Source organism: Myotis daubentonii, chromosome 10 (genome assembly GCF_963259705.1).
Source record: "Myotis daubentonii chromosome 10, mMyoDau2.1, whole genome shotgun sequence".
NCBI lineage: Eukaryota > Metazoa > Chordata > Mammalia > Chiroptera > Vespertilionidae > Myotis > Myotis daubentonii.
The window spans coordinates 34,006,895-34,136,603 of NC_081849.1; the positions used below are offsets into that span (position 1 = coordinate 34,006,895).

Consider the following 129,709-nt stretch of genomic DNA (forward strand, 5'->3'; position numbering starts at 1 on the left):
AGCTGTTGCTGGAATTTGTTGGGATTAATGGCTGTTCTATAGGAGTATTCTCCTCATATAAAAAGTCTCTTCCCTCTTCCACTTCATTCTCTCTTTTCGCTCTTTTTTTTTTCTTTTTTTCTTTTCTTTTCTCGCTTTTATTTTCCCCCTTCCTTTTTCCCAATTTCATTTTTTCACTCCCTTTTTTTGGTCCCTACTTTTCTTTTCCTTTTTCTCTTTTATCTTTTTCTCTTCCTTCTTCCTTATCCCCTTATTCTCTTAATTCAGGTGGTCACCTTTAATTGGGGTTATTAATATCGTGAATATATTTGTGTATAGTGCCTGGTACGTGGTGCCTTGTTGTGTTGTATTTTGTGCCTTTAAATCAACGCAGCAGATTCAAGCAACAGCAACCTCCTGAGCACCTCATCCTCTGCTGAGGAACAGCAGCTGTACGTGAAACCTCACCCCACCAGCCGGAAGAGCCACCACAGCTGTGAACAGCACCCACCAGAGGAGCTGCTGACAACTGAAGAGCAGCTGCTACCGCAACCGCCCGAAGAGCAACCACAGACCAAGGAGTCACTGCCACCAAGGGAGCAACCACTGAACAACTCAACGTCTAGATATGTCAGTGAGATCAAACATGGGTAGACAAAGAAACCCCCAAAGGAAAGAGAAGGAGGACTCTCCAGAAAAGCAGCTAAGTAATACAGAGGCATGCAACATGACAGACAAAGAATTCAGAATAAGGATCCTAGAGTGCATAAACCGGATGGAGGAAAAAATCGACAACCTCTGCAAGAAGCAAGAAGAAACAGATGAAAAAATCGATAACATATGGAAGAAGCTAGAAGAAACAGATGAAAAAATCGATAACATATGGAAGAAGCTAAAAGAAACAGATGAAAAAATCAACAACCTAAGTAAGACCCAAGAAGAAATTAAGAGTGATATAGCTGCAATGAAAAACTCCATTGAAAGTATCAACAGTAGACTAGGAGAAGCGGAGGACCGAATAAGTGAATTAGAAGACAAGGAAGCAAAACACACCCAAAATGTACTGCAATTGGAGAAAAAAATTAAAAGACAGGAGGAGAGCCTAAGGGAGCTTTGGGACAACATGAAACGAAACAACATACGAATAATAGGAGTACCAGAACAACAGAAGGATGAACAAGGATTAGAAAACCTACTCGAAGAAATAATATCAGAAAACTTTCCTGAGGTGGGGAAGAAAAAAGTCACACAAGCCCAGAGAGTCCCAAACAAGGTGAACCCGAAAAGACCCACACCAAGACACATCATAATCACCATGGCAAATGTTCAGGACAAAGAGAGAATCTTACAGGCTGCAAGAGAGAGACGGAAAGTTACATACAAGGGATCTCCCATTAGATTGTCAAATGACTTCTCAACAGAAACACATCAGGCCAGAAAAGAATGGACTGAAATTTACAAAGTGATGCAAAGCAAAGGACTGAATCCAAGAATACTCTATCCAGCAAGGCTATCATTCAAACTTGAAGGGGAAATAAGAAGCTTCACAGACAAAAAAAGACTAAGGGAGTTTGTCACCACCAAGCCAGCATTGCAAGGAATGCTAAAGGGACTGGTATAAAAATAAGAAATAAAAAGCTCAGAAAGAAAACAGCCACACAAAAAAAGAAATGGCTACAAACAAGTACCTTTCAATAATAACTTTAAACGTAAACGGACTAAATGCTCCAACCAAAAGACATCGAGTGGCTGAATGGATAAAAAAAATGACCCATACATCTGCTGTCTACAAGAAACCCACCTCATTAGAAGGGACTCACACAGACTGAAAGTGAAAGGTTGGAAAAATATCTTTCAGGCAAATGGAAAGGAAAAGAAAGCTGGGGTAGCAATACTTATATCGGACAAAATAGACCTCAAAGTGAAGGCCTTAATAAGAGATAAGGAAGGCCACTTCATAATACTAAAGGGATCAATACAACAAGAAGATATAACCCTGGTAAACATATATGCACCCAATATAGGAGCACCCAGATTCATAAAAAAACTCCTGGAAAATATCAAAGGAGAGATCGACAACAATACAATCATAGTAGGGGACTTTAATACACCATTGACAGCACTGGATAAGTCCTATAGACAAACAACCAGCAAAGATACAGCAATCCTAAATGACTCACTAGATCAGATGGACTTAATAGACATCTTCAGAACACTTCACCCCAAAGCCAGAGAATATACGTTCTTCTCAGGTGCTCATGGGACATATTCAAAAATAGACCACATATTGGGTCACAAGCAAAGTATCCCCAAATTCAAGAAGATTGAAATCATAAAAAGCGTCTTCGCAGACCACGATGGCATAATATTAGAAATAAACTACAATAAAAACAACCCAAAATACTCAAACACCTGGAAGCTGAATAGCATGCTATTAAATATTGATTGGGTTACCAATGAGATCAAAGAAGAAATTAAAAACATCCTGGAAACTAATGACAATGAAAACACAACAATCCAAAACCTATGGGACACATTGAAAGCAGTCCTGAGAGGGAAGTTTATAGCTCTACAGGCCTATCTCAAAAAACAAGAAAAAATGGTAGTAAATCATCTAACTCTACAACTCAAAGAATTAGAAAGAGAGCAACAAGAAAACCCCAGAGTGAGCAGAAGGAAGGAGATAATAAAGATTAGAGCAGAAATAAATGACATAGAGACCAAAAAAACAATACAGAAAATCAATGAAACCAAGAGCTGGTTCTTTGAAAGGATAAACAAGATTGATAAACCTCTAGCCAGACTCACCAAGAAGCAGAGAGAGAGGACCCAAATAAATAAAATCAGAAACGATAGAGGCGAAATAACAACAGACCCCACAGAAATACAAATGATTGTTAAAAAATACTATGGACAGCTTTACTCCAACAAACTAGACAACCTGGAGGAAATGGACAAATTCCTAGAAAAATACAGCATTCCAAAACTCAATCAGGAAGAATCTAAAAATCTCAACAGGCCAATAACTATGGAAGAAATTGAAGCAGTCATCAAAAAGCTTCCATCAAACAAAAGCCCAGGACCAGACGGCTTCACAGGGGAGTTTTACCAAACATTCAAGGAAGAACTAAAACCTATCCTCCTCAGACTACTACAAAAAATTCAAGAGGAAGGAACACTTCCAAGCTCATTCTATGAAGCCAGCATCACCCTAATACCAAAACCAGGTAAAGACAACACAATGAAAGAGAATTATAGGCCAATATCCCTCATGAACATAGATGCCAAAATCCTCAACAAAATCTTAGCAAATCGGATCCAGCAGTACATCAGAAAGATCATACACCATGACCAAGTAGGATTTATCCCAGGGATGCAAGGATGGTACAATATCCGCAAATCAATAAACGTGATACATCACATAAACAAATTGAAAGAAAAAAAACCACATGGTCATATCAATTGATGCAGAAAAAGCATTTGACAAAATTCAACACCCATTTTTGATAAAAACTCTCAGCAAGGTGGGAGTAGAAGGATCATACCTCAACATAATAAAAGCCATATATGACAGGCCCACAGCCAACATCATACTCAACGGACAAAAACTAACACCATTTCCCCTAAGAACAGGAACAAGACAGGGATGCCCCCTCTCACCACTCCTGTTCAACATAGTACTGGAAGTGTTAGCCATTGCAATTCGGCAAGAAGAAGAAATAAAAGGCATCCAAATTGGAAAAGAGGAAGTAAAACTGTCCTTATTTGCAGACGACATGATATTATACATACAAAACCCTAGAGATTCCATCAAAAAGCTACTAGACTTAATACATGAATTTGGCAATGTAGCAGGATACAAAATTAACCCCAAGAAATCTGAGGCATTTCTATACACCAATAGTGAACTTTCAGAAAGAGAGATTATAAAAACAATCCCGTTTACCATTGCACCGAAAAAACTAAGCTACCTAGGAATAAACTTAACTAAAGAGGTAAAAGACCTCTACTCAGAAAACTACAGGACGTTGAAAAAAGACATAGAGGAAGACATAAACAGATGGAAGAACATACCGTGTTCATGGATTGGTAGAATCAACATCATTAAAATGTCCATACTACCCAAAGCAATCTATAAATTCAACGCACTTCCCATTAAAGTACCAACAGCATACTTCAGAGATCTAGAACGAACTTTCCAAAAATTCATCTGGAATAAAAAAAGACCCCGAATAGCTGCAGCAATCCTGAAAAAGAACAAAGTAGGTGGGATCTCAATACCAGATATCAAGTTGTATTACAAAGCCACTGTTCTCAAAACTGCCTGGTACTGGCACAAGAATAGGCATATCGATCAATGGAATAGAATAGAGAGCCCAGAAATCGGCCCGAACCAATATGCTCAATTAATATTTGACAAAGGAGGCAAGAACATACAATGGAGCCAAGATAGTCTCTTCAATAAATGGTGTTGGGAAAATTGGACAGATATGTGCAAGAAAATGAAACTAGACCACCAACTTACACCATACACAAAAATAAACTCAAAATGGATAAAGGACTTAAATGTACGACAGGATACCATAAAAATTCTAGAAGAATCCAAAGGCAAGAAAATCTCAGACATATGCCGAAGCAATTTCTTCACTGATACAGCTCCTAGGGCACTTGAAACTAAAGAAAAAATGAACAAATGGGACTACATCAAAATAAAAAGCTTCTGCACAGCAAAAGAAACCATCAACAAAACAACGAGAAAACCCACTGTGTGGGAAAACATATTTGCCAATGACATATCTGATAAGGGCCTAATCTCCAAAATTTATAGGGAACTCATACAACTTAACAAAAGGAAGATAAACAATCCAATCAAAAAATGGGCAAAGGACCTAAATAGACACCTTTCAAAAGAGGACATTCAGAAAGCCAAGAGACATATGAAAACATGCTCAAAGTCACTAATCATCCGAGAGATGCAAATCAAAACAGCAATGAGGTACCATCTCACACCTGTCAGACTGGCTATCATCAACAAATCAACAAACGACAAGTGCTGGAGAGGATGTGGAGAAAAAGGAACACTTGTGCACTGCTGGTGGGAATGCAGACTGGTGCAGCCACTATGGAAGACAGTATGGAGTTTCCTTAAAAAACTGAAAATGGAACTCCCATTTGACCCTGTGATCCCACTTCTAGGAATATATCCCAAGAAACCAGAAACACCAATCAGAAAGGATATATGCACCCCTATGTTCATAGCAGCACAATTCACCATAGCTAAGATCTGGAAACAGCCTAAGTGCCCATCAGTAGATGAATGGATTAGAAAACAGTGGTACATCTACACGATGGAATACTATGCTGCTGTAAAAAAGAAGGAACTCGTACCATTTGCAACGTCATGGATGGAACTGGAGAGCATTATGCTAAGTGAAATAAGCCAGTCAATAAAGGAAAAGTACCACATGATCTCACTCATTCGTGGACAATAGAGACCATTATAAACTTTTGAACAATAATAGATACAGAGGCAGAGCTGCCTCAAACAGATTGTCGAGCTGCAGCGGGAAGGCCAGGGAGGGTTGGGGGGCAGGAGGTAGGGGGGTAAGAGATCAACGAAAGGACTTGTATGCATGCATATAAGCATAACCAATGGACATAAGACACTGGGTGATAGGGGAGGCTAGGGGACTGTCTAGGGCGGGGGGATAAAATGGATACATATGTAATACCCTTTGTAATACTTTAAGCAATAAAAAAAAAATAATAGTAATTCTCCAGAGAAGTCTAACTCTTCAGTGGAACCAACACAGCTCAACATTATATCCAGACCAGAGCCAAGCAGTTCAGGGTTGTTGAGGAGATTTCCAGCTGTCCGCCTTAGTATATCTAAACAGTTCCTTAATGCATTAAAATATTTCTTAGTAAAAACTTCTGAAGTGATCAGTTGGTCTTGATCCCATTATCGCATCTGACAGTACATTCATTGTGTTGAGGTCCATACCCTGTACTCTCTCTTCTGCCGGGATTCTCTAAGACTAGAAGTCATTCTGCAAATCTAGTTGGAACTATTTGGAAAGCAGCATACTGAGATTTTCCTGAAGGTATTATCACTGCTACCCCGCCCCTGCTGGCTTCACTTCCTCCCTATCCAACTAAGACTGCAAGTCATAATACGTATGTGTCCATTTACTCATTGCATATCTACTCATTTCCTCTGCCCATGTCTCCATCTCATTTACTTGTCTGACAAACTTCTGTCATTGTGGAGCACAACTATCCACTGTCTCCTTGCCAGAAGTTGTATGTGGTTGTTTTTCCAATCCAGTATGTCCCGGGGCATAATTATTAATCCCCTAATAACCTCTTCCTAGATTACCTTTGATCTCTTTAAACACAGGAAACAGTTGTTTTAGAGTCTGATAATTTTCACATTGGAGATCTCTGTGGAATTATTTTCATTGATTTATTTTTCTGCTGCTTCTGGGTCATGATGTTTGTGCTTTCATGGTGTTTGTATTTTTTCTTATTAATCTGATTATCTTTGACTTTGTACCAGACACTGGATTTTTATATGTAATGTTTTTGTCTATGATAAATGGATCTTTCTCCAAAGAGAATTTTATCTTGCTTTTGACCATTTCAGGGAGTATAAGTAAGCGGGGGCTGCCTCGATTAGCCCTTGAAGCCTGAGGTGTCCTGGGTCAGCCAGAGCACACATTTACCTCTAGATCACATGTACATTGAGTTTGTCAGTGTTCCTTTTTTGGTACATTCTGGTCTTTGACCTTTGACTGTCCTGTGAGTCAGCTCCAGGAGCACCGAGTTGAGGTAGGCCAATGCCTCTAAGGGCAAAGGGATGGCTGTGCCCTTTCCCTATACACCTTCTCCAAGATACCAGCCCTCACTATATATTTTAGGACATTAATTAATTAAAGGTTCTGATGTTATTTTATACAACTATTTAGATAATAAAGAAGGGTAGTTTGAATGTTCTCAAATGTAATTACCAGGATTAAGGTCAAAAGAATTTTATTTGGAATTTTAAAAAATAATGTCAGATTCGTAGTCTGTCATTTCTTTAATATTTAACTTAAATGACATAGAGATTTATATTTCAAATTTAATTTCAACCAAAATAAAAGAAAAAAACGTAAAGGGTGTGTGTTCATAAACAAATTGAGGCAGTTATTTGTTTTTGTCATTTTATTATTGGAGTTTTTTATGACTTGTCTTTAATTTTACTCATAACCTCTGACATTCCATTGGACCATATGACAAGATGGAAAATAAAATAGGGACTGAATATTTAGACTTGGTCAGAAAATAAAGAACAGACTTGGAATTCATTTAATGCTGTTGCGACACATTTGTGCTTTTTAAATGAGTATGCCCAAAGATAAGTGGTTGGAATTGGGAAAAGTAATTGATGTATAGCTAACTGTATTTCCCTCTAAAACTCAGTCTTGTGGGAAACACTTTATTCCACATTTCCCATTTTGGGGGACTTCTCTAAAGTAATCGTCCTGTTCCAATTTTCTTATTTCTTGTTGAATCTTCTCTATGGAAAGGCAAACACATTCCTTTATTTAATCACTTCATCTTACCTTAGTCTCTATCTTCTTGTTTTCTCTCTGGCTACCTAGTGAAGACACCTATTCTTTGGTGTTTTCTCAACCTGTGCTAAGATTATTGGGCAACTTTCTTTTTTTATAGGGTTCACCTGTAGTTTGGAGGGGAGAAAAATGAGTTAAATTCAGATTCAGTACAGTGCTAGCCAGTCCACTCAGATTCACAGCTAAGCCCTGTTACTTACCAATATTAAAACTGACATTATCATCTCCACATGTCTGACTCCAATGTGCAAATTTCACGTGTTTCCATGTTAGGCCATAGTCATACAATTTTATTTATTAATCCTCTAACACCAACATATCATAATACCTTATATTCCCTTTACTCCATGAAACAAAGCACCCCTCCCTCTCAGGTCCTGTCAAGAGAACATGTTTGTGCTGTTTCTGCCCACTGGCCACTAGGAGGCACTGTGGCTTTGTTGTCATCTAGAGTCTAGGGAGGTTCTCTGGAGGAAGAGGATTGAGGAAACCCTGGGGTGCGCCTTGGACTTAGGGAGTTGCAAATGTCTTGAAGGTGAGAATGAAGGAATCAGAGGCCAACCCTTCTAGCTTTATGGTTGTGGAGATGGGTTTTGCTCAGAATTGAGCTCTGCATGGCAGGTGTGTTTTCATTGGGCATTCCTCCAAGTTTGCTTAATTTGGGCAGCACAGGTAGATGGGTGGTGAAGCTTGCATGTTCTGGGAAAAGCAGACATGCAGTTTGAGTGTCAGAGGAGCCTTAGTGAGTCTGGCCACAACCAGTCCAGGATAGTTCACCTGTTGTTCCGCAGAGGGTAAGTAGGGAGAAGTGCTGGTGTGATGTGTTTTCAGCCCACAGACAATTTGTGAGGAATCCCTGTTCTTAATTCTCACATCGTCTACATTAGGGTCAAGGTTTAAGACCATAATGACAACCATGGATAAATATAACTGTCTCTTCCCGGGGCATCTGTTTACCTCCTTTCATAATGAGCGTGGTGACCAAGTCAAATTCTTTCCAAGAGGGATCAGGGCAAAGCCCAAACTCAGCAAGGAATTATTTTGATTTTTTGTGTCTGGGATATGTGGATTGCCTTGGAAGAGTGTGAAAGACGTGAGATTTAGAAGAACTTTATTGACATATAGAACTAGTGATGCTCATGGCACAGAAACGTGGAAATGGCCAGCAGGCAGAATTGTGTGATACTTAGAGAAGAAGAAAATGGTGAAAGCACTGGTGTGTGAGAGGCGACAACTGATGAAAATCTTGGAGACGAATAATTTAATCACATCTCAAAATAGTTATTATCTACCATATCTAACCCTAATGTTCACTTTTACGAGGAGGTTCTACGAAGAGTGACAGAGAGCAATGTCACCCCAAGCCACTCTCCACCTTGTGGAGACCAGAGGAACTAGAACCCCTGCCCCACTGTTTATGCCCATAAGGGCCTCCTCAGAGTGAAGCTTCTTGTTACCCCATGCTGCCATGGCCACCAGGCTCCTCTGCTGTGTGACCCTTTGTCTCCTGGGAGTACGTGAGTACCCCCAAAAATAACCTGCATTTTTTATATTCCCAGGTATGATTTCCTTGATGTTTCTTAACCTGTTTCAAACTTCTGTTCATTTTCACAGAGCCCGCAGATGCTGGAGTCACCCAAACACCCAGGCATAAAGTGACAAAGATGGGACAGTCGGTGACTCTGAATTGTGAGCCAATTTCAGGCCATACCTACCTTTACTGGTACAGACAGACCTTGGAGCAGGGACCAAAGTTTCTCATTTACTTCAGTGATCAAATGCCTGTAGATGACAGTGGGATGCCCAAGGAACGATTCTCAGCTAAGATGGTTAATGGATCATTCTCCACTCTGAATATCCAGCCCACAGAACCTGGGGACTCAGCTGTGTACCTCTGTGCCAGCAGCTTAGCCACAGCACTGCAGAGTCACCCACTCCCTGTGCAGAAACCCTCCTGCTTCCCCTTCTCACATCAGCTGTCCTGTAAAATAAAGATCTTCTCTGGCCTCACTCACCAGGAGAAATGAGTGGGTTTGGAGCATGACAAGAACAGAAATAATAAGGTATCAAAAGAAAAACTTGAGCAGGAAAAAATGTAGGAAGTAGGCTTCAGGGATTTCTCACAAATTGTCTGTGGACTCAAAACACACCACACCCACAAGCTAAATCTTAATTACTCTTGCTATGGATATTCCTGCCTTCCTGCATTGGCCTCCCCAGTGAAGGAGGTTCTAAGCCAGAACTCACCCCACTTTGTACACACACACACACACACACACACACACACACACACGAGCTTTGATTGTACCAGACCTCTTTATGACAATTGCAGACTTTCCTTTATAATGTTCACATCATCTTACCATTTACAGGGGCTCTTTTATTTCATCCAGACTATCTCAAATGTGGATAAAGCACATGCTTTAATACATTCTATGGAAACTAACACTCCCAGGACCTTGGAATTTATAACTCTCTGTCCTGCTGAGGCCTCTTCAGCTGCCAGATACAAAACAGTAAACATGGACTCCACATCGGGACATCTAAACCCATGCAGATTTGTCCAGTCCTTTGTTAACCCTCTTACCTACCTGATCATGTCTTTATCATGCACATGTGTATTTTATTCTGATTTATGCCAGAGATTTCCCCATAACACCTGCAATCTAATCTGAATGCTTCTAATTACTCTATTTCATGGTCCTACTTCACATCCCTCCCCAGCTCCTACTAGGGCATCATTGGCAACTGGTATAAAAGATGCCTTGTTTTGAGTGCCCAAGGCAATGAGGTTTACCTGATTTCTGTCATACAGCCAATTCCACGGTCACTGTCCTACGTTTTGCTATTCAGAGGCCCAGGCTTTCAAGATGGAAATAGTGAAGAATAAAATTTCTACTGTGTTTACATTGAAAGACGTAATCTGCTTCTATCTATGTTTGATTTCAGTTCATTCTTTGTCTTTCTGGGTCCTCCCTGCTGTTTCCAGAATATTGTCCTCTCCCCTGTTTTAATATGCAGCTCTTCACACACATGGCATTAGAATATTGCCCATTGTTGCTCAATCACTTCTTTACTATCAGATCGCTCCTCATTCACTTATTCTCCCTTCTAATGATCCTGCCATCATTAGTGACATCATCTTCACACAGACAATGTATACATATGTTTGGCTTCTCAGTTTCTTGAACTCCTCAATTTCGATGATTTATTTATTTATTTATTTATTTATTTATTTATTTATTTATTTATTTATTTATTTTTGCCTCCAATCCTTTTCTGGTGACCTTAGATGATTCCAGAGCAGGAACTGAATAACAAATAAGCTCCTTCCAAAATCTCTATTTCAATCATTCCTTCCTCCTCTGGGTTTCTCCTTTCTTTCCATCTCACTAACTCAGTACCATCCTGCTACGATGCTTCTAGCCCTGACCTTCAATCCACATAGTCAACAGCTTGTAAAATTTCATGTTCTTAATTCTCACATCATCTACATTAGGGTCAAGGTTTAAGACCATAATGATAACCTTGGTTAAATCCAACTCCCTCTTCCCAGGGCATCTATTTACCTCCCTCTATAATGAGCATGGTGGCCAAGTCAAAATCATTCCAAGAGGGATCAGGGCAAAGCCCAAACTCAGCAAGGAATTACTTTGATTTTTTGTGTCTGGGAGATATGGGTTGCCTTGAAAGAGTGTGAAAGACTTGAGATTTAGAAGAACTTCATTGACATATAGAACTAGTGGTGCTCATGGTACACCAACATGGAAATGGCCAGCAGGCAGAAACATGTGATACAGCAGAGAAGACAAAAATGGTGAAAGCACTGGGGTCTGAGAGGTGACAACTGATGAAAATCTTGGAGACTCTGAATAATTTAATCACATCTCAAAATAGTCATTATCTACCCTATCCAATCTTCTGTAGAAGATTAATGTTCATCTTTAGGAGGAGGTTCTATGAAGAGTGACAGAGAGCAATGTCACCCCAAGCCACTCTCCACCTTGTGGAGACCAGAGGAACTAGAACCCCTGCCCCACTGTTTATGCCCATAAGGGCCTCCTCAGAGTGAAGCTTCTTGCTACCCCATGCTGCCATGGCCACCAGGCTCCTCTGCTGTGTGACCCTTTGTCTCCTGGGAGTACGTGAGTCCCCCAAAAAATAACTTGCATTTTTTATATTCCCAGGTATGATTTCCTTGGTGTTCCTTAACCTTTTCCTAAATTCTGTCCATTTCTACAGAGCCCACAGATGCTGGAGTCACCCAAACACCCAGGCATAAAGTGACAAAGATGGGACTATCGGTGACTCTGAGTTGTGAACCAATTTCAGGCCATACTCACCTTTACTGGTACAGACAGATCTTGGAGCATGGACCAAAGTTTCTCATTTACTTCAACAATCAAATGCCTGTAGATGAAAGTGGGATGCCCAAGGAACGATTCTCAGCTAAGATGGTTAATGGATCATTCTCCACTCTGAATATCCAGCCCACAGAAGCCGGGGACTCAGCTGTGTACCTCTGTGCCAGCAGCTTAGCCACAGCGCTGCAGAGTCACCCCCTCCCTGTGCAGAAACCCTCCTGCTTCCCCTTCTCACTTCAGCCCCATTGTCTTAAGTATAGAAAGGGCTACTCTGCTCCTCTCTCATTGAGAGAAATTAGTTGGTTTGGGGCATGACAAGTGCAGAAATGATAAGAAATCAACCGCCCGGGCGGCATGGTGCAGTGGTTGAGGGTCAACCTACGAACCAGGAGGTCATGGTTTGATTCCCAGTCAGGCAGGGAACATGCCCAGATTTCAGGCTCCATCCCTAGTTTGGGGTGTGCAGGAGGCAGCCAACCAATGACTCTCTCTCATCACTGATGTTTCTATCACTCTCTCCCTCAACATTCCTCTCTGAAATCAATTTAAAAAATTAGATAATTATCTTTTAAAAAGAAATCAAAAGAGAAATCCCTGTTTAGGAAACAATGTAAGAAATGGGCTTTAGAGAATCCTCACAAATAGTCAGTGGGCTCAAACCTACCCACACATAAGATAAACCTTAATTACCCAATCTGGATTTTCCTGCAATCTTGCATTGGCCTCCACGAGAATGGTAGGAGCTCCTGGTAATGGCTCCTCATCTCTCCATTCTCTTTTCACTCTAAGCTCTAAACAGGATTTCCCCCATACAAGTGTCCCTGAGTTGTTTTATTTAGCAAACTTACACTTGTCATGGTCCTACTTTTTGCTATTCAAGAACCCTTAAAGATGAAAACAATAATTTTACTATGAGATATAATCAAAATATAATATATCCAATTTTAGTGCATTCTTTCTCCTTCTGGGTTCTCCTTGCTACTGCTAGACCATTCTCCTCTCCCCTGCTTTAATACCCAGCTCTTCACACACATGGCATTAGCATATTACCTGTTGGTGCTCACTGACTTCTTTACCATCAGGCCTCTCCTCACTCACTTCCTCTCCCTACCACTAATCCTGTCTCCATTGGTGTCGTCATCATGACCTAGACAATTTATACAGTTTCTTGACCTCCTCACATTCAACAATTTTTGGCCTCCAATCTTTTCTAGATGCACTTTGATGATTTCAGAACATGGAAAGAACAACAAATAAGCCCCTTCCAAAAAGTCCTTTTCAATTATTTTATGCTTCTACCCAATCCTCCCTTTTTTCTATTTCATGAACTCTAGCACTATCCTTCTACGATGCTTCTAGTCAATGACCCTCAGTCCACATACCTAGAAGCTTGTAAACACCCAGGTTCTTAATTCTAGCATTGTCTAAGCCAGGTTCAATGTTTAAGGCCATGGTTCTAACCCTGGTTAAATCCAGCTCCCTCTGGGCACCTATGAATGGCAAAGTGGGAGTTCCTAAAGCAACCAAGGGCATTTTTGCAACGATCATGATGCAGCCCCATCATTGACAGAATTCTCTGATATTTATTGGAGTATTCCACTAGGCAGCCAGGTGTGCACAGGGAAATGTATAGGTCAATAGGACACTTTGCTTACACCTAAAGTATATATTTCCTCTTACCTGGTCTGTTGGTACCTTTTTTATTAAGTATAAGAAAATTTGTAACCATATAATAACTAAATAATGAAGCTCAAAATACATGACATGATAACATTTAGGTAGAAACATATAAATAAATTTAAAAAGCAAGCAAATACAAATAGATTTATATCTACTGATGTAAACTATTTATGTATCTTATCAAATTTTATAAATTACAAGTAATTTTTACTTCAATAAGAAAACATATGTCTTTCATATATGCCATTTTTTACTATAAATTCATACAAGCCAGGAAAAAATTAATGAAAGATTATAGATCAAGTTCTTCTTACTGGTAATTCAAAAAAGTAGGATTGGAAGAAGGACAGGGACTGATGACTAGCTTTGTGTTAATATGACTTTGTCTCACTTAACGGAGGTTATTTGTAAAATATTAGTACCATAAATTCTTCAAGGGTATTTGGAGATCTTATATTAATAGCAGAAAAGAAAATACTCAGATGTGAAAAAAAGGGAGGTATAAAAGCAGTGTCATATGAGGTGGTGAAGGCCAGAGGGATGACTGGTATTTCTTACAAGAGAGAGCCCTTGGTACTGGGGCCACATCCAGAATAGTTAGGACCTATTTAAGTCTATGAATGTTCACCTTCTGGAGGAGGTGCTATGAACAGTGACAGAGAGCAATGTCACTGCCAAGTCACTCTCCACCTTGTGGAGACCACAGGAACCAGAACCCCTGCCCCTCTGCTCATGCCCTCAAGGGCCTCCTCTGGGTAAAGCTTCCCCCTGCCACACCCTGCCATGGCCATCAGGCTCCTGTGCTGTGTGGTCCTTTGTCTCCTGGGAGTAGGTGAGTCTCCAGAAATTAAGAATCTGCATTTAATTTTTTTTTCATTTATAATTCTATTTGTGTTCCTTTTTCTGTCCCCAAATTTATCTGCCTTTACAGAACCCACAGATGCTGGAGTAACCCAAACACCCAGGCATAAGGTGACAAAGAAGGGACAAGAAGTAATTCTGAGTTGTGAGCCAATTTCAGGCCATACCTACCTATATTGGTATAGATAGACCTCAGTGCAGGGGATGGAGTTCCTGACTTCCTTCAGCAATCTAACTCCATTAGATGACACTGGGATGCCCAAGGAACGATTCTCAGCTAAGATGGTTAATGGATCATTCTCCACTCTGAAGATCCAGCCCACAGAAGCTGGGGACTCAGCTGTGTACCTCTGTGCCAGCAGCTTAGCCACAGTGCTGCAGTGTCACCCCCTCCCTGTGCAGAAACCCTCCTGCTTCCCCTTCTCTCTCCAGCCCTCAGTCATCCTGAGCAAATGTCTTTCCTGCTCCTCTTTCACCAAGAGAAATGAGTGTGTTTGGGGCCTGACAAGGGCAGACATGATAAAGTATCAAGAGAGAAAAACTTGAGCAGAAAATAATGTCAGAAATGGTTTCCAGAGATTCCTCATACATTGTTTGTGGGCTTAAAACTCACCACACTACATATACACAATGGAATACTATGCTGCGGTAAAAAAAAAAAAAAGGAACTCTTGCCTTTTGCAACAGCATGGATGGAACTGGAGAGCATTATGCTAAGTGAAATAAGCCAGTCAGAGAAAGATAAATACCACATGATCTCACTCATTTGTGGATTATAGAGAAAAACATAGACTGATGAAAAGGGACAGACCCAAAGACTGAGAAACAGCGATCAGGCTATCAATCCCCAGAAGGAAAGTAGGGGAGGGCGGGGGTAAGGGGAAGAGATCAACAGAAGGACTTGTATACATGTATATAAGCCAAACCAATGGACATGGACAACGGGGGGATGGGAGCATGAGTTTGTGTGTGTGTGGGGGGGGGAGGTTGGGGGTTAATGGGGGGGATGAGGGCACATTTGTAATACCTTAACTAATAATAAAAAAAAAAAATTAAAAAAAAAAAACTCACCACACAAGGAAGATAAACCTTATTTACCCACACCATGGATGTTCCTGCATTGACCTCCTGATCTGAATGGTAGCAGCTCCTGGTAGTGGCTCCATTCTCTTTTCCCTCTGAGTTGTTAACAGAATCCACCTTCACACCTGTAAACACACCCCCCACACACACACACACACAGTTTTGATTGTACTAGAAACCTCTTTATGACAATTGTAGACATTCCTTTATAATGTTCATATCATCTTATCATTCATAGGGGCTCTTTTATTTCACTCAGAATATCTCAAACATGGGTAAACCATGTGTTTTACTACATTAGATGGAAGCTACCACTCCCGGAATCCTGGAATTTGTCTCTGTCCTGTCTCAGGAGAGCCCAGGGCCTGAGAGCAGACGGCTGAGGCCAGTGCAGCTGGAGGCTTGTGTGGGTCTCATGACGCTCATGAGGCCTCTTTGGCTGCTGGATACAAAACAATAAACATGGACTCCACATCAGGACATCTAAACCCATGCAGACTTGTCCAGTCCTATGTTAGCCCTCTTTCCTACCTGATCATATGACCTTATGACATAAATGTGTATTTTATTCTGATTTATGCCAGAAATTTCCACATAACACTTGCAATCCATTCCAAATTGTTATAATTACTCTCTTCCATGGTCTTATTTCATATCCCTTCACAAGTTCTATCAGGGCTTCATTGGCAAAAGGTACAAAAGACACCTGTGTTTTGAGTGCCTAATGCAATTAGGTTTACTTGAGCTCTGTCATACCGCCAATCTCACTGTCACTGTCCTACCTTTTGCTACCCAGGCTTTCACGATAGAAACAGTGGAGAAAAACATTTCCCGGTGTTTACTCCAAGAGACATAATATGCTTCTGTGTCTGATTTCAGTGCATCCCTCGTCCTTGTGGGTCCTCCCTGCTGCTTCCAGACCATTTTCCTCTCCCCTGTTTAAGAGCCAGCTCTTCACACACATGGCATTAGAATATTGCCCATTGTTGCTCACTGACTTCTTTGCCATCAGGTCTCTTTTCATTTAGTTCTTCTCCCCACTACTAATCCTGCCGTTATTGGTGACATCAGCTGCGAGAAGCCACCCACTGCTGATACTAGCATGAGAGTGCACCAAGGAACTCTGAAGGCCGATGGGCCCTGGGCGTTAGCAGGGCTAACTCTAAGCACCATTGTTCGTCTTGAGATAGTGGTGGCTCAAAGCAGTTTCCTGACCTAATAGCCTTGAAGTAAATGTTTACTGGACCTTACTGATCTTTACTGACCTTAGAGACAGTCTGTCTACTACTCGTTTGCCATGCTTTACTGAGGGCAAGATGTGTATCTAAAACGGAATAAAAAGCAGTTAAGGCCAGGTTTCAGTGTGCCTCTTCAAGAAAGAGGTCTCCACCTGGCCCCCACCCCTTAATGATTCATATTTCTTGTCTAATGTTTTCATTTGTGCGTCGGCCCCTTCTTCATATCCTGAACCCTAGCCATGGAGGTGGCGGCAGTCATCCTCACATAGACAATTTAGACATGTGTTTGGCTTCTCAGTTTTTTGACCTTTTCACTTTTGATGATATTTTAACTTCCAATCTTTTCCAGATGCACTTCTACAATGCACTTTTACAATTATCAAGACATATTAAATGAACAACAGTTAAGCTCCTTCCAAAATTTCCTTTCAATCATCCTCTCCTTCTACCTGTTCCTCCTTTCTTTCCATCTCACTAATTCTGTACAATCCTCCTATGATGCTTCTAGCCACTGGCCCAGAATCCACATACCAAACAGTTTTTAAATTCTCATGTTCTTTTTTATTAAAAAAGTTTTATCTATTGATTTTTTTAGAGAGAGACAGAGAGCAAGAGAGAGAAATATTGATTTGTTGTTCCACTTATGTATGCATTCATTGCTTGATTCCTGTAAGTGCACTGACCAGAGATCAAACCTGCAATCTTGGTGAACTGGGGTGACGCTATAACCCACTAAGTAATCCCAATCAGGGCCTGAAATATCCATATTGTTAATTCTCACGATGTCTAAACCACATTCAATTTTAAGACCATGACATCAACCTTGGTTAAATACAGCTCTCTCACGGCACCTGTGAATGGAAAAGGGGGAATTCCTGATTGAACTAAGAACATTTTTACAATGATCAAGGCACAGCCTTGTCACCTACAGAAATTTACTGATCCTCACTAAAAAGTATTCGATTAGGCCTCCAGGTGTGCACAGGGAAATGTAAAGGTCAATGAAATACTTTGCTTACATTAAAAGAATTTATGTCCTCTGACCTGGTTTGTTGGTGCCCTTTTTATTAAATATCAGAAATTTTGTAACCACACAATAGCTAAATAATAAAGCTCAAATATATGTTATGTTCCCATTTATGTGAAAACGTTTATATGAATAATGAAATCAGGCAAATAGAGATAGATTTACAGCTATAACTGTTTGTATATTTTGTTAAATTTTAGAAGTTACAAGATAATGCATAGAGAATGAATTTACTTTGATATAAACAAAAACTTATGTCTTCTATATATGCCATTTGTTATCATAAATTCATATGAGCCAGGAAAAACCTGTGAAAGTTTATAGATCAAGATCTTCTTACTGGTAATTCAACACAGTGGGATTGGAGGAAGGACAGGGGGTGATGCCTAGCTTTGTGTTATATATAAATTTGTTTCACTTATTACCAAGGTAACTAGTAAAATATTACTCCCAAAAATTCTTCCAGGGCATAGGAGGCCTTTAAAAAAAGAAAAGTCTCAGATATGAAGAAAAGTGGTGCAAAGTCAGAACAGTATGGGGTAGCTAAAACCAGAGAGACGACTGGTGTTTCTCACCAGAGAGAGCCTTTGGTGCTGGGGTCACATGCCAAGATACTTATGGCCCATTTCAGTTGATCTCTATGTTGCATGACTGACTGTTCATCTTTGGGAGGAAGTCCTATGAACAGTGATCTAGAGCAATGTCACTGCCAGGCCACTCTACACTGTGGAACAAGAACCCCTGCCCCTCTGTTCATGTCCACAAGGGTCTCATCAGGGTGAAGCCTCCTCTTGCCCCACCCCTCCATGGCCACCAGGCTCTTCTGTTGTGGGGCCCTTTGTCTCCTGGGAGTAGGTGAGTCCACAGAAATGAAAAATCTGTATTCTTTTATATTCCCAATACTGATTCCATTTACACTCCTTATCCTGTTCCCCTACTTTGTCCACTTCCACAGATCCCAGAGTTGCTGGAGTCACTCAGACACCCAGGCACATGGTGACAGAGGGACAAGGAGGAACTCTGAGTTGTGAGCCAATTTCAGGCCATGCCGACCTTTGCTGGTACAGACAGACCTTGGTGCAGGGCCTGGAGTTCCTGATTTGCTTCAGCAATCAAGCTTCTATACAGGACACAAGGATGTCCAAGGACCGATTCTTAGCTCAGAGGCCTAATAAATCATTCTTCCCTCTAAAGGTCCAGCCCACAAAACCTGGAACTCAGCGGTTTACCTCTGTGCCAGCAGCTTAGCCACAGAGCAGCAGAGTCACCCCTCCCTGTGCAGAAATCCTCCTGCTTTCCCTTCTCATTCTAGCCCCAAGGGGTCCTGAGTAAAAGTCTTCCTTGTGACTCTCTCCCCAAGAGAAATGCGTGTGTTTGGGGCTTAACAAGAAAAGAAGTGATAAGGTATCAGCCTAGAAAACCCTGTATAGAAAACAACATAGGAAATGGGCTTCAGAATTTCCTCAAAAATACTCTGTGGGCTCAAAACTGACCAGGTAAGATAAACCTTAATTAGCCACACTGTGGATTTTCCCGCATTCCTGCACTGGCCTCCATCAGAATGGCAGGAGCTCCTGGTAATGGCTTCATAGCCCTCCATTCTCTTCTCCCTCCAGGCTGTAACAGAATCCATTCCCCCTCACCCCTAACACAAGTGTTCCTGGGTTCTTTCATATAGCCAACTTCCACTTGCGATTGTCTTATTCTTAGCCATTCATGGGCCCTGTCCTTAAAGATGAAAACAGAGTAAAATTTTACTGTGTTTATACCACAAGATATAATTAGATGTATTATGTCTGGTATTAGTGCATTTTTTGTTCTCCTGGATCCTCCCTGCTGCTTCCAGATTATACCCCATTTTCCTGCTTCAATACCCAGCTCTTCACACACATGGTATTAGCATAGTACACTTTGTTCTTGCATTTAGTTCTTTACTGTCAGGTCTCTCATTTACTTTTTCTTCCCACTACTGACACTGTCATCATTGGTGATGTCATCATTATGTAGACAATTTATTCATGGATTGGCTTCTCAGTTTATTGAATTCCTCACTTTTGATAATTTTTTACCTCCAATCTTCTCCAAGTGCACTTCCAAGTTTCTAGACCATGGTGTGAACAACAAATAAGCTCCTTACAAAATTTCCATTTCTTTTTTTTTTTTTAAATTTAAATCTTTATTGTTCAGATTATTACATTTGTTCCTCTTTTTTCCTCCCCATAACTCCCCTCCTCCCAGTTCCCGCCCCACCCTCCGCCCTCACTCCCCACCCACTGTCCTCATCCATAGGTGCACGATTTTTGTCCAGTCTCTTCCCACATCTCCCACACCCCTTTCCCCCCCAAAAATAGTCAGTCCATTCCCTTTCTATGTCCCTGATTCTATTGTAATCAACAGTTCATTCTGTTCATCAGATTATTTATTCACTTGATTCTTAGATTCACTTGTTGATAGATGCATATTTGTTGTTCATAATTTGTATCTTTACCTTTTTCTTCCTCTTCCTCTTCTTAAAGGATACCTTTCAGCATTTCATATAATCCTGGTTTGGTGGTGATGAACTCCTTTAGCTTTTCCTTTTCTGTGAAGCTCTTTATCTGACCTTCAATTCTGAATGCTAGCTTTGCTGGATAAAGTAATCTTGGTTGTAGGTTCTTGGTATTCATCACTTTGAATATTTCTTGCCACTCCCTTCTGGCCTGCAAAGTTTCTGTTGAGAAATCAGCTGACAGTCGTATGGGTATTCCCTTGTAGGTAACTGAGTTTCTTTCTCTTGCTGTTTTTAAGATTCTCTCTTTATCTTTTGCTCTTGGCATTTTAATTATGATGTGTCTTGGTGTGGTCCTCTTTGGATTCCTTTTGTTTGGGGTTCTCCGCGCTTCTTGGACCTGTAAGTCCATTTCTTTCACCAGGTGGGGGAAGTTTTCTGTCATTATTTCTTCAAATAGGTTTTCAATATCTTGCTCTCTCTCATCTTCTGGCACCCCTATAATTCTGATGTTGGTACGCTTGAAGCTGTCCCAGAGGCTCCTTACACTATCCTGGCATTTTTGGATTCTTTTTTCATTTTGCTTTTCCGGTTGGATGTTTTTTGCTTCCTCGCATTTCAAATCATTGACTTGATTCTTGCGCTCCTCTGGTCTGCTGTCAGGCGTCTGTATAATATTCGTTATTTCAGTCCGTGTGTGCTTAATTTATAGTTGGTTCCCCAATATAAGATCGAGGGTCTTATTAGTTTTCGTGTAGATCTCATTAAGTTTATCGGCAGCTTCTAAACAGTTCTTGAGAGACCTTAAAAGTGTGGTTCTGAACTCTATTTCTTCCATTGACAATTTTGTCCTGTTTCTTTGTCTCCGCATTTTGTTATGCTTCCTTGGTGCACCCCCTAGTGGTCTTTGTTCACAGTCTTATAGATAAATGTTGATTGTTGTAGCTAATTCCAGGGAGGGTTTGACCTCCAGGCCAAGTGGCTATGAGAATCAGCCGTGTCAGCAGTGAGAGAACTTCTGTCCTCTAGGGAGGTGCTAATCTAGCCTTTGCCTGAGGCTATCCGGCAAATGCCTCTGTGCAGGGCTTGGGTAGGGCGGGTCGCACAGGATCAACAGGGTGGGCCGGAGAGAGCAGTTATGGCGGCTCTCAGTCCTGTCCCCAGGGGCTCTGCCTCTCTGAGTCCCAGCACCCGCTGCAAAGCTCGGAGAGAAAGCTGCACTCGCTCTGACCGAAGCCAGACAGTCCCGCTTCTCCCGTTTGAGTCTGGGTCCCTAAAGACTCGCCCGGATCTGGTGCTCAGAGTCTGCGACTCCCTCCCGATTGAAAACAACAACCGCGCCCTCCGCCGCCAGCCCGCTCCGCGCACTCCGCACCTCAGAATTTGACTTCAGCACTGCGCCTCCTCTGAGTGTCCGTATGCGTTTCTCTTTCCTCCTAGTTGTGGGACTTCCACTCAGCCAGCATTCCTGTGGTTCTGGGTGATGTCCCTTCCGTTTTTTGGTTTCACTTTTGAAGTAGTTGTTCAAAGCAGCAAACTCCGGCATTAACCTATGCCGCCATCTTGGTTCTCCCCTCCATTTCTATAATTCCATAATCCTACCCTTTCTTTCTATCTTACTAAATCAACCTCCTTCTCCTAGGACGCTTATATCCACACACGCAAATGCTTTTAAACTCTCATGTCTTAATTTTCACAATGTCTAAAGCAGGTTCAAGGTTTAATACTATAATGTCAACCCTGGTTAAACCCAGCTCCCTCTTCCAAGGCCATCTGTTTATGTCCCTTCAAAATGAGTGTGGCAGTCAATCAAAATCCTTCTCAGAGGGATCTGGTTAAGAACCCCAAATCAGTGAGAAATTACTTAGACTTTGTATGTCTGTGAGCTAGGGATTGCCTTCAGAGTAGTATAAAGAACTTGAGATTTAGAAAGTACTTTATTTGTGTCCAGAATTTACAGTGTTGATGGCCCACACACAGGGAAATGTCTAGCAGACAGTAGGCATGTGATATAGCAGAGAAGAAAGAATAGTAGAAGCACAGGGTGTGAGAGGTGAAAATTGATGAATGTTTTGGAGAGTTTGAATGAGCCAATCACATCCCAGAATAGATATGCCCTATTCCAGTCAGTCTTCTGAAGAGAATTAATGTTCACTTCTGGAGGAGGTCCTATGAGCAGTTACAGAGAGCATTGTCATTGACAAGCCACTCTCCTCTTGTGGAGACCAAAGGAACCAGCACCCCTGCCCCTCTGTTCATGTTCCTAAGACATCATCTGGGTGAAGCCTCCTAGTGCAACTCCCTGCCATGACCTCCTGGCACCTCTATTGTATGGCCCTTTGTGTCATGAAAGTAGGAGAGTCCTCAGAAATAAAGAATTTGCATTTTTGGATATTCTCAGTTCTGAATCCATTTATGTTCTTTATCCTGTTCACAAACTCTGTCCACTTCCACAGGGCTCTCAGATGCTGTAGTCACCCAGACACACAGGAGCATGGTGACAAAGAAGGGACAAGAAGTGACCCTGAGTTGTGAGCCAATTTCAGGAGATACCTACCTTTACTGGTACAGACAGACCTTGCTGCAGGGACCTCAGATGCTGATTTACTTTGGCAATCAATCTTTCTTGACAAGAAAGGGATGCCCAATGACCGATTTTTAGCTCAGATGCCCAAAGAATCATTCTTCACTCTAAAAATCCAGTCCACAGAACCCGGGGACTCGGGCGTGTACCTCTGTGCCAGCAGCTTGGCCACAATGCTTCAGAGTCATGCCCTCCCTGTGCAGAAACCTTCCTGCTTCCCCTTCTCAGTACAGCCTCCAGGTGTTCAGAGTAAAAATCTTCTGTGCTCCTCCCTGATCAAGAGAATGCATGTGTTTGGGGATGTCAAGAACAGAAGTAATAATGTATCCACCTAGAAAACCCTGAGTAGGAAAAAATGTAGGAAATGGGCTTCAACGTTGCTCACAAATTATCTGTGGGCTCACAACTCATCACACAGGTAAGATATACCTTAATTACCCATGTTGTGTGCCGGAAACCATTTACTGTCTTCACTAGCTGAGTTTAGACAGAGACCCCCCAAAAGCTAGTAGCCCTTGAAAGTCCTAGTAAAGGTCAGGGCTTGAAAGTCCTAGCAAAGGTCAGGGCTGTGCACCACCCAGTTAATCTAGGAACCACTCAGTTAATTTAGGTAATAATAGTTGAAGCATCCCCACCTTAGTTCCCTTAATTCCTTAGATACTTATGTAGATTCTTGTTGATTATTTTTAATCAGATACTCTGCCTACTCCCAGAAATCTATTGATGAGCTAATCAGATACTTTGTCTATTCCTGGAATTTGTTTGCTGATCTGTGTGTCATTGAAACCTCCTTACCCTAGGGCTACCCCAAACAAACCTCCTTACCTTAGGGCCACCCTAAACAAACCTCCTTACCCTAGGGCTACCCTAGACCAAATAAAAGGTTGGAGCAGCCTGAGCATCAGTGGAAGTCCTTCAGGACTTGCCCGCCTGGTCCCCCAATATTGCAAAATCATCTCGTGTCTTTTTCTCTCATTTGTTGTGCGGCTCCTCTTTCAGATACCGAACCCTACTCCACACAGAACGTGGAGGGAATCTTACTCAACAGTTGTGGATTTTCCTGCATTTCCTGCATTCCTCCATCTGAATGGTAGAAGTTCTGTGTAATGGCTCCTCAGCCCTCCATTCTCTTCTCACTCTAAGCTATTAACAGACTTCCCCCGACAAGGTTTCTAGAGATCTGTCATATAGTCAACGAACACAGTCATTGACTTATGTTTTGCTATTCAGGGGCCCTGATCTTAAAGGTGGAAATAGTAAAGAATAAAATTGTACTGTGTTTACACCAAGAGATAATCTTCTTTGATGTCTGATATCAGTGCACTTTTTGCCCTCCAGGGTCCACCCTATAGTTTACAGACCATTATCTTCCTCCTGCCTTAATACCCAGCTCTTCACACACACACACACACACACACACACACACACACAGCATTAGAATATTACCCTTTGTTCTTACACTTACTTCTTTACCATCAGGCCTCTCCTCATTCACTTCTCCTCACTACCAATCCTGCCATTATCGGTGACTTCTTCGTCACATGGGCAATTTATACATGTTGGGTTTCTCAGCTTCTTGACCTCCTCACTTTCAGTAATTTTCTACATCCAGTGTTTTCCTGATGCATTTCCATGATTCCAGACCATGAAATAAATAACAAATAAGCTCCCTCCAAAATTTCTATTTCAATCATCTCATGCTCCTACTTATTCTTCCTTTCATTTTATCTGAGGAATGCAGCACCCTTCCTCCTCTGATTATTCTAGCCACTGATCCTTAGTCCACATACCCAACTGCTTTTAAACTCCTGTGTTCTTCTCTCACATTGTCTAAACCAGTTTCAGGGTTTAAGACCTTAATGTCAACCCTGGTTAAATCCAATTCCCTCTGCCCAGGGCAACTGCTTGTGTCCCTTCATTATGAGCATGGTGGCCAATCAAAATCCTCCCAGAATGAATTTGGATAAAAGCCCCAATTCAGTAAAAAATTATTTAGACTTGTGTGTCTGGAAGATAGGGATTGCCTTCAGAGGAGTATGAAGGACTTGAGATTTAGAAAGTACTTTATTGGTGTCCAGAATCTGCAGTGTTGATGGCCCCCACACAGGGAAATGTCGAGTAGACAGTAGGCATGTGATATAGCAGAGAAGAAAGAATTGTAGAAGCACAGGGTGTGAGAGGTGACAATTGATGAATGTTTTGGAGTCTTTGAATGAGCCAATCACATCCCAGAATAGATATGCCCTATCCCAATCAGTCTTCTGAGGAGAACTACTGTTCACTTCTGGAGGAGGTCCTATGAGCAGTGACAGAGAGCATTGTCACTGACAAGCCACTCTCCACCTGGTGGAGACCAGAGGAACTAGAACCCCTGCCCCTCTGTTGGTGTCCATAAGTAATCATCTGGGTGAAGCCTCCTGCTATCCCCCCCTGCCATGGCCACCTGGCTCCTCTGCTGTGTGACCCTTGGCCTCATGTTAGTAGGTAAGTCCCTAGAAATAAAGCATCTGCCTTTTTGGATATTTCCAGTTTTTATTCCATTTATGTTTCTTATCCTGTTCCCAAACTCTGTCCACCACTTCCACAGAGCATGCAGATGCTGGAGTTGCCCAGGCACCCAGACACAAGGTGACAAAGATGGGACAAGCAGTAACACTGAACTGTGAGCCAATTTCAGGCCACAATGACCTTTACTGGTACAGACAGACTTCACTGCAGGAACTGAAGTTCCTGATTTATTTCAGTAATAGAGCTCCAATAGACAACAGCGGGATGCCCAAGGACCGATACTCAGCTAAGATGCCTAATGGATCATTCTCCACTTTGAAGATCCAGCCCACAGAACCCGGGGACTCAGCCGTGTACCTCTGTGCCAGCAGCTTAGCCACAGCACTGCAGAGTCATGCCCTTCCTGTGCAGAAACCCTTCTGGTTCCCTTTCTCACCCCAGCCTTCAGTCGTTCAGAGTGTAAAAGTCTTCCCTGCAACTCTCTCACCAAGAGAAATATATGGTTGTGGGGCATGGCAATAGACGAAATAACAAGGTATCAATATATATTTTAAAAATCACTACATAGGAAATAACGTAGGAAATGTACTATAAGGAGGCTCAAAACTCACCACACCTGTAAGATAAATCTTTATTACCCACACTGTGGATTTTCCTGTGTTCCTGCCTTGGTCTCCCCATCTGAATGGTAGGAGCGCCCGATAATGGCCCCTCAGCCCTCCATTCTTTTCTCCCTGTTAACAGAATTTCCCACAAGTTTTCTAGAATTCTGTCATATAGCTAATACCACTTGTCATTCTTCCACCTTTTGCCATTCAGGGGCCCTGACCTTGAAGGTGGAAACAGTAAAATGTCCTCTGTGTTTATGCCATGAGTTATATTGAACATAATACATCTGATTTTAGTGCATTCTTTGTCCCCCTGGCTCCTCCCTACTGTGTCCAGACCATTCTCCTCTCCCCTGCTTTAATACTCAGCTCCTCACACACATGGCATGAGAATATTACCCTTTGTTGCTGCACTGACTTCCTTACCATCAGATGTCTCCTCAATCACTTCCTCTCCTCACTACTAACCCTGCCATCATAGGTGACATCATCATGACATAGACAATTTATACATGAGTTTGGCTTCTCAGTTTCTTGACCTCCTCACTTTTGATGATCTTTGATGTCTCCAATCCTTTTCAGATGCACTTTGATGATTCCAGGCCACAGAATAAATAACAAATAAAACTTTCCAGCCCTAGTTGGTTTAGCTCAGTGGATAGAGCATTGGCGTGTGGACTGAAGGGTCCCAGGTATGATTCCGGTCAAGGGCACAGGCTCAGGTTGCAGGCCCTATCCAAAGTAGGGGGTGTGCAGGAGGCAACCAATCAATGATTCTCTCTCATCATTGACATTTCTATCTTTCTCTCTCTCTCCCTTCCTCTCTGAAGTCAATCAAAAATATTTAAAAAATAAAATAAAATTTTTCAAAATTTCTATTTCAAACATTCCATCATCCTACTCTATTTTCCTTTTCCCCCCGTCTCATTAGCTCAGCACAATTCCTCCTGTGATTCTTTTAGTCACTGACCTTCAGCCCACTTACCCAACAGCTTATAAGCTATTATGTTCTTTTTTTAAATTTCAGAGAGGAAGGGAGAGGAACATCAATGATGGGAGAGAATCATTGATCAGCTACCTCCTGCATGCCCCCTACTAAGGATTGAGCCCGCAATTTGGGCATGTGCCCTGATCTGGAATCAAACAGTGACCTCCCGGTTCATAGGTTTATGCTCAATGACTCAGCCACACCAGCCAGGTTAAACCCCTATGTTCTTAATTCTCACATTGTCTAAACAAGGTACAAGGTTTTAAGACCACAATGCCAACCCTGGTTAAATCCAGCTTCTTCAAGGCACTATGGATGGGAAAAGGGAAGTTCCTCAGTCAACAGTATTTTTGCAACGATCACAACACAGCCATATCACTGACAGAATTCTCTGATCTGATACTCATTGACAAGTATTCCATTGGGCCGCCAGGTGTGCACAGGGAAGTGTATAGGTCAAAAGGCTACCTGGCTCCTCTGCTGTGTGACCCTTGGCCTCATGTTAGTAGGTAAGTCCCTAGAAATAAAGCATCTGCCTTTTTGGATATTTCCAGTTTTTATTCCATTTATGTTTCTTATGGATCATTCTCCACTCTGAAGATCCAGCCCACAGAAGCTGGATACTCTGCTTACATTTAAAGAATCGATTTCCTCTAACCTGGTGGTCTGGTGGTGTCTTTTTATTCAATATCAGAACCTTTGTAACCAAACAATTATTAAATAATGAAGCTCAAAAAATATGATATGATCCCACTTATGCAAAAACACTAATATGAATAAAGAAATAAGGCAAACAGAGATGAATCCATCTCTACTGATATGTAGGACTGTTCATATATTTTGTCAGATTTTAGAAATTACAAGATAATGCATAGAGGATGTTTCTTCTTTTATAAAAACAAAACATATGTCTTACACATATGCCATTTTTTATTATAAATTCATATGAGCCAGGACAAATCTATGAATATTTACAGATCAAGTTCTTCTACTGGTAATTCAACAAAGTGGCATTGGAAGGAGGACAGGGGGTGATGCCTACCTTTGTGTTATATATAAATTTGTCTCACTTATTACCAAGGTAACTTGTAAACTATTACTCCCCAAAATTCTTTCAGGGCATAGGAATTCTTTTTTTTTAAAGGGAAATTCTCAGATATAATGAAAAGAAATGTGCAAAAGAGGAACAGTATAGGGTGATAAAGGCCAGAGAAACAACTGGCATTTCTCACCAGAAAAGGCCCATGTGCTGGGGCCACATCCAGGACAGTTCTTCAGTGGATCTTCTGTAGAGAATTCATGTTCACCTTTGGGAGGAGGGCCTATGAGTAGTGACAGAGCGCAATGTCACTGCCAAGCCACTCTCCCCTCTGTTCATGCCCACAAGGGCCCTCTCTGGGGGAAGCCTCCGCCTGCCCCACCCAGCCATGGCTGACAGGCTCCTCAGCTGTATCACCCTTTGTCTCCTGGGAGTAGGTGAGTCCCCAGAAATAAGTATTCTGCATTTTTAAAATATTCCCATTTCTGATTCCTTTTATGTTCCTTATCTTGTTCCCAAACTCTGTCCACTTCCTCAGGGCTCTTAGATGCTGGAGTCACCCAGACACCCAGCCACAAGGTGACAAAGATTGGACAAGAAGTAATCTTGAGTTGTAAACCAATTTCTGGCCATGACAGCCTTTACTGGTACAGACAGACCTCACTACAGGGACTGAAGTTTCTAACTTATTTCCGTAATCAAGCTCCTATTGATGAGACAGGGATGTCCAAGGATCGATTCTCAGCTAAGATGCCTAATGGATCATTCTCCACTCTGAAGATCCAGCCCACAGAAGCCGGGGACTCAGCTGTGTACCTCTGTGCCAGCAGCTTAGCCACAGTGCTGCAGAGTCATCTCCTCCCAGTGCAGAAACCCTCCTGCTTCCCCTTCTCACCCCTTCTCAGCCATCCTCAGCGGTCTTTCCAGACTCAACTGTGTCAGAGCATGGGCCTGGGTTTGTTGTTCTACCTCTCCCTGTGGAAGACAAGAACTGTGAAAGGGCCATTATGTAGGCTGGATTATCTCAGTTCATGATTAGTAGTTGTGCCTTTGCCTTCATTATCAGAATGGTTAAATGGTACCATGGCTATATCCTCAGATCTGCTCAGACCTTTCCAATTTCTTCTAAACCCCTCTCATGGTAACTTTTCCATAACTGTGCTCCTATTTGTAACAAAACACCTTCCCCCCCCCCCCCCCACATTTTCAGAGGTCTTCTTTTTGAAAAACTTATTATTTGAAAATAGTTGCAGATTCATAGGAAGTTGCTAAGTAAACAAAGGAACCCAGTATACCCTTCATCCAGTTTCCACCAATGGTTGCATCTCCATAATTATCTACATAATAAAAGACCAGTGACCATTATGGTGGAACAACCAGAATGACAGATCAATAGCTATGATGCACATTGACTACCAGGGGGCAGACACTCAATGCAGGAGCTGCCCCCTTGTGGGCAGTGCGCTCCCACAGCTGGAGTGCTGCTCAGGCAGAAGCCTGGATCATGGCTGGTGAGCCTCCACAGCAGCACTAAGGAGCTGTGAGCCAAGCAGTAAAGAGTGAGCAGGTGGATGGTTAGGAGTGAGGGGTCCCAGATTAAGAGAGGGTGCATGCCAGGCTGAGGAGCAACCCCCCCCAACCCCCTGCATGATTTCATGCATTGGGCCTCTAATACTAAAATATTAAGACCAGGAAATTAACATTGGCACTAAGTGTGCAAGCAGTTCTAAGTAATTTTTTTTATTGTTGACAGTATTACAGATATCTCCTTCCCCCCCCCCACCTCTGCCTCCCTCTACCCAGCCCCCTCCTACCCCTGCACCCCAGGCATTCGTCACATTATTGTCTGTATCCATGGCTATGCATATATGCATATATGTTTTTTTGGTTGATCTTTTTCAGTCCTCTCCACCTCCCTCCCCTCTGAGATCTGACAATTCTAAGTCATTAAATATAGCCTTATTTTTTAAGGAAACTACCCAATTATTTTCCAGCATGACTGTGCCATTTTACATTCCTAGACATTCACTTTTAATACCAGTAATTTCAACTTGCATGTAACATTTCACTTTTTTCATTTCCAAAACACACATGCAAATAACTAGAAGAATAGAAACTTGGTAGATCCAGGTACACTTTTCTTTGGATGTGTTTTAACTCTTCCTAAATATTTGAATTCTTTCTATCCCTTATCTAACTGGAAGTCTGCCTGTTCAATGCAAGCCATCACTGGCCACTGCTGTCTGAACACCACGTCACCTGTCCTAGAAAGCCACCTGGTTCATCAAGATAGCATCCAAGGTACACCTTAATTAATTCACATAATTAAACAAAAACATGTATAGGGCATCTGTTACGTTTCAGACACATTTCAAGGCCTTACATTTTGTTCTAAAAGCATAAAAATTATTGACCCGTCACCAGAACCAGGAAAGTAAGTTGCATTCTTTACTTTGGTCAACTTTTTTTGTGAACATATGAGAAGATACCTATTTAAATGTAGAAACAGGTCAAGGTTGTTGGCAACTTATTGGCATTGGTTTTTCATCACCCTCAAAGGATAAACTTGTTCAGAGAAACTTTGCTCTTCCTTCTATGCTTCTTCTTCCCTAGAGGGCGCTCCTGAGACAATAGGCATTGGCTGGTGTGGTGATGTCATTGCCAGGACACACCTTATGGCGCCAAGGGGACACAGATTTGCTCTCATTTTTGCTCATACTTACAAGTTCTGTCATCGGGAAAAGTTCTTACTTTTATTTGGATCCTGCCATGGTGTGCAGGCTTCTCAGTTTAGTGTGCCTTTGTCTCCTGGGAGCAAGTAAGTCCTTGCACGTTTGAATATCTCCACTTTGCCTTTGCCCAGTCCACTCTTGTCATGTGTTCTATGTTCCTGTCTTTTCCCACAGGACACACATCGGCTGGAGTCACTCAGTTTCCCAGCCACAGGGTTATAGGGAAGGAACAAGCTGTGACTCTGAGATGCTACCCAATTTCTGGACATGAGACTCTTATGGTACCAACATGCCATAGGGAAAGCAATGACATTTCTGGTCCCCTTCCTGCGAGAGTATGTACAGGACAAATCAGGGATGCCTGCCGGTCGGTTCTCAGCGGAGTGGACCAAAGGGACATTTTCCACCCTGAAGGTCCAGCCTGCATGGCCAGAGGACTGCGGAGTCCTCTGTGCCAGCAGCCTCAACCCAGTGCTTCAGGGTCAGGCCCCCTTCCTGTGCAAAATCGCACCCTCTCCCCACCCTCAGCAGAAGTAGTCCCCTGAGCAGAGGAGAGGAGAGGAAGAACCAGAATTAACTCTTGAAATACAAGAATATTTGTGATACATTTGTGATCTGAGGCAAGTCTGGGGCTCCTCACACAGACCTCAGACTATCATTTCTGTTTCTTAAGTGTATATGTGTTACCCTGGTGTAATTCTTGCCAACTCGCTGTTCTGATCTGAAAGAAATTGTGACTCTGTGGCCATATTCTCATATTCCTGCTTATCATAATTTAAATGTCTCCCTAGTGAAATAAAAATAGTGAATCAAATCTCATTTATTGCTGATTTTTAGGCTGCTCCCTAATAGTGCTGGCAATGGCGTTAAGTTTAGGTTACATTTGTCCAGCACAAATCTACCTCCAAATACTTTTTTAAAATCTCAGATTTGAGTGGAATAGCCAGGTCACTCACTATAGATTAAAACTAATTTTCCTTTCTCCATATGGTCTGAGTTTTTAATGGCAAAAAACATGGATTAGCATGATGTGTAAATATGTGTCAACTAACATTTTTGAGGTCAATTCCAGTTGTCACAATAGGGCCATGTTATTTTTAGTGAGGCTTGCCAGTACCCTGGTGTTGTGCTTGGTTTGAGGTATATGGATCTAGTAGGAGCAGAACAATGTCACCTCTCACCGGATTGCTCAGACCTTTGGCCAATGCAGGAAGGCTGTTCTAGAAACTTTTCTACTGGCCACAAGGAGGCATTATGGTGTCACCATAGCCAAAAGTTGTAGAGGATTTCCTTGATATGCTCTGAAAAGTGAATAAAGATAGAGGAATTCCAGAACTTGATTTCTATATTAAGGTTGGGCTGGTTGGCAGATAACTTTCATTCATCAATGATGTGGATAATAAAATAAAGACATTATCTCAATAGGTTTATCAGCTAGACTGGAGCAAAAGCTATTCATTTGTTGAGGAACCTCTGAACTGATTTTAGGATGTAAGTAAGGAGGAATGAGATGGAGACGGATGAACATGGGGCAGATTTTGGAAGCAGGACAGATAAGAAAACATCACATTTGCTTCATACCTGACCCAGCCAAGCCCAGGCCCCTGACAAGTAGGAAGCTGTGCATAATATCACAAGAAGGGACCCATCCTTGGTGATTTCAACATCAGCACTGCCATCTCAGGTAGACCAACCTATCAGAGACCGCGGACTCTCAGAGCTCCCACCTCTCAACCCAGAGATCAGAGTGTGGAACAGACAGATGCCCCATTCCTGTTCTGGCCCTGCCATGGGTCCCAGGCTTCTCCACTGTGTGGCCCTTTGTCTCCTTGGAGTAGGTGAGTCCTGGTCAGAAGCACAGCTTTTATTAAAGCCATGATGTCCTCAGTTTTGTACCTTTCTTTTATGGCAGCAACATGAGTTTCCCTCTTGTCTCTAAATATTTCTTCTTTTTCTGCAGGTTACATGAGTGGCATAGTCACCCAGAACCCAAGATACCAGGTTACCAGGATGGGAAAACCAGTGACCCTGAGTTGCTCTCAGGACCTAAATCATGATGTCATGTACTGGTACCAACAGAAGCTGAACCGAGCCCCAAAGCTGCTGTTCTACTACTATGATCAGAATTTTAACAATGAAACAGACACCTCAGACAACTTCCAACCCAGCCGGCCTAATACTTCCTTCTGTTCTATGGATATCCGCTCACCGGGCTTGGGGGACTCCGCAGTGTATCTCTGTGCCAGCAGCAAGTACACAGAGCTAGAGCGTTACCTCCTCTCTGCTCATAAACCTGTTTCCAAATCCAAGAGCCCTCTCTAGACACCCCCACCCCCGCCACACACACACACACAACAGCAATAGGAAGTGGGTTTATGGCTGTCATTATCTCCTTTGCAGTTGGAAGTTGGGCCTAAACCTACAAAAACCATTGACAGTTAAACCAAGAGTGGAAAGGTGGTTATCCTCACCTGACATTCAGTTTGTGGTGTTTTCCCAGAATCACTTTTAATCACCCATTCTGTTCTCTTCAGTAGAGAAATAGTGACATTGTTATTGTTGTTTTTTAATCTAAGTTGGGGACTTAGCACTATATTAAAGGGCAGGCCCAGGCAGGAAGTAGACCCCTCCCATGAATCCTCTCCCTAAGGAGAAGAATGTGCCCTCATAGGCATGTCCAGACCATCTCACAGGTTTCTTATCAAGTAAGGAGAATTAGAACTGCTGAGAACTTGCTCCAGAGTGAGAGACATGTATTGCCTGGGGCATGCATTATTCATAACATGTCTAACTATTTTGCCTGATGTAAATCTATGACTATTTAAGTGGCACAGATAGGACTCATATCAAAAGCTAGATGTGGGGCCTTGTAAGATATATTAAAATTACAGATACATTAAAATTACTAGAGTTTGCTCTATATGCATTAAGTAAGGTCCTCCAAGAATTAGATGCCAAGCCTGAGTTAGAAAATGCCTATGAGAGAAAATGGGAAGGAAGCTGAGGAGGCTGAGAGAACCATCAGACCAAGATGCAAATCTGACCCTCATGAGGAGAGAGGGAAGGAGAAAGGGAGGAAAAAAAACAAGGCCTGGTTGGTGTGGCTCAGTGATAGAGTACCGACCTATGAACCAGGAAGTTATGATTCAATTCCTGGTCAGGGCATGGCCCCTATTGTGGGCTCGATCTCCAGTAGGGGGCATGCAGGACGTAGCCGATCAATGATTCTCTCTCATCACTGATGTTTCTATCTCTCTCTCCTTCTCCCTTCTTCTCTGAAATCAATAAAAACATAATTAAAAATAAAAAAAGAAAAGAAAAAAAAGCAATGAAGGAAGAAAAGGAGGACATAGGTTGCAGTATAATTGTAAGAAAAGGTCAGTAAGGCCTGGCAGGTCCTTAAGTCCAAGTCAAGCACGCCTGTGGCCTGCCTCTCTCCACAGACAGAACTCTACACACCAGCTCCAGAGTGAGGGGCAGGGACAGTGGCCCACTTCTCTGAGAGTGATTCCCTGCTCTCTCTGAGTGGGTGCTAGGGTAAGTGGGGGTGGGAGACATCTTCATAGAAAGACTATTAGGTTCTATGAAGTGATCACGTCACAGAGTAGCTGCTTACGGGGGACAAGAAAGCCTAAGAGGCAGGCACCCGACTCTGTTCGTGTCCTCATTCTGCCATGCACACCACGGCCATCTGCTCCATGGTCCTTTGTCTCCTGGGTGCAGGTCAGTCCCTGTTCTGAAATTGTCAGCTCCCTGTTCTAAGCCTCCGTCCACGTCATCAGAGTTGCTCACAGGCTAAGTCTCCAATTTCTGTCTGCTTTCTTCACAGGCTCCATTGTTGCAGAAGTCACCCAGACTCCAGCACACCTGATCAAAGGGAAAGAACAGAATGTGAAAATGTATTGTGTCCCCAAGAAGGGACACGATTATGTTTTCTGGTATCGACAGATCCTGAAGAAAGAGTTCAAGTTCTTGGTTTCCTTTCAGTACAAAAATGTCCTTGAAGCAGAGATGCCCAAGGAGAGATTTTCAGCTGAGTGTCTCCAGAACTCAGCCTGTATCCTGGAGATCCACGGTACAGAGCTTCAGGACTCAGCCATGTATCTGTGTGCCAGCAGTGAACACACAGTGTTAAATATTAGCGAACCTTAGTGCACAAACTCATGCTTGGCCCAGCTCAGGAAGCTGGTGGTATACTAGGTTGAAAGGAAATAACAAAAGCTAACTAGAGCCAGCTTATGCCAAAGGGGAATTTGTTGCAAGGCTAAATGTGTATCTCATGGAACCAAAACGAGGACATAGAAATTTCTCGAGAACAAACTGGAAGGAAGTCCTAGAATCATCACAAGGCTAATTTGACAACACACTTGCTATCCCACCCTGTTGGCCCCATACTCTTCCTTGTTATAAATAGTCTTCTCCCTTTCTTAGATCTCCTAGTGGGTAGAAGATCATAGATTCAGACGTCAGCCCTTCAGCCACATTGAGAAGGACCAACATGACTTTCTTTCATGCTAGATTAGAAATCTAGAAAACAAAACAAAACAAAAAAGATCCTGTTTACTGAAGAACACACTCTTGGAAAACTCACTTTTAGCCAAGAGGGTGGATTATTATGAACAACATGGCAGCGTGTGACCTGCCACTTTGACCTTATGGATCAAGGGTTTCAAAGAGAGGCATTCTCTAACCAGGGGCCAGGACACCCAATGGGTACCCATCACAAGTGGGGAATGAAGGATGATTAATACATTTGCTGGACACAGAGAACCTAGGAAAAAAGAAGGAATTAGAGTGGCAATTACTAGTAAATCCTCAGTTTCTAGAATAATGTCAGACCAAGTAGAGACTCTGTTGAATTTCTTTTTAAGGAGCTAAATCCGGGTAATGCAAAAAACATGTCAGTTTTAAGTATGACAATTTTAGACTCTACAAAGTCACTAATTAGTGTCTATGGAGCCGAGGGAAGTGGCAGACTAATCTGTTCTCAGTGACAAAATACCTATTGAAAGTTGATGCAGACAAAGGAAAAACCCTCAGGGATGTGATCCAAATTGTAATGAGGAAAATGCATTCACCAGCAAGGAGGCATTCTGGCGTTAACCCCACTTAGGGAGGTGATTCCATTACATAGAGCAGATACAGAGTTCTAAGCAGCTCTGCTAAAATTTGATTCTGGGATAGGAGGACTTGCCAGGACAACACTAACACCCAGGATGGAGGCTAAACCAAACTCATTTGCCAGAGTGTTCTCCAGAAAGAAATGGTACAGCAATATAAAGAAATAATGCTCCTTCTTAGAGCAGAGTTAATATCTTGAGAGCAGCTGTTTCCCTCACTGGCATGGACAAGGAACAGTTGGGGGCAAGAATGTAGCTCTGAGATTTGAGGGCAGCCCCCAAGTTGGGATGAGGGCCCAGTTCTTGCTTGAAGATGATGATTTGACAAAATACTGAAAGTCTCTGGGAAGCTGTAGCTGTGGTTGGAAGCAATTAGGAGGGATGGGACAGTCTCCTACTCTGTCTTCTTCCTCCCCAACAAGAATACTTTGATTCCAACAAAGTACAAGGAAATCTCAAAGCTGTTCAAGGGGGAAGATATTCTGGGCAACACCAGGAAAGTCACCTCAATGTAGGAAGGACTTAGTGACCAGAAAAGGGAGCAATATGTGCAGCTGCTGGAGGAAGTCAGAAAAGAAGCTGTGACACCCTCGGCCTCAAGCAGGGTCCCCATGACTTGGATCCAGAGTAATCTGGCTGCAACACAGCATCCAGGCACAGGGACCTTCCACATGAAGCCACATGAGGAAAAGGGAGCGAACCAAAGCCGGTACCAAGAGCATACAGGGGAACTGAGTGTGCTGCATACATGTGAGGTTCCCGAAGAAAGCAGACATCAACTTTGCCTTTCACCAGCCCCTTCAAGAGAAGGAGAAAGAAGAGGAAAAGGAAGAAAGATTCCCTAAACTCCGACCTGAGGAAAGCAGCTGTTAGCACTTATGACCAAGTCTAATCTGCTGAAGAGGAAAGAGCCGTGTGTCCAGGATTTTGAACAGGATACAGACCAATAAATTAATCTATGGTGTGGATTTCTCTGTTTCTACACATGAGACTCTTTTTAAAGGTAATTGCTATATATATATATATATATATATATATATATATATATATATATATATATATATATATATATACCAGTGGACACACAAAGATGGAAATACACTTGGAATTTTTTTCTGCAGAATAGAAATGAGGATTTCTACATATAAAAGTATAGCTTTGATAATAGCATGAGTCTCCTGTAGTCACATTTCTAAGTGATATCAAATATGTTATACCAATTTTCATTATAAAGTTGCACAATACAGAAAGGACTTGCCAAGCTTGACAAAAGCACACAGATAAAAGACATTGTCAAATGCTTAGAAACAAGCAGCCTCAAAGCAGAACAGGGACAATGACAGTGACCACAAGCTTGCCCTCCCACGGTGGCTTGTATTGGTTGCCTGTGTTAAATGTCAAAGCTCTGAGAAAAGGGGAGTGGCTTCTCTCCTGAAAATGAGGGCCAGATGGAGACATTTTAGAAATGAACCAGAGCGCCCAGAGCTGGCAGACACCAGTGTGACGCTGCCATGGGCCCTCAGCTCCTGGGCTGTGTCATGCTTTGTCTCCTAGGAGCAGGTGATTCCCCGAACACCTGGGCAATCCTTGGCCAAAGCTTGCAGGTCTTAGCTGGAGTCCCTTCCTAGAGGCAGCAGCACAGGCACCCTCCTCGGCTACCTGTAGCTCTGTCTCCTCTCCTCACAGGTCCCACAGAAGCCGAAGTGACCCAGACCCCAAAACACCTCATCACAGAGACCAAAAAGAAGTTGACAGTGACTTGTTCTCAGAATATGAACCATGATGTGATGTACTGGTATCGACAAGACCCAGGGCTGGGTCTAAAGCTGATCTATTATTCAATTAATGTTGATCATTTTGAAAAGGGAGAGGTTTCTGATGGGTACAAGGTGTCTCGAACAGAGAAGAGGAATTTCCCATTGACCCTGGAGTCAGCCAACATCAGCCAGACCTCTCTGTATCTCTGTGCCAGCAGCTAACCACAGCACTGCATGGCCAGTTCCTCTCCACACAAAAAAGGCAGCCACAGAGCAAGGAGGATCCTCCCTCGGGAGGCCCCACCCAACTGGGAGGGAAACCTTCCCCCACCATCAGTGCCCATAGAAGTCCCACCCAAGTCCCCAGCTTCTGGGGCTCTGAGTGATGCAGACCCTCTCCAGTGTGTCCTGCTCTCACTTGTTGTACCAATGAGCTTGTCAAAGGTCAGGCAGGACAAGCTAACTGTGCTAGGGCTAGAGCTGGGGTAAGGGATTCCTTTCCTAGACAAGGAATCTTATACACTCTGACATCCTTTCTCCTTACTGACCTTCAGTGTTGCCCAAAGAACAGTCCATACCAATACAATCACTTGACAAAATGTTGTCCCATACCATAGATCCTATTCCTGGATGTTTTCTCACCAGGGAAATAGCACGTTGTGAGTCTTTTGCTAAATCTGACATCTCAGCAAAGTGTCTTGCCATCCACCAAAATGCCTGAGCCAGAGATGCCCTCTCCTTCCACACCTAATCCGTGGCCACACCTTCCACATTTCCAAGTATTAAATTCTTTGCAAATTTTGCTATTTTTTCTAACCTCGCTGATAACATCATGGTCCAGCAAACCTCATCTCTCACCTGGATTCCTTAACCACATTTCAAATAGTCACCCTCCTTTCTAATTTGCTACCTGGTCCAACCCACAAACTACTCTCTCTCTTGAGCTTAAAACCCATTTGCCAGCTAAAGTCTTATGCTTAAGTTACTTCACAAGCCTCTCAGCTCCTTCTAATGATGTGGTGTTTGCATACCTGCCTACCATCCTAACGTGAACTTCCTCTTTCTACAGTTACCGCAACTGCCTTCCTTTCTACCAGATGTATTCCACCTCTCTCATGTGACCAAGTATGTCCTATGCTGACTCACTCCTGACTCATTACCTATAGTGTTCATCTTACCTGGAGCACCTTCCTCTTCCTATTTACCTAGATATCTACTAATAACAATTCTTCTGCATATGAATTGAGAAGTCATTTCCTCCAGGAAAATGTCCTTGAATTCCTGAGTAGTTTGGTTAGTTCCTCTGCTGGGTGCTTGTATGACAGCCTGAACCTTCCTGTGGTTCTGGATGATGTCTGTTTTGTCTTTTAGTTGTATTTTTGAAGTGGTTGTGCAAGGCAGCAATTTCAAGGGTTTACCTATGCTGCCATCTTGCTTTCTCCAGCACCCAGATATTTTTGGTGGCTGGTTTTATGGACTGAATTGCATCCACTCAAAATTCATATGTTGAAGTTCTATGCCCCAGTATCTCAGGATATGACTGTATTTGAAGATAAGGTCTTTAAAGAAGTAATTTATGTTAATGAGGTCATTGGAGTGGGTCCTTTCCCAATATTCCTGGTGTTATATAAAAAAAAAGAAAAGAAAATTAGGACCCAGTCACACACAGAAGGAGGATCATGTGGCAACAAGGGGAGAAGATGGCCTGATATAAGTCAATTGGTTCCTCTGAAGAAACCAATCCTGTTGATGCCTTGATCTTGGACTTCTAGCCTTCAGAATAGTGAGCAAAACAAATTTCTGGTTTTTGTCACCCACTATGGAAGCATTAGCAAACTAACATAGATGATCACATAGGCACCCTCTCCCTGGCACATTAAAAAATTCCAGACTCAAAGAAGCAAAGTAGGTGTTCAACATAAACCACATTGTGCCAGCAGCCTAGACACAATGAACTAAACAGCCAGGACACTACTGAAACCCAGATGCCCACATGCAATCCCAGAGCCTACCCTGTAAGCAGGTCCTTCTAAGATAGCTGTCTCAGGCTTGCTATACTTTTTTCTACACACACACACACACACACACACACACACACACACTGACACTCCCATGAGGAAAAGGGGTGGCTTTCACTCTAGTCCCTCTACTAGTAAATTCTCTTAGAATCTGAGGATTGCTGAGGGATCATGAGTGTGGGCAGGGACAATGACATCAGAGATGATCAGCCTGTAACCTAGGCCTCAGAGAAAATACGCTTGTGCCTCAAACCTGCTATGGGACTCAGGCTCCTCTGTGGTGTGGCCTTTTGTTTCCTGGGAGTAGGTGAGTCTGGGAAGTTGGTGGTGAACTCCTAACTTATTATTTCTAGGCCCTGGATACAAGACTTTTCCCTCATCAAGCTTCTTGATGACCTCCTTTTTTTAACCTCCTTTATCCTCCTTTCACAGGTCTCATGGATGCAGAAGTAACCCAAGTCCCAAGATATCTGATCAAAAGAAAGGGAGAGAAAGTGTTGATGGAATGTTTACAGGATATGGACCATGACAGAATGTTCTGGTATCGACAAGACCCAGCTCTGGGGCTGCAGCTGCTCCACTTCTCATATGGGGTTGACAATTATGAGAAAGGAGATTTCCCCGATGGGTACAATGTCTCTAGGAAGAAGAAGGAGGGCTTCTCCCTGATGCTGGGGTCTGCCAGCACCAAGCAGACATCTGTGTACCTCTGTGCCAGCAGTATATCCACAGCGCTGCACAACCACATCCTCTCGGCACAAAAAGGGCAGGTGCCAGAGGGAAGTGACCCTAACTCAGGGCTGAGTTACACTGACTACTTTGAACAAAGGTGGCCACTCAGTGGAACCAAGCCCATGGACATACAATTTTGCCGGGAAAGCACAGGATATTTTTTATGCCCCATGCACCATCATTTCTGTATTAGGAGCCATTCCGAAGTTAGTCTGCCCAGACTTGTGTATTATCCCCAGCCTAAATTCATGAGACTCTACCCCAGTCAGGAGGGGACATCCTCACACATATTTACATGGAAGAAGCTCTGTTCTATCATTTTTTTTTTTTTTACCAATTTTTCTCTCCCTGTCTTATTCTTGTCCTTCTTACTGTCATTTGCCACTTTGCTCCATGTCTTTGCTCTTAATCAATGTTTCACTAGGGGGCATCACACAAGCGAAACTCCTTCAGATGAATTTTATTCTCCCTATGTTGATTGAGAAAGCATGTGCAATTTGAATTCTATTTATTCAATCAAAAATTAGAACAACTCTAATAAAAAGCAATCTTTCTCCACGTTCTCTAAGTGGTCACTAATGTTTTACTAGAAACAGGTAAGGAATAAACTATGATGCAGAGGTTATAAAAATTAGGTTACTTCTGTACACATGATCATCTGGAAAAGTATCTGTGTATTTTAAAAATAAATTTAATTGATTTCAGAGAGGAAGGGAGAGGTAAAAACATCAATGATGAGAGAGAATCATCCATCTGCTACCTCCTGTACAACTCCCAAAGGGAGTTGAGCCAAACCATGACCTTCTGGTTTATAGGTCGACACTCAACCACTGAGCCACTCCAGCCGGGCGTATCTGTGCATTTTAAAGAATGAAACGTCTATCCTGTCTGTAAATAATAATTTAGTCCTTTGGGAATACAAGAGAAATACTTTGCTTGGAGTGATGGATACACGATGCAGTGTGCAGATGATGTTTTGTTGAGTTATACACTTAAAACCTGTATAGTTTTGCAAGCTAATGTCACCCCAAGAAATTCAGTGAAATAATAAACATAGTAAAAGAATGTAACTTCAGAAAAAAGTATTAAAAAGCTTGGTATATTTCAGAGGTGTGTGCATTCCTCAAAACTTATTTAAGGTACATAAGAGTTGTGTCTTTTACTGTATGCAAAATGAATCATAAATAAATATTGAACACTAGTTAATTATATGGATGCTTAAGTGTTTAAAAGTGAACTATGCCTTTAATTAACTTTTAAATATATCCAAAATGTACATGGGTAGGTGGATAATTTTATGATAAAGCAGAAAGTAGCTTTATCAAGGTGGTAGAATCTAAGTGGTGGGCACATGAATGTTCAATATAAAACTTTCAACTTCTATAGAGGTTTTAAAATTCTCATAATAAAATGGGAAATAATAATGAGGCAAATATGTATGTTCTGATATAAACTAAACTTTTCAATGTATCGCTATAATACATTGTTAATAAAATAAGCAGCAAGGTATAGGAAGACCAATCAGATACTTATAAACTTGAATAAGTCAAGAATATGTCTAGTAACAGATACAACAAGCTTATTGACCAGTTGCTTCTGGGAAAGGTACCTTACTTTTTGCTCAGTTTTGTGTTTTTTTAAATTTTAACCATGTGCATGTATTAATTCAATAAATAAATACATTAAAATTATATGATAACGGTAACCATGACACCTCTGAAAGAAAAGTCTAAAGGCACAAGTGCTGTTTGAAGATAATGAAAAGAGAAAAGAATGTCTTTGTTATTGTTTTATAAAAGAAAGAATACCACTGAGAGGGAAATATTTGGAATTCTTTAAAGACTAAGAGTTACTTGGTAATTTTTAGGATTTAGGATGAACTAGAAAAAGATCTTGGGTTATTTTGGCAGAAATTTTGTTATATTTGTCTAAATTTTTTAAATGTATCCCTAGATGTCGAGAAAAAACTGGAGTATTCTATACCTTTCATCAGCATACTACTTAGCAGGGTTTATCTTAAATCACTCACTGCCTCTGGCACCGCCCATAGGTGTACAGGCTACACACACACACACACACACACACACACACACACACACGCACACGCATAGCAGAAAGGGTTACTGAAATATTATTATCTCTAACATGCTGCATTTCCTTGATCATAAGGTAAATTGTTTTACCAGTTTTATATTGCCAAAATGTGAGTAAATCCTGTAATCTATATTCATTTCTAATGTAAAATTAACACCGCCCAAAAATAGCCATTATGTTTTAAAGAGTGAGTGCATCTTATTCAGTGGTTATCAAACTTCTTAATGCTGCGACCCTTTAATAAGTTCCTCATGTTGTGGTGACCCCCAACCATAAAATTATTTTCATTGCTACTTCATAACTGTAGTTTTGCTACTTTTTGAATCATAATGTAAATATCTGATATGCAGGAACTATTTAGGCGACCCCTGTGAATGGGTCGTTCTACCCCCAAAGGGGTCGCAACCCACAGGTTGAGAACTGCTATATAATTAGATGGACTTTCTGAATCAACGATATAAGGTAGGTTAGTTTTACAAGAATTTTTTCCTAAAGGTCTTTGTTTCCTTTACAGTGTTTGGCCTGTCATTCTCATTCATTCACCAGATTTTATTAAGTTCAGACAACTGCAAAGTGAGACCATCCTTGACAATATTGATATTCACATTGGGTTTTGAGATCACATAGACATGGACTTGAGTCTTTTCTGTGTCACTAACTCTTGGATTATGTGAACTTGGGTATGTTATTTAAGATCTTTATGATTTCCTCATCTGTAAAAATGGGATGATAGTGCCTAAGTAGCCTAATTTATAGGCTGAAATCATACATGTAAAGCATGGAGTAAGGGCACAAAAATACTAGCTCAATTTTTATGAATATTAAAGTATTTTATTTGGAGGGAGGAAAACAGGAGTTGAGGTCAGTTTACTAGAGTATGGGTTGAGGGAGGAATAATGGGTATGGTTTGGGACAATGAAGACTCAACAGACAGTTGAAATTCTGAGTTATAAGAGTCCCTCATATTCTAAAGTTTTACTTTAGTTATTTGAAGTCAGTGCTGCATCCCATTTTGCTTTCCCATTTTTGCTTTATACCCAAAGGGTAGCACATACATGGCACTGAATAATGATGGATGGAGAGGTGGTGGACATACAGTGGATGTTGGCAGTGACATACTGGGAAACCTTGTGAGTGAAGAGTTACACAGTTCCACTAGGGGGCAGACTAATTTTCTCCACATTTTGCAGAAATTCAACTTCCTATTTACAGGAAAGGAACTACACAGTGGTGAGGAAAGATGACCTTGAGTTTGATTTCTCAGTGTCTTTTTTCATGGAAGAGGAGAGGATATCACCTAAAGATGCTGACTTTCCTACTACTTCTCCTAGGACAAGGTATGAGCCTTATTGGGTGGGGAAGTCTGGGATTAATATTAATGTTGAATAGAGGAGTAGAGAGTCTGAGGCCACCAGCCAGAGAATGGGGGGGGGGGGGGAAGATGTTGGATTATAGGATATAATTATTATAGAATAACAGTTGGCAGTACAAAATGGAGGCAGTGCCCCAGGGTTCTTTGGGAGCCAAGGTGACATTGGAGCAAATAGTAAAAAGAGCTTCCTTCCTGGGGACAAGCTGGTCAGCGCTCATGGCTTTCTCTATCTCCCTGCAACCAGGCTCTGTGTTTGGTGCTCTCCTCTCTCAAAAGCCACTCAGGGACATCTGTCAACGTGGAACCTCGGTGACAATCCAGTGTCAGGTTGATAGCCAACTTGCCCTAATGTTCTGGTACCGACAGCTTCCTGGACAGAGCTTGACACTGATTGCAATGGCAAATCAGGGCTCTGAGGCCACTTATGAACGTGGATTTACCAAGGACAAGTTTCTCATCCGCCGCCCAAACCCAATGTTCTCCATTCTGACTGTGAACAGTGTGAACCCTGAAGATAGCAGCTTTTACTTCTGCAGCGCTGGAGACACAGTGCCGGGCACAGATCAGAGATCTGAGCAAGAACTTCAGCTTCCTCCTGCCCATCTTCCTCCTCCTCAGTTCCCATCCAGATGAGCTCTGTTGAGGCAAGCTGGAGGGAGGAAACCACAGCTTTCAGGCAGAGACAGATGTTTGTGTGTTTGTGGGTAGGTATGAGTATGAATGTTATAGACTGAGATGGAGAGAAAATGTGTAGGACTAGCTGGAGGGACTATCCACAGACATGAAAGGTGGCTACTGGGAGCCTGAAGATAAATTCCTCCAGAAGAATGCTTAGAAATGCTCAGTAAACACAATCAAATATAGTTTCCCTTCAAGTGACAAGTTCTTAAATACCCTTTAACTATTTCATCTCAATGCTATATTTAGTCTGTTCTCTATCAATATAGTTCAGAAGGCCCTTAGTCATCCTAATAGCGTACTGGCCCATTGCACTCATGATACTATGCTGATTGTTCTTTGTGAATAGAAATTATAAAGCACTCTAGATGCCTCAGTATATGACTTATGCAGGCCAGAACAATGTAAAATCTGCAAAAGTTCAGGGACCTGCCACACTGGTGAGCTTTTAAGTAGTCCAGATGTATGGGACATGTCAGAATATTCCCTCTGATATGAGAGATAAGTCTTATTACCATCTACTATGCAGAAAGAAGTGCAGTATTTCATGGGCCTCTATGGACTTTGGAATTAACATATACTGCAGTTGGGTGTGCTGCTCTGGTCTATTACTATATCATCTGTAAGGCTGGCCCTGCATGGGCACAAGAGAGTTGTGTAGCAGAAATAAGGTTGGGATGAAAGCGGCCCTGCCACCTGGGCCAGAGACCAAGCAGGCTCAGTTGTTCTTGAAGTACCTGAGGCCAATTGGGATGCTCTGTGAAGCCCTAGGCATTCCTCAAGGCTGATGCAAAGAGTTTTGGTGGAAAGCCATACTCTTTTCCAAACTGCCAACAACTTGTTGTCCTTTGAAAAACTGCTTCTGGCTTTTGACCGAATGCCTCATCCCACATTCAGAACTGGATGTCATCTGATCAGCAACACTGGAAGGCTGGACAACCACAGAGTTTTCTGTGATACGTGGGAAATGTATAACCAAGACCAGACTCAAGTATAGCTGGAAGAAGGGACAGTTTAATCTCAAGAGCATGAATCAGTCTCATAGTACCCACTCCTATTTCACACACCTTGACCCCTCAAGTCATACCCAAGGCTTCATGGGATAAATTTGCACCATGTTCTAGAACACTCATTACAGTTTAATACAGTGTGTTTCTGATGGTAGTGGTGAAAAGTAATCCTCAGATGGGCCAGAACTTCAGCCCATAATTTTATGGAAGAAGAGATGGCCTGAAGTTTAGACCTACTTCTTGTTCAACTTTCACTCTATCATATTCTAGACTATTCATTCCCATTTTCCTTCCTTTTGCTTCTCTGTGCTACATTGTGGGTAATTTCTTTAGACCTGCTCTCCACTTTACTAATTCACACCTCAGCTTCAATAAGCCATTTAACCTTTCAATTGAGTCTTCAAATTAAATTATATAAATTTCCATTGCTAGGAACTCTACTTGGGTCTTTTACAAATAGGAGCGGTCAATTTTGAAAGCACCTTGCTCCTTGTGTTTTTTGAAGTTATTTATTTAAGGATATTATGCATCTATTCAGAATTTTACCTGTTTAATGCCAACTCCTGATGACTTTTTGCATTTGGTGTTCTTATTTGTAGGTTCTGCTGGTTTTCACTCAGGGTGACTTATTTTTTTGTGCATCATAAAATTTGATATTATGAATTCATCTTTGGGAATATTTTTAATCCTGGAATAAGATGGGTTTTTCCGGGAAATATCTATTTATGCCTCTAGCAAGCAATTGGGATGCAATATACCTGATGTCATTTGGTTTTATAATTCTCAGTGTGTATCTTCTTGATCATACAATGTCCATCCCAAACCCTGAAGGGCTGATAATACAACACCATGAATATTTAGAGGAAACTTTTTAAAATCCTCCACCCAAAGCCAAACCAGGAAAAATAATACTTTTTTGTTAACTGCCTGTGGAATTATTTTGTTCATTTGTCCTTTCATTAAGCGTGTAGCCCCTCCTATATCCTGGCTTCATACAGAAATGATTTCCAGCCCTACCCGGTATGGCTCCGTGGAAAGAATGTCAGCCTGCAGACTGAAAGGTCCCAGGGTCGATTCTGGTCAAGGGCATGTACCTTGGTTGTGGGCACATCCCAGTGGGGGGTGTGCAGGAGGCAGCTGATCAATATTTCTCTCTTATTGATGTTTCTAACTATCCCTCTCCCTTCCTCTCTGTAAAAAAATCAATAAAATATATTTTTAAAAAAAGAATTACAGTATATCAAATAGAACAATATCTACAGAGAGTAATGCCTCCTCACCTAGTGGGGTTTACTTCGGAAATGTGCAACTGGAGAGCATTATGCTAAGTGAAATAAGCCAGTCAATGAAGGAAAAATACCACATGATCTCACTCATTCCTGGATAATAGAGACCATTATAAACTTTTGAACAATAATAGATACAGAGGCAGAGCTGCCTCAAACAGATTGTCAAACTGCAGCGGGAAGGCCGGGGAGGGTTAGGGGACAGGAGGTAGGGGGGTAAGAGATCAACCAAAGGACTTGTATGCATGCATATAAGCATAACCAATGGACATAAGATACTGGGGGATAGGGGAGGCTAGGGGACTGTCTAGGGCGGGGGGGGGGGGAATGGGCACATATGTAATACCCTTTGTATTACTTTAAGCAATAAAAAAAAAAGAAGAAAAAAAACCTATTAAACTTAGTTCTATTCTGTCTCTAAAAATTTCAACATCTGAAGCCTTTGTGGGTCTGTTTCTGCTGATTCTCACTCAATGTGCTTTATTTCCATGTGTGTTTTGTGATTTTAACCAGGAGTTGTAATTTTCCTTGAATTTTCAATGGAGGCAAGTCTTTACATGCTAAGATGAGGTTGAATAAGCCCTACAGAGAAGATTTACCTCTGATCCAACCAGTTACCTGAGCAGAACCATCTGGGATCACTTTAAATTTTCTACTTGAGTTTTTTGAATTATGCAGCATGTGAATTTGGACTGCAAACCCAGCTGAGCACTGGCTGTGGTTGTGAATTCTGAGGGGATATTTATTATTTTCCTTACCATCCAGCAAGAACCAGGCCAGTTTATTTGCTGTCACCTTCTATGGGAGGATTTATTTCTCATTCACCTACACAGAGTTCTGCAATGTACCTCTTGAGGGCCCAGCTTTTTGCAAAAGAATCCCTCAGCCTTATCTCCTGACCCTATGCCCTGTGAAGCCATCACAGTGAAAGCTCAAGATTCGAAAGACTCTCTCAGGGCACAGACCAGCTTTGGTCCTTGCTTACCAACCTGTGTTCCTACTTTCACTTTATTTTGAGTTCTTCAGATTACTTTCTTTTGTGCCAGCTTGGTGATATATTTTTAAAAAATGTTAATTAAAATTGCTGTTATTAAAAAATAAAAATCATTTCCATCTCACGCCTAGTTTACTACAAGGTCCAGTGGGTCTTGCACAATTTCCACACAAACTAATTCAGGGGCCTCTGGGATCCACATGTGAGTCTATTGGATCTAGTGGGTCCAGTGCCAGCTTCCCTTCCTGCCTCATGCTCCCATTTCCCCAAGAAGCGGGCAAATTCACGTACAGATAAGTCGGGCTGTGAGCACCTTTCTATATGACAGCACAGGTTTCTCCTAAGAAGCATTAAAACACTGGCTAGAAGCTTGAATTCTGGCATCAGACAGACCTGAGTTTAAAATTTGGCTCTATTGCTTGATCACTGCATCTAACTTTGAACGGGTTACACAATTCCTTTATATATCTCCACATATGTAAAATGACAATAATAATAATAATGAAACCCACAAAATGAGGTAGGAGGGTTTGCTATAAGAATGGGATGAAATTACCCATATAAACTACATAACACTGTGCCACATAGAGATAAAACATGCAACGTAGTTACTACCTAAATTTATTTCTCACTGTAATGTTGGGGGCCAGATGTAAGCTGGCAAGGTCCTTGAACCTGCAGGGGCTAGCAAGGCTGGGACCCTTACCCACACAGTTTTCCCAGACTTGTTTGGATGGCGATTATCAGTAGAATGAGAGCAACCTTTGTAGAATAAGAACAGCCTTTCATAGCTTACCAAGAAGTCTGTAACTATTTACTGAGATATGCTGTACTGAGAACTTGTCCTTCTGCTGTATCTCTCCCTTAGAGATTAAGAGGAACTAAGAATACATTCCTCTTGACAGACCTCCGATTCAGTGTGTTGTGTATAAATAGGATTGTATAGCTAATAAACTCGCTTCAGTTCATGGAGAGAACTGGGGTCCTCCCAACCCCGCTTTCATGTCTTTCTTTCTTTTCTTAATTCCCACCTCCCTGCCTCAGCCCGGCTCAACCCTGTCAGGCTGGCCCTGACACTGTAATACATGAAATTGTACCTTAGCAATTCCTTGCCTGAGGTTAGCTATTGCCCTTTCTGGGAAAATTTTATTTATTATTACAATAGTTTTAGCTGTTTTAATTGCAAAATAAATGCATGGTATTGTGATATATGAAGATTATTAAAATGCGAATTTTTTAATATTTTTATTGAGTTTCAGAAAGAGAGGAAAGGAGACAAAGAGAGAGAGAGAGAGAGAAAGAAACATTGATGTCAGAGTGGAACATCATTCGCCTGCAACCCTGGCATGTGCTTTGACCAGGAATCTAACTGGCAACTTTTCTGTTCAGGGGACAATCCTCAACCAACTGAGCCATACCAGCCAGGTCTAAAATGAGAATTTAAATCATGCATTTAAATAAAGTTAGATCATATCATACATACTGTTTTATAATTTATTCTCTTAACCGATCAATATTTCATGAACACCATGTTATATTAAAAATACCTTATATCAACTTCTATAATAATATTTTAATGTACTAATTATAATCCCTTTTAAAAATTGTTTAATGATTTTTAAAGTAAGGGGAAGGGAAGGAGAGAGAGAGACATCAATGTGAGAGAGAAACATCAATCATTTGTCTGCTGTACACACCCTAACTGGGGATCAAACCCACAACCTACATATGTGCCCTGACTGGGAATCGAACCCACAACCCTTTGGTGTATGGGGTGATGATCCAACCAACTGAGCCACTCACCCAGGGTTAACCATCCTTTATATATCAGTTTTAAGTCAAAACCAATGGCAAGGTAAAAATCATATGCTAGATGACAGGATTATCTCATTTAAAAAGCAATGGTTGTGTGTTTTGGTTTATTTCTCTTACAGGATCAGAAGGCAATAACAAAATCCTCTTTTCCCCACCTTCACATGACTGTCTCCTTATTCAGATTTTAACTCAAATATCACCTTCCCAAAAAGATCTTTCCTGGACACCTTACCTAATACTGCACTGTTGCCCCAACCACCTGTCACTCACATTGATTATCACTTTATCCTATTTTAATTCTTCTTAATCACCATTATCTGATAGAAATATATATGCTATATATAAATAATATACATATTCTTATTTATTGCCCATCTTCCATTGCTGTACATGCAAATACACATCAATGCCAGTAAAGCAAGCACCTTTTCTATCTTCTGCATCGCTGTTTTCTTATAGCTTAGAAAAAACACAGCAACATCACGGGAATTCAGTAACTATTTACTGAGTGTTATGGACAAGTTGTACTCCTTCAAAATTCCTATGTTGCAATCTTAACTCCCAGTACTTTAGAATGTGACTGTATTTGGCGACAGAGTCATGAATGAGCTGTTTAAGTTAAACCACCACCATTGGGGTGGGCCCTAATCCAATCTGGCTGGTGTACTAATCACAAGAGATTAGGACATACTTGGAGAGAACACTAGGGTTGTGCCCACAGAGGAAAAGTAATGTGAGAACACTGTGAGAAGGTAGCTATCTGCAAACCAAGGAGGGAAGCCTCAGGAGAAAATAATCCTACAAATACCTTAATCTTGGACTTCTAGTTCCCTGAACTGTGAGAAAATAGATTTCCATTTTTGAGACACCCGTTCTGTGGTATTTTGTTATGGCAGCTTTAGGAAACTAATACACTAGTAAAGAAATATAATTCATAAATAGAGGAAAGTTGGCCAAGCTGTATGGACTTCCTTGGAGAAAAAATCTAGAAAAGCATTTGAATGTAGATAATGTCAGCCCATAAGAAAATGAAGTAGATTGTTCTAACAGGGAGGGAACGGATGCTTTGACCTTTATATCTGGATACAAAGGTGGCCCAACAACGTGTTCCAGGCCCTTTGCTGCCTCCAAGGCTGGGAAAGAGACAGATGTTATGGGTTCTAGTTCTGTAAGCCCAGAACCTGCTCAAACACAGTGGCCCTGAAGTGGAGGGTCTTCAAATGGAAACTGTGTTGGTTGGTGCCTGTGTGGACAGAGCACTCCCTTTTGGACCTGAGAGCCTTTTGCATACACTCCTGAATGGGTTGGCCTATAGGAAGTAGATGGACCAGTTGGCTGCCTTCCAAATGAACAAAACAGTCTAGAGCAGCAGTTCTCAACCTGTGGGTCGCGACCCCTTTGGCGGTCGAACGACCCTTTCACAGGGGTCGCCTAAGACCATCCTGCATATCAGATATTTACATTATGATTCATAACGGTAGCAACATTACAGTTATGAAGTAGCAACTAAAATAATTTTATGGTTGGGTCACAGCATGAGGAACTGTATTTAAAGGGCCAAAAGGTTGAGAGCCACTGGTCTAGAGTTTTATGAGCCAAATTTGTGGAGGGAGCCCAATTGGCTTATCACCAAGCTGGGCTTGTGGGACTCAATCTGGATATAATATGAACTGGAAAATAAATACACATGTTACTCATTAAACTCTGAGTACCATGGGAGAAGTCATGGCTGCTACAATAACAATGGCCCACATGTGTAGTCCTCCTGGGCTCTCTCCCGATTTCTTCTGCTTATTCTCCAATAACCTTGGGAGTCACTTAAGCAATTCTAGTAGGTCCAAGGCTGGGACAAAGAGTGACTGAAATGTGAACAGAAAGACCATTATAGTATAGAGACCAATCTATATTTACATTAAAAAATAACCTCAATCCACTTCCCTATTCACCCCTCCATAGAGGCCTAAAGAATACTATATAAAATATGCAAATGTTCCCTCTGGGCATAAAACATGTTTGTGCTCCCTGGCTTCAAGGTGGGGGATAGGATGGGGTTAGAGGAGGAGCAGAGGCTACTCCATTTAGCCAACCAGCCATGACCTCTCTATGCCTTCACATCTCTCTCATTCTTGGATTTTTCTGGATCACACAGGTGGCTCCCCCACTATCCAGATTCAGTTTCTTCCACGATAAGATATTCAAGAAAATAGTCCTTATTGGATAAAGGGAAAACATATAGTTTAGAAAAATAATGGAGGAAGAAAGGAGCTGGGAGTTTGGAAGAAAGATAGCCCGCAATGTGACAATCTGATTGGAGAGTGATAAAGGAGACTGAGGCCCAGGGAGGAGTTGATTGTTGATTATGAGCTGAGAAGAAATAACTGAGTTGGGGGGGGGGGATTTAAAAGGAAGAAATTAGTGATTTGTAATCTGACCAAAATCTACTTCTCAGACTACTGGGAGGTCTGAAAGAATCTAATATGTGACAACACAATGGAAATGAATTTAGCTTAAAGAGGTGTCACCTGTTTATTCCTTAACCAGGTGACCTTGAAGAAGTAAACCTCTGAGCTTTAGATTTCTCTTTGGTAAAAAGAAGAAAACTATACCTCCTGCCTACCTCATGAGGCTGTACTGAGCATCGAATAAAAGGAAGAGCAGCCAATATTTATTTCTATGTTTAAGCAGGCTGATTCTAGAGTCAGACTACCAGGCTACCATTCATCTCTACAAATGACAGGCTGTGTGACCTTGAGCAAGTTACTTCACCTCTATAAAGCTCATTTTGGCATCTATAAAATGGGAAACCCCATAAGTAGCTATGATAATAAAATTTTTAAAAAAGGTCCTTGAAAGGTTCACACAGTGTTCGTATAGTAAGCACAAAAAAAACTATTTCATATTACCATAATAAAAAGACAACGGTTTGATATGCTAAGCACTAAATATGAACTAAGAGAATGTCTTAAAGAAATAGACAAAGGAATCCAAGGTTCAGATTGAAGAGTACCAAGAGCTGTATAGACTTATCCAAATTGAATTGAAGCAAAGGAGGACTTGAATCCATCCCACAGACCTGAATCTTTGCTACACATCTGAGCCTAGAGTATGATGCAACTCTCCACCTATAGGTATCTTCTCTGTCTATAGGGTGGTTCCTGCTACTTTGAATAAAACTGACCTCATAGTCTGTGTGGTTGTGATGGTTTATTCTAAGGAGCACAAAATATCAAAGGAAGGCTAGTTTTAAGGCTTTAGACACAGAAAATCCCCAAGCTCTTGGGTGTTCCCTTTTAGACAGTATCAGAGCTGTAAGCACCAATACGAAAATGTTTCCCCGTGCCCAAAAATAATTTCCTATATTCTACCAAGGATTAATTACCTCCCCAATACTTTTCCAGGTCATGTTGGTATCCACAGCAAGAATTTCTCCTTATTCTCTAAACCAGGACTTTCTATGAAGACCCCACAACAAGGGATACAAATAAATAGCATATTAGGTGATGTTACAGGACAAGCCCCTATTATTGAGGCTCCATAACCTGGATAAACCTGGGTCAGCTACCTGTGAGCACAGAGAGGTGTGTCATCCATGCCTTAGAAGTGTCCTAGAGGGGTCCAGGTCATGGCAAGGCAAGGCTCTGAGACCAGGTGCCAGGTGGAATGCTGCGACCTTCATGGCAGTGTTCAGGATCTGAAGGAGGGGCTGATGCACAAATGAAAATATTATATAAGAAGTATTAATTTAGAAGGCATTGGGGGCCAGGTGGAGCCTCTTTCTTTTTTTCCAAAAATGTTAAGATTTTATTTACAAAGCTTCTTTGTTTTACAGAAAGTAAAAACATGTTACAGTCTTGGTGTAACTGGTAGCCACAGCTGGTTGACTCACCAATCATAGCTATCCATGCTACAGCAAGAGTCTTACATGAAAACCTAACAATGCTTACAATGTTGTTGGGGTGCAGTCCCCAAGCTTGGTGGTGAATTTCCAAAAGGGACTAAATGGAGGAAGGTGGGATGTCACAGGAACTATTCTTTGGGTGTCCTGGGGTTTGTATCACAGCTACCTTTTTTTTTTTTTTAAAGCTACCAAATCCATATGATGCAGTCCAACCAATACTGAACAGTTATTATTTTTTTTTGCAGATTATTTGGATTCTTAATCATCTTCTCCTTCATCATCTGTTTCTCTCTTCCTCTTTTCACCTTTCTCGCTTTCTTCCTCCTCATCCTCATCATCTTCATCAACTTCTCCATCATGTCCAAATTCTTCTTCCTCCCCACTAACTTCATTTTCATCCTCTTCTCCTTCTACAACTTTGTCTTTATCTTCATCCTCTTCATCATCAAATTCTTCTTCCTCACCATCCTCATCTTCCTCATCTTCTCCTTCTTCATCATCCTCTTCTTCATCCACACAGTCCACCTCAGCCTCTGACTCAGGAGTTTCTCGATCCTCTTGGTCATAGCCATCCAGGTAGGTCAGCTGGGACAAGAGCTTGAAGACACTCTCTCAGTAGTCATTCAGGTTAGTAACCTCACAGTTAAACAGATCCAGGCTTTTCAGACATTCAACTTTTTCAAATGTTCCAAGGTACTGATATCTTTCAGTTTATTTCCACTTAAATTTAGATGTGTGAGATTTGGAAGTTTTCCTGCCAACATGTCCAAACCCCCAGAGATTCTATTGTCACTGAGTTCAAGCTTTTTCAATTTTGGTTGTTTGGGGAAATTTGAAACTGAAATCAAGCCTACATTTATTAAACTGAGGAACTCTAAGTTCACAAATTCAGCTGTTAAGCCCTCAGTTTTCCCATCATCTGATTTGCAATTGTCCAGGACAAGTTCTTGAACAGCTGCCGGGGTCCGGTTCCTCAGCTCCAGCTTGAGGATACACACTAACCTCTGGCCTGGTCTGATTTTTATTCACTTGAATACACATTTGCCCTTTAGCAATGCATACAGGCAGATCAAAGGTAAAGTTTGATGAACACTGTAAGGATTATCAGGTTGGGAAATTGCTTTGAGCCACTGAGCCCCCTGCAGGGCAGTTTTATGCTGATTTTCAACCCAGCTGAATATCAAAGTCCATTGTTTTTTCCAATGTTTCTTTTTGCATTTTTATGCTAACTGCTGTTTGCTTTAGCCTCCAGGAGTGGAAGGTTAATTACCTCTTCTATTTCTGCCAGGAAGACAAGCATCAGGAGGGATCAGGATGGAGCTTGCCCTCTGACTTGATCCCAAATAAACATTCTCTTAGATCCACCAGCCATGATTCTCATGCTGCTTCTGTACACTTCCCATGTCTTCCTGTAGGCCTGAGACCATTTTCAGATCTGTATAATCAGGCAAGACAGAACCTTTCTGATTCTCAGTCTCATCTATAAATGGAGATAATTTTGTTCTGCATAACTCACAATTAAAACATTTGTGAAAAGTTTAACTTGAAACGCAACACAAATGAAAATCAGCATGGTGTGTGTGAAAGCCCTTTAAAAACTGTCAGGCACTATACAAATATAGCAGTATTCCTACCTGGATATAAGCCCATTGGCAGTTAGAGGGTGTGCAGTGAGGAGAGGGGAGGGCTCTCAGCAGGGGGTCTCCTGGTAAGGAGAAGCTGGCTTCCAGTCATGTCAGACACTGGACCAGAAGACACCCCATGGGCCCCTCTCAACCCCATGGGTCTCACATTGGCATTTCCCCCAATTCATCTAGTTTTCAGTTCCTCCATCCCCCTTAACCTACTTTCTATCTCACCACTTCTGAGTTTTTCTCATTTGGCTCTTCATCTCCAGAATATTTACTCATTTCTACCTTTCATAGAATTCAATGAACTCTGCCCACTCCTGCCCTGCCACTAACCCTGAGCTCAGAAGAACTGAGAAGTCTCTTCATCAGAGGGCCCCTCAACCAGGCTCACATAGACTCATACACAGACTACTTGCATCTCTATACCCCTCTGGCCAGGTTTTGCCTCAATAAATTACAGAACTGTGTCTTGGTGGCCATGGAAGTTTCCAAATTGAAATCATTTTCTTTGAAGATTCACTCTATATGGATCCCAGCATAGAAGTGCCATTGCATCTAAAATAGAAAATTCCAGACACTCCTCCCCCCCACACACACACTGCATCTTTGTTATTGATCACCCAATACTTAGCGCCTTTATAATGTGCTAATTCTTCTACCTACTTCTAATCTTCTGATCAGAACCCAATTTTATCATTGTCCAAACCCTTTCTAAAATCTGATTGCACATAATTCTAGCTCAAGCTGTCAGCTCTTAGCAATTGAGGCAATTTTCATCACTGTTAGTATAGATTCCCATGGCAACCAGGAGGCTGCTTAAAGAGAACCTAGTGGTGAGAAAGGCCAAGGTCCTGATGGTGAACAAGAGGAGGAATGTGGTCTTCTGTGCCCCAAATATACCTGGTGACACCAATTTAACCCTTGCCCTTTCCACCTTCCAAATACCCTCCTCCATAGGCTTTGAAAGGCAGGAGAGCCAGCTGAAAGCCCAGAATTCCAAGGAACGCAGCCTCTTCCTTCTCATCACCGCTTCATATTACAAACCTGGTTCCTCAAAGCCTTGGATTTGACCCTCCTGCCCACTGATTTAGAGTTGAGAAAGAGTCTTCATGCTCACATATAGAAACTTAGAGAAGACTTCTTTACTCTCAGGGGACTCCAGGATACTGAGCAGCCACATTTATGACCAATATCAGCCCTTCCTTAAAGTCAGTTAAATAAATCTCGGTGAGGTCAGAGAATTTCTAAGGGCACAGGTTGCTCTTCTCCTCTTAAACCTCATCCTCTTAGCCTAAGAAGGCCCAGATGTTGTATGTGGGGCTTGGCTTCCCCTGTTCTCCTCATCCTGGAATACCTCTATGAATCACCATGTCTTCTTCCTCTCTGCCCTCAGAAGGTAAAGGTTCTAATCACCTGTAGGTCACAAACCCACAGAGTGGCCAAAAATAGCAGAGTTGATCCAAGACCCTGGGAAAGGGAAAGCTGCAGGTGTGTTTGTACAGGGAGTAGCAGTGGTCACCCACCCTCACCTCGGGAGGGATAAAGGCTCTCCACCACCAACCCAGCTCTACTCCTGCCACCATGAATCCACTCCTGATCCTTGCCTTTGTGGGAGCCACTGGTGAGTTCCATGTGTTGCTTCAGGCCCTGCCTCCTGGCAGAAATACAAGTTCCACCACCTTGCTGCCTCTCCTATTTACTGGTGCTCTGATGTTCTCTCTCCCCTGTCTAACACCCCTCTATCCCATTCCTGGGCTCTCTTTAAGCCTTACCTCTCTCACCTTCTGGATGACCCACTCTCAGCTCCATCATCCATTCATCTCAGGCTTTTAGAAGAGAGGATGGAAAGGGAGGTGAGGTGAAACTGGTTGATTAAATTGACCATTGGTCTTGAGGCTTAGGTCTGACAACTCGGGGCTAGTTGCACTGTGGCTATTTTTTTAATTATTATTATTGATTAAGGTATTACCACTGTGCCTATTCTTAACCCCAGATACACCACCTACAGAGACTGAAAGAACATTCATGTCCGAGTCCTAGCTCTGGAAATTCTGACTTCTTTGGCCTAAGGTGTGGCCTGAGCATTGAATTTTTAAATTTTCCAGGTAATTTTAAGGTCTCAGGTGTAGAGCCAAGGTTGAGAAACACGGTTCTATCAGCCAATAACAGTGCTTAACTTTGTCCCATCCAATGGGTGTGGGGGCTCCTCTCTCTGGCCTCTCTGTGCCGATTTGAACTATGGGAGAAGCTGGTGCAGTCAGAGTGACTGAGCCAGGAGGTTTTCCTTGTTGGGCCAGCCCATCCTGATCCTCCAGGGCTCTGATAGTCGTGGGGAGCAGATGAGTGATGTTGAGCAAGAGAGAAGCATTCAGTGGGTGAGAACACCACATTCTGAGCTGTATCACATTGAGGGCACTATGAGGATGTTTATTGTGTCCTCATTCTCCTGGTGCCCCTGTAGAGGTCTGGACTGGATCCCTGCAGGGAACCCAGCTATGTGCCCTGCAGACACAAGGAGAGACTCAGGAGAACCACATCCATTGCACTGACTGGGGATGGCAATGTGTCCTCACTGCCCGTCCTTGCTGCCCGTTATCTCTGTGCTTATGAAGGAATCTCAATTAGCATGAGCTAGCTAGGTGCTCGGGCTATAACCTCTAACATCCTGCTGAATTGGCTTCTCCCTCCTGTCTCCACTCAAGTTGCTTTCTCCACTGATGACGATGACAAGATTGTCGGGGGCTACACTTGCCAGGAGAATTCCGTCCCCTACCAGGTGTCCCTGAATGCTGGCTTCCACGAATGTGGTGGCTCCCTCATCAATGACCAGTGGGTGGTGTCTGCGGCTCACTGCTACAGGCCGTAAGTGCTGGGCCCTGATGGCAAAATCCACAGAGGGGGCTCTTGGAGAGCTTGGTTCAGTCCAGGGGAGGGTGGGGAGAAGGACCATAGAGAGAAGTTGTCAATGACAGCTGATTCCTAGGCATGGGGGTGATGAGAGACACATGTAAGAAGACTCTGACACCCCAAATAAAAATATACAACAGCCAGAGCTACAGTCATGAGAGCAGAAAGAGGCTATTTAGGGTACAAGGCCCAACTGGGAAACAGGCAAGGACTTCATACAAGTAACCTTTGCCAGTGGATGCACATAAAAACACCTAAGAAATGTTAAACAAAAACAAAAAAAAAGAAAGAAAAAGAAAAAAGCCTGGGCCCTGTCCCAAGGTAATTAATTCAGACTGTTCAGGAAGAGGTGTCTAAATGTTGGTGTTTTGAACGCTCTCTGCCTCTGGTGATTCTGTTCTATAGCAGAGCTGAGAATCACTGCCTAGAGCAAGGGTTCTCAAAACTGGGTGTGGGTCAGAATTGCCTGGCGGATCTGCTGGACCATGGGTGGCTGGATCCCACCCCCAGAGGTTCTGGTTGAGTAGGTCTGGGGTGGGAACCGAGGCTTTGCATGTCTAACAAGGTCCTGGGGCCACACTTTGAGACCCACTGGATTATATCATCCAGAACGATAGTGCTTACCAGACCAGGAAGGGAGCAAAAGTCACTGCTGTACATAGCAAAGTCACAGAGTGTGAGCAATGCCTGGGGATTCAAGAAGCTCATCTGTGACCATGAAATTGGAGGCATGGGGCGGGGGGGGGGGCACAGCTGGAAAAGCAGATTGAGGAGCCACTGCAACTGGACCCCTTCACCCCATCCCAGCTCCACTAACACCTACATCTGAAGCAGAAAGGCCCTTGGTGTCTCAACTATACTTTCCCCCACCCCTCTGCTGCCCTGTGCATGGGCACAGCCCCACCATTGCCATGACCTTCGCAGTGGGTTCAGAATAACTTGAAGGAGGACCGACGACACAACAGATACACTATACAAAAAATATGAAATAAGAAGGCATGGGGGGCGGGGAAGGTGGAAACCTCTTTCATGAAGAGGCACACTGAGTTTTGGCCTAGTCAGCTTTTTATTCACTTAGAATACACATTTGCTCTTTAATAATGAATACAGGCAGATCAAAGGTAAAGTTTGGTTAATGAAGTAAAGATGATCGGGTCAGGAAATCACCTGGAGCCATTGCAATCACAGCAGGAGCAAAACTTGTGCTGATATTCAGCTCTGCCGACTATCAAAGTCCATTGGCCTTCCCATGTCCCTTTTCTATGTTAACTGCTGTTTGCTTTAACCTCCAACACACCATGAGCAGGGAGCTGGGTATCCCAGGAAAGAGTGGGGATGTGCGAAAAGGTCCTCAGTTCTCCTCTCCCAACAGTCGCATCCAGGTGAGGCTGGGAGAGCACAACATCAAGGTCGAGGAGGGGAATGAGCAGTTCATCAACTCCGCCAAGGTCATTTCCCACCCCCACTTCGACAGCAGGACTGCGGACAATGACATCATGCTGATCAAGCTCTCCTCGCCTGTGGTCATCAGTTCCCGCGTGTCCACCGTCTCCCTGCCCACCTCCTGTGCGCCTGCTGGCACCCAGTGTCTCATCTCCGGCTGGGGCAACACCCTGAGCTCTGGCAGTGAGTGGGGTTCTCACTTCTTCACTCTCTGACTTCCAAATGTTTCCCACAATGGAGCACTGCCTGAACTCAGCCCCCTCGGCATCCAGTCTGCAAATAATGCCAAGTGTCCACCACCCTCAGGCTCCGTCCTGGAGGCCAGAGAGATGCAGAGTCTCGAGGAGTTGACCCAGAATAGGACAAGCATAGCACTTGCCTTTCTTACCTCCAGGGAGGGGTTCAGCAGCGGCCATTCTGGGAACTGAATCGCCTTGATTCTTGCTGGGGCTTAGGTTCTTGGGGACAGCCCCAGATTACCATCCTCCATCCTGGCCTGACTCTCATTTCTCCTTTCCTTTATCTCTTCCTCTTCCTCAAAGACAACTACCCTGAGCTGCTGCAGTGCCTGGATGCCCCATTGCTGGCCCAGGAGCAGTGTGAAGCCGCGTACCCTGGACAGATCACCGACAACATGGTGTGCGCCGGCTTCCTTGAGGGTGGCAAGGATTCCTGCCAGGTGATTGTCCTTTCCCATGCTAAGACCCCTGCTCATCCACATGGCCTTCCTAGAGGCTGGATTTGAATCCCCAAGGCCATAAGCTGTGCTCCTCTCTTTCTCCCTCCTTATAAACTGTGTTGTGCCTTCCTCCTCCCCAGAATGATTCTGGTGGCCCCCTGGTCTGCAACGGAGAGCTTCAGGGAGTTGTCTCCTGGGGCTATGGCTGTGCCCAGAAGAACAAGCCTGGTGTCTACACCAGGGTCTGCAATTTCGTGGACTGGATTCAGGAGACCATGGCTGCCAACAACTGAAGATCCCACCTGTTCCCCTGCCATCACTATGCTAATAAAGTGACACTGATCTGAAAGCCTATGTCTGTATCTGCTTCCCTGCCTGGCTCTGGGCAACACCCTCCAACCGAGGCCAGCCGGGTCTGGCTGGCCCTTATACCAAGTGCCCCACTTATCAAAGATGCTCCCTGGCATACTAGTTTAGCAGCAAATAAAAAGATGGAATCCAAAATCATAAGCAGGAGCGAGGGGAGGCTGTTTTCTAGAAGGAAATACATTTCCAAAAGGCTGTCAGAGGCTCCTTGACCTTGGCACTGGGATGCAGAGCTGGAGTGTGCCCGTGGGCACAATGTGCCGGGCCCTTTCCTCCCTCTACCTGTACCCAGACTGAACACACCTGGGGAAGCACCTGTGCATCCACCTTGGCCTCTTCTGAATCCCTCTGTCACGTGCACTTAGCCAGCGTGTGCTCCCCGATGGGCCCTACTTCCTGACAATCTGCCCATGTGTCTGGGGGGAAAAGAAGCTTCCCTGGGTCTCCATCCTTCAAGCTCCAGAGAAATTGGCCTTTTGTGCACCTCACCTGATGATACCAATATACATATACTGTACGGAGCTCTTATAGACATTTCATGGTTGTTTCACCCTCCCCTCTGCAGTGGATGTCATTTCTGTGGTACAGACAAGAAAGCAGAAGTTAGTTCACCCACATCCCTCAATGGTAGATCAGGGGTTCAACTTCTTATTTGCCTGGCCCCAAAGCCATGCTCTCGCTACCCAGCCTCACTGTCTCTCCCATGCTACTGTGGTTCATCATTTTAGACCTCTTCTGGGTTTTGTCTCAGTTGCTATGGTAACACTACAACTATCCTTAACAAGAGTCAGATTTCCCCAATCTCTAGCCTTTCCCACAATGAGCAGCAAGTTGCCCCACCCCTGCCCTGACACAGATCCGTTCATGGATTTCTTCACATGTGCTGCCCAGGAAACAGGTTGGAGGGTGGGGGCTGGGAACACGTGGAGGATTTCTTCTCTGGAAATGGCATGCCTTGATTTCAAGCATTTTGTGTGTATCTCGATAGGACACACCTCCAGCTACTCACTCTTTACTCACCCTAATGCCATGGTCACTTAGAACCTTTAACTTCTGGCCACAAAGGTGGAACAAGTAGTGACACCTCCATGTGAAGAATGTTTCCAACATGGAATTATTATCTGGTGCTAACATAAGCTGGACTCAGACGAGCAGCCTTTCTGTCTCAATGACAGAGCAGTTCTGAGGAAGACAGATGGTTTTGATAATTCTGCACCTACAGGTCTTTACTTGGTAACCTTGGCTTGTAAGCCCTAGATTTCTGAGATTCAGCATAATACCTCTGAGCACACAGCTGTACTATTTCCACCTCTTGAAACACACATTTCCTTGTTTTCTTCTTCCATGCCAACTTCCAGGGCCTTCTCCATCCTCTAATCCTTTCCACCTCACTGCTCACACAATGAAACACCCAGCAGAGGGTTAGAGGACGGTGATGGGAGATGTAGAGATGAAGTGGAAAATCCAATGAATCACTCGAGCACTGGGGCAATGAGTGAAGGACACTTGGATGAACTTACACACAGTCTATGAATGTGTTGAACAAACATGTAGGCATGTGTTAGTTCACAACAATTGGTTTTTAAGACTGTGCATTTGCAGAGACAGTGATGTCACTGTGGGGACTGCCTTGTAAGGACACCCCTTCTCCTCTGCTCATGCTCACAAGGACCCTGACCTGGTGAACCTCTCATTCCTGTCCTGACTCTGCCATGGGCACCAGGCTCCTTTGCTGGGTGACCATCTGTCTCCTGGGGGCAGATGAGTCTAAGAACACTAAGAACTCTGCATTTTATCTTTCCAGTGGTTATGCCAATCATTTATATTTCCTTTGTCTCCCCCCCCCCTCACCCCCCCACAGAACTCACAGCAGGTGGAGTTACCCAGCTCCCAGACATAAGGTCATAGAAAAGAATCAGGCCATGGCTTTGTGTTGCAATCCCATTTCTGGCTACCAAACCCTTTGCTGGTACCAGCAGACCCCAGGACAGGGCCTGGAGCTGCAGGTTCGCTTTGAGAATGAAGATGTAATGGATGATTCACAGCTGCCTAAGAATCGATTTTCTGCAGAGAGGCCCAAAAGAGCAGACTCCACTCTCAAGATGCAGCGTGCAGAGCTGGGCAACTCGGCTGTGTATTTCTGTGCCAGCAGCTTAGCCAAAGCATCACAGAGAAACTTCCTTTATGTGCACAAAGCATCAGGATTCTCCTCTCTCAGTCCCACTCACAGAAGCTCTGAACAGAGGCTTTACCATGTTCATCACACATGGGGAAGAAGTGGGTCTGCAGAGACAAGCTATGATTTATATGAAAGGAGGCCATGAATTATTTCCTGAAACATCAGAGCTCAAAAGCTTTGAAAATAATGATGACTTGGGAATTTGAAGCACTTTTTGGTGATGATTTAAGGCTGCAAAACTGAAAGTGACATGGATCATGGACTCAGCCCACAGGGCTAGGGATGGGTTGTTGTCTTATAAAAATAGGCAATCACCGACAATGTACAATAAACTTTAATAATAACCCAGGTGGTGATTCTAGGAGAGTAACAGGCTCTCGCTCTGTGGTTGTCTTTACCATCTGAATGATTTTAATTGATACCCTTCACTCTCTAGCCTCCTTTCTGCCTTTCTTAGCAAGTGTTCTGCGTCAAGGTCTCAATGCATAGTAATGTGTATGGAAAACATTTTTTTTTCCTGTTTTGTGGGAATTGTTGATAATAATGATGTTGACGGTGCTGATGGTTTCAATTATTTTATTCGGTCCTTTTCCTACTTCAAAGGAATACACACAAGTGGATATCCTGGCAACCAGTCCCAAATCTTAGCTTAAAACTAATTCTCCAGAGAAGTGTAACTCTTCAATGGAACCAGCCCAGCTCAACATTATATCCAGACCAGAGCCAAGCAGTTCAGGGTTGTTGAGGAGATTTCCAGCTGTCCGCCTTAGTATATCTAAACAGTTCCTTAATGCATTAAAATATTTCTTAGTAAAAACTTCTGAAGTGATCAGTTGGTCTTGATCCCATTATCGCATCTGACAGTACATTCATTGTGTTGAGGTCCATGCCCTGTACTCTCTCTTCTGCCTGGATTCTCTAAGACTAGAATTCATCCTGCAAATCTGGTTGGAACTATTTGGAAAGCAGCATACTGAGATTTTCCTGAAGGTATTATCACTGCTAGTCAGCCCCTGCTGGCTTCACTTCCTCCCTATCCAACTAAGACTGCAAGTCATGAAATATGTCCATTTACTCATTTCATATCTACTCATCTCCTCTGCCCATGTCTCCATCCAATTTACTTGTCTGACAAACTTCTGTCATTGTGGAGCACAACTATCCACTGTCTCCTTGCCAGAAGTTGTATGTGGTTGCTTTTCCAATCCAGTATGTCCCGGGGCATAATTATTAATCCCCTAATAACGTCTTCCTAGATTACCTTTGATCTCTTTAAACACAGGAAACAGTTGTTTTAGAGTCTGATAATTTTCACATTGGAGATCTCTGTGGAATTATTTTCATTGATATTCTTTTTCTGCTGCTTCTGGGTCATGATGTTTGTGCTTTCATGGTGTTTGTATTTTTTCTTATTAATCTGATTATCATTGACTTTGTGCCAGACACTGGATTTTTATATGTAATGTTTTTGTCTACGATAAATGGATCTTTCTCCAAAGAGAATTTTATCTTGCTTTTGCCCATTTCAGGGAGTATAAGTAAGCGGGGGCTGCCTCGATTAGTCCTTGAAGCCTGAGGTGTCCTGGGTCAGCCAGAGCACACATTTACCTCTAGATCACGTGTACATTGAGTTTGTCAGTGTTCCTTTTTTGGTACATTCTGGTCTTTGACCTTTGACTGTCCTGTGAGTCAGCTCCAGGAGCACCGAGTTGAGGTAGGCCAATGCCTCTAAGGGCAAAGGGATGGCTGTGCCCTTTCCCTATACACCTTCTCCAAGATACCAGCCCTCAATATATTTTTAGGACATTAATGAATTAAAGGTTTTGATGTTATTTTATACAACTATTTAGATAATAAAAAAGGGTAGTTTGAATGTTCTCAACTGTAATTACCAGGATTAAGGTCAAAAGAATTTTGTTTGGAATTAAAAAAAATAATGTCAGATTCTTAGTCTGTCATTTCTTTTATATATAACTTAAATGACATAGAGATTTATATTTCAAATTTAATTTCAACCAAAATAAAAGAAAAAAACGTAAAGGATATGTGTTCATAAGCAAATTGAGGGAGTTATTTGTTTTTGTCATTTTATTATTAGATTTTTTTATGACTTGTTTTACTTTTACTCATAACCTCTGACATTCCATTGGACCATATGACTAGATGAAAAATAAAATAGGGATTGAATATTTAGACTTGGTCAGAAAATAAAGATCAGACTTGGAATTCATTTAATGCTGTTGCAACACATTTGTGCTTTTTAAATAAGTATGTCCAAAGATAAGTGGTTGCAATTGGGAAAAGTAATTGATATATAGCTAATTGTATTTCCCTCTAAAACTCAGTCTTGTGGGAAACACTTTATTCCACATTTCCCATTTTGGGGGACTTCTCTAAAGTAATCGTCCTGTTCCAATTTTCTTATTTCTTGTTGAATCTTTTCTATGGAAAGGCAAAGACATTCCTTTATTTAATCTCTTCATCTTACTTTAGTCTCTATCTTCTTGTTTTCTCTCTGGCTACCCAGTGAAGACACCTATTCTTTGGTGTTTTCTCAACCTGTGCTAAGATTATTGGGCAACTTTCTTTTCTTATAGGGTTCACCTGTAGTTTGGAGGGGAGAAAAATGAGTTAAATTCAGATTCAGTACAGTGCTAGCCAGTCCACTCAGATTCACAGCAGAGCCCTGTTACTTACCAATATTAAAACTGACATTATTATCCACACATGTCTGACTCCAATGTGCAAATTTCACGTGTTTCCATGTTAGACCATAGTCATACAATTTTATTTATTAATCCTCTAACACCAACATATCATAATACCTTATATTCCCTTTACTCCATGAAACAAAGCACCCCTCCCCCTCAGGTCCTGTCAAGAGAGCATGTTTGTGCTGTTTCTGCCCACTGGCCACTAGGAGGCACTGTGGCTTTGTTGTCATCTAGAGTCTAGGGAGGTTCTCTGGAGGAAGAGGATTGAGGGAAACCCTGGGGTGCGCCTTAGACTTAGGGAGTTGCAGATGTCTTGAATGGTGATGAGAATGAAGACATCAGAGACCAGCCCTTCTAGCTTTATGGTTGTGGAGATGAGTTTTGCTCTGAATTGAGCTCTGCATGGCAGGTGTGCTTTCATTGGGCATTCCTCCAAGTTTGCTTAATTTGTGCAGCACAGGGAGCTGGTTGGTGAAGCTTGCATGTTCTGGGAAAAGCAGACATGCAGTTTGAGTGTCAGAGAAGCCGTAGTGAGTCTGGCCCCAACCAGTCCAGGATAGTCCACCTGTTGTTCCGCAGAGGGTAAGTAGGGAGAAATGATGGTGTTAACCTTGACCACATCAGAGGGACCCTGGCCCCAGGGAGCTGACCATAAAAGTGATACCACCAGCAAAAGCACTTATCACACAAGGACTGGGATGCACTAGAATAACAGAATTTCTCCTGTTGCTGTTAGCATGAAGATGGCACTGTGTACTTCTGAATTTAACAGTCACCCTATGCTGCCATATGTTTCTTGGAAGCTTATGAGGTAGACATAGTTTTTTCTTGGGCTTCCTTTGGCCAGATTCCAAGTTCTTTCTGTATGATTATACACCTGTTTTCACTCTGTATCATGTATTATATCTAATTTCTGCTTCTTTCACCATGGGGACTGAGTCCTATGGATACTGTAATGTATTCGATTCCTATTGCTGCTCTAACAAATCACCAAAAAATTTTTGGCTTAAAACAACACAAATGCATTATCTTACAATTCCAAAGATCAGAAGTCCAACCTGGATCTAACTGGATTAACATAAAGGTATTGGCAGTGCTGCATTCCTTCTGGACAATCTGTTTCCTTGCCCTTTTTAGCTTCTGGAGGTCAACCACAGTCCTTGGCTCATAGCACCTTCCATCTTCAAAGCCTACAATGACCAGTTGAGTCTTTTCTCATGCTACTCCAACTCTTTTTCCTCCTTCTTCCATATTTTAAGACCCTTGTGATTACATGGGGACAACCTGGGAAATACAGAATAACCTTTCTATACTAAAGTGAGCTGATTTGCCACCTTCGTTCCATTCGGAACCTAAATTCCCACTTGTTAACATAACATATCCACAATGCCTGGGATTAGACATGGACATCCATGGGGAGCCATCATTCTGCCTCCCCCACCTAGGTACCTAGTACAGGAAAGGAATAATGATCGTTTTTGAAAACAGAATAATGACCACAGTTTTATGTTTTGGGTCCAACAGAAATCAAGGAGATAGACCCAACAAGGGAAACAGGTCTCTCAGGTCATACTATCTAGCCTGCAAACTATCTGCTTTTTTTTTTAATTGGCCTGTGCTCCTCAGTTCAGGAGCCTCAGCAGTATGTCTCTGTGCTAACCACAAAATAGGGACTTAAACTGGTCCTTCTTCTTGGTTAACATGCAAGTTAATTGACATAATTTTAGACAAACTCAAAAAACAGCTTTCTTTCAGCTCTCCATAACTCCCACCATGAGAGGAAGTGGGTTTATGGCATCCTCCCCTTTTACAGGGAAAAGGCCGAATGTTAATGATGGAAAACTTTGAACTCTTCTAGGAATAAGAATGAGATTTGAATCAACTGTAGAGCACTTTATTTGCAAATCTTCAAGAACAAGAAAACCCTCTGCTTATTTTCTGAAGGGGAGGGGCTTGAGAAATGTAGATTATATGCTATGGGCTTTGAGAATTTAATAGAACTCAAAGACAAATAAATTCAGAGAGTTCTTTCACTGCAAATAAGAGGGCTCAAATTCAGTTCTCAGGGCATCAGTTCAGCCCCTGAAGCCCTAACAATGCAGGTGACAATCCTGTTTTTCATGGAGGACTTACAGTCCACCTCCTAACCAACTGATGGATGATTCTGAGTGTGTGTCTGTGACCAGTGAGAGGGATGTGAGTTTGAGAGCAGCTGGCTTGCAATGAGACAATGAATTCCTCTTTAAATACTTGGAGTTGGAGGTTCAAATGGAAATAGTTGGCAGGCTTTATATAAAATGTATTATAGAAAAGGTATTATCAGTTGATAATATCTTCAGGGAACCTCTAAATGCATAACTCTGTACTCCAGGTTAATTATAATTAAGGCCTGTCAGATTCATTTCCCAGAGATGCAGCTTTTTTCTCTGAAGGGAGTTCCCGACTTGGAGGTGGGGGAGGGGTGGATCACTCAGTGATGTTATTGATAGAGCATCTTGTAGAGATAAAATGTGCCAAAATGCGCTTCTCTGCTCATGCTCACAAGGGGCCTGGGCTGGGCTATTCCACATCTGCTACACTTCGGCATGGGAACATGGACCCTCTGCCGGGTGGACCTTTGGCTCCTGGGAGTAGATGAGTCTGCAAAATATTTAGCATCCTCATGCTACACTTCCCTACTCCAATATTTTCATTTTGTCCTCAAATTCTGTCCTCTTTCACAGAGCTCACAGAGGCTGGAGTCTCCCAGACACCCAGGAACAAGGTGACAAAGATGAGACAAGAAATAACTCTGAGTCGTGAGCCAATTTCAGGCCATGCCGACCTTTGCTGGTCCAGACAGACCTTGGTGCAGGGCCTGGAGTTCCTGATTTGCTTCAGCAATCAAGCTTCTATACAGGACACAAGGATGTCCAAGGACCGATTCTTAGCTCAGAGGCCTAATAAGTCATTCTTCCCTCTAAAGGTCCAGCCCACAAAACCTGGAACTCAGCCGTTTACCTCTGCCAGCAGCTTAGCCACAGAGCAGCAGAGTCACCCCTCCCTGTGCAGAAATCCTCCTGCTTTCCCTTCTCATTCTAGCCCCAAGGGGTCCTGAGTAAAAGTCTTCCTTGTGTCTCTCTCACCAAGAGAAATGTGTGGGTTTGGGGCTTAACAAGAAAAGAAGTGATAAGGTATCAACCTAGAAAACCCTGTATAGAAAACAACATAGGAAATGGGCTTCAGAAATTCCTCAAAAATACTCTGTGGGCTCAAAACTGACCAGGTAAGATAAACCTTAATTAGCCACACTGTGGATTTTCCCGCATTCCTGCACTGGCCTCCATCAGAATGGCAGGAGCTCCTGGTAATGGCTTCACAGCCCTCCATTCTCTTCTCCCTCCAGGCTGTAACAGAATCCATTCCCCCTCACCCCTAACACAAGTGTTCCTGGGTTCTTTCATATAGCCAACTTCCACTTGCGATTGTCTTATTCTTAGCCATTCATGGGCCCTGTCCTTAAAGATGAAAACAGAGTAAAATTTTACTGTGTTTATACCACAAGATATAATTAGATGTATTATGTCTGGTATTAGTGCATTTTTTGTTCTCCTGGATCCTCCCTGCTGCTTCCTGATTACACCCCATTTTCCTGCTTCAATACCCAGCTCTTCACACACATGGTATTTGCATAGTACCCTTTGTTCTTGCATTTAGTTCTTTACTCTCAGGTCTCTCATTTACTTTTTCTTCCCACTACTGACACTGTCATCATTGGTGATGTCATCATTATGTAGACAATTTATTCATGGATTGGCTTCTCAGTTTCTTGATCTCCTCACTTTTGATAATTTTTTACCTCCAACCTTCTCCAAGTGCACTTCCAAGTTTCTAGACCATGGTGTGAACAACAAATAAGCTCCTTACAAAATTTCCATTTCTATAATTCCATAATCCTACCCTTTCTTTCTATCTCACTACAACCTCCTCCTCCTAGGATGCTTATATCCACACACCCAAATGCTTTTAAACTCTCATGTCTTAATTTTCACAATGTCAAAACCAGGTTCAAGGTTTAATACTACAATGTCAACCCTGGTTAAACCCAGCTCCCTCTTCCAAGGCCATCGGTTTATGTCCCTTCAAAATGAGTGTGGCAGTCAATCAAAATGCTTCTCAGAGGGTTCTGGTTAAGAGCCCCAAATCAGTGAGAAATTACTTAGACTTTGTATGTCTGTGAGCTAGGGATTGCCTTCAGAGTAGTATAAAGATCTTGAGATTTAGAAAGTACTTTATTTGTGTCCAGAATTTGCAGTGTTGATGGCCCACACACAGGGAAATGTCTAGCAGGCAGTAGGCATGTGATATAGCAGAGAAGAAAGAATGGTAGAAGCACAGGGTGTGAGAGGTGACAATTGATGAATGTTTTGGAGAGTTTGAATGAGCCAATCACATCCAAGAACAGATATGCCCTATTCCAGTCAGTCTTCTGAAGAGAATTAATGTTCACTTCTGGAGGAGGTCCTATGAGCAGTGACAAAGAGAATTGTCACTGACAAGCCACTCTCCTCTTGTGGAGACCAAAGGAACCAGCACCCCTGCCCCTCTGTTCATGTTCCTAAGGCATCATCTGGGTGAAGCCTCCTAGTGCAACTCCCTGCCATGACCTCCTGGCACCTCTATTGTATGGCCCTTTGTCTCATGAAAGTAGGAGGGTTCTCAGAAATAAAGAATTTGCAGTTTTGGATATTCCCAGTTCTGATTCCATTTATGTTCCTTATCCTGTTCACAAACTCTGTCCACTTCCACAGGGCTCTCAGATGCTGTAGTCACCCAGACATACAGGAGCATGGTGACAAAGAAGGGATAAGAAGTGACCCTGAGTTGTGAGCCAATTTCAGGAGATACCTACCTTTACTGGTACAGACAGACCTTGCTGCAGGGACCTCAGATGCTGATTTACTTTGGCAATCAACCTTCTCTTGACAAGAAAGGGATGACCAATGACCGATTCTCAGCTCAGATGCCCAACCAATTATTCTTCACTCTAAAAATCCTGTTCACAGAACCCGGGGACTCCGGCATGTACCTCTATAACAGCAGCTTGGCCACAATGCTTCAGAGTCATGCCCTCCCTATGCAGAAACCTTCCTGTTTCCCCGTCTCACTATAGCCTCCAGATGTTCAGAGTAAAAATCTTCTGTGCTCCTCCCTGATCAAGAGAATGCATGTGTTTGTGGATGTCAAGAACAGAAGTAATAACGTATCCACCTAGAAAACCCTACATAGGAAGTAATGTAGGAAATAGGCTTCAACTTTGCTCACAAATTGTCTGTGGGCTCACAACTCATCACACAGGTAAGATATACCTTAATTATCCACATTGTGGATTTTCCTGCATTTCCTGCATTCATCCATCTGAATGGTAGAAGTTCTGTGTAATGGCTCCTCAGCACTCCATTGTCTTCTCACTCTCAGCTATTAACAGACTTTCCTCCAAAAGGATTCTAAGATCTGTCATATAGTCAACAGACGCAGTCATTGACTTATATTTTGCTATTCAGGGGCCCTGATCTTAAAGGTGGAAATAGTAAAGAATAAAATTGTACTGTGTTTACACCAAGAGATAATCTTCTTTGATGTCTGATATCAGTGCACTTTTTACCCTCCAGGGTCCTCCCTATAGTTTACAGACCATTATCTTCCTCCTGCCTTAATACCCAGCTCTTCACACACACACACACACACACACACACACACACACACACACACACACACACACACAGCATTAGAATATTACCCTTTGTTCTTACACTTACTTCTTTACCATCAGGTCTCTCCTCATTCACTTCTCCTCACTACCAATCCTGCCATTATCGGTGACTTCTTCGTCACATGGGCAATTTATACATGTTGGGTTCCTCAGCTTCTTGACCTCCTCACTTTCAGTAATTTTCTACATCCAGAGTTTTCCTGATGCATTTCCATGATTCCAGACCATGAAATAAATAACAAATAAGCTCCCTCCAAAATTTCTATTTCAATCATCTCATGCTCCTACTTATTCTTCCTTTCATTTTATCTGAGGAAAGCAGCACCCTTCCTCCTCTGATTATTCTAGCCACTGATCCTTAGTCCACATACCCAACTGCTTTTAAACTCCTGTGTTCTTCTTTCTCGCATTGTCTAAACCAGTTTCAGGGTTTAAGACCTTAATGTCAACCCTGGTTAAATCCAATTCCCTCTGCCCAGGGCATCTGTTTGTGTCCCTTCATAATGAACATGGTGGCCAATCAAAATCCTCCCAGGATGAATCTGGATAAAAGCCCCAATTCAATAAAAAATTATTTAGACTTGTGTGTCTGGAAGATAGGGATTGCCTTCAGAGGAGTATGAAGGACTTGAGATTTAGAAAGTACTTTATTTGTGTCCAGAATTTGCAGTGTTGATGGCCCACATCCAATGAAATATCTAGCAGACAGTAGGCATGTGATATAGCAGAGAAGAAAGAATGGTAGAAGCACAGGGTGTGAGAGGTGACAATTGATGAATGTTTTGGAGAGTTTGAATGAGCCAATCACATCCCAGAATAGATATGCCCTATTCCAGTCACTCTTCTTAAGAAGACTAATGTTCACTTCTGGAGGAGGTCCTATGAGCAGTGACAGAGAGTATTGTCACTGACTAGCCACTCTCCACCTGGTGGAGACCAGAGGAACTAGAACCCCTGCCCCTCTGTTGGTGTCCATAAGTAATCATCTGGGTGAAGCCTCCTGCTATCCCCCCCTGCCATGGCCACCTGGCTCCTGTGCTGTGTGACCCTTGGCCTCATGTTAGTAGGTAAGTCCCTAGAAATAAAGCATCTGCCTTTTTGGATATTTCCAGTTTTTATTCCATTTATGTTTCTTATCCTGTTCCCAAACTCTGTCCACCACTTCCACAGAGCATGCAGATGCTGGAGTTGCCCAGACACCCAGACACAAGGTGACAAAGATTGGACAAGAAGTAACACTGAACTGTGAGCCAATTTCAGGCCACAATGACCTTTACTGGTACAGACAGACTTCATTAGAGGGACTGAAGTTTCTAATTTCTTTCCGTAATCAAGCTCCTCTTGACAAGACAGGGATGCCCAATGATCGATTCTCAGCTAAGATGCCTAATGGATCATTCTCCACTCTGAAGATCCAGCCCACAGAACCCGGGGACTCAGCCATGTACCTCTGTGCCAGCAGCTTAGCCACAGCACTGCAAAGTCATGCCCTTCCTGTGCAGAAACCCATCTGGTTCCCTTTCTCACCACAGCCTTCAGTCGTTCTGAGTGTAAAAGTCTTCCCTGCAACTCTCTCACCAAGAGAAATGTATGGTTGTGGGGCATGGCAATAAAGGAAATAACAAGGTATCAATATATATTTTAAAAATCACTACATAGGAAATAACGTAGGAAATGTACTATAAGGAGGCTCAAAACTCACCACACCTATAAGATAAATCTTTATTACCCACACTGTGGATTTTCCTGTGTTCCTGCCTTGGTCTCCCCATCTGAATGTTAGGAGCACCCGATAATGGCCCCTCAGCCCTCCATTCTTTTCTCCCTGTTAATAGAATTTCCCACAAGTTTTCTAGAATTCTGTCATATAGACAATACCACTTGTCATTCTTCCACCTTTTGCCATTCAGGGGCCCTGACCTTTAAGGTGGAAACAGTAACATGTCCTCTGTGTTTATGCCATGAGTTATATTGAACATAATACATCTGATTTTAGTGCATTCTTTGTCCCCCTGGCTCCTCCCTGCTGTGTCGACCATTCTCCTCTCCCCTGCTTTAATACTCAGCTCCTCACACACATGGCATGAGAACATTACCATTTGTTGCTGCACTGACTTCCTTACCATCAGATGTCTCCTCAATCACTTCCTCTCCTCACTACTAACCCTGCCATCATAGGTGACATCATCATGACATAGACAATTTATACATGAGTTTGGCTTCTCAGTTTCTTGACCTCCTCAATTTTGATGATCTTTTGATGTCTCCAATCCTTTTCAGATGCACTTTGATGATTCCAGGCCACAGAATAAATAACAAATAAAACTTTCCAGCCCTAGTTGGTTTAGCTCAGTGGATAGAGCATTGGCGTGTGGACTGAAGAGTCCTGGGTATGATTTTGGTCAAGGGCACATGCTCAGGTTGCAGGCCCTATCCCCAGTAGGGGACATGCAGGAGGCAACCAATCAATGATTCTCTCTCATCATTGACATTTCTATCTTTCTCTCTCTCTCCCTTCCTCTCTGAAGTCAATAAAAAATATTTAAAAATAAAATAAAATTTTTCAAATTTTATATTTCAAACACTCCATTATCCTACTCTATTTTTCTTTTTTTTTTCCCACCTCACTAGCTCAGCACCATTCCTCTTGTGATTCTTTTAGTCACTGACCTTCAGGGCACTTACCCAACAGCTTATAAGCTTTTATGTTCTTTTTTTAAATTTCAGAGAGGAAGGGAGAGGAACATCAATGATGGGAGAGAACCATCAATCAGCTACCTCCTGCATGCCCCCTACTAGGGATCGAGCCCGCAATTTGGGCATGTGCCCTGATCTGGAATCAAACAGTGACCTCCTGGTTCATAGGTTTATGCTCAATGACTGAGCCACACCAGCCAGACTAAACTCCTACGTTCTTTATTCTCACATTGTCTAAACGAGGTACAAGGTTTTAAGACCATAATGCCAACCCTGGTTAAATCCCGTTCCTTCAAGGCACTATGGATGGCAAAAGGGCAGTTCCTGAAACAGCCAACGGCATTTTTGTAATGATCACAACACAGCCATATCACTGAGAGAATTCTCTGATCTGATACTCATTGACAGGTATTCTATTGGGCCACCAGGTGTGCACAGGGAAGTGTATAGGTCAAAAGGATACTCTGCTTACATTTAAAGAATTGATTTCCTCTAACCTGGTGGCCTGGTGGTGTCTTTTTATTCAATATCAGAACCTTTGTAACCAAACAATTATTAAATAATGAAGCTCAAAAAATATGATATGATCCCACTTATGCAAAAACACTAATATGAATAAAGAAAGAAGGCAAACAGAGATGAATTCATCTCTACTGGTATGTAGGACTTTTCATATATTTTGTCAAATTTTAGAAATTACAAGATAATGCATAGAGGATGTTTCTTCTTTTATAAAAACAAAACATATGTCTTACACATATGCCATTTTTTATTATAAATTCATATGAGCCAGGACAAATCTATGAATATTTACAGATCAAGTTCTTCTACTGGTAATTCAACAAAGTGGCATTGGAAGGAGGACAGGGTGTGATGCGTACCTTTGTGTTATATATAAATTTGTCTCATTTATTACCAAGGTAACTTGTAAACTATTACTTCCCAAAATTCTTTCAGGGCATAGGAATTCTCTTTTAAAGGAAAATTCTCAGATATAATGAAAAGAAATGTGCAAAAGAGGAACAGTATAGGGTGATAAAGGCCAGAGAAACAACTGGCATTTCTCACCAGAAAAGGCCCATGTGCTGGGGCCACATCCAGGACAGTTCTTCAGTGGATCTTCTGTAGAGAATTCATGTTCACCTTTAAGAGGAGGGCCTGTGAGTAGTGACAGAGCACAATGTCACTGCCAAGCCACTCTCCCCTCTGTTCATGCCCACAAGGGCCCTCTCTGGGGAAGCCTCCGCCTGCCCCACCCAGCCATGGCCGACAGGCTCCTCAGCTGTATCACCCTTTGTCTCCTGGGAGTAGGTGAGTCCCCAGAAATAAGTATTCTGCATTTTTAAAATATTCCCAATTCTGATTCCTTTTATGTTCCTTATCTTGTTCCCAAACTCTGTCCACTTCCTCAGGGCTCTTAGATGCTGGAGTCACCCAGACACCCAGCCACAAGGTGACAAAGATTGGACAAGAAGTAATCCTGAGCTGTAAACCAATTTCTGGCCATGACAGCCTTTACTGGTACAGACAGACCTCACTACAGGGACTGAAGTTTCTAACTTATTTCCTTAATCAAGCTCCTATTGATGAGACAGGGATGTCCAAGGATCGATTCTCAGCTAAGATGCCTAATGGATCATTCTCCACTCTGAAGATCCAGCCCACAGAAGCCGGGGACTCAGCCGTGTGCCTCTGTGCCAGCAGCTTAGCCACAGCGCTGCAGAGTCATCTCCTCCCAGTGCAGAAACCCTCCTGCTTCCCCTTCTCACCCCTTCTCAGCCATCCTCAGCGGTCTTTCCAGACTCAACTGTGTCAGAGCACGGGCCTGGCTTTGGTGTTCTTCCTCTCCCTATGGAAGACAAGAACTGTGTGAAAGGGCCATTATCTAGGCTGGATTATCTCAGTTCATGATTAGTGGTTGTGCCTTTTCCTTCATTATCAGAATGGTTAAATGGTACCATGGCTATATCCTCAGATCTGCTCAGACCTTTCCAATTTCTTCTAAACCCCTCTCATGGTAACTTTTCCATAAATGTGCTCCTATTTGTAACAAAACACCTTCCCCCCCCACATTTTCAGAGGTCTTCTTTTTGAAAAACTTATTATTTGAAAATAGTTGCAGATTCATAGGAAGTTGCTAAGTAAACAAAGGAATCCAGTATACCCTTCATCCAGTTTCCACCAATGGTTGCATCTCCATAATTATCTACATAATAAAAGCTCAGCTACCATTTTGGCTGAACAACAGAATGACCAATCACTATGATGTGCATTGACTACCAGGGGCAGACACTCAATGCAGGAGCTGCCCCCTGGTGGTCAGTGCGCTCCCACAGCTGGAGTGCTGCTCAGCCAGAAGCCTGGTTCATGGCTGGTGAGCCTCCACAGCAGCACTAAGGAGCTGTGAGCCAAGCAGTAAAGAGCGAGCAGGTGGATGGTTTGGAGTGAGGGGTCCCAGATTAAGAGAGGGTGCATGCCAGGCTGAGGAACAACACCCCCACCCCCACCCCCCTGCATGATTTCATGCATTGGGCCTCTAATACTAAAATATTAAGACCAGGAAATTGACATTGGCACTAAGTGTGCAAGCAGTTCTAAGTAATTTTTTTTATTGTTGACAGTATTACAGATATCTCCTTTCCCCCCCCCACCTCTGCCTCCCTCTACCCAGCCCCCTCCTACCCCTGCACCCCAGGCATTCGTCACATTATTGTCTGTATCCATGGCTATGCATATATGTTTTTTGGTTGATCTTTTTTCAGTCCTCCCCACCTCCCTCCCCTCTGAGATCTGACAATTCTAAGTCATTGAATATATTCTTATTTTTTAAGGAAACTACCCAATTATTTTCCAGCATGACTGTGCCATTTTACATTCCTAGACATTCACTTTTAATACCAGTAATTTCAACTTGCATGTAACATTTCACTTTTTTCATTTCCAAAACACACATGCAAATAACTAGAAGAATAGAAACTTGGTAGATCCAGGTACACTTTTCTTTGGATGTGTTTTAACTCTTCCTAAATATTTGAATTCTTTCTATCCCTTATCTAACTGGAAGTCTGCCTGTTCAATGCAAGCCATCACTGGCCACTGCTGTCTGAACACCACGTCACCTGTCCTAGAAAGCCACCTGGTTCATCAAGATAGCATCCAAGGTACACCTTAATTAATTCACATAATTAAACAAAAACATGTATAGGGCATCTGTTACGTTTCAGACACATTTCAAGGCCTTACATTTTGTTCTAAAAGCATAAAAATTATTGACCCGGCCACCAGAACCAGGAAAGTAAGTTGCATTCTTTACTTTGGTCAACTTTTTTTGTGAACATATGAGAAGATACCTATTTAAATGTAGAAACAGGTCAAGGTTGTTGGCAACTTATTGGCATTGGTTTTTCATCACCCTCAAAGGATAAACTTGTTCAGAGAAACTTTGCTCTTCCTTCTATGCTTCTTCTTCCCTAGAGGGCGCTCCTGAGACAATAGGCATTGGCTGGTATGGTGATGTCATTGCCAGGACACACCTTATGGCGCCAAGGGGACACAGATTTGCTCTCATTTTTGCTCATACTTACAAGTTCTGTCATCGGGAAAAGTTCTTACTTTTATTTGGATCCTGCCATGGTGTGCAGGCTTCTCAGTTTAGTGTCCCTTTGTCTCCTGGGAGCAAGTAAGTCCTTGCACGTTTGAATATCTCCACTTTGCCTTTGCCCAGTCCACTCTTGTCATGTGTTCTATGTTGCTGTCTTTTCCCACAGGACACACATCGGCTGGAGTCACTCAGTTTCCCAGCCACAGGGTTATAGGGAAGGAACAAGCTGTGACTCTGAGATGCGACCCAATTTCTGGACATGAGACTCTTATGGTACCAACATGCCATAGGGAAAGCAATGACATTTCTGGTCCCCGTCCTGCGAGAGTATGTACAGGACAAATCAGGGATGCCTGCCGGTCGGTTCTCAGTGGAGAGGACCAAAGGGACATTTTCCACCCTGAAGGTCCAGCCTGCATGGCCAGAGGGCTCTGGAGTTTATTTCTGTGCCAGCAGCCTCAACCCAGTGCTTCAGGGTCAGGCCCTTCCTGTGCAAAACCGCAACCTCTCCCCACCCTCAGCAGAAGTCTTCCCCTGAGCAGAGGAGAGGAGAGGAAGAACCAGAATTAAGTCTTGAAATACAAGAATATTTGTGATACATTTGTGATCTGAGGCATGTCTGGGGCTCCTCACACAGACCTCAGACTATCATTTCTGTTTCTTAAGTGTGTATGTGTTACCCTGGTGTAATTCTTGTCCAACTCGCTGTTCTGATCTGAAAGAAATTGTGACTCTGTGGCCATATTGTCATATTCCTGCTTATCATAATTTAAATGTCTCCCTAGTGAAATAAAAATAGTGAATCAAATCTCATTTATTGCTGGTTTTTAGGCTGCTCCCTAATAGTGCTGGCAATGGCGTTAAGTTTAGGTTACATTTGTCCAGCACAAATCCATTTCCAAATACTTTTTTAAAATCTCAGATTTGAGTGGAATAGCCAGGTCACTGACTACAGATTAAAGCTAATTTTCCTTTCTCCATGGGGTCTGATTTTTTAATGAAAGAAAACATGGGTTAGCATGATATGTAAATATGTGTCAGCCAAAATTTAAGAGGTCAATTCCAGTTGTCAAAATAGGGCTGTGCTATTTTTATGAGGCTTGGCAGTACCCTGGTGTTCTGCTTGGTCTGAGGGATATGGATCTAGTAGGAGCAGAACAATGTCACCTCAGTAAAAAATGTTTAAACCCTCTTATGTCTCACCTGATTGCTCAGAACTTTGGCCAATGCAGGAAGGCTATTCTAGAAACTTTTCTACTGGCCACAAGGAGGCATTATGGTGTCACCATAGCCAAAAGTTGTAGAGGATTTCCTTGATATGCTCTGAAAAATGGATAAAGATAGAGGAATTCCAGAGCTTGATTTCTACATTAAGGTGGGGCTGGTTGGCAGATATCTTTCATTCATCAATGACGTGGATAATAAAGACATTATCTCAATAGGTTTATCAGCTAGACTGGAGCAAAAGCTATTCATGTGTTGAGGAACCTCTGAACTGCTTTTAGGATGTAAGTAAGGAGGAATGAGATGGAGACGGATGAACATGGGGCAGATTTTGGAAGCAGGACAGATAAGAAAACATCACATTTGCCTCATACCTGACCCAGCCAAGCCCAGGCCCTTGCCAAGTAGGAAGCTGTGCATAATATCACAAGAAGGGACCCTTTTTGGTGATGTCAACATCAGCACTGCCATCACAGGTAGACCGACCTATCAGAGACCATGGACTCTCAGAGCTCCCACCTCTCAACCCAGAGATCAGAGTGTGGAACAGACAGATGCCCCATTCCTGTTCTGGCCCTGCCATGGGTCCCAGGCTTCTCCACTGTGTGGCCCTTTGTCTCCTTGGAGTAGGTGAGTCCTGGTCAGAAGCACAGCTTTTATTAAAGCTATGATGTCCTCAGTTTTGTGCCTTTCTTTTATGGCAGCAACATGAGTTTCCCTCTTGTCTCTAAATGTTTCTTCTTTTTCTGCAGGTTACATGGGTGCCATGGTCACCCAGAACCCAAGATACCAGGTTACCAGGATGGGAAAACCAGTGACCCTGAGTTGCTCTCAGGACCTAAATCATGATGTCATGTACTGGTACCAACAGAAGCTGAACCGAGCCCCAAAGCTGCTGTTCTACTACTATGATCAGCAATTTAACAATGAAACAGACACCTCGGACAACTTCCAACCCAGCCGGCCTAATACTTCCTTCTGTTCTCTGGATATCCGCTCACCGGGCTTTCGGGACTCCGCAGTGTATCTCTGTGCCAGCAGCAAGTACACAGAGCTAGAGCGTCACCTCCTCTCTGCTCATAAACCTGTTTCCAAATCCAAGAGCCCTCTCTAGACACCCTCCCGCCACACACACACACACACACACACACACAGCAGCAATAGGAAGTGGGTTTATGGCTGTCATTATCTCCTTTGCAGTTGGAAGTTGGGCCTAAACCTACAAAAACCATTGACAGTTAAACCAAGAGTGGAAAGGTGGTTATCCTCACCTGACATTCAGTTTGTGGTGTTTTCCCAGAATCACTTTAATCACCCATTCTGTTCTCTTCAGTAGAAAAATAGTGACATTGTTATTCTTGTTGTTTTTTAATCTAAGTTGGGGACTTAGCAATATGTTAAAGGGCAGGCCCAGGCAGAAAGTAGACCCCTCCCGTGAATCCTCTCCCTAAGGAGAAGAATGTGCCCTCATAGGCATGTCCAGACCATCTCACAGGTTTCTTATCAAGTAAGGAGAATTAGAACTGCTGAGAACTTGTTCCAGATTGAGAGACATGTATTGCCTGGGGCATGCATTATTCATAACACGTCTAACTATTTTGCCTGATGTAAATCTATGACTATTTAAGTGGCACAGATAGGACTCATATCAAAAGCTACATGTGGGGCCTTGTAAGATATATTAAAATTACAGATACATTAAAATTACTAGAGTTTGCTCTATATGCATTAAGTAAGGTCCTCCAAGAATTAGATGCCAAGCCTGGGTTAGAAAATGCCTATGAGAGAAAATGGGAAGGAAGCTGAGGAGGCTGAGAGAACCATCAGACCAAGATGCAAATCTGACCCTCATGAGGAGAGAGGGAAGGAGAAAGGGAGGGAAAAAAACAAGGCCTGGCTGGTGTGGCTCAGTGATAGAGCACTGACCTATGAACCAGGAAGTTATGATTCAATTCCTGGTCAGGGCATGGCCCCAATTGTGGGCTGGATCCCCAGTAGGGGGCATGCAGGAGGTAGCCGATCAAAGATTCTCTCTCATCACTGATGTTTCTATCTCTCTCTCCGTCTCCTTTCTTCTCTGAAATTAATTAAAACATAATTAAAAATAAAAAAAGAAAAGAATGGAGCAATGAAGGAAGAAGAGGAGGACATAGGTTGCAGTATAATTGTAAGAAAAGGTCAGTAAGGCCTGCCAGGTCCTTAAGTCCAAGTCAAGCACGCCTGTGGCCTGCCTCTCTCCACGGACAGAACTCTGCACCCCATCTCCAGAGTGAAGGGCAGGGATAGTGGCCCACTTCTCTGAGAGTGATTCCCTGCTCTCTCTGAGTGGGTGCTAGGGTGGGTGGGGGGGCGGTCACATCTTCATAGAAAGACTATTAGGTTCTATGAAGTGATCACGTCACAGAGTAGCTGCTTACGGGGGACAAGAAAGCCTAAGAGGCAGACACCTGACTCTCTGTTCGTGTCCTCATTCTGCCATGCGCACCACGGCCATCTGCTCCATGGTCCTCTGTCTCCTGGGTGTAGGTCAGTCCCTGTTCTGAAATTGTCAGCTCCCTGTTCTAAGCCTCCGTCCACGTCATCAGAGTTGCTCACGGGCTAAGTCTCCAATTTCTGTCTGCTTTCTTCACAGGCTCCGTTGTCGCAGAAGTCACCCAGACTGCAGGACACCTGATCGAAGGGAAAGGACAGAATGTGAAAATGTATTGTGTCCCCCAAAAGGGGCACCATTATGTTTTCTGGTATCCACAGATCCTGAAGAAAGAGTTCAAGTTCTTGGTTTCCTTTCAGTACAAAAACGTCCTTGAAGCAGAGATGCCCAAGGAGAGATTTTCAGCTGAGTGTCCCCAGAACTCAGCCTGTATCCTGGAGATCCACGGTACAGAGCTGCAGGACTCAGCCATGTATCTGTGTGCCAGCAGTGAACACACAGTGTTAAATATTAGCGAACCTTAGTGCACAAACTCATGCTGAGCCCAGCTCAGGAAGCTGGTGGTATACTAGGTTGAAAGGAAATAACAAAAGCTAACTAGAGCCAGCTTATGCCAAAGGGGAATTTGTTGCAAGGCTAAATGTGTATCTCATGGAACCAAAACGAGAACATAGAAATTTCTCGAGAACAAACTGGAAGGAAGTCCTAGAATCATCACAAGGCTAATTTGACAACACACTTGCTTTCCCACCCTGTTGGCCCCATACTCTTCCTTGTTATTAATAGTCTTCTCCCTTTCTTAGATCTCCTAGTGGGTAGAAGATCATAGATTCAGACGTCAGCCCTTCAGCCACATTGAGAAGGACCAACATGACTTTCTTTCATGCTAGATTAGAAATCTAGAAAACAAAACAAAACAAAAAAGATCCTGTTTACTGAAGAACATACTCTTGGAAAACTCACTTTTAGCCAAGAGGGTGGGTTATTTTGAACAACATAGCAGCTTGTGACCTGCCACTTTGACCTTATGGATCAAGGGTTTCAAAGAGAGGCATTCCCTAACTAGGGGCCAGGACACCCAATGGGTACCCATCACAAGTGGGGAATGAAGGATGATTAATACATTTGCAGGACACAGAGAACCTAGGAAAAAAGAAGGAATTAGAGTGGCAATTACTAGTAAATCCTCAGTTTTTAGAATAATGTCAGACCAAATAGAGACTCTGGTGAATTTCTTTTTAAGGAGTTAAATCCGGGTAATGCAAAAAACATGTCAGTTTTAAGTATGACAATTTTAGACTCTACAAAGTCACTAATTGGTGTCTATGGAGCCGAGGGAAGTGGCAGACTAATCTGTTCTCAGTGACAAAATACCTATCGAAAGTTGATGCAGACAAAGGAAAAACCCTCAGGGATGTGATCCAAATTGTAATGAGGAAAATGCATTCACCAGCAAGGAGGCATTCTGGCGTTAACCCCACTTAGGGAGGTGATTCCATTACATAGAGCAGTTACAGAGTTCAAAGTACCTCTGCTAAAATTTGATGCTCCATTCTGTTTACAAACTTGTCATTGCTATATCACCCACTACTATGTTTTAGAGTTGTTTATATACTCTTTCTAGTCCCATCTGTTCTTATTTCAATATAAGCTAAACCTAGCTGTCCTACTCCCAGAAGTCCAAATTCACTTCTTTTCATTCTGACCCCTTGAAATAGAAGCTCTCACCTTTATGGTCTATCTAGTGTTATGGCTTCTTGTTTTAAGTCTCTTTTCAGGGCTCAAGAGTGAGTGCTTCTCAGTGTCCATTTTTGTTCCTCTCCAAATCCAGTCTTGGTGACACCCACGCTGCTTTCCTCACAGAGGAGTCACTCCTTTGAATGGCTTTTTCTTGGACTATTTCCATTCGTGTGAAACTATCCTCCTAAAGAGTAAAATCATATACTTATGCCCAGTCGAGTGGCTTGGTTGGTTAAGCATCGTCCCATACACCAAAAGGTGGCAGGTTTAATTCCCGGTCAGGGCATCTCCCTGGAATGTGGGTTCGATCCCCAGTCAGGGTTCATGCAGAAGGCAGCCAATGTTTCTCTACCCCCATCCTTCCTCTCTTTTAGCATGTCCTTGGGTGAGGATTTTAAAAAATATTATATATTTACTAGACCAAAGACTTACTTTTGCATCTCTGCTGAAATGTCTCTTCTCTCAGCTTTATTCAAATTGTTTTCAATTAGTTTTCATGTTTTCCTCTATTCTTTTATTTTATTTATTTATTTTTTATTGATTTTAGAGGGAGGAAGGCAGGAGAGAGAGAGAGAGAGAGAGAGAGAGAGAGAGAGAGAGAGAGAGAAACATCAATCGATTGCCTCCCAAACACACCCCAAGCAGGTTGGAACCCACAATCTAGGCATGTGCCTTGACCAGGAATTGAACCTGCCACTTTTTGGTGTATGAGACAATGATGACGCTCCATCCAACTGAGCTACACCCACCAGGGCTATCGATTCTTTTAAAAAATACATTTTATTGAATTTTAAACAGAGAGGAAGGGAGAGAAAGAGAAACATCAACTTGAGAGCATAACATTGATCAGCTGTCTTCTGTACACCCTCTACTGGGGATCGAGCCCACAACTCAGGCATGTGTTCTGACTGGAAATCAAACCAATAATCTGTCACCTTTTGGTGCATGGGATGATGCCCAACCAACTGAACCATACGGCCAGGGCCATCTATTCTTTTTTTAAAATGCAGTTTCCAGAACCTAAATCTATCTATTAAATATTTCCTTTCTCAGAAAGTTTTCTCATGTTCTCCTTAAATTGTAACATTCCAGTTCAATACACTAAGTGGCCTTTTTTGTTAGTGTGGCTTATTAAAAGTCTCTACTCAAAAAATGTTTAAGTGTGGTCTGAGGCAACAAGCCTCAGTATCACCTGAGGTGTAGGTTAAACAGGTAGACTCTGGGACTGGGTCAGCTTTCAGAGTCTAACCTTCTGGGGGTGGGCTATCGGAGTAGATGTAATTTTGCCACACCCCTGGTGATTTTTGTTCATGCTAACATTTGAGAATTCTGCCAAGAGAACTTTATGACATTGATAAATTTCAATCCTAGTGTAGTGTTCAACCATTTTCTTCTTGCTCTTTCTCTTTCTACTTATTATTTTTCCCTTTCCCACGTCCTCTTATGCTTTCCTTAAACTTAAACTTCCCTGAGAACCTTGGCATGAGTTGGAGCCAGTTGACATCACCCATGCATCAAAATAAACACACATTTGGACCAAGGATTCTTCCTCTCCTGCAGAAGGTGCTCGGAGGCTGTGGGCTTTGCCAGGGACTATGATGTCATGGCCAGATCCCACCCTGTGGGGCCAAGGGAAACTCTTTGCTGCTCTGCATCAGAACCCGTTGCTGGGAAAGCCTCATCCCCTGCTGATCTTGCCATGGACACCAGGCTTCTCTGCTGGGTGACCCTCTGTCTCCTGGGGGTGGGAGAGCTGGGGAGTGCATGGGAATTTGGGTAGAAGATGTTTTCCTTGGGCTACCCTTCACTCTCTGTGGCTTCTCTCTTCTCCAACCCTGAAGCAGCCAGACTCCCAGCTACAACATCACAAAGATGGGACAGGGGGTGATTCTGAGATGTGACCCAATTTCTAGTTACATATTTGTTGACTGGTATCGACAAAATCTCAGGCAGGAAATGAAATGTCTGATTTCCTCCCAATAGCAAAACACTGGGATGCCCAAGGAATGATTCTCAATTGAAAGACAAAATGGACGCTATTGCACACCCTGAAGGTCCAGGCCACAGAGCTGGGAGGCTCAGCTCTGTATCTCTGTGCCTCAGTGGTGCTGGCACAGGGAGGCTGAGTCAGTCCTCTCTGGGGCTCAAACTTGATGGCCAGCTTCTTCCTCTTCCCAAACTCCAGGAAGACACTTGAAAAGATCCCTTCCTCATCTTCTTGCCTCAGAAGGAAGAACCAGGTTGACTGAGGCATCTCTGGCTGCTACCAGCAGAGAGCAAGATGGTTACTTGTCCCTTCAATGATTGTGGTGGGCATGCTTCTGGGCTTCTCAAATTCCTACAGAATAATGCAGAATCAGGCAGTCTGTGGGTTCCAAGTTTATCAATACAGCCTCCTAATAAAAAATGTTCAAGAACGGAGACCAGATATCTGAGGTTGACATGACCAAAACACTGAGAATTTCCTACTGATTTAATCTCAAACACATCACCCCTGCAGTCTCACCCCATCGATGTACCCCACAGATGCGCTGACTTTTCTGTGGAACAACAGAATGCTGACTACGGCAGGTGTGTTACATCCTTTTCCCACAGGGGTGCCTCCTCACAAGACTGCCACGCTCTCAGGGCAGTGACTAAATGGCAATAACTGTGGGAGTGCAGATACCACAAACCTCTCAAAGGGAAGGGGAAGGGGAAGAAAGAAAAAACACTGGTAAATGACCCTCACTCCAGGATTATTCCAGGAAATTCAAACCTCAGATCCTTGCACAGTTGCCCAAGGAGCATGGACTTTTATTTCATAAATTCAAACACTCAGCTGCTTCAGGGCCACAGACACTGGAATCAAAGTCAGGAAACCTTATTCCTAATCAACTCTGAATTCTTATTTTATTTTATTTTTTTAGCTGTAAGACAAGTGCTCTCAGCTCTCTGGGACTTGGTGTTTCTCCTTTTTAAAATATGAGACTTGCACTATTTGGTCTCTAAGGTCCGACATGACTATTCTCAGGATAGAGCTCTGTTTTTCCCGCGTGACCATCAGGAATTGCTGTGGAAGGCATGCCACAACCATCTGGCAATAACTGAGCATATTGGACATGTAGATTACACGGATCCAGAGAACATCTCGTTAGGAGAGACATTATACATCATTCCTGTTGAAAATGGTACATATTCATTCATTGCAATCTCCCCCACTGCCACCAGATGGCAGGAAAGGAGCGTGTCAGAAAGTCATCTTTGTAAGGCGATCAAAGGCTTCACCATGGCCCTCCTGGTTCAGGCCTGCTGTCCTGGCATCATTATGAATAGCACCCTCTTTCACATATTAAAGGGCCCCAGTGTGGACAATAATGTATATGACCATTGTAGATTCCAACACAATGCTTTGCTGCCTGCATCTGTTGCATACTCATCACAATGTTTGATCTAGCTAAGACAGAGAGAGGTTTGCTTTGGAACATGCAATAACGAGGAGTGGAGAGTAAAATCTCGTGGTAAGGCATCTGTCCTTATCTAACCCCTTTGACTGGTAACCAGTCAGAAACTGATGGAACTATTCACAAGTTGCTTGGCTAGATTCTGCTGATAAGAAGGGTTGCTTTGGGGCCTAAGTAACAACATCACCTCAGAGATGAGGAGGAGACAACTCATGTCCCCACATCTCTGTAAACTCCAGCACTGCCCTGGCAGCCTGAGCATTAGTGGTTCTAACAGCACCAAGGAAACGTCCCTTGAGACAGGCATGGGAGTCCAGTGATGGCGTTTCCATCAAAAGCATTCGTGAGCAGCCCAGCTGGCTTGACTCAGTGATTGAATGTCGACCTATAAACTAGGGGGTCATAGTTCAATTGCCCAGGTTGCGGGCTTGATCCCCAGTGTGTTATGTGCAAGAGGCAAATGATGCTCTCTCATCATTGATGTTTCTATCTCTCTCTCCCTTCCTCTCTGAAACCAATAAAAATATATTGTTCTAAAAAAGCATTCATGAGAATTTAGAGTATTTCCAAGAGAGATAACTGTGCTGCCTCCAAGCGATGTTGGCAGCTACATTTTGATTGCGTATATATTTGGGGAAGCCTGCTGAATTCCTCCCAAAATAATGAGAGCTTTTTAGGGAGGCCTTGGGATCCTGCTATTAATAAGGCAAGGCCTTGAGCCATTACTTGGACACTAAAGGTTGACAGATCTTATTTATTACTCAAAGCCTAGTGGGTTCTAGATGTATAGATTGCATCTCCTTTAAGAGCCTGTAAATTCTAATAGGCTGCCTTGTTTTTCTTTGAATCTTCTTTTCACTATGCCTTCTTTTCTTTTCTTTTCTTTTTTTTTTTTTTTAAGGACTCCAATTATTTATTTATTTTTTCCTGTTAAGTTCTTCTTTTTTTTTTTATTAGTTAAGGTATTACAAATGTGTCCTCATCCCCCCCATTAACCCCCAACCTCCCCCCCACACACAAACTCATGCTCCCATCCCCCTGTTGTCCATGTCCATTGGTTTGGCTTATATACATGTATACAAGTCCTTCAGTTGATCTCTTCCCCTTACCCCCGCCCTCCCCTACTTTCCTTCTGGGGATTGATAGCCTGATCGCTGTTTCTCAGTCTTTGGGTCTGTCCCTTTTCATCAGTCTATGTTGTTCACTATGCCTTCTTTTCACATAATGTTTATTCAATGTCACAGGGTAGGAAAGATGAAGGAAGGAAGACCCCTCAAACATCAGTAACCCATCGTGATTAAAGAGAATAAAACAGGAAGACAAATAGTATCTAGGGCAGGGGTCCTCAAACTTTTTAAACAGGGGGCCAGGTCACTGTCCCTCAGACCGTTGGAGGGCTGGACTATAGTTTAAAGAAAAACTGAACAAATTCCTATGCACACTGCACATATCTTATTTTGAGGTAAAAAAGCAAAACGGGAACAAATACAATATTTGTATTTGCATGTGGCCCGCGGGCCATAGTTTGAGAACCCCTGATCTAGGGACACAAGGTGAGAGGGGGAGCTTGAATTTTGCTAATATTTGTTCTTTAAAACAGGTACTTATATTAAAAATGCAGCCCGGCTTGTGTTTCTCAGTGGTTAGAGCATCAGCTCACGAAACGAAGGGTCTTGGGTTTGATTCCCGGTCAAGGGCAGGTACCTCAGTTGCAGGTTCATCCCTGGCCCCGGTCGTGATGCATGTGGGAGGCAACCAATCAATGTCTCTCTAACATTGATGTTTCTCTTTTTTTCTCCCTCCCTTCCACTCTCTTTAAAAATAAATGGAAAAAAATATACTCAGGTGAGGATAAACAAAAAAATGCAAATAGAATAATAAGAGATGAGAGAAACAAATTATAAACCATAAAATAAAGTTCCTCAAGATGCTTGAAATGACTGAGGTGAAGGAGGAAAGAAGGAAACTGAGTCTGATTTTCCCCCAGTTACCCTGGTCTCCACTTTCCTGTGAATCTGGATATCACATCTGGTCACTACTTCTGCTCAGCAACAGAAAATGGAAAGATAACATGAGCCAATGAAATGAAAATAAAGAAGCAGAAGGTAAGAAAAAAATGGGGAGGGATACGGTAAAAATTAATCATTCCTAAACTAAGGACCAATAATGAAGGTACTGTACTCCTCTCCCTTGGCTTTCCCTGCACATTAGCCCCCATAGTAACACATACTAAGCCAGGATGTTTGTATAGTTCAGGCAAAAGGATGTCCCATTCAACTGATGTGCAAGATCACCTCCAGAGACAATAGGATCCATTAGAAACGGTGACATCACAGGAAGACCCACCTCATAGGAGGCAGCTGTGAGGTCTAGCTCCCTGAGCAGCTGCAGGAAGCACCCTTCTTTTCACTGCCCAGGGACTCCCCTCATGCCCAACTCAGCCATGGGCACCATACTCTGCTGCTGGGTGGTCGTCTGGCTCCTGGGGGCAGGTGAGTTCTGGGTAACGGGTCAGCATCAGTGGCCTTTGCCAGTGGCTCTTTAGCTGTGCCTCAAATATGCTCTGACCTCCATGTTGTCCAAAGATTTTCTGAAAGGTATGGCCATTTCTATAAAAGAAATAATTGCATTATGGACCAAAAAGCAAAATTCATGTGAATTTTTAAATGAACGCAGGCAACTTCAAAGCTATTTGCATTCGCCTTGGGGTTGCTTCATTGTAAGCTACAAACTTCCTCTGCCCTCAGGACTTTGTCTCATGCCATCTCTTCTCCTCTGAGGTCCCACGAGTGCCAGCAGCGTCATCCAGAATCCAAGACGCCTGGTCCTGGGGAGAGGACAGGAGGCAAACCTGAGTTGCAACCCAGTGAAAGGCCACATTTACGTCTACTGGTATCGGCAGCTCCTGCAGGAAGGGCTGAAATTTATGATTTACCTCCGGAGAGGAGAAATCCTGGACGACTCAGGAATGCCAACAAAACGCTTTTTGGCTGAATTTCCCAAAGAGGGGCCCAGCCTCTTTAACATCCAGCTGGCAGAGCTGGGCGACTCCGCAGTGTATTTCTGTGCTAGCTCCTTGTCCACACCAATTCAGAGTCACATCCTCCCAGGGCACAAACTCCGCCAGGCCCCGCCCTGACACAGCCCCAGCTGGGGGTGGGGAGAAGGCCACAGCTGAGGAAGGGACCTGGCGTCTGACTAGTGCACAAATTACCTGTGAGGCATTTTTTTCCGGGTGAGGGTGGGAATAGAAGAGGGCTGTAGAAATAGCAAGGAACCCCCCAGTCCATATTCATGAACTAAGACTGTCATCCGCAAAAGGTGACATAATTTGTCAGATTAAATATTTATTGACTAACAGTTCTCCTTTCTTTACTTCATACTCTATTTCAAGTTCTCCATTGCATGATTTAGATATTGAATTTTAGTGAAAAAGCAAAATAATCAAGCAAAGGAAATGTGGTCTTTATTTTCAATATGAGAAAACATGGTTCCAGGGTTGTTGTTGTTTTTCTTAAACCGGGAGAGAGGGAGAGAGAGAGGGAGGAAAGGAGAGAGAGAAGGAGAGGGGAGAGGGAGGGAGAGGGGGAGGAGGTGGGAGGGGGAGGGGGAGGGAGAGGGGGAGGAGGTGGGAGGGGGAGGGGGAGGGAGAGGGGGAGGGAGAGGGAGGAGCGGGGAGAGGGAGAGGGGGAGGAAGTGGGAGAGGGGGAGGGAGAGGGAGAGGGGGAGGGAGAGGGAGAGGGAGAGGAAGAGGGGGAAAATAAAACCAGGTTTGTGTGTTACTCAAAGGACTGTGCTTTTATACCGAATAATTCTGGAATCATCCTGGTTTTGTTGACTAACACCTGGGTAGCTGGGATGCTGGGACTTAAAGCTCCAGCTGTAGGCTATCCCAGAGATGGTGAAAATAGAGTTGAATACATTTGCCTGGACTTTAGAAGATGAGTCATTAGAAACCTATTATCTAAACTCTTTGTTATCTCATTGAATATATTTTAAAATCTTATCACTCAACAAATGTTGGGCATCCAGAGTATGTGTTTCTTTTCATTTGCTTTGGTGAAAAAATTTAAGAAAATCAAGAGGCAGATGAATGCAGTCATTTCAAGTGCATAAGTACCAAAGGAGTCCACCCTCACCAGGAAAGGGTACAAATCCTGTTACTCGGCTGTGTTTCCTGCCTTTTGATTTTCTGAAAGTATTTCACACTGTGTTCCTTCCCTCTCTGCCAGGGGCACAGAGAGGGGGTAGTGACTACCTTGAGGAGTCACCCTGGAGTCAGACCTGAGCTGAACAGGAGAGAGGAGGGTCTAAGCTCACTCCATTTAAAGTGCCAGGCATGGGATTTAAGAGAAGATCAGCTGAATATTAAGCTTCTGAGGGAGAAAAAAAGTCAAAAGGGAAGGAAGAAAGGTCCTCTGGCCACTGGAGAGTGAAGGGAAAAAAAGAAAAAATAAGGGAAAATTTAGAGTCCTGCAAAACAAGAGAGAATCATGAAATAAGAGGGGACCTCCCCTTATGAAAACAAAACTTGCTGAAGTGACCAGACTTTGCCAGGACAATGGAAAGGATCCCATTAAGCTGGGTATATTGTAAACACCCTGACATTATGAAAATGAACAAAAGGAACATAACATCCATAGGAGAGAGGGAAAAACTCACCTTCCACTGCCTCCTCTGAAAAACAGCCATGCCGCAAAAGAAAAACTGAAGTCTCCACTCCAAACAGATATATGCAAGCAAGCCGTTGAAGATAAGATAACCAACCCAAGCCAGAAGTGCAAAACTTAGGAACAGAAATGTCAAAAACAGGGAGAAACGAAAGAAATGAAAGCAGCACACTTATCTAAGAAATGAAGAATCCATTAAAAGATACTCAAGGAGCACTCACATGGAAGTTAGCTAGGGCCCTGAAGAGAAACAGGGAAACTTCTGAGAGAATAAAAAATGACAAAAGTAAAAGCAGCCAGAGAGAAGGTTCTCGAATGAAAGGGGGTCTTGGCATGAGCGCAGGATGGATCTAGAGCAGAATATATCCATGGCCGCAATGGGGCTAAAGATGAAATCCACATTCTGGAGTGACCAGTGCTAACAGGGCTGCTGTAGTGATCAAACCCTACCATGGCTAGGAAGGAATCACCAGCAGGCCAATCAGCCAATCGCTGTGAGACTCTGCTGGGGGCCAGCCCACTCAGGCCAGGTAGCATCAATGTTAGAGAGGGAGGCACAAGGGGGATGGGGTGCAAGTAATTCAGGTCTCCATTCTGTCTCCTCATCTGAAAAATTAGAAAGCCCGCCCTGGATATCTCCAGGATCCCTTCCCACTATCCATTCTAGCCTTCTGGCAAATTCTGCACACAGAGCCAAGGGATCCCCAGAGCTAAGTTTCTTGCATTTGTCTTCCTGCAAGTGGTTGGAGCCCAAGCAGAGCCCCTTCCCACCATGGCCCAGATGCTGTGCTGCGTCGCCCTTTGTCTCCTGGGAGCAGGTGAGTCTGGGGTTCAGGGAGCAAATTCCTGTCCGGAAGGTGCCACACTCCAGATCTAAGCCTTTCCCTCGTAACAGCAGTCTAGGCACCCTCTTAAGCTTTGTTTCCAGAACTGTCCTCTGTCTTCCATAGGCACAGTGCGTAGTGGTGTCACTCAGACCCCAAAATACCTGCTCAGAGGGGAAGGACGAGATGTGACCCTGGACTGCGAACAGAACTTCAATCATGACTCCATGTACTGGTACCGGCAGGACCCAGGGCAAGGGCTGAGACTGATCTACTTCTCGACAGTCGTGAAGGACGTTCAGCAGGGAGACCTGGCGGAGGGCTACAGCGCCTCTCGGGAGAAGAAGCCATTCTTTCCCCTCACCGTGACATCCACCCGAAAGAGCCAGACAGCTGTGTATCTCTGTGCCAGCAGTATAGACACAGTGGAGCACGGCCCCCTCCCCTCTGTGCACAAACGTGTGTGAGCCCTGCTTCACTGCCAGGTGGCACGCTGCTCAATACCCAGCCTTGCCCACTTTCTTCCACCTTAACCAGCCACTCAACGCAGCTGCTGCCATCACCATGCTGTGTGGAATGGCACGATACTTCAGTGATCCACTAGGTTGGTTTTAAAAACTACATCTATCTATCATCTATTTACCATCTATCTATTTGTATCATGAAGAGAGAGAGAGAGAGAGAGAGAGAGAGAGAGAGAGAGAGAGAGAGAGAGAGGGAGAAACATCAATCGGTTGCCTATGGCATGCGCCCCAACAGGTGATTGAACCCAAAACCTGGGGGCATGTGCCCTGACCAGGAATCAAACCAGGGGCCTTTTGGTTCATGGGATGGTGCTCAACCAATTGAGCAACACCGGCTAGGCAAATCTTACTTGATTTAAAAGTGTCCACTGTAAAACTCTTGTCTGTTCACTTAAGATTTGTGCACTCTATTATAGTATCTTAATCATTTACTTTTTCCTGATACTAAAAAGCACTCTTTAGCTGTAAAGTTTCCTAATAATCCCCATTCCCATGACCAAGCTGTAAGAGTTGTTGTAGTACATAAAAGTCAAAAAAGTTAAAATATCACTAAATGTTTCCGTAACAAGTTATGAAAAGCCATCACATCTATTAACCAGAAAGAATAATTATAGAAAAATATAATCAAAGAGTGATCATGTTTCTTAGGTACAAGAAACATAATTTCTGAATTCAAAAATATCCTGGAAGTAATCAGTAGTAAATTAGACAAGTCAGAAAGCCAATCTGTAATTGTATATTAACTAAGTCAAGAAATAATTCAGAATTCTGAGGAAACAGAAAAGGATGTGAGAAGAACTTACCATCCCAGCAGCTTTATTCACCATGACCTCAAACTGGAAAATACCCAAATGCCCATCAATAATGCAATAGAGAAACAGTGTTATATTTATCCAATAGAATAAAATATAGCAAAAATTTAAATACTATTTTCAAAATCATAGATGGATGAATCTCATAAACATAATGTTGAACAAAAGAAGCCAAACACAAGAGTACACACTAGGAGATAAACAAGCATGAGTCGTCTTAGTGTCGTGCGCTGGGCTCAGCCTCCTGATAACCAATATTGTGGCTGGTTATTATTGTGGTTCTTAATATGATTGCAAGACATCCTCAGCAAGAACCCTCAGGAAACATTGAAAAGACACAGGTTTATTGACTCAGCACACATGGGCCAGAGCCTCAGCTTTTATTGGGGCAGAGAGTGGGGGCCTAGTATTTCATGGGCTCACTCTTCTTGTTGAATTTAAAACATAAAGCAGGAACTTAAAGTGCAGGAAGCTCAAACTGGTCAGTTATTGAAATCAACCAAGAGCCTGGGGCTGGGGGGCTAGAGGGAGGGAGAAGCTGCCTGTTGCCTGGCTCTTTATCTAGTCCCTGTATCTGGCCATGTGTTATTCAAATTTGAAGTGGACGCCTCAGCAATCAAAGTTTAGGCAGGTATTTGCATTATAAAGAAGAAAAACCAACTATCATGACTTACATTAGTTACTTTGAGGATATGACACAGAGGTAAAGAACTGACCATAATGCCCTTTATGACACAAATATATACCCCTTTTCTATATAAGTCTAAAATAATCGTTTAAATCCTTGAAATGATGTAGGCCTCAGTGTATCTTCTATAAAATTAGGAGTCGAATGAGAACTTTTCCAAGGCCCCTTTCAACAGTGTGTGTATGGTTCTCTGGTAGGGAGAAAGAGCAAGGGAATCTTACATCATTGGCACGGGTCACCACCAGGGGGCAGAAGAGAGCATTTTGGGGATTATGTAACATCCTTCCTAGGGGTGTAGAAAGGAAGAATGAAGATGAGGAGCTGGTCACACCTCTCTTGAGAGCCCTGTGGTGTGAAGCCAGCACCTGAAGATGCTACTGCTTCTGTTGCTTCTGGGGCCCTGTATGAGCCTTATTATCTGAGTAGCTTGAATGAGTGTGTGTGGGTGTTGGCATGAGTGAAGTGGTGGCCAGAGATTGTGGATTTTTGTGCTGATCATAATGAGAGGGGACACCTGCTGTGGAGTGGAAACAGTAGAGTGAGAAGTCACCAGTCAGATCAGATTGGGGGTAGGTTGGGGGGTTTATGATCCAAGGAGTCTGACAGAAAGATTTTACAAAACAAACAGGACTGTGGGAGCTGGGAGAAAGGCGAGGGGTAGGCCATGAGTTCCCTGCCTGAGGTCACATGGGGCTGGTCCTGCTGGCCTCCTTCATCTCTCTGACCTCTGTTTCAGCAGGCTCTGGGCTCGGTGCTCTCGTCTCTCAACATCCAAGAAGGGCCATTCGTATCAGTGGAGCCTCTGTGAAGATCCAGTGCCATACTGTAGACATTCAGGCCACAACTATGCTTTGGTATCATCAGTCCCCCAAACAGGGCCTCATACTGATGGCAACTTCCAATATGGGCTCCTCCGTCACATATGAACAAGGTTTCACCGAGGCCAAGTTTCCCATCATCCATCCGAACCTAACATTCTCAACTCTGACAGTGACGAGTGCCCATCCTGCAGACAGCAGCTTCTATCTCTGCGGTGCTAGTGACACAGCACTGGGCAGAGATCAGAGGCCCAAGCAAGAACCTTTGCCCCTCTTCCCCACCACCAAACCCATGGAGCCCTGTGGAAGGAGGTGTGCAGAGAGAAAAACCACAGCTCCTCTGATGGAAACATCTGTGTGTGTGTGTGTGTGTGTGTGTGGAGAGAGAGAGAGAGAGAGAGAGAGAGAGAGAGAGAGAGAGAGAGAGAGAGAAGAGAGAGAAAGAATCTGAGTATGGGAATGGAGCTGGGCCAATAAATAGCCAATTGACATGAGAAAATTATTGGGTTTGAAAATTATAAAACCTGGATTTTTTTTTCCTAATTCTGCCATATGTTAATCATATGCTCTTAGATCTGCACATAATCCTCTAGCTAGATCTCTAAATGCTCCTATAAAACACTATTTTCTATCCTATTGGCATTTGGCTCCCCATGACAATTCAGCACCATCTTGTCACCACCCTAGGCCCTTGAGATAAAGAGTTATAAGGCAGCCAAGCAGAGAGATTCACTCTTGAAAGAAGTTTTTTTTTTAATTAAATCTTTATTGTTCAGATTATTTCATTTGTTCCTCTCCCCCCCCCCCCATAACTCCCCTCCTCCCAGTTCCCGCCCCACCCTCCGCCCTCACTCCCCACCCACTGTCCTCATCCATAGGTGCACGATTTTTGTCCAGTCTCTTCCCACATCTCCCACACCCCTTTCCCCCCCAAGAATAGTCAGTCCATTTCCTTTCTATGTCCCTGATTCTATTATAATCAACAGTTCATTCTGTTCATCAGGTTATTTATTCACTTGATTCTTAGATTCACTTGTTGATAGATGCATATTTGTTGTTCATAATTTGTATCTTTACCTTTTTCTTCCTCTTCCTCTTCCTCTTCTTAAAGGATACCTTTCAGCATTTCATATAATCCTGGTTTGGTGGTGATGGACTCCTTTAGCTTTTCCTTATCTGTGAAGCTCTTTATCTGACCTTCAATTCTGAATGATAGCTTTGCTGGATAAAGTAATCTTGGTTGTAGGTTCTTGGTATTCATCACTTTGAATATTTCTTGCCACTCCCTTCTGGCCTGCAAAGTTTCTGTTGAGAAATCAGCTGACAGTCGTATGGGTATTCCCTTGTAGGTAACTGAGTTTCTTTCTCTTGCTGTTTTTAAGATTCTCTCTTTATCTTTTGCTCTTGGCATTTTAATTATGATGTGTCTTGGTGTGGTTCTCTTTGGATTCCTTTTGTTTGGGGTTCTCCGCGCTTCTTGGACCTGTAAGTCCATTTCTTTCACCAGGTGGGGGAAGTTTTCTGTCATTATTTCTTCAAATAGGTTTTCAATATCTTGCTCTCTCTCATCTTCTGGCACCCCTATAATTCTGATGTTGGTACGCTTGAAGCTGTCCCAGAGGCTCCTTACACTATCCTCGCATTTTTGGATTCTTTTTTCATTTTGCTTTTCCGGTTGGATATTTTTTGCTTCCTCGCATTTCAAATCATTGACTTGATTCTTGCGCTCCTCTGGTCTGCTGTCGGGCGTCTGTATAATATTCGTTATTTCAGTCCGTGTATGCTTAATTTCTAGTTGGTTCCCCAATATGAGATTGAGAGTCTTATTAGTTTTCGTGTAGATCTCATTAAGTTTATCAGCAGCTTCTAAACAGTTCTTGAGAGACCTTAAAAGTGTGGTTCTGAACTCTATATCTTCCATTGACAATTTTGTCCTGTTTCTTTGTCTCCGCATTTTGTTATGCTTCCTTGGTGCACCCCCTAGTGGTCTTTGTTCGCAGTCTTATAGTTAAATCTTGATTGTTGTAGCTAATTCCAGGGAGGGTTTGACCTCCAGGCCAAGTGGCTATGAGAATCAGCTGTGTCAGCAGTGAGAGAACTTCTGTCCTCTAGGGAGGTGCTAATCTAGCCTTTGCCTGAGGCTATCCAGCAAATGCCTCTGTGCAGGGCTTGGGCAGGGGGGGTCGCACAGGATCAACAGGGTGGGCCAGAGAGAGCAGTTATGGCGGCTCTCAGTCCTGTCCCCAGGGGCTCTGCCTCTCTGAGTCCCAGCACCCGCTGCAAAGCTGGGAGAGAAAGCTGCACTTGCTCTGACCGAAGCCAGACAGTCCCGCTTCTCCCGTTTGAGTCTGGGTCCCTAAAGACTCGCCCGGATCTGGAGCTCAGAGTCTGCGACTCCCTCCCGATTGAAAACGCCAACCTCGCCCTCCGCCGCCAGCCCGCTCAGCGCACTCTGCACCTCAGAATTTGACTTCAGCACTGCGCCTCCTCTGAGTGTCCGTGTGCGTTTCTCTTTCCTCCTAGTTGTAGGACTTCCACTCAGCCAGCGTTCCTGTGGTTCTGGGTGATGTCCCTTCCGTTTTTTGGTTTCACTTTTGAAGTAGTTGTTCAAAGCAGCAAACTCCGGCGTTAACCTATGCCGCCATCTTGGTTCTCCATCTCTTGAAAGAAGTTGATGATGCACAGTAGATAGTGTTTTGACTAATGAGTGACCAGGGTAAGACTGGGTACAAAGCAAGGCATGTGCCCTCTATGTCTATGTGCAGGACCTTCATAGCTAAGGTGTTGGTTGAACTGGCTCTTGAGAAAGGTGTGAAATGGGGGAGAGAGCAGAGGGAGTGTATAAAAGAGTTTAGACCAGGGGTGGGCAAACTTTTTGACTCGAGGGCTACAATGGGTTCTTAAACTGGACCGGAGGGCCGGAACAAAAGCATGGATGGAGTGTTTGTGTGAACTAATATAAATTCAAAGTAAACATCATTACATAAAAGGGTATGGTTTTTTGTTTTTTGTTTTTAGTTTTATTCATTTCAAATGGGCCGGATCCGGCCCGCGGGCCATAGTTTGCCCACGGCTGGTTTAGACCAACGTGTCTTGTTTACAGAACTAGAAAGTTCTATCAGAAGCCATGAAAAAATAAGTGGAGCAGTGAGTATAAGCCCTCCAGAAAAATTCTTTCCTAGAAAAAAACAAAACATTTCATTGACCACAAATCTTGCATGACCCAATAAAAAATAAGCAAAATATAGTAATATCCATTTAATAGAAGAAATATATATGACCAGTAAACAGATGAGAACATAATTAACTTCACTGGGGATCAGTAAAATGTGAACTAAGGCACAATGGTATGTAAGTTTATATCCATTTGATTAACAAAATAAGAAAAAGCTTAAAAATATAAACAGAGAGGGTATGGAAACACAGGATTAGTGGTGGGAGCATAAGTGATACAAATAATTTGGAAATACTTTGCCATTATCTCATATAGCTGATGATTCCTATATTCCATGACCCAGGAATTCCACTAAATCTAGAAGGTAGTCATGCGATGCAGAACTATATACACCAGTCAGAATGAGTGAACTCCAGTGATGAGTAATGTTACAGGTGAATCTTAGCCATGTAATACAAATTATCAGGGCAAAAACTAACTGTGATAAGATTATGTAAAGCATGATGCACTTTTTATAAAGCTAAAAACAACTAAATTAAGAAAATAATTTTCATGACTGCACATATATTCAATAAAATAATATTAAAAACAAGAAACAGTTATTGTTGGAACTGGCTTTTACCAGCTCATAGCTGCTGATTGTACACATCTCTCCTAACTCCATTTTCAGTGACATGTTGGTAGTTTTAAGTCAATGGGCCATACTGGTAATATTTACACCATGGCAATCAAAAGACACAGCAAATCAGGTCTTGTTTTATTTCCTCTAGAGAGCTGGTTATCATACATTTACCAACACACACTGGCAAGGAATGATGATGACACAAATTCAGGGTGGTGTTTAATAGGACTTGGATGGGGAGTGGCAGGAGATGGGATGGAGAGAACCACATAGTTAAATTTAAATGTTGTCAAGGTCTACCTTGCATGTTGTGGGACGAGCTGGGGGGAGATGTTTCACAAGTCCCTATTATATTTTTAAACAAAGGATAACCATGCATCAGCAATAATGCTTGTGTGTTATGACCCAAGGGTTACGGTTAATCAAACCCTATACAAATGAGATAAAACAGGAGAGAAACTAAAACAAATATCTAAAGGAATTAGAAATTGTGAAAGATTAGGATAAAGAGCATTGTGTACTGAGAACCAGGGAGTAGGTGCTTAGAACCACGTGTGAAAATGAAGGCGTGGAAATAAGACATTGCCCATGACTACGTAGAAATGAACAGAATAAGATGGGAACTAATTCAGCAATGGACATGCTGCCGCATTGTATCTGCATGATGACTACATTCATTTTGTTCCTGGTGATGAAATTCCCACCTGGTTTCAGTCTCCTTGCCTCAGACTATGTTCATTGCCACTGAAACCAGGGTCCCATTTTAATTGCAGCCCTTACTCTGTTGGAATTTTCAGCTGAAAGAAGAAAGCTAGTGAAATATTTAGATAATCCCACTGCTTTTTTCACCAATGGCAAGGGAAAGATAAGAGCATTTTAGGTTCAGGCATAAAACGTGCCAGTGATAACACACCCCTCTCAACAGTCACTTATTTCCCTCCTCTGCATTAGGCTTAGGAGCATGGTATTCCCATGTCAGTTAGTGGGGAGGGATGCTGTGTGCAAACTCGCCTCTTCTAATCCAGCTGACTATTAACGACACAGCCCACTGCCCACATGTGTTTTCTTAGGGGAATACGGCAATAGCACTGAATGTTATCCAGTCCAAATTTGTGTCCTATCCTCCTTGGACTGGTACCACCAAAATAAAAGCCCACATGGTATAAGTGACCAATTCTTTTAAAGTGTAGCGCTTTCTTTTTGTGCTCTAGATTTATATTCTACTCCTTAGAATAGGTTGTATTTGAAATCAAGTTAACCCTTGTGATGGGTGGAGGATGGAGTAAGAGGTAGACTCTATTTCCCCCCTCACTGAAGGGCATAGAAAGAAGGAGAAGGAGAAGGAGAAGGAGAAGGAGAAGGAGAAGGAGAAGGAGAAGGAGAAGAGGAGGAAGAAGTAGAGGAAAGAGAGAGAGAGAGAGAGAGAGAGAGAGAGAGAGAGAGAGAGAGAGAGAGAGAGAGAGAGAGAAACAGTGATGCGAGAGAATTATCACTTGGTTGCCTTCTGTAATGCCCTGATTGGGGATGGAACCTCAACCCAGGTATGTGCTCTGACAGGGAATCAAACCAGCAACCTTTTGGTGCACAGAATGATCCTCAACCAACTGAGCCACTCAAGCCGAGCAAGAGAAAGACCCTGTCTCCATCTCCCCAACACACACACACACACACACACACACACACACACACACACACACACACACACTAGAGGCGAATCCTAAAAAAAGAGCTGGAATTAATTAAATGGAATGGGGAATAGCTCATGGTTGGAAGATCCAGTGCAAAATGTTTCAGGCAGGAAAGAAATTGGTGTGCTTAATGAATGGGATGATGTAGTCATGTGGCAAGAGCAGAGTGAGGAAGGGGGGGAAAGTACAAGTGAAATGGGAGGCAAGTAGGCAGACATTACACATCAGACCACTCATGACCTCATCAAAATATATAATGTGGAATTCAACATAAAATTTAATAGCAGTCATTGAGGTTTCGTTTTTCATAGAATTTTTAAGAGAAGTTTTAGGTTCACCGCAAAATTGAGCAGAAGATACGGAGAATTCTCATAGACCCTTTGACCTGCCATTGAGGGTTTAAGGATTTGACTTCTGCAGTAATCAGATTAGTGTCTGTTGTTATTTTATGTGTGTGTGTGTGTGTGTGTGCATGCATGCATGCACATGCATGTTTTTCAATTGTCCTACAGTGTTAAAAATAACAGGAAGTGTGGCAAGAGATAGTACAGAGAAAAGAATTAGCTCATACAAGTGCCCAGGCAAGTGACAGTGTAGCTAGGATGATGATGGTGGTGATAGAAACATAGAGAAATGATACATTTAAAAGATGTGTTAGAAGTAAAATCAAAGAACTTGGTAATTGGTTAGCATGAGAAGCAGTTGATAGGGAGGACTGGAGAAGACTGCCACAGCTCGATGAATTAGGGGACCCAGGGGGAGGAAGACCATGGTTTACTTGAGAATGGGGGTGCCTCTGAGACACAGTCTGACTGGAAATGTGAAGGAAGCAGTTCTATGTATAAGCCATGAACTCAGAAAATGGATCAGGATGGGAGGTAAAAATTCGGGCATTTAGCATAATTGGAAAAATGAAAGAGCATAGGTCCCTTGATGCTAGAATGTACACAGAAAAGAGCAGAAGACTTAGGAGAGAGATTTAAGGAGAGAGATTAAGATTCTCTTTTTTTTTATTGCTTAAAGTATTACAAGGGGTATTATATATGTATCCATTTTATCCCCCCGCCCTAGACAGTCCCCTAGCCTCCCCTATCACCCAGTGTCTTATGTCCATTGGTTATGCTTATATGCATGCATACAAGTCCTTTAGTTGATCTCTTACCCCCCTACCTCCTGCCCCCCAACCCTCCCCGGCCTTCCCGCTGCAGTTTGACAATCTGTTTGAGGCAGCTCTGCCTCTGTATCTATTATTGTTCAAAAGTTTATAATGGTCTCTATTGTCCATGAATGAGTGAGATCATGTGGTATTTTTCCTTTATTGACTGGCTTATTTCACTTAGCATAATGCTCTCCAGTTCCATCCATGACGTTGCAAATGGTAAGAGTTCCTTCCTTTTTACAGCAGCATAGTATTCCATCGTGTAGATGTACCACAGTTTTCTAATCCATTCATCTACTGATGGGCACTTAGGCTGTTTCCAGATCTTAGCTATGGTGAATTGTGCTGCTATGAACATAGGGGTGCATATATCCTTTCTGATTGGTGTTTCTGGTTTCTTGGGATATATTCCTAGAAGTGGGATCACAGGGTCAAATGGGAGTTCCATTTTCAGTTTTTTAAGGAAACTCCATACTGTCTTCCATAGTGGCTGCACCAGTCTGCATTCCCACCAGCAGTGCACAAGTGTTCCTTTTTCTCCACATCCTCTCCAGCACTTGTCGTTTGTTGATTTGTTGATGATAGCCAGTCTGACAGGTGTGAGATGGTACCTCATTGCTGTTTTGATTTGCATCTCTCGGATGATTAGTGACTTTGAGCATGTTTTCATATGTCTCTTGGCTTTCTGGATGTCCTCTTTTGAAAGGTGTCTATTTAGGTCCTTTGCCCATTTTTTGATTGGATTGTTTATCTTTCTTTTGTTAAGTTGTATGAGTTCCCTATAAATTTTGGAGATTAGGCCCTTATCAGATATGTCATTGGCAAATATGTTTTCCCACACAGTGGGTTTTCTCGTTGTTTTGTTGATGGTTTCTTTTGCTGTGCAGAAGCTTTTTATTTTGATGTAGTCCCATTTGTTCATTTTTTCTTTAGTTTCAAGTGCCCTAGGAGCTGTATCAGTGAAGAAATTGCTTCGGCATATGTCTGAGATTTTGTTGCCTTTGGATTCTTCTAGAATTTTTATGGTTTCCCGTCATACATTTAAGTCCTTTATCCATTTTGAGTTTATTTTTGTGTATGGTGTAAGTTGGTGGTCTAGTTTCATTTTCTTGCATATATCTGTCCAATTTTCCCAGCACCATTTATTGAAGAGACTATCTTGGCTCCATTGTATGTTCTTGCCTCCTTTGTCAAATATTAATTGAGCATATTGGTTCGGGCCGATTTCTGGGGTCTCTATTCTATTCCATTGATCTATATGCCTATTCTTGTGCCAGTACCAGGCAGTTTTGAGAACAGTGGCTTTATAATACAACTTGATATCTGGTATTGAGATCCCACCTACTTTGTTCTTTTTCAGGATTGCTGCAGCTATTCGGGGTCTTTTTTTATTCCAGATGAATTTTTGGAGAGTTCGTTCTAGATCTCTGAAGTATGCCGTTGGTATTTTAATGGGAAGTGCGTTGAATTTATAGATTGCTTTGGGTAGTATGGACATTTTAATGATGTTGATTCTACCAATCCATGAACATGGTATGTTCTTCCATCTGTTTATGTCTTCCTCTATATCTTTTTTCAACGTCCTGTAGTTTTCTGAGTAGAGGTCTTTTACCTCTTTAGTTAAGTTTATTCCTAGGTAGCTTAATTTTTTTGGTGCAATGGTAAACGGGATTGTTTTTATAATCTCTCTTTCTGAAAGTTCACTATTGGTGTATAGAAATGCCTCAGATTTCTTGGGGTTAATTTTGTATCCTGCTACATTGCCAAATTCATGTATTAAGTCTAGTAGCTTTTTGATGGAATCTCTAGGGTTTTGTATGTATAATATCATGTCGTCTGCAAATAAGGACAGTTTTACTTCCTCTTTTCCAATTTGGATGCCTTTTATTTCTTCTTCTTGCCGAATTGCAATGGCTAACACTTCCAGTACTATGTTGAACAGGAGTGGTGAGAGGGGGCATCCCTGTCTTGTTCCTGTTCTTAGGGGAAAAGATTCTCTTGAATGGTGGCTAGAAAAGGTTGAAAAGGCAAATTATACTGCTCAGCCATCAATCAATACTAGAGGGATAACTGAGTAATTGAGTGACTAAGTCCTAGTAAAAATTCTATGCAGTTGTTAGTTGCATAGAATTGTTACTAGTTATGCACAGGTTACCACACCTAGGAATGCTTCTTCCCTAATTCTGCTCTGATACCCAAGGTACCTGACTGCTGCTTCCCTCAGCATTTCAGGGAAGGTGAAGGCAGTAAGAGATCAGAGGATATCGGATGAATTTACTCCTTTGACCACTAGGGGGTGATGTAGACATTTCTGTGAAATACCCTACATAAGAGCAGGCACAGATATTCCCTCATGCGAAGGCATTGTTACATATTTCAGTTACTTCAGGTGAGAAACTATGTACACCAAAGCAAGAGTGGATGATAAATTCTAGTGACTGAATAGAATGAAATGCTACATATTATTAAAAATTAATTATCTAAAATTATATGCATCATTTTAATTTCACAGAGCATTGAATGAAAAATGAACATGTCACCGAAAAAAATGAACAGAAGGATTCCCCTTAGAGAAATTTCAAAGACATACAACATTAAATAATATATAATTTATAGATTTTTTACACAAGTGCTAAAACCTGTAATGAAAAACAAGTGAATTATAATACAAACTTCAGGGTTAGGGTTACCTGGGAATGGTGAAGAAAGAACAATGAAATCTGAAAGAGTAAAACAGGCTTAAACATTGTTAGCAGTAATCTATTTCCTAAGCTGGTTGGTTCAGGGAAGCATACTCATTTTATTGTTTCCCTAGACGCATTGCATATTTGCCACACATAAATTTTTGTGTATTCAACATTTAACTTTTTAATGTAAGAAGCTGCTACATGGTTTCATACGTACAGTAAAAGCTATGATTGATATACCCCAAGCTGTATGACTCATCCTCTAAGGTGGAAGGGAGAAGGGGGGAGGCAAACTGACAGGTTAAACAGGCACATCAATAAATGATGAATAAGTGACTTTATAACAAAAATAGTGAAAGAGCAGAGTCAGGGGAAAAGAAGATAAAAGCAGCTTGGAATCCACACTAGTTGTTTTCAGCAGCTGTCGCTGCCTCCACTTCCTCTGCAAGGTTTCAGTCTCATGAACTTGGGGACTCTGACACCTATGGGAAGCAACCATGTCACAAGGAGGCTGCTGAGGAGGGAAGGCTGCCTGCCGCCGCTCCTTTCCTGAGCCAACCATGTGCCTAGCACTTCTCTGCTGTGTGGCCCTCTGTGTCTGGGGAGCAGGTAGGTTCCTGCTGTGAACTTGTCAGATTCCAGTGCCAGGCCTTTCTCCTGTGCCCGAGATGCCAGACTGCCTCACAGGCTTCTCCACTTTCTGTCTCTTCCCCCACAGGCTCCGTGGACACTGAGGTCACCCAGAGTCCTGGACACCTGGTCAAAGGAAAAGGACAGAATGCGAAGATGGGTTGTGTCCCCATAAAAGGACATAGTTATGTTTATTGGTACCGTCAGAAGCTGGGAGAAGAACTCAAGTTTTTGTTTTACCTACAGAATGAAGAAATTATTGAGAAAACAGACATGATCAATGAGCGATATTCACCGAAATGCCCCAAAAACTCCCAGTGCAGCCTGGAAATAGAGTCCACCGAGCCAGGGGACGCAGCTCTGTACCTCTGTGCCAGCAGCCAATACACAGTGCTGAATGTCAGCTTTTCTAAGAACACAAACTCATCATGGACTCAGCTCAGGAAATGAGTGGTCTATTAGGAGGGTAGGAACGAACAGAAACCCAACTCGAAAGAGCATACACTAGAGGAAAAATTTGTAAATGGCAACTCTAAATGAGCAGAAAGGGCTGTTTAATGCAGCTGATGGGGACTGAAATCCAAGGAAGGAGAAGGACTTTGGAAAAGGGGGCTCGGGTTAAGGGGAGACCCAACATACCTTCTATACCCATGAAAGGGATGGATTTCTCACAATCTTTATAAAAATATGTAATTCTGTGGTTTTTCGCCTGGCAAAACTGTGCCTTCAGAAATAAGGACTGGGCAGGTCAACTGTCTGTCATTTGAGCCTGGTCATCTGGCCCAGCACATTCCATGAGCCCTGGGCCACTACAAGGGTTTCATGATGTTCTCACAGCCATCCCTGCCATAGGAACTTAGCAGAAACTCAGAAACTTCGTTCTTGGAGTGCTCCAATCATGCAATTTTTATTTTATTGTTAAAAGCAACATACCATACACACAAGATATGCCCATTTTATGTACCTACATATTTCAATACATCTTGACAAATTTTTACAGCCATGTAAGCAGCATGACAGTCAAGATATAGAATATTTTCCTCTCCTAGTATTGAGTCAGAGATCTTTGCATACATTATAGGTGATAAGAAAGTTGCAGGCAGCTTCTTATCACAGCACATAGACTAAATATCATTTATTTGAAGTCGTGGCAGTTTTCAGACTCACCAGGATATATTTTATTGAATGCATTTTAAGGATAAACACATACTGTAAATTTCTTTTAGAATATTTTAATAACTGCATTTCACAACAATTGGTTTCCTTTGTACTACTATGTATTCTATTTTATGAGTTTAAAATATCATTCTGAGATTTACCAGACTGCCAGAGGGGTCCATGGTAACAACAAAGTTAAGATCCCCTGGATGAGGAATGAGATCCCCAACTTTGCAGCTGTGACTGAAAACCTGAAGCCTTGACCCAATCACATTGGGAGCAACTTGTCAGAAAGCATTCTTTCCCAGAGTTCTACCCACACTCCTGCACCTGCTAACAATTCTCATTCTAAATCATTACATCATTCTCTCTCTCCCTCCCTCCCTTTATTCCTCTATTCTCTCTCTCTCTCTCTCTCTCTCTCTCTCTCTCTCTCTCTCTCCTCTCTCTTTCTCTCTGTCCTCCCTCTGTTCTCTCTCTGTCTCTCTCTCCCTCTTCTCTCTTTCTGCCAGGAGGAGGCAGCAACAGTTCACCAGTTTCTAAGCCAGCAGATTCCAACCACAAATCACAAATTTCATCATGAAAGTGTCTTTTATTTCATATGATGTCATACTTAAAAATAAAACAAATATTTATCTGTCCAAATAACAACATCCATTAATAAATTCATACTCATTGTATGCATTTCAATTCAATGCTGGGAAATGATATTTTACCTAGCTGGTGCAATCCTGTCAGTAAATGCCTGGTTTTCCTTGACATAGTGTTAACTTCCTAAATCCTGTGCATTAGAATGCTAGGCCCAGAAAATGTTAACAAACACAAACATGTGCTTATTCTGTGTTAAGAACTGTTCTAAATTTTTTGTTTGTATAATGTTCACAACATTAATATATCTTTTGAAGCAAATACTCATCATACTCATTTCACAGATGAGAAAATAAAGTCAAATGGACATTAGGAAACCTGCCCAAGGTGACGTAGTTGCTAAATGGCTGCTCCAGGACTCAAACCCAGGCACTTTCCCAAACCCCCCAGCTCTAATCCATCACCCCTAGGGGAGGGTGTGTTGAAATTCTCCATTGCTGAAATTACTGGAGCAGCCTTCACTCCATCTCTACTGTGTCGATTATAATAAATACAGGGGGTGAAAAGAATTGGCCTTATTTTATAATAACAGAACCCCTGATCCTCTTCTTGTGGTTGGAGTTACCCACTTAACAGTATTGGGGGGCTAGAGCAGTTGATAGATTGGTAGTAGATTCTGCCTGTGTAGCATTTCTCTTCCTAGTTCTTATCGCAGCTAGTGTGCATTCTGCATATGATTCTGACCAGGAAATGGGAATTCAGTTTTCTCACCACATGGGCACTTGCCCATTTAGAACGGATTTGGAGAACTCTAGACAGAAGAGAAGTGGCTTGATCGCTCTGAGCTTTACTCGCCCCACCTGCAGAATCAGTGTGACAGTCCTTTCCTGGCAAGGACACATTTTGCCTGTTGAGCCAGGGGGAGCCCTAGATCCCAGCCTCTTCCCTACACCTCTCTCAGAGCCTCTGTCTGGAGCTTCACAAAGACCCTGTCCCTGTCATGGGCAGCGGGGCTCTCTGCTTCGTGGCCCTTTGTCTCCTGGGAGCAGGTGAGTGCAACACCCACCCAGGCCTCAGATTCCTGTCCTGGGTGTGCACACCCCCCTCCAGCACCTTCTCACAGCAGCATTGGGTTGCCTTCTGGGCCTTGTCCCCACCCAGCCTTTGTATCCTCACCCCACAGGACCCACTCGTGCGGAAATCTACCAGGTGCCCGCATTCCGCCTCGCTCGGGCTGGCCGGGATGTGACCCTGGAGTGTGAACAGAATTTGAGGTACAATGCCATGTACTGGTACCGGCAGGACCCAGGAGAAGGTCTGAAACTGATTTATTACTCAACGGTTGAAAAGGACGTTCAGAGAGGAGACATACCTGAAGGTTACAATGTCTCTCGAGAGCAGAAGGGGCTGTTTCCTCTCACTGTGAGGTTGGCCCACACCAACCAAACGGCCGTGTACTTGTGCTCTGGTAGCGCACCACAGTGGGGCACAGCCACTGGCCGACTGTGCACAAACCTGCTGCAGCCTGCAGCCCCCACTACAGCCTCTGTTTTAATTTTTTAAATATGTCCCTCTGTTAAGTATCCTTCCCTAAACTCTCAGAATTCTTAGCCAAGCACTCAGGAGAACAGACCCTGAGGGCACACTTTAGTCTTTGTGCTTCCAGCCCTTTAAAAACCCCTTTTACATTTATCTATGCCTTTTCTTGAGATTTTACTATGTCCTGCCACATTTTCAAATATGAAGGATACAAAATGAAATAGAAAAACAGATCTTGTCTCCAAGGAGCTAACAGTCTAGGAAGACAGTAATTATAGTAGAATAAACTATAATATAAGTCACTATAATGTCGTGTCATATCATAATATTACAACATAATGTAATATAACATTATAGTGAGTTCTTTCAGTGTTCCAGGAAGGCATGCCAAGTCTGTCTGGTTGGATTAGAGAAAGCTAAGAGAGGGTTACATTTGAGCTCCACCAGATGGACTTGATTGTGGGTAGAGAATTCTGGACAAAGAACAACTTCTGCAAAGGCATATTAAAGAGAGTGACACTTTGGGGGGAAATTAACTAACAACAACTGGTATGAATTAAATCCAACTAAACTAATTTGAGAGATTAGACAGAATGGAGTTCCTGAGTAAGTTGAGTTTCTGTTTTTACTGTAAGCTGTTGGTCAAGAGATAGAGCAGAGGCTTGAGAACAATATTTGTCATCAGCAGACACATGGTCAGTATAATTTTTCAGTTGTGTCTCTATGACTTTGAATCCTTTTTTTAAAAAATCCTCACTAGAAGATATCTATTTATTGATTTCATAGAGAGTGGGAGAGAGAAGTAAAGACAGAGAGAAATATCGATGTGAGAGAAATACATCGATTGGTTGCCTCCTGCATGCTCCCTGACCAGGGCCCAGGCTGGGGAGGATACTGCAATCAAGGTATGTGCCCTTGACCAGAATTGAATCCGGGACCCTTTGGTCCACAGGCCGACGCTCTATCCACTGAGCCAAACTGGCTAGGGCATGTCTCTATGACTTTGGTTCCTTACAAAGGACACAAGTTCAAATAATATGGAATTTTGTTAGCAGTCCCAATTTGCATTTGGGACAATAGAATTTAAACTATCTATGTAACAACCATGTGAAAATTTGAGGTAGACAGTTGTATGTATGGATGTGAAATTGAGATGCAATAGAGCTGAACTGGAGATATAGATTCTACAGAACTCGCATAGAAAGCATTAAACTATGGGGCCAGAAAATTCCACTGAAAATATAGGCTTAGATAATAGAGATAAAATCCTTAGAATATATAGACTGTGGTATTCTAGGTCTTTATGGAGGAGCAATCAAAGTATAGAAAACAAAAGAGGGAGCTGAGAGAGAGAATTTTGGCTTGTCTAATGTTGATATTTCTAAGAAAATGAGAAAAAAAAAAGGGTATCCCTAGCAGGAAAAACCACAAACACTTCCTGGGTAAGAGGGAGAAGTAGAGGAAAGGTCAGATGTTACTTGAGTCTGGTGAATAAGACCTTTGGCATTGCAGTAAACACATAGATATATAAGGCTTTATTGACAGTCATAAGGAAGGCTTCGATAAGTGAAAGGAGATTCCACCTTTACAAATTGGGCAGACTCAATGTTTCTAAAATGTCCATTTTTCCAAATTGATTTATACATTTAATATAATTCAATTAAAATCCCAACAGGTTTTTGATAGAACTTGATAAGCTAAATCTAAAATTTATTTTATGCTGCAAAGGGCCAAGAACCAAACGGGAGGATCTAACAAATGTCAGGAATTACTATAAAACCACAATAATAAAGGTAGTGTAGCATAGGGACAGTGATATATAAATTGATCCACTGGGTGAAAGATGTATGTATACATACAGAGAGAGGTGGTACTGCAGAAGTCAAAGAAAAATTTTCAACACGTGTTGATGGGAAAATTAGATATCTATATGAAGAAAAATAAAATTAAACACATCTCACAACATATTCAAAATTAGTTCCAGCTATATTAGAAACATAAATATAAGAAGCAACAAAGCTCTAAGAATATACTTTAGGAGTATACCTTTAAAGTGCCAAAGAAGAGAAGGATTTCTTAATATTCTCAATCAGTAAAAAACTGAGTAATAAAAATGATTACATCAAAATCTAGTTATGTATTTCATTCATCAGTGTTAACCATGTAAGAATGGAAAGATTAGCTATGTATTAAGATGTGATTATATATTTATATCCATATCTATATTTATATACCAAAAAAGCTAGTATAGACAATTAATAAAGAACACCTACAGCCCTGGCCAGTTTCGCTCAGTGGATAGAGCATTGGCCCAAGGACTGAAGAGTCCTGGGTTCAATTCCTGTCAAGGGCACTTACCTCAGTTGCAGGCTCAGTCCCCATGCAGGAAGTAACCAATCAATGTGTCTTTCTCTTATTAATGTTCATCTCTCTCTATCCTTCATTCCTCCCACTCTCTCTAAAAATCAGTGGAAAAATATCCTTGCAAGAATACATACAAATTAATTTCTCTACAAATTAATGAGAAAAAAAATAACTCCAGAAAAATAAGTAGAAATTTCAACAACCACCAACAAAAGAGAAAATTTAATAGGCCATTATAAATAAAAACATTGTTACATTTAATTAATCAAGGAAATGCAAATACACACTTCAATGCAATGTATCACAAGAATGGCCAAAGTGGAAAAAGTGTACTATTTGGCAAGGCAACGCATCAAGGACTGTCTTGAATCACGGGACAGAGGGTAAATTGGTAGATCTACTTTGCAAAATGATTTGTTATTCTATAGTAAAGTTCAAGATGTATACACTTTTTGGAGGTGATTGATATGTTTATTACCTTGATTGTGGTGATGGTATCACGGGTATATGCATATCCCCAAACTCATCAAATTTTATACATTAAATATGTATAATTTTTATATCAATTACACCTTAATAAAGCTGTAAAAAGAAAGGTGTGTGTACTCATATACAGGTTTCCACCCTTGAGAAATTCTTATATGTAAAACCAAGGTACATATACAAAAATATTCAGTATAACACTACTTTGTAATAGCAAAAACCTATGAAATACTCAAATGTACACTAAAGAAGAATGGGAAAACAAGTGATGATATACTATGAAGATATTATACAGTAGTGAAAATGAATGAACTAAAATTATACACATCAATATTTTGATATAAATTTTATACACACTGAATTTTTAAATTTTGAGTGATAGACTACATTGTAGAAGGCATGTACAGCATTTCCCATTTGTATAAAGTTTAAAGCAAGCAAAATTAAACACCATTTTGCTTAGTTGTGTACTTTTGTATTAAAATATAAATTAGAAGCAAAGAAAGATAAACAAACAATAGAGTTAGAGAAGTCTAACTCTGTTGAGGGCCATGGATCTGGGAAAGGAAACAAGAGATTTCAAAGACTCTGGCAAGATATTATTTCCTAAATGGAGTTATTTGTTCCAGTGCTCATTGTGCTGGTATGTTATCAAATTCTTATGTATAACCCAATATCAATATTTTAAATGGAGAAAAAAACCTCATTGAACAAACAGAATGACTAAGGAGAAATTAATGGGAGGATGCACTTTAAGCTGTTAACATTACTTACCTGGAATGAGGATGGGATGAAGGAAGAAGAAAGTAAGAAAAAATAAGTCCCAAATATAGGAGTGCGTGATTTAAAATAGAGGGTGATAGAAAAATCAGGAAAGAAAAAGAGAGGTTGTCTAAAATAAACACTAATAAAGAAACAAGCAAACATACACTTAAAATATCAAGAAGATAAAATATTTTGTAAAGCAGTGGCTAGTCTCAGAATCATAAAAACAACAATAACAGCAAGGATCTATATTATATTAAAAGATAATCCTATATAACAAAAGCCTAATATACAAATTGTTCCCTCGACTAGGAGTTCAACCAGAGGGTGGCATCGGCTGGCCAACCACCCGTGGACCCTCTCCCTGGCCAGCCCCACCCTGGCTGGCAGTGGCAGCAGGCAGCCAAGGGAAAGGAGGCCCCGGCTGGCAGCTGACAGCTGCTAGGGACCCCACCCATGCACGAATTTCATGCACTGGGCCTCTAGTTAGGTATATGATTGTCAGAAACAATGCTCAGTTCTGAATTAGAGGCTAATGTTAAAATCAGTGATAAAAGATATTTCAGACAACTGCTAATGATATAGTTTTTATCTATCTATCTATCTATCTATCTATCTATCTATCTATCTATCTATCTGTCTATCTATCTAGCTATCTAATCTATCTATCTATCTATCTATCTATCTATCTATCTATCTATCTATCATCTATCTAGAGATTGAGATAAAGAAGGAGAGAGAGAAGGAGAGATCTGGAAAGAATGTCTTGGGATGCTGTGATCATCTTTGCCAGTGATATATGGTGTTTTATCTTTATTTTCTAAGTTTCTAAGATATAGATCAATTGTTTGTTGGTAAAAAATACATATAAAATGTTTTTAAGTGACTATTTTTTAATGAATAAAATATAAACTGGTTATATTTACCAAGCTAGGATAAAAGCTTTCCTTCCGATACTAAGAGGTAGTTTCACCCAATAACATGAAGCAGTAACATGACAGTTATGAATCTGCAAAGTGATCACGTTACAGGAAGGCTGCTGATAGGGCATAAAAAAGCCTCATTCGTTTGCTACTTCAAGGCCACCATGGGCACAAGGCTGCTCTGCTGTGTAGCCCTATGTCTCCTGAGAGCAGGTGAGTCCTAAGCACAAAAGAAAAATCCTACCGTGGGTTGGCAACCCCCTTGTCATGGTCCCTCCTGGGCTTTGTCTACTGCTTCTGTTTCCCTCTCTTACAGGCTCTAGTGATGTCCAAGTCACTCAGACTCCAGGACATCTGGTCAAAGGCAAAGGACAGAGAGCAAGGATGGATTGCATCCCCCCAAAAGAACACCCTGTTGTTTACTGGTATCAACAGAGCCAGAACAAAGAGTTTAAGTTTTTGATATCTTTTCAGAATGAAAACGTTCTCGATCAAATTGAGTTGGTCAAGGAGCGATTCTTAGCTCAATGCCCCAAAAACGTAGGGTGCAGCCTGGAGATCCAGGCCTCTGAGCCAGGAGACTCGGCACTGTATTTCTGTGCCAGCAGCTTCCACAGCACTGAAATTTCAGCTCCTCTTAGTGCACAAACTCATCGTGGGCCCAGCTCAGGAAGCAGGTGAGGTGGTTAGGCTGTAGCAGAAGTTAACTGGAGTTAGCGTAAGCCACAGTGGGATTTGACAGCCGGCTAATGGTTGCTGAGCAGCAGTCAAGGAGTGATGAGCAGATGATTCCACAAAAAACACCAGCTGGGCCAGGCTCTGGGATGGCTGCCCACCAGCTCTCATTTTTCTTTCTCTTATTTTGTCTGCTTCTTGTTTTCTCTCCCTGTAATCTGTCCTTCTCTTTTCCTCCTGTCCTCATGATGAGGATAAGATGGTCTTCAAAGGTCCCAAATTCAGTTGTCATCATCCCACCACCCTGATAAAGACCAGCCCAGTTCTTTCTAAATGTGGGTTAAAATCCCAAAGGAAACGGCAGAATGGTCTCCTGGAGTATGTGCTTCTTGCCATGTCTGTGTGCAAAGTCATATAAATCTTACTTTTTTGTTCATACGACTATCTCTTAGCTTTTCCACTCAACTCAAAGTGAGTGAAACACTTTATTTTTTTTTTCTATAGGAACATTTAGTCTATTGCTTCTAAATGATGCACAGTATCCATATTCACCCTCCAGAAACAGACACCTATTTTCCTCCAGTTTCTGGCCAGTATTGAAAAAATGTACAGGTAGCTTTGAGTACCCATGATTATAGGAATACATACCCAGAATCACAATTGCTGAGACATGGAATGTTATATGTATACGTTACTGACATATGGAGATCCCACCAGAGGGCTCTTCAGAATTGCTATATGAGTCTAAAATCCCACTTAAAAGTGCATAAGGCATCTTCTTATAGCATTATCCAGTTTCTACATTGTTGCCTGTATACTAGCTTTGTAAAGAGATTCTGATCTTTCTCTTCCACCCCTACCATCTCCCAGAACCCCACCCGTGTTTACTATAAAGATGCAGATGACAATTTTAGAAAAATAAATAAAGCCAAGAATTTAATAGAGAGAGGGATTCTATACTGCTAACTACGGGACATTTGAATTCTGACTAGCCTGAGCGGAGAGCCCTCACTTGGTACCCCTGAGGGGGTCATACCTTCAGGAGGAGGACTACCAAAGAGCTCTTAGAGTCATAGCCACCCTAGAACTGACATAATAAAGCCCAACAAGCCTCCAAGGGAACCAGCTGTTCTGCCAATAAATTAACTGCCTTTTAGGGAGAAATATTTTGGCATTCTCTAAATAAAGGCAAAAAGACAAAATAAAAACAGAACTAGATTCTCAACAATGTAGTGGCATCCACAATTTCAATCATGTAATGAAAAAGTATAGACAGGGGCAGAAATGGAAAAATATGATGTATAAATAAGAGAAAAATTGGCAATAAAAACCAACCCTGAAATAATAGAGGTGTTGAAAATTTCAGATGAGATTTTTATATAGCTATTATAAAAATATGTTCAAGGATTTTGAAGAAAAATGATCATAGTTTGATTAATTGATAAAAATGATAAACCTGCAGCAATCAAGCCAAAAAGGGCAAAGATATATCAGTGATAAAAAGATATCTTTATAGATACAACAGACACAATGGTGATAGAATATAAAAAATAAGCATTGCCAATAAATTCTACAAATTAGATGACACAAAATTAGTTGCAAACAACTGATTTAAGATAAAATCAGAAATGTAAAAATTCTTACATGAAGCAAATGGAATTATTAATCAAAAATACCCCCTCAGAGAAAACTACAAACCCAAATACCTTTCCTGGTGAATTTTATCAAAAATTTAAGAGAAAAAAATATACCAACTTTAAATAAACATTTTGTTAGACCATAAAGAGAAGGAAACACTTCACAACTCATTATGTGAACCTGACAAAATCCTGATGCCAACATCGGACAAAAAATATTACAGAGAAATATTCTGTATGACCATAGGTGAAAAAAATACTTCCCAACATATTAACAAATCAAATTCAAATGTGCATCTGTATCTACACGTGTGTCTATGTGTGAATACATATACAATGATACTACGTCATAACCAGTAGGTTTATTGCAGGACAAACAATGGGTCAGCATTAAAAAATCAATGTATTTCATCATATTAGCAGAACAATGAAGAATAATTATCTAACCTTCTCAATAGATGCTGAGAAAACTTTGGAAAAAATCAACTACACATTTAAAATAAACAATCTCAACAAACTGCTAATAGAAAAGCATTTTCTCAATCCGATGGAGAGCAGCAATGAAAATTGTGCAACCGACACCCTATTTAATGGTAAATATTGAATACCTTCCTCCTATAATTGGGAATTAAGCTTGATGTTTTCTCTCACATTGCATTATTTTCTTCAACATTATATTGGAGGTCTTAACCAGTGTGATAAGCCCCGCCCCTCCAATGAAATAAAACTCCTAAATATTATAAATGAAGAAGTAAAATTATCACTATATTTAAATTACATAATTGCTTATATAGAAACCCTTAAGGAATCAATGGACCACAATTAGTGAATTTAACAAGATCCCAGGATACACAGCTAATAGAAAAAAAACCACAGGTGTTTTTATTATAGTTGCAAACAATTGAATCATTAACTTTCAGGAAAAAATACCATGTACAATAGTATCAATGAGAGGAATAAATTTAGCAAAAGATGTTCAATGAAAAATTACAATCCAGGGCAAAGTGAAATTAAAGAAAACATTAAAATGGAAGGATATATCATGTTTCTGGATTGCAAGTTGCATTAAGATAGGAATTTTCTCAACAAATAATGGTGGAACAACTGGCTAAGCACATGGAAAGAAATCAATTTTACTGTTATCTCATACTGTAAATAAAAATCAACATGAGATGAACCTTAGAGGTAAGTGTAAAAGTGAAAACTACAAATCCTATAGGAGATAATACAGGACAAAATTTTCTTATGACACAGAAGCACTAACCAATAGTAAAAAGTCATTTCTTATCTGGCATGCTTTTTGCCAGAGGGTATTTTTTATACAGATCAATAAATCACAAATGAGAAGAGAAAATGTGGCTCATAAATCAGACTTGAGAGCCATACGTGTCCAATTATCTCAGAGTAGGGAGAATATTGACTCATGCACCAAGGACCAACTGAGTTATCCATAAATTGGAGTGTCTTTTTCAATTCCATTACCATCCCATTACCTGTCTCCTCCATCCATTCCTTTGATAATAGTCTCTCTCTCCCCTGCTCTGGGCTGGATTCTGGGCTGGATTCTCCCCTGCTCCCAGAGCGACTTCTGCTTCTCCTGTCCTTGCCCTGCACCTACAAACTTCTGTAGGACTCCACTGGACCTGCGTCTGTTCTCTCAACCTATGCGACCCCAAAATAGTTTTTATTCATTCAACTACCAAACCTGTCTTCCACTCAAATCACTGTTTCCAGCAGGGGGCAGCAGAGCAGCATGTTGACTTTAAGAACTGCACATTGGGGCAAAATGATCATCTTCATTATAATTATCCTGTTTGTATTAATTAAGACCTTGGATAAGCAATTTACTGGAATAAGTCTATATTGATATAGGTATTATTAATGGAGAACTCTACCCAAAAGGAGAGGTTAGAAGAGAGGCACTGGTATATGCCATATACAATGTATACAGTGGATGTAAAATATTACTTGGGTACTCCTAAATAAGCAGTGACTACCTAGACCAGTGGTCGGCAAACTCATTAGTCAACATAGCCAAATATCAACAGTACAACGATTGAAATTTCTTTTGAGAGCCAAATGTTTTAAACTTAAACTGTATAGGTAGGAACATTGTTATTAACTTAATTAGGGTACTCCTAAGCTGGCCTTGGCTAAAAACGTCCTCAATCTGATTGAGGTACCTTTGCTGAGGTCGACCCCTTCCAACTCTCCCATCCACACTCATCTTGTATACTTGTTTCGTCTATCAGACGAAATACCACGTGCAGGCGCGTATGTACAGCGCAATTGAAACTTTGTGGCCCATGTGCAGAAGTCGGTATTTTGTGGAAGAGCCACACTCAAGGGGCCAAAGAGCCACATGCAACTTGCGAGCTGCAGTTTGCCAACCACTGACCTATACTAATAAAAGGGTAATATGCTAATTAGACTGGGTTGACCAGACATCTTTCAGCTGTCCGACTTCCTTCTGGACAAATCCACAGTGGTGGGGGCCGAGGCAGAGGTGGTTAGAGGCGATCAGGCCAGCAGGGGAGCAAGCAATTAGGGGGTGGCCAGGCTGGCAGGTGAGCAGTTAGGGGGCGACCAGGCCAGCAGGGGGGCAGTTAGAGGCGATCAGGCAGGCAGAAAGGTGAGCTGTTAGGAGCTGTGGTCCTGGATTGTGAGAGGGATGTCCGGCAGTCGGACATCCCCCAAGGGGTCCCGGATTTCAGAGGGTGCAGGCCAGGCTGAGAGACATCCTCCACCCCCCGTCTGCCCATGCACGAATTTCATGCACTGGGCCTCCAGTCTATATAAAAAAGCCTAAGTGACCATTACAACCAAGTGACCAGAATGACCAGAATGACGGGAATGACCAGTTGATGGGTCACTATGATGCACACTGACCACCAGGGGGCCAATGCTTAATGCAGGAGCCGCCCCCTGGTGGTCAGTGTGCTCCCACAGCAGGAGTGCCGCTTAGCTAACTGACCCACCTTGGCAGTCCACCAGCCTGGCAGCAGCCATTCACTCCCTCAGTAGTCCTGCAGGTCTAATCTCCAGAGAATGGGCCAAGCACCGACAGACCAGTGCTGCCAGCATGATCCTGACAGTGCCACTGGCCTCCTGGAAGTCGGCCTTGGGCACCATGGTTTCTTCCCCTCCCTAAACCCTGGAAGAAACAATATAAAAGTGGCCGCCAGGTGGCTCCCAACAACTGGTGCTAATGTCAGCGGGATGGATCTGGATCCTGGGCCAGCAAGGGCCAGCATGGGACTCCACCCATGAGCGAATTTGTGCACTAGGCCTCTAGTGCAAAATAATGTGGGAGGGAGAGAAGTAGATGGAGAATAAACAAGAGAGGCCAGAGTTGGTAATTATCAAAGCTGAGACAGAAGGGCTCATAATGCTATTATATCTAATTTGTATACATTAGAAATTTTCATAATCAACAGGAAAATAAAACAAAAATCTTTTGTAATATGCTATGTAGCAGGACTGACTATTGTAGGGCTCATGCTATATCCATGGATGAGCACTTAATTACATCAGCCGGGGTTTCAACTACCCTGCAGCTGTGCTATATTTATAACTTGTTGCATTAAAATATTGAACACTTCCTCCTAATATCAGAAATAATTGATGTTTGCTAAAATTACCTCTTTATTCAACTATTCTTAGTTAACTCACAATATGAGTGAAGATGTCAAGTATTTCTTGGAAATTCATGCCCACCTGAAGTGAATACTTTCTGTAATGAGCCAATATTTTCAGTAATGATCTTCACCCAGAAAACAAACAGCAGCCACTAGAAAACAGTGACAATTTGGAACAAAGTTAGTAGTGCTGACCCTCTTCCAAAAAGTAAAAGAGAAAAAAGAAACATCTTTCAAGCTTTATGCTGAACATATTCAAATTGCATAGGTTACCTAGATCTGAATTAGAAAAATAAATGAATATGTGCAGAAAGAAATGTTAGTTGTCACAACCCTCCAAGGAGACTAGATTCCTTCTATTTGAAAAGACTGTGAATCTCCTTGATAGCCTATTCAACTGGGAGAATGACGTTTCCCTGAACAACTGAAATAGGCAGCCCTGGGAAGAGGGAGAGAGAGACCATTCTCTGGCAGATGGCAGGGGAGAACCAGGAAGGGAAGGAAGTGGAGTAAGTTTTCGCCTCCGCTGAAAGGACATGGGATAAGTAAACAGGAACACCACCTGCCTGAGCCATAATGGAGGAAGAAGGTTAAACTTTGGGGGTAGGGGGTAGGGGGCGTGGCTGTATCTTCCTCTGTGGCCTAGAAAGTTGGGAGGGGCAATGACATCACTGGCTGAATCTTTACAATTTCTTATTTCCATGCCCTATTTTCCCCAGTACCCAGAGCTGGAAACGCCTCCACCCTGCCTCTCCTGGCCATGGACTCCATGCTCCTCTGCTGTGTGGCCTTTTGTCTCCTTGGAACAGGTGGGCTTGGGAAACAGGTGGGAAGTCCCTGCCTTAAATGTCCAGATTCTGGCTGAGGCTTCTCCCTTGAGACTGTGGCAAGAGGACACTTCTAAGGCTCTGTCTCTAGTTTCTGTTTTGTTTCCTCACAGGGTACATAGATGCTGGTGTTTTCCAGACCCCAAGGAATAAGATTGCAGAGACAGGAAACAGCATTTTTCTGGAATGTTCTCAGAATGAGGATCATGACTATATGTACTGGTATCGACAAGACCCAGGACTGGGGCTACGGCTGATCTACTACTCGTACAGTGAAAAAATTTACAAAGGAGATGTCCACAATGGGTACAGTGCCTCTCGAAAGGAGCATGCAAAATTCCCCCTCTTTCTAAAGGCTGCCAGCCCAAACCAGACAGCTGTTTATTTCTGTACCAGTGGCCTCACACAGCGTTTCTTGGCCACCTGCTCTCCATACAGAAAGAGAAGCATGTGGGTGGGTTATTTGCTCAGAAGGGCACAGGAGGCTTCCAAGATGTGGGATGTGGGATCCTGAGAGCTCTGAGTAGTTTCATGCTGGGGGAGCCTCAGTCGGAGCTTAGGGCAGGGGAGGGAAAACTTTTTGACTCGAGGGCCACAATGGGTTCTTAAACTGGACTGGAGGGCCGGAACAAAAGCATGGATGGAGTGTTTGTGTGAACTAATATAAATTCAAAGTAAACATCATTACATAAAAGGGTACGGTCTTTTTTTTTTTTGTTTTATTCATTTCAAATGGGCCGGATCCGGCCCACGGGCCGTAGTTTGCCCACAGCTGGCTTAGGGGCACACTGGGTCAATGCCCCATCCAAGTGATGACTGTGAAACCACAGGCTAGATGGAACCCACCTCTCATAACTACTGACCCTCTTTATCTCTTTTTTTAGACTTTTTTTTCATTACAGTTGACATTTAATATTATTTTGTATTGGTTTCGGGTGTACAGTATATTGGTTAGAAAATCATGTATTTAACAAAGTGATCCCCCTGATATTTCCTGTCTCCACCTGTCCCCATACATAGCTATTACAAACTATATATATAAAAGCCTAAGTGACCACTGCAACCGAACGGACGACCGAAGAGGCTGCATGGGGCGACCAGGCCAGCAGGAGGGTTAGTGAGGGATGACCAAATGACTGAGCAGCAGGCTGAAAAGATGGAAGCACCCACAACCAATAAGGTGGGAATATGCTAATTGACTGCCATACCCTCAAAGATGGAGGCGCCCACAGCCACAAGATAGCTGGCAGGGGAGGGCAGTTAGGGGCAACCAGGACAGCAGGGGAGGACAGTTGGGGGTGATCGGGCCAGCAGGAGAGCAGTTATGTGTTGATCAGGCTGGTAGGGGAATGGTTAGGGGTGATCAGGCTGGCAAGCAGAAGCAGTTAGGGGCAATCAAGCAGGCAGGCAGGCGAGCAGTTGGGAGCCAGCAGTTCGGGATTGTGAGAGGGATGTCTGACTGCTGCTTTCGGCCCGATACCACAGGGATAGGGCCGAAACCGGCAGTCGGACATCTCCCAAAGGGTCCCAGATTAGAGAGAGTCCCGGATTGGAGAGAATGTCCCACAGGGATCGGGCCCAAACCAGCAATTGGACATCTCCCAAGGGGTCCCAGATTGGAGAGGGTGCAGGCTGGGCTGAGGGACAATCCCCCCAGTGCACGAATTTCATTCACTTGGACTCTAGTATTATTAACTATATTCCCTAGACTGTACTTTACATCCTCATGAGTATTTTGTAACTACCAATTTGTACTTATTAATCTCTTCACCTTTTTCACCCAGTCCTCCAACTCCCCTCCCCTCTGGAAAACATCAATCTGTTCTCTGTATCTATGAGTCTGTTTCAATTTTGTTTATTTATTTTGTTCTTTAGACTCTACATACAATTGAAATCATATACCTTTATCTGACTTATTTCACTTAGATAATACCCTCTAGGTCAGTGATGGCGAACCTTTTGAGCTCGGCATGCCAGCATTTTGAAAAACCCTAATTTAACTCTGGTGCCATGTCACATATAGAAATTTTTTGATATTTGCAACAATAGTAAAACCAAGATTTATATTTTTGATATTTATTTTATATATTTAAATGCCATTTAACAAAGAAAAATCAACCAAAAAAATGAGTTCACATGTCATCTCTGACACGTGTGTCATAGGTTCGCCACCACTGCTCTAGGTCCATCCATGCTATTTCAAATGGTAAGATTTCATTCTTTTTTTATAGCCAAGCAATATTCCATTATCTACTTGTCTATTGATGGGCATTTGGGTTGCTTCCATATCTTAGCTATTATAAATAACACGGCAATGAACATAGGGGTGCATATATTCCTTTGAATTAGCATTTTGGGTTTCTTTAGATATATGCCCAGAAGTAGAATTGCTGAGTCAGAATGGCTATCATCAAGAAGTTAATAAACAATAAGTATTGGCAAGGATGTGGACAAAAGGGAACCCTCATGCACTGTTGATGGGAATGCAGATTGGTGCAGCCCACCTAGTATGGAAGGTCCCCCAAAAGTTAAAAATGTAATGGCCTTATAACTCTTTATATCTTCTACTAAGGCTAGCCTAACAGTGTTCTTCCAGGATAATGAACCTGAGCATTGAACAACACCATCATGATTTTCAATAAGAGCATGGTTTTTTTGTACTGTCTCAAATGTAATGTGATCTTTAATGGTTCATTTGCTTCTGTCCCCACCCAATTAGTAACATCCCCACTTCATTCTGTCCCTGCTGACAGCCCCTTTAACCTAATAACCCTTACTCAGTCCCAGTTCCTCCAAGCTCAACCACTGTTTAGGTATGTAGCTGCTTGCCTTTATCCTAAGAACACACTGACTCGCTTGTTTCCTGTAATTTCATTCTAAAAAAATTTAATGACCATTAAATGAAGGTGAATATCAAGTAATAGAGACTGTGGTCTATAAAACTTATCACTCATCTACTGCCCCACACTTGGATCTCTGTTGAGATTAGTCAGAACCTGCAGAAGCAGATAAACTTATCTCATTATCTGGAGGTACTGAATTGCAAAAAAATTGCCTGCTCTCCAACATGAAGCCAGAGCTAGGAGGTTGGAAGTTCTTCTTTCTTTCAAGGAATTGGAATAAATCCCTGGCTCCTCTGCAGGGGGCACCCTTCTGGGAGCCAGCGAACTCCTTCTAAGAGTATATATTTTTTAATTTAAGAGTGATGTCCCTCTAACATCATAGAAAGAAGGGAGGGAAGGAGTAAAGGAAAATAGACTCAAATATGTGTTCAAATAGCTCTTCAGGATTTTCTCCCACGTAATATGCTCTCTGAGTTCTGATGCATGTTTATTTAAGTTCTCCACACCTCCACCCCAACTACAAATCATTTTATAATATTTTAACTATGTTTTTATTGATTTTGAGAGAGAGGGAGAGAGAGAAAAAAAAAAACATTATCAGTCTGCTGCCTCCTGCACATCCCCTTACTGAGGATCAAACCTGAACCTGTGCATGTACCCTGACCTGGAATCCAACCAGTGACTTCTACGTGCATGGGATGACACTCAACCAGCTGAGCCACACCAGCCAGGGCCTACAAGGCCTTTTACAAAAAAGAAAATATATTTGCTTAAGCATATTTACATAGGCAGACTAACACTAAAAAATATGAGAGGGTATTTTATTGGGCTAAAAATATGTATAGACATATGTAGCAATTGTCTTTGATAATTTCTGTATCCTTAATTGTTGATATTTAGAAATTCTCAGCAGCTGACCCAGAGACTTCCCTGGCTCTACCTGAAAGTGGGTCATGCAGGAGTTATTCCCCTGCTAGGCGACAAGGGGGTGGACTGTTTACTCTGCCTTCAAATTCCTCTTTATCTAAGCAGGACCTGAGCCTCCCAAGTATCTACTCCCAACTCAAGATCTCTCCCCTCATTCTTCCCTCTTTCTTTAATCACTTCTGCTGTAATACAAATTTTACATCCAGCCAATAGTGAGGACTTTCGTTAACTCATCACTCAAATTCAATCTTCTGACTCTGAGAAGAACTCAGCGCCTCTCTCCTTCCTGTTTTTTACTTTTTACAATTCATCAGAAGGAATCTTCCCATTTCTCTTGTATCTATTCACCCATTTCTTCTTTTTTCCAGTAGGGGGCAGTAACATTATATTTATTTATTTTTCTTCGTCAACACTACCTATGAGTGTAAGACCAGCTTTCATTAATGCCTTTAATAATTACCTCTATCTTAAAGGAGGCCCTGGTGGGATAAGACTATTTCAGAGTTTGATAGGTCATATGAGAAAGCATGAGTGAGCAGGAGCTACGGGTGCTATATATAAAATACATAAAGTTTGAAGAGGTGATTCTCAAATAACACAGATATAACAGTCAAAATCCAAAACCCCAGATTAGCAGGACATAAGCAAGAATTTTATTGAATGCCAACTTTGCATCCATGTGAACTAAGGCGAAGGGAGCAGAGGAAGGGGAAATGGACTCCTGGAGTTAATCTTGGAGACTCAGAATCAAAGCTAAAGATTTTTCTATTGAAACAAAATGAGGAACAGAGAAGAGAGAGGCTAGTTCTGCAGCAGTGCCCCAAAATGTTTAGCTAATATAACCAAAGCATGTAAAGAACTGCCAATCTGAGTTTTCTGTTCTGACATGATTGATGTTGCAGTCAAAAGAAAGATGAATGGAGCCTAAATTGAGAAGGTTGGTAAAATCTGAATGCCAATTCAGGGAGAAATAAGACTGAGAAAGTTGTGGAATTACCACATGATAATCACAATACATTTTTCTGACAAGTCAGTGAACGTCCGTTACTGCTTCAAGCCCTTCACACATATTATCTAAATGGGTTGCCTCATTTGGTGCTCACAACATGCTCCCCTGTGCCCTGTGTGATGGAGCTACTCTGTTCACTGGGCCATTCTTTTGAATGTTCTCTCTTATCTTTGCAGAGTTCTTTCTAGTCCATTCTTCAGAGTGCCCCTCAAAGATTTCCTTTCCCAAGCTTCCTAACTAGGTCAAATCCTCCTTATTACAGTCTCTCAAAGCTCTGCAGTCCTCACCTTCACAGCTTGTAAAACAGTTGCAATTTAATGTTTTGTGAAAGAGTGGAGACTTGAGTTAAGGTAAATAACCAAAGTCTCTAGCCTACTTTGGATATGAGAAGTGAACAAAAATATTATTCCTTTGATGAGTAAAGGAATACAGACAACACAGCTATAGCAACAGGATGTCTGTGGGGCCCAGCAAAGAAGCAGGGACTGTCGTCACACAATGACTTCCTCAGAACTTCTTGCCTAACTGTGCCCATGGCTCTCAGGCTCCTCTGCTATGTGGCCCTTTACCTTCTGCAGGCAAGTAAGTCAAGACACAGATTTCTGTAAAATCAGAAAGGAACATTTTCCCCCATCAGGGTTTGCTCCTGGATCCAGCATCAAGGCCATCCTGGATACTGTTGGCAATGTTTGTCTCCTTCTTTCAGGCCCCATGGGTCCTGTTGTCTCCGAGACCCCAAGACACTGTGTTACAGGGACAGGAAAGACGATTACTCTGGAATGTTATCAAACCATGGGCCATAACAAAATGTACTGATAGCATCAAGACCTGGGAATGGAACTACAACTGATCCATTACTCATATGGTGTTAATCGCACAGAGAAAGAAGAGCTGCCCTCTGAGTCCACTGTCTCCAGAATAAGGAAGGAACATTTTTCTCTAAGGCTAGTGTCCACCAGCCCCTCTGTGCCAGCAGCCACACAGCATCACACGGGCACCTACAGCGTGCACACAAAGGGCAGTCACAAAGGTGAGAAAGTTCCACCTTCATAAACCTAAACTACAGAAGCCACCATGAATCTTCCCAGATTCCTCAGCCCTGAGGGGCCAGTGCGGTCGAGCAACAGTCTGAGCAGAAAACTAACCCGATTAAGTCACTCTCTCCAAAGCTGGGGAACGCTGAGCCCACAGTCGGGGCTGACTTCCCCCCTGCATCTAACTACAGTGTCCAGTTGAGGCTTGCGCCATCGGATCCCTCAAGATAACGTGCAACATTATTTGACAGTTGGCTATCTGCAGGACAGCTTGCTAGCTGAGAAGCAGAAGGTTCTTTTGGCTTTCTCCACAGGCTATCTCTGGTAAATGGTTTCTTCCTTGTGTACATCTAGTTACTTCATGTACACTGTCTCAAAGTCCCAAGCCCAATCCCTCTTCCCACAGCTTAGACTAATAGAAGGACCAGAACTGATCACTTTCAGTACTCTACCTCTAAACCAATGGAATTTTAACTAAATCAACATGAGCCAGGAACAGTGGTTGCAAGAAAACACTCCACAACTCCCCTATCTTCAGACTTGGGACTCTGGAGACTCCCCTGATCACTGGGAAGCTACTTCACAGATCAATGCTTCTTCTGTGAATACACTGAATCCTGGAGATGCTGGTCTCCCTCTGCAGGAGACCAGACCTTCGAGCTCGGGGAGGCAAAGGACAGAAGTGCAGCCATCAGCTAGGGGGCCTATGTCTCCTGAGAAGAGGCGAGTGCTGGGCTCACAGGTGAAACCTATATCTTGAGGCTTCCAGAGAGTAAAGCCAGTCAGATTCCTCATTTGGCTTAATCTCTTCATCATGGTTTTAGCTATTACATAAATACTAGAGGCCTGATGCAAGAGCAGGCCCTCCTTCCCCAGCTGCCGGCACCAGCTTCCCTCTGGCACCCAGGACACGGGCTTCCCTCTGGCATCCAGGACACGGGCTTCCCTCACAGCCCTGGCTTCATCTGGAAGGTTGTCCGGAAGGAGGTCCAGTCTAATTAGCATATTATGCTTTTATTTTTATAGATTCTATAGAATATGAATTAGACTTATCTGGTCATGTTCCAATACTTCTAAGCTACTTAATCTCTCTAAAGATAATTTCCTAGTCTATAAAATGGACTCAATAATATATGGTTCCCATTGGGTTTTATTTAGTAGAGAAAATGTATGTGGATTGCTTAAAATAATTCCCAGCACAAAAATTAGACTCAATAATAAAAGATGATGTTAGCAGCAATAATATTAGTAGCAATACTACTAATTAACCATTTTGAAAGCTAAACCTTAATGAGTGATTGCTATGTATTAGGCATTGTTATAATCACTAATATATTAACTTATTTAACCCTCACAGCAGCTCTGTTAAGTTTATCCTTTTATTGGCACAAATTACAGATAGTAAAATGGAGCAGAAAACAGTTCATTTACTTGCCTAAGATGACAGTTAAGTAACAGAACCAGTATTCAAATCCAGACAGTCTCCCTCTAAAGCCTTCTGTATTAACTACTACCCTAGTTTCAATGGTAGTTGTTAAGGAATGTCACAGATGTCATGAAGAACTAAGGCTGATTCAGAAAGAATGCAAAGGAATAGCATGCATAAACCCAAAGAATAATTGTTTTTCACAATATGAATGGCCCAGGAAAGTCATGTGATGTCTGGTGTTCTGTGAAGGGAAGGAAAGACTCCATTTGTGCAGGGTTGGGACTATGGGTGTGGGCAGAGACAGTGACATCACAGGCAAACCTCCAAACTGACAAGAGCTGGAAGAAGACCTATTTCTTCTCCCATCCTTCCATGGGTATCAGCTCCTCTGAGAAATAGCCTTCTTGTCTCCTTAGTGGATAAGATCATACAGCACAAGAAAAATTAGACTCCGGGTTTCTAGGCCACAGCATCATGACGTGTGTGTGTGTGTGTGTGTGTGTGTGTGTGTGTGTGTGTGTGTGTTTTATGTTCAAAACATTGGGCTTCCAGGTGGACACTGCTTGTAACTTCCACACCCTTTTCCCCCACAGGTCACCTGGATGCCAGAGCTATCCAGAACCTAGAGACATAGAGAAGTAGAGAGGGAAAGGCTTTCTAAAAAAATGTCATTAGGACTTATGACAGAATATGACTGCTGTGACTACGTACAAGGTTGGGACTATAGCTGACCCACTGCTCACTGGCTCTACTGCAAAACATTCCCTGATGAGGGCAGAGTCTGCCAGCAGAAGGAGGAGGGTTTCTCCCTGGTCCTGGAGACACCTTTGCATTTCCATGCTAGCAGTTGATCTATGACAATTCACAGCCACATCCCTGAGGATTAAAAAAAATCTGCCTAGAAGTAATGTTAAATAGTAAAAAGCCATATCAATGACATTTGAATTTCAGTTCATCTGTGGTGACTAACATCTCCCAATTTCCATAAAATACTTTTTTCCCCCAAAGCCAGCATTTTTCAAAGCAGTTAGTAGATCACTTGAATGGAAACAGCTGCTACAACTCCATGCCTCAGCATTTGTCCATACCCAGTTCTAGCTGGTGGAACCTCTGCTCAGACAGATCCAAACCGTCTCTGCACACATTCTAGGCACTTACCAGACTCCCCTACATTTCTATGTATTGGGTTGCTCCATTCTGCTTCACTCCCTTAAGAATCACCCCTCAGAAAGAGAAATGGACAAATGCAGAGATTGTGTGGCACTCATGGAAATGAAAGATATTCAGCTGGCTAAAGAGATGGGAGTACTTTTAGAGGGAATTTGAAGTTGGGTAAAGAGATAAAATGGAAAGAGTTCCAAGTGTTCAGATAAAACACGCAGTGTCCATAAACACTACTCAATTTACCATAACAGTCTCATAAAAACTGCAAAAGATGCAAACCCACCATATCAAAAAAGATAAATCATATAAAGGAAATTAGAAAATTCACAGAGGAGAGGCCCAGCCACCTGTGGCTCAGCGGCTGAGTGTCCACCCAGGAACCCAGAAGTGACTGGTTTGATTCCCAATCAGAGCATATGCCCAGTTGCGGGCTCAATCCATAGTAGTGGGCATGCAGGAGACAGCCAATCGATGTTTTTCTCTCATCAATAATGTTTATATCTCTCTCCCTTTCCATTCCTCTCTGAAATCAATAAATATATATTTTTTAAAAGAAAATCGATAGAGGCAAAAAACAGCCATGCTAATTCTTCAAGAAAACGAACAACACAAACAATCACGTGGCCTAAATAGATGAAACCACCACATTCTGTTAAGTCTGAGAGGCTTTCACTTCTCTTCTGAAGCAGTGAGGGAGGGGTGTGTGGTCCCTGGCCAGGGGTAGATGACAAGTGTTGGTGTCAGAGACTAAACTCCTCACAGTCCCAGGCGGCATTTCATCTGACGCTGCCATGAGCAACAGATTCTTTTGCTGTGTTGTCATTTGTCTCATCGGAGTAGGTGAGCCCTGGGCACAGGTGAGGGACCCTGTCACTGGTTTCCCAGGCTTCAACAACAAAATGTTCCTTCAGGGCTCCAACATCTGTGTCCATTCTCCAGGGTCTATCTTTATTTGATCATCCTTTGTTTTTCTACAGGCCACCAGGATGCTGTAGTCACACAGCTCCCAAGACATAAGATCTTGGGGACAAAAAAGGAATTAACTCTAGAGTGCTCACAGAATATGAATCATATTTCAATGTACTGGTATCGCCAAGACCCGGGATATGGACTGCAGCTGATCTACTACTCAAATGGTATCAGAACCATTGCAAAAGGAGATGTCCCTGAGGGGTACCGTGTCTCTCGAAGTGAATTGAAATACTTCCCCCTGACCCTGGAGTCTGCCAGCACTAACCAGACATCTGTGTACTTCTGTGCCAGTAGTGACTCCACAGCGCTGCAAGGCCACATCCTCTCTGCACAAAATAGAGGCGAAGCAAGGAGGGAGGGAACACTGCCCTCAAGATTTTTGACCCCAAGATTCCACACAAGATTGCACTAAAGTCCTGCTGTGACCTAACCTTCCTTGCTTATCTTTTCCGATTCTTATCCCCTCTAAGACGTTTCCTATTGGAATCAAAGCATCTACCCCTGCTTGATATTTCTCTAAGCTAGAGAGCCTTAACCCAAATTGAATATTTTCTAAGGCAAACTTCAGTTCCCAGTTACAGATGTGGAAAAATTTTGATTGAATTGAATTCTTATCAAATAAAGAAAAAATAACCCTTATTTTGAAAAGATCTTCAGAGATTCTTCAATGGAGTCTCTCAATGACTGATCCTTATTGTACAGGAAAACAGGTATTGTGGTGGGACTTCCTCAGATGGGGAGGCCGGAGCAAGAACTAGAGGATGCAGAAGGCAGAGGGGAGTGAAAGATTTGCAGATAGTATGTGGGCTCAGGATTGTCCAGAGGGAGGAAAACAATTTGTGGGATTAAAACAACACCAACTGATTACCTCACAGTCCTGCATGTGCAAAGTATAGGATGGAGGGGAAGGGGGGCGGGGTTCTCTGCTCAGGGTCTCATGTGACTGCTTTCTCTTCTAAAGCCCAGTCCCTTGTCCTAGCTCATTCCCATTATTGGCAGACTTCAGTTCTTTGTGGTGGTAGGACTTAAGACCCTGTTTCCTTGGCTATCACTGGGCGTTT

The 129,709-nt window shown here is 42.5% G+C and overlaps 1 protein-coding gene, 2 pseudogenes and 11 gene segments (V, D, J or C); 13 read left to right on the forward strand and 1 right to left on the reverse strand.

Moving 5' to 3' along the window:
- The first annotated feature begins 11,566 nt into the window (after positions 1 to 11,566).
- On the forward strand, positions 11,567 to 13,110 carry LOC132211361 (T cell receptor beta variable 12-4-like). The segment is given in 3 exon segments: positions 11,567 to 11,740; positions 11,838 to 12,163; positions 13,042 to 13,110. Coding segments are annotated over 3 exon segments (444 nt in total).
- Positions 13,111 to 25,248: 12,138 nt separating this feature from the next.
- On the forward strand, positions 25,249 to 26,256 carry LOC132211362 (T cell receptor beta variable 12-3-like). The segment is given in 3 exon segments: positions 25,249 to 25,404; positions 25,508 to 25,887; positions 26,248 to 26,256. Coding segments are annotated over 3 exon segments (438 nt in total).
- A 6,302-nt stretch (positions 26,257 to 32,558) lies between these two features.
- Positions 32,559 to 33,125, forward strand: LOC132211455 (T cell receptor beta variable 3-1-like). The segment is given in 2 exon segments: positions 32,559 to 32,633; positions 32,756 to 33,125. Coding segments are annotated over 2 exon segments (411 nt in total).
- Positions 33,126 to 34,469: 1,344 nt separating this feature from the next.
- LOC132211363 (T cell receptor beta variable 16-like) lies at positions 34,470 to 34,947 on the forward strand. The segment is given in 2 exon segments: positions 34,470 to 34,518; positions 34,625 to 34,947. Coding segments are annotated over 2 exon segments (372 nt in total).
- A 2,428-nt stretch (positions 34,948 to 37,375) lies between these two features.
- On the forward strand, positions 37,376 to 37,946 carry LOC132211456 (T cell receptor beta variable 27-like). The segment is given in 2 exon segments: positions 37,376 to 37,475; positions 37,602 to 37,946. Coding segments are annotated over 2 exon segments (342 nt in total).
- A 1,990-nt stretch (positions 37,947 to 39,936) lies between these two features.
- LOC132211364 (T cell receptor beta variable 28-like) lies at positions 39,937 to 42,629 on the forward strand. The segment is given in 3 exon segments: positions 39,937 to 39,997; positions 40,123 to 40,460; positions 42,609 to 42,629. Coding segments are annotated over 3 exon segments (408 nt in total).
- An 11,153-nt stretch (positions 42,630 to 53,782) lies between these two features.
- LOC132211365 (acidic leucine-rich nuclear phosphoprotein 32 family member B-like) lies at positions 53,783 to 54,591 on the reverse strand (annotated as a pseudogene).
- A 2,103-nt stretch (positions 54,592 to 56,694) lies between these two features.
- LOC132242849 (anionic trypsin-like) lies at positions 56,695 to 60,581 on the forward strand. The gene is made up of 5 exons (XM_059712024.1): positions 56,695 to 56,821; positions 57,903 to 58,062; positions 59,480 to 59,733; positions 60,093 to 60,229; positions 60,370 to 60,581. Exons 1-5 carry the CDS (start codon positions 56,782 to 56,784, stop codon positions 60,520 to 60,522), a joined length of 744 nt encoding a protein of 247 aa, XP_059568007.1. The 5' UTR covers positions 56,695 to 56,781; the 3' UTR covers positions 60,523 to 60,581.
- An 18,736-nt stretch (positions 60,582 to 79,317) lies between these two features.
- Positions 79,318 to 79,876, forward strand: LOC132211366 (T cell receptor beta variable 10-1-like). The segment is given in 2 exon segments: positions 79,318 to 79,392; positions 79,515 to 79,876. Coding segments are annotated over 2 exon segments (411 nt in total).
- A 1,363-nt stretch (positions 79,877 to 81,239) lies between these two features.
- Positions 81,240 to 89,515, forward strand: LOC132211367 (uncharacterized; annotated as a pseudogene).
- A 2,097-nt stretch (positions 89,516 to 91,612) lies between these two features.
- On the forward strand, positions 91,613 to 92,337 carry LOC132211368 (T cell receptor beta variable 19-like). The segment is given in 2 exon segments: positions 91,613 to 91,864; positions 91,997 to 92,337. Coding segments are annotated over 2 exon segments (387 nt in total).
- Positions 92,338 to 104,467: 12,130 nt separating this feature from the next.
- LOC132211369 (probable non-functional T cell receptor beta variable 23-1) lies at positions 104,468 to 105,123 on the forward strand. The segment is given in 2 exon segments: positions 104,468 to 104,652; positions 104,762 to 105,123. Coding segments are annotated over 2 exon segments (411 nt in total).
- Positions 105,124 to 107,334: 2,211 nt separating this feature from the next.
- LOC132211370 (T cell receptor beta variable 19-like) lies at positions 107,335 to 117,956 on the forward strand. The segment is given in 3 exon segments: positions 107,335 to 107,468; positions 107,603 to 107,900; positions 117,851 to 117,956. Coding segments are annotated over 3 exon segments (453 nt in total).
- Positions 117,957 to 119,172: 1,216 nt separating this feature from the next.
- Positions 119,173 to 127,146, forward strand: LOC132211371 (T cell receptor beta variable 24-1-like). The segment is given in 4 exon segments: positions 119,173 to 119,252; positions 119,384 to 119,724; positions 124,628 to 124,631; positions 127,106 to 127,146. Coding segments are annotated over 4 exon segments (435 nt in total).
- Positions 127,147 to 129,709: the final 2,563 nt, after the last annotated feature.

What these genes read in the sequence shown, in the direction of transcription:
- LOC132242849 (XM_059712024.1), top strand. Translation starts at nt 56,782, where the DNA reads ATGAATCCACTCCTGATCCTTGCCTTTGTGGGAGCCACTG. An exon ending in GCGGCTCACTGCTACAGGCC is followed by an intron (nt 58,063 to 59,479) that starts GTAAGTGCTGGG and finishes CTCTCCCAACAG; the next exon opens with TCGCATCCAGGTGAGGCTGG. An exon ending in GTGGCAAGGATTCCTGCCAG is followed by an intron (nt 60,230 to 60,369) that starts GTGATTGTCCTT and finishes CCTCCTCCCCAG; the next exon opens with AATGATTCTGGTGGCCCCCT.